This window comes from Antechinus flavipes, chromosome 5, assembly GCF_016432865.1.
Source record: "Antechinus flavipes isolate AdamAnt ecotype Samford, QLD, Australia chromosome 5, AdamAnt_v2, whole genome shotgun sequence".
Taxonomy (NCBI): Eukaryota; Metazoa; Chordata; class Mammalia; order Dasyuromorphia; family Dasyuridae; genus Antechinus; species Antechinus flavipes.
In genome coordinates, this window is record NC_067402.1 from 275,379,047 (window position 1) to 275,502,741 (window position 123,695).

A 123,695-nucleotide genomic window follows, 5' to 3' on the forward strand; every position below is an offset into this window, starting at 1 on the left:
AGATTATTCTGTCTGATGCCATTATTTTACAAATAAAGAAATTAAAACCTAGACAGATTAAGTTGCACAGCTAGTTAGTCAGGACTAGAACTTCCAAATGACAACACTTTGATTAAATGCTTGGATAGCCTGACATATCAAACTTAATTTGCCCAAGGTAAACTATTATATCCTTTAAATGACAGCAAATTTTAAAATAATTTATTTGATATGATTACCTATAGGCTGTCTGTTAGCCCTTCATAGTATCCAGGAATAAAAAGGGAAAAAATTATGGGAGTAATGACATCTGCAGTTGTATAGGAGATTTAGTACCGTGAATAACCTTGGATTATGTTTCTGTCTTTCTATGCTCTTTGCAAAGGAGGTTGGCTCAGCTGTTTTATCCATTTGGTCAAAGTATATTTGACTTTAATGCTGATGAGATAGGTTACAAATGTGAGGGTCAGGAGGAAAATTGGATGAGAAAGTGGGGATGCTTCAGGACAGACCCATCATTTCATCACTGCTGCAAAAGCAGCTCCAAGGATGTCCCAGACTCCAGGAGCACAGGCCTGAGATCCTGCCCCTCACATTTTAGAGAGGTGGGGATCAGCCTGGATAAAAGAAACCACTTGGCAAAGGTCACACAGGTAGAGCCCTGGGACCGTCTAGGTCCTGTGATGTCAAATCCCCCTTTTAATTCTCACCAAACAGAAAAGTAGTTTCAAAGCCTTTCGCTGTGAGCTCTTCCTGCACTCCTTGTTCTGATTTACCAATCTGTTGTTTGATGATAACTTTCTAAGAAATTAACGGGTTTTGAGTAGATTTGGCACATCTCTAAAAGAGAAGATGATCAGTTAAACTTTAGGTTAGATTTGATCATGTTTTCGAAATAAAATAGTGAGAGGCTTTCTATATATCATTCTTTGTCAGCATTTAGGAAGCTTCAAAGTCTCAGCAAGAGGGTAGATGGAGTTAGGTTTGGGTCTATTTTGTCCTGCCTGGGGGAGATGGTAAAACCAAGAATTTAGCGTGTACATTTAGTTTGACTTTATATACCTTGTATAAAAATTAAAATTATCATAGCTTGGGATTGCCAATTATTAATGAAAAGCTAAATGAGTGTATAATTTCACCAAAGTTACTCCCTGATTTTTTCTCAGTGAAAAAGTAAAAGTTTCTATTACTCTTGCAAGAAACTGTAGAATATATGGCAAAATCTTTTGATTTTGAGCCTGGTGGAAAGGAGAAATAAGTTGAGGGAAAGAGAAAGGAAGGGGTAGGGCAGAGAAATAGAGACATGGGAGGAGAGAAAGGAAACAAAAGAGTGAAAGGAGAAGGAAGAAAGTTGAAAGAGTCGAGCAAAGAGAGGAAGAACAGAGAGGAAGGAAAAGAATGGATTAAAAGAGAGGAAGATGAGAGAGAAATGAGGAAAGGATAGGGAAAAGGAGAAGAGGGGGGAAGCAGAAAAGAAGGAGGAAGAGAGAAGAGCACAGAGAAGAAAAATAGGGGGAGAGAGAGAAGATGAGGAAGAAGGGAAAGGTTGAGGAAGAAGATAGGACAAGGGAAAAAAGAGGGAAGGAAGAGGAAGGGGAAGGAGGAGAAAGAAAGGATCAGAAAGGAAGGGAGAAAAAGGAAGCGTGAAGGGAGAGGAGAGAAAGCAGAAGAGAGATGATGGAGGGGAAAAAGACTGAAGATGAGAGAGGAAAAAGAAGGAGGGAGAGGGGAGAAATGAGAACATGCAGCTGCAGCTGCTGAATTTAGAAAGTCAGAGGTGCTCCCTCGCCTCGGCCACATGAGCTGAAGTGGCAGGGAGAGCGCCGGGCTGCAGATGACAGATGTAATGAGCGAGCCTCCCGGAGCCGCTGTCAAGTTCCAGCATCTCTGCGCGCTGGACAGAGGAGGCGCCTGTGGGATCGGGCGCCCCGGCCGTATATAAGGCCCGGGAATTCTCCCCATCTGCTTGTCAAACTGACCAGCAGCATCTCTCAGCAGGCCTTGGGGTCTCCATCATTCGGCACAGGAAAGAAGGAAGCCCTCCACAATGCCAGAGCCCACCAAGAAAGAGGGTAAGAGATCTCTCTTCTCTCTTTCTCCCTTTTCCTTGCGTTTTAAGGAAAGTCCAAGGTCCATTTTTTTTTTTTTTTAAAGTATGTCTGATAACTTAGTGTCATCCCTGGGGCTTAGGGAGGAAATGTCATATCAGGGAATTTAGGTCAGATGATTGTGTTGTGATAAAAATCTCTCCCCCCACAAAAAAAAAAAAAGAAATTAAAACAATCCCCACAAAATCCTATTTTTATTTAATAATTTTAATTTAATTTAATATTTAAAAATTTTAATTTTAATAATTTTTATTTAATAAAAAATCCTATTGTATCCAACAGAGAGAGGAAAAACTGATTTCCAAAGTTTATAGAGGAATTTTGCTTGGAATAATAAACGTTTGATCTTGTGTGTCCTTACAATCTGGAGCATTTAAATTCTTTATTGTTGGGAAGTTACCTTTTTGGTTGTATTTGTTTCATTCTGCCATCAGTAAAATCATTTATCAAAAACATTTTATTTTATTTATAATATTTGAGATAGATTTTGAAATGCCTTCTTTTTTAGCAGATTGAACTAATAAAAGAGATAAGGTTTCAAATGAAGAAAGAGCAGGACAGCCAGCTAGACATGCAATATTGTTTTGCTAATGTTAGAAATACAAGGCTAATGCATTCATGGAAAACTCAGAATAGAAATCTTTGACAGATTTCAGTTTACTCATAACCCACTAGATTATTAAATTTTCTTATCTCAAATATATAGGATATGGCAAATAAGAAAATTGTTAAATTTTCTTATCTCAAATATATGGGATATAGCAAATAAGAAAATTGCTATTTTTTTATCTCAACGATATAAGATACAGCAAATAAGAAAATTGTTAAATCTTCTTATCTCAAATATATAGGATATAGCAAATAAGAAAATTTAATAACCTAATGGGCTATGAATAAACTTAAATCAAAACTCAAATTGTGAGTTTTCCATGAATGCATTAGCCTTGTATTTCTAACATTAGCTATGTAAGTATAGTCTTTTCTATATATCTCAAATAGATAGGATATAGCAAATATATAGAAAAGACGATACTTATGTGACTCATTAACAATGATTTGTTTTCTTGAGAATTTTCTTAGACATTTTATTTGGTAATTTTACAGTTTTTAGATGACTTAATGGAGAAGAGTAAATATATCCTCCAATGAGAAAAAATTTCCCATTTTGCAGGAAAAAAAGACTTATCAGTAAAGAGAGCATTTTAGAAATTCATTTTATGTATTATTTCATCATTTAAAATAAATAACAATGATAAAATGAATAGTTGAAATAGCATGACTAAGTTTGGCTTTATATTATTCACATTCCTCCAAATTAATAGCACATTTGCCAGGCTTAGTTTTGGAAGGAAAATCTCCAAAATGAAATAATCTCATCCCCTTCATCTTTTATTTATTGCTTACTACACTCTTAAAAACTGTCTGTGAAAATTAGAATAGGAGTTGATTGGAAGAGACCATAAGGGACGAATTAAGAAGCATCCAGTTCTTGCTGACTTGTTTTAAATTTGTTTTAAATGCTTTCCAGTCTTTCCTTTTGTGGCTCTTTGGAAAAGATGCTGCACGTTCTCGGGCTCCAACTTAAACTATGAAGGAAAATGAATGATTTGAAGCATCTTTTCAGTTTATTTTCTTTATGTCATTAAAACAGGAGTGTTGACAGGCTGGGGTGATCAGTTTACTAGTTGGCTTTACTTAGTACAGGAGGACAATGATAGATGAAGTATCCCACCCAAAATAGCTGCACCAAATGCATGCATGAATATGGTAGCTTAATCCAGAATCTCAGGCTGAGAGTCCAAACCCTTCTAAAGTGTCTGATTTGTAATGCAAATGATTTACATGTGCATTAAGTGTCCTCTTTATTTGATCTGTCACTTGACTGGTTACTCCAGGGCTTACTGGCCATGGAATGCCTACTGTGATTTGTGACTAAAACCAAAATGTTGCTTCTAACCTTTTAAAACTGCCCTGAATTTGTAAAAGGACAGACTGATCTAGTTCATTTCAAGCCCCAAAAAGGATGATTAGTAGTAGACTTTTCCCTGGTTTTGATTGCAACAAGACCCTAACCAAGGGCTGTCTTGACCCCTGAATTTTCTGACCAATTAGAGAGGCTGGTTTAGCATTCTTCAGTGACATCTACACAGTCAGGTTTTTAAAAAATATATTTAATAAACTACTCCAGAGTTTGTGATAGTAAAGAATTCTGAAAGACTTCCTTTTCCCTTAGTTTTACTTAGGGCTCTGTTATTACTATAAATCTCTATCCATAAGGATAAAGATTTATGCTTTACTGCTATAAGTAAACTCATTTCAAATAGGAATTGTTTCATTTATTATATCTGTAGCCCCAACATGTATCATGTAATGGATGCTTAATAAGCACTTATTGATTGATTGATTGGTCTCTTATTATATCGATTCTTATATCCCATAAAATATAGGTAATGTAGTATAAATGGCAGAGTCGATAGAAAGCCAGAGTACTCTGGAGCTGGGAAGACCTGGGTTTGGGGCATGTCTCTGCATCCCTGTGCTGAAGGGCAGCAGCTCTCTAAGACTTTAAGTGGCAGAGGAGATCTCCACCAGTGTAATTTGGTTGAGACGTTTCCCTGTACCAATCAAATCAGAGGTTCAGTTCCTATTCCCTAATATAGTATATAATAAGGACCAGAAGTGATTCTTGTTTGAAATGAAGTGATTAATAGCAGCTAGCATTTGTCTATCACTTTAAAGTTTACAAAGCTTTACATGTCTTGTCTCATCTGATCCGATGAGGATCAAATATTATTATCCCTATTTTACAGATGAGGAAACTGACTTAGAAGTTAAGTAAATATTATCACGATTACGTTAGAGGATCATAGTTGGTTCTTATTATTTCAAAGAAAATCCAGTGGGACAAAGCTTCACAAAATAATTCCCCGGTTATGGAACTAATTATTTGATTCTGACCACTATGGGATAGAAAATCTCACCAAATCACTGCCAAATAGCATGACCGGATGCATTCAGAATCCTTTCATGGGATCTCAAGACTTAAAGGAAGAGCTCTTTGAGGTCAATTAGCTTTATACTTTTTTACTTTATTTTTTGAAGTTTTTTTTTTTTGCATCCTTTTTTTTTTTGTAACATGGTTAATATGGAAAATATTATGGCATGACTTTACATATGTAATCTATAACATGTTGTTTGCCTTCTTTTTTATTTATTTGTTTTTTGCTGAGGCAATTGGGGTTAAGTGACTTGCCCAGGGTCACACAGTTATTTGCCTTCTTCAGAGACAGGGAGAGATAGGAAGGAAGGAGACATTTGGAACTCAATTTTTTTAATGAACATTAATTTTTAAAAATGTCATTGCAAAATGCTTAGTGAAATAAATAAAAATTTTTTTTTTAAAAGTGATCAACTAGTTTAGCCCTCTCACACATACATACTTTACAGAAGAGGAAACTGAGACCAGCTGAGATTAAACAATTTTTCCAGTCACACAGGTAGAACCCCCTGCATTGTAAGCTCCAGACCTTCTCCTCTCTATCCTGGGCAGCTAGTGAGGTAATGTTAGACTACATTTACACAATTCAGAGAGAATAAGAAACAAAACTTTCTCTTTGAGTTTTACATTTGGTGGAGACAAGTTTCCACGACCTTCTTCTACATGTATGGGCCCTCCTGGTATCATTCCTACAAACTAGCAGCATTTTCAAAACTCTCATTGTTTAGAGTTTGATTTAAAAATTGTTGATTCAAAATAGTAATACCAGTAATTATAATAATACAACAATAGGAGATAATAATAATAATGAGACAGTGACGCAAAATGGATAAATGGCCAATCTGAGAGTCCAGAAGACCTGGGTTGATTCAAGCCTTAGCTATATGTATCCTGGCTGTATAATCCCAGTAACTTCTCAGGGAACCCTCTAAGATGTCAAATGGCAGGATAGTTCCTAGCTGACATTGCTAGAGAGAGTTATATTATTGGGAGTTACTTACGCTAATAAAATTGCAGGTTCTGTCTAAAAAATAAAAAATCAGTAATGGTTATCGTCATTGGCTAGATGGTTAGAAGGTGTGGTGGAGAGAGCACGGCCCTGGAATCGGGAAGATTTGAGTTCAAATCCAGTCTCAGACATGTAACACTTATGAGCTGTGTGACCCTGGGCAACCACTTAACCCTGATTGTCTCGCAAAAAAAAACCCCCCAAAAAACAAAAAACTATCATTTTTATTAGCTTTAATGTTTACAAAGCACTATTATATATATTAATATAATATAAATAACATTATATATGAAATATACAACATATATATAAATAACATAAATATATATAATATATATGTAAATATACATATATATGTAAAATATCATTTAATTCTAACCACCACCCTATGGAATATACACTATAATAATTATTATCTCTGGGAAGCTAGGTGACCCAATATTAGAGCACCAGCCCTGAAGTCAGGAGGACCTGAGTTCAAAACTGGTCTCAGACACTTAACACTTCCTCGCTGTCTGACCCTGAGCAAGACACTTAACCCCAATTGCCTCAGCAAAATAAATAAATAACTATTATCTCCAATTTGCAGATGAGGAAACAGAAGCTTAGGGGGCTTTAGGGACTTGCCCACATAACCAAATAATATAAATAGCCCATTCAAGGTATTTTTCTCCAAAGAGGCGAAACTGTGATCAAACACATGAAGGACCCCTGCTATTAATAAATTTACATCCTAGTATTTTGTCCTTGGGAATGTAGAAACTCATTCAATGTCTTAGATGATTCTTTTTTTTTTTCTTCCCCAATTGTGATTTGCTGATACCAGCCATTTCCCAAAAGTTAGCCACATGAACCAGGCAGGCCACCAAGTTTTGGCAACCTTCCTAAGCTAATTTCACACCATTTGCAGAAATCCTTCCACCAAGGCAAGTGTACTTAGGACATGTAGGTTTTGTGTTTTTTAGCAAGAATAGCATTCTACCATTAACAGAGGGATCGCTTCCTTTGAATCAGAAGGGAGCCATTGGCTCCATCTGGCTGTCTTTTGTATTTTGGAGTTCCAGGGATCCAGAAACAAGATAGAGTTAGCAGCTCAATAGAGTTTTCAATATTTTCTGATGCCCAAATCATAAGGATGTTTCACACGGCTCCCTATTAACCTGCAAGACGCTAATTCTAAGAGTTTGGCGATGAGCCTGAGTCTTAGGAAGGAGGAAGGTCAGATGCAGTAAGAATTCTAATGGAGGTCTTATTAAATCTTAATCCATTGAAGTTATTCCTAGTGACCTAGGAAACCCCTTTTGGAAAGAAAGAATATTCTTTTCCAATGTCCCACATGTTCAAGCAGACATAAACCTACTCTGTATTTTATTTAATACTTGGAAACTTTACCTTTGTAATGTCCCCTACTTTGTAATGTCTCTCCTAATCCCCAACCCAGACTAGGAAAAAAATCAAAGTAGAGCACCGTTCTCTTGAGAATAGGATTTGGAGGTAGCGACATCAGTAACGAGTAGGATTTATATTCTCAAGAATAGACCTTATGGCCCGTGGATTATCAAGAATAAAGCTTGTGGCCCAGTAAAAGCAGTTAGGATAGTATAATAAAACAGCTTGAGATAGACTGAAAGAAAGAACTTCAACCTCATATAATTCTGTTGCTGTTAATTTGGAAGTTTTGCCTCATTAGTCTAGAAAGGATCCTTCCACTGGCCATTTCTGCACCTCCCATCCCAACTTCCCATTTTAAGAATCTAGAACAATGGTTCTCAAACTTTTGTTTTCAGTATCTTTGTCCTATTAAAAATGATTGAGGATCTCTCCAGAGTGGTTGTATTTATCTGGATTACATTTATAGACATTTACCATATTGGAAATAAAAACTATTTTTGAATTTGTAGACTCTCTAAAAGCATTTCAGAGATCCCCAGGATTCTCTTGACCATACTTTGAGAACCACTGCTCTAGAAACTGGAGCATTGTAGCCCCTTTTACTTTTCTGATGGCTGTTGAATGATTGTTAAAAATAGTAATCTTTATGCATTAAACAAATCTAATTAACAAGTATTTATTAAGCACCTACTATGTGTCAAACACTATGCCAGGTGCTGAGGATGCAACTACTTTGAATGAAACAGTCACTACCCTAAAGGAAATTATTTTCTAGTGAAGAGTGCTGTATCTTAATTTGAGAGACAGTGGATGATTCCTAGGTAGATTATCTTATGCTTCTCCATCCCTGCCCCCAGCCTTGCCTGCTCCAGAGAAATGAACTTCCAAGATTAGTTTCTGAAGAACAGACTGGTGGGAACACCTTCAAGTTTCCCCCTATCACAAAGTTACACTTTTACTAAGAATCAGAGACCACTTCCCTCTAGAACCAGAGAGGTTTTTGTTTGGAAATAACAACATTTGAACCTGAGTATGAATTCAACTGTGACTTTTTGAAAATTAATATCTTCTTAAAGACTAATATAGCACATTGAAGACCCAAAAAATATGAAAAAGGAGAAATCAGTCAATCAACATTTATTTTGAAAATAGAAAAGCTAGGCTCAATCCAATGAACATTTTAAAGCACCTACTATGTACAAAAAGGTTCAAGAAAGAGATGAAGTCTGAGAGAATTGCAGGGAGTATAGTCCAGACATTGAGGAAAGTCTGAAGGCACAGGGCCCCAAAATGGAATGATACCTACTAAAGGGAGCATAGTAGAGTCCATATTGACAAGAAAGTAGACTACATGAAGAGGATTAACATGATAGCTGGAATTTTAGGTGTGCATAATATTACAGTGATTCTGTGTTTCATACAAGAGGCAATAGGGAGCCACTGAAGATTTTGACCAGAGAATTGACTCAGACTTGTCTTTAATAATAATAATAATAATTGTTATTATTTCATATATATATACATATATATATATATGCAAAATGAAGGAGAGAACTAGATGATCCCGAAGTCCCTTTCCACTCTAAGACTGTATGCCTGTTGTATTTGTGTTTTGTTTTGTTCTAATGCTTCCTCTTTTACCCACCCATTTGCTTGGATCTCAGATCTCTTTTTTGAGGTCATGCCAGAGATAGCAGATTATTCTTTTGCCTTCAAAATTTAAAGTATTGGCTTTTTGTTCCAGTTCCTTTTTGACCCTGCGTTTTACATAAATTTCTTTTTTCCCCCAATGGTTTGGATCAGGAAAATTTACAAAAGTTCTTTCCTTCTTAGGCTTTTAAAAAAGACTTGATGTTCCAATTTTGGACAAGCATGAAAACTAGGTGTTTGTGTAATAGCTTTTGTTACCTCTCCCCTATTTCTAAGCATGGCTCAAAGTTTTGCTCATGGGCCAGGGAAAAAGCCAGCGCCATGCCATGCCTTGTCATGTGAACCCTCCTCTCATATTTACTCTTTGACCTTCATCCTCCACCCTGGTGACACAGGGTGATATCTCACTTCCAAAAGTATGACAGTATTTTTGAGGGAGAAAAATCTTTCTCCAGGACTCAAATGGGTGAAGAAATATGATTGATTCAGAGGATTGATTTTGTTTTCTAGTGAAAAAAAATATTTTCCTACTGACTTAAAGTGGCAAACCGTAGCCACCATGGCCAAAATATTATTTTTCCACCCCATTTTCTCCCCTGAGAAAATTTGCTCTGCTATCCTGACAATCTGTGGGGTGGATTTAGTATGTCTCTTTACGGGAATGCCCAGAAGGGAACTGTACACTAGAGGGGGCTTTGCACTTGGCAAGAGCTGTCCCCTCAGTAGGCTGGCTGTCTTTATGGAGCTCCATGCTGCACCTGTTAGGAAGATAAATAAAGGACTGGCCAATTCTTTCCTCTCATAGGTCCTAAATATATCACTTTGAAAAAGCTTTTGAAAAACAAGCTACATCCTCGCTTCTCATGCAGCATGTCTTCGGAAGAGTCACTCTTGTTCTCAGGTCTCTCAGAGCTGACGCTGAGTCCAGAGTAGGACTCTGAAGGGCTGTTTCAAAGGCAATGAAAGCTGATACTCTGGAGATACAGTGTAGCTGTGAGACCAAAGAGATGGGGAGAAGTAGAGGAGAGAGATCTGGGCTTAAAGGCAGGAAGAACTTGGTTCAGATTTCACCACCAACCTTAGCTATGTGGCCGTGGGCAAATTACTTGGGGTTTCCAAACCTCAGTTTTCTTATCTGTAAAATAGGTATGATGCTTTGTTAGCACAGGATTGTTTTGAAGTAATTAGTCCTTTGCCAGTTTTAAGATTCTCTCTCAGTATCTGCTTATTTTTACTGTGTTAGAGAACTTCCTCAGTGCTCTGTCTCATTTTGACTTTAGGGAATAGGAAAGGAATCAGCATTTATAGAGTGCTTACTGTATGCGAGGCACGTTACAACTATTATTTCAATCCTGTGAAGTAGGTGCTGTTTTACATTTGAGGAAACTGAGGCAAGCAGAAGTTAAGTGATTTTTCCCAGGGGACACTCTTTGAACTCATGCAGACCCACCGTTCTCCTTAGCTGCTTCAGAAATTGTCATAGAGCAGAATCAGGAGATCATTGTATACGGAAATAGCAAGATTATACAATGATCAATTCTGATGGACGTGGCTTTTTTCAAAATTAGATGATTCAGGCTAGTTTTAATGATCTTGTGATGATGAGAACCATCCACACTCAGAGAGAGGATTGTGGGAACTGAAAGTGGTTCACAACACAGCATTTTCACTTTTTGTTGTTGTTTGCTCGCATTTTATTTTGCTTCTCTTTTTTCCCCCTTTTTGATCTGACTTTTTCCTGTGTGGCAAGATAATTGTATAAATATGTATGCTTATACTGGATTTGCAAATATTTATACCATATTTAAGATATATTGGATTATTTGCCATCCAGGAGAGGGGGTGGAGGGAAGGGGGGAAATTGGAACACAAGGCTTTACAAAGGTTAATGGTGAAAAGTTATTCTTGCATATGTTTTGAAAATAAAAAGCTCCAATTAAAAATTTTTTTAAAAAAGAAATTGTCATAGGGCACAGTTTGATGGTTCGGGTTTCAAGTAGATCGAGGTATTAATAATGTTTTGTTATTTGAAAGATTTTCAAAACACCCTGGTCAATGGGTGGAATCCTCAGAGAGATACCAACCTAGAAGGGAGATCATTGGGCAAAGGTTGCTTAAAAAAAAAAAACCTAGAATGTAACTATAAATATACACACACACTATATATCTATATATACATGCATATATGTATAGATATATAGATCTGAAATTTACAAAATTCAATTCCCTTCAATTTTCATTTCAATTCAACAAACATTTATCAAACTACTACTATATACCAGGCACTGTATTATGTACTAGAGATACAAAAAAAAAAAAAAAAAAACAAAAACTAGACTGATCCGGAGCTCTCAGAAAGGTTGCATTCTGCTGTGAGATTATATATGTATATATAAAGTTGTAGTAAATTTATTTATTTTTAATACACATTGCTTTAAGAATCATGTAAGGAGAGAAAAATCAGAGCAAAAGGGGACAAACCATGGGAGAGAAAAAAAAATAACATGTGTTGATTTACATTGAGTTTCCTTAGTTCTTTTTTCTGGATGCAGATGGCATTTTCTATCCAAAAGTTGTTGGGATTGCTTTGGTTCACTGTACCACTAAGAAGAACCAAGTCTTTTCATTGCACTATCTTGCTGTTATTGTGTACAATGTATTCCTGGTTCTGCTTGGTTCACTCAGCATCAGTTCATGTAAATCTTTCCAGGACTTTCTATAATCAGCTTGTTCATCATTTTTATAGAACAATAATATTCCATTACCTTCATATACCATAACTTATTCAGCCATTCCCCAATCGATGGGCATCTACTCATTTTCCAGTTCTTCGCCACCACAAAAAGAGCCGCTACAAACATTTTTGTATGTGTGGGTCTTTTTTCCTCCTTTGTGATTTCTTTGGGGTACAGACCCAATAATGGCACTGCTAGGTCAAAGAGTATGCACAATTTTATGGCCCTTTGGGCATAGATACAACTCAAATACTGATAAGTAAATACAAATTATTTACAAAAGAAACACAAAGTAATGGGTCAAGGTATTAATGACTGTGGGAATTGACCGAGGCAAAGGAATGGGAAGGAAATCTAGAAAGGCTTCCTGTAGGAAGTAGCACTTAAATTGATCTGTGAAAGGAACATGGCTTCTGAGAGGCAAAGCTAAAAAGAGAGAACCCTGCAGACATGGGAATCAGAATATATAGAGACACAGAAAACAGAGGTGGAATGCCATGTATACACAGAACAAGTAAACCAGTTGTAGGGTTATAGGAGGTAAGAGGGAGAAATAGGAATATAGTATAATCAATCCTGAGAAGAGTGACAGGAGTCAGAAGTAAAGGAAAAAAAAATGACTCGTACCCTCAGGAAGCTGTCTTTCAATTGGCTTTATCTTTTGGAGTATTGTGGGTGTGGCCAAGCAGGGAAATAATTTTTGTCCTATTTGAGCCTTAAACGTCTGTTTCATTTGAATTTAATTTTTCACAGTTCACTTAGCAAGTTTAATCACTGAAATTATTAACCTGTGCTTTTATGAATACTTCCAATAGTTTGTTTATTAATTAGGGATTTTTTTTCACCTACACCCTTTTTTAATCTATGAAATCTATATTGAGAAAGCTAAAACACCTTTCCCACCCAGAAATATCAGGGACATCCTTTAGTATGTCCAGTCTTTACTGTATTGAATGATGAAAGTTAAAAGGTCTTTAAATTGTTTTTAATAGCTCAAATTTATATAGTCCTTTATTATTTACAAAGTTCTTTGAGGAAGCTTGACAAAATCAAAGCACAAAGGGCTTAATTCACTTGCCCAAGTCACCCAGGAAATGTCAGAATAAGGCACTGACTCAAAACTCCTGCTTTTAAATCCAGTGCTCTCACCGCCATGCTGTACTGACTTTCTATTGCTCTGATTTTGGAACAACTGAAAATCAAAGCTTCATCTTCTACTTGAATTAAAAAAAATAACTTACCTGCCTCTGCCTTCTCTTTTTACTCAACTTTCAGTACATCCTAATAATAGAAGCGACCATCGAGGCACTGCAATCTGAAGGTAGATAAGGGCTATAAAATTTTATGAGATGGAACAATGCTTCAGTGTGTTGCTTTGGGAATGGGCCAAAGATTCAAGAACTTATGTTTAATAGAGCCACAGTCTCTGGCTGAAGGGAAATTTTAAAAAATGAGTTTTATAACAAAAATAGTGAAAAGTGACCAGAAGTTCTGGCCTAGTTGATTCGCTTCATGTATGAAATGCATGACCTAAGACGGGTATTTCTGCATCAACAGTTCTTCAGCTTTTGAGGGGTCCATCCAAGCTATATTTGAAATGATTGAATTTTCTAGTTGCATTTGGGCTTGTGGTACTCAGATGGATATAAGTTTAGTTTAAAATGAACAGAGAGCTCAAAATACCGAGTATATTTTTCACTCTTGCTCTGGAAAGCATAGAATGAAACAAGGAGTTGGAATAGAAACTAGGAGAGAAAATGACAAGAAAGTCCCTAGCTTTGCTAACCATACTTCCAGTCACTAAGACTGTCCTGAAGAGGCAGTATCTCAGAGTAAACAGATTTATGGGTGTGCTTATTGGGCTACTGCCATTAATCTTTGGAAAAGCATTGCAGTTGGAGAGGTGTTATAGGATTATATATAGGCAAATGCCTTGGCAGTCATAAAAGGGTGGGTCCTTGAAATTAGAAACCAATGAACTTGACATTTTTTCCTAAATAATAAACAATTATTTATTAGAATAATATAATTATTAAAATAAATAAATAAAATTTCTAAATAAATTTTAGAATTTGTTACTAAAGTTTGGGTTTGTGAGCATTTACAAAAGGAAATGGTGGCCATTAAGAGTAGGTTTTCATCATAACAGGTCATTCCAGACTAATCTCATTTCCATTTTTTTTTTCAAAAGGAGACCAGATCAAATGATCAGTGGAAGTCCAGGGACATAATATAACTAGGTTTCCACAAAGCATTTGACAATACCTCTTGTGAGTGTGCCAGATGGAGATAACAGCATGGTTAGGTGGATTTGGGTACTGATGGAGTGACTGGACCCAATGAGTAGTCATCAATCTGGGTGGGAAAAATCTCTAATGGAGGACCTCTAGGGATCTTGGCCCTGGGCTCATTATCATATTTATCAATGATTCTGTTGAAGGCTTAACTTAGATGGCATGCTTATCAAATTTACAGATGACACTGAGCTGGAAGGGAGAGCTAACATGTTGGATGGCAGTCAGGATCCAAAAAGATCTCAACAGGTTAGAATTATAGGCCAAATCAGATAACGTGAAATTTAATAGGGATAAAGGTAACATTCTATACTGTAATTTATATATATATTTAACAACTATACAATTGCAGGATTACCTTGACAACAGTTCTTGTAAAAAAACAAAAAAAATTTCTGAAGGTTTTAGTGGACTGAAAGCTTAACGTGAGATGACCATATGATGCTGTAGCCAAAAAATCTGTTGTTGTCAAGCTACATGAAGAGCACTCAATTAGCAAACATTTATTAAGTGGTAGGCACTGTACCTAAGCACTGTGGAGATGAAGAAAGGCAACAAACAAGCAAAAACAACCCAGTTCCTCTCCTCGAGGGGCTCACTTTCTAATGAGGGAGACAACCTGCAAATAATTGCCTATATATAAGGTTTAGACAAGGTACACATAGAAGGTAATTTAAAAAAGAAGCAAATTTTCTAAAATTTGGACTGTATTTGAACTACTGTGAGTACTACATGGTAGGAAAGATGCTGACAAACTGGAACATGTCCAGAGGAGGAGATACAAGCCTTTGAGAGTCCTAGAAACCATGCCATGGGAGGGTCAGCTGAAGGCACGCTGGCTTTTTAACATGAAGAAAAGACTTAATGGGTATATGAGACGATAGTTGTCTTGAAATGTTTCAATGGTTATCTCATTAAGAAGAATTAGATTTGGCCCCAGGAGGAAAAACTAGAAATCATGGCTAGAAACAGCAGAGGCAGATTGTAACTCATTGCAAGAGAAGCTTTCCTGATGATTAATTAGAGTTGTACCAAAGTAGCCTTGAGTGTTTCTCCATTGCTAGCGGTCTTTAAAAAGCGGCTGGACGTCCACTTATAAAGAATATTACACAGAGGATTCTTGTTAGCTTAGATGGCCACAGAGGTCTTTCCCAAAGAATCTGCAATAGTTTCATAGACATGTTTCTCAGCCCAACTTGTTACTCCATCTCTCTTTCTCTGTCTATAATATATATATGTATATATATGTAGATAAATATATATATGTGTGTGTGTATATATATATATATACAGATATGTTTGTATATGTATACAATATAAACTATCTGGCACACGTGTATATACTCCATATATGTATCTATATATACACACACATATATATGCATATATACATATATGTTTGAATTTTAAGTATAAAAACTTGTATTTTATTACAGGAGGCAAGAGAATAGTGGTAGACATGGCGGGGGTTGTTTGGTCATTGTAAATGGAAAGTAATTTCCTGTTTCTTAGTTCTTTCTTCTTCTTTGGATCTTGGATTCTTTAATGGGTCTAGAAATAGTTTCTTCTTTTTAAAAATTTTTTTTTGTATTTGAAAATGGACACATTACCTCCTATGCTACAGGAGGGCAGAACAATGAAGAAAATCCCTTTGGCTTATACTTGAGTTAAATACAAATAATTTCTACTTCATATTAGACTCTAAGCTAAGGATTTTACATTTCTGCCCCTTTTTCCCCCCACCCAGAATTAATTTTTTTCTCCTGGGGCAATTGGGGTTAAGTGACTTGCCCAGGGTCACACAGCCAGGAAGTGTTAAGTGTCTGAGGCTGGATTTGAACTCAGTCCTCTTGAGTGCTCTATCTACTGCACCACCTATCTGTCCCTCTTTTTTTTTTTTAAAGCTTTTTCTTTTCAAATATGCATAGATAATTTTCAACATTCACCCTTGTAAAACATTGTGTTCCAAATTTTTTCTCCCTTCCTTCCCCCATCCTCTCTCCCCTAGGACAGAAAGTCATCCAATATGTTAAACATGTGCAATTCTTCTATATATATATTTCCACAACAAAATGCAAGAAAACAACAACAAAAAGAGTGAAAATACGGTGTTGTGATCCACGCTCAGTTCCCACAGCTCTCTCTCTCTGGGTGCAGATGGCTCTCCCCATCACAAGATCATCAGAACTGGCCTGAATCACTCATTATTGAAAAAAGCCACATCCGTCAGAATTGGTCATCATATAATTTTCTTGTTACCATGTACAATGGTCTCCTGGTTCTACTCATTTCACTCAGCATCAGTTCACGTAAATCTCCCCAGGCCTCTCTGTATTCATCCTGCTGATCATTTCTTCTAGAACAATAATAGTCCCTTGCATTCATATACCATAACTTACTCAGCCATTCTCCAAATGATGGGCATCAGTTTTAACATGAAGAGAAGACTAAATGGATATATGAAAATATGTTTCAGTGGTTATCACATGAAGAGAATTAGACTTGGCCCTAGGAGGAATCATTAGAAACAGAAGAGGCAGATCGTAACTCATTGAAAGAAAAGCTTTCCTAATGGTTAGAGCTGTACCAAAGTAGCCTTGAGTGTTTTTCCATTGCTAGTAGTTTTCAAAAAGAGGCTGGAGGTCTACTTGTTAAAAATGTTACAGAGAGGATTCTTGTTGGCTTAGATGGCCACTCAGTTTCCAGTTCTTTGTTGCTACAAAAAGAGCTGCCACAAACATTTTTGTACATGTGGATCCCTTTCCCTCCTTTATGATCTCTTTGGGGTATAAGCCCAGTAGGAACACTGCTGGATCAAAGTTTATGCACAATTTTATAACTCTTTGGGCATAGTTTCAAACTGCTCTCCGGAATGGTTGGATCTGTTCACAATTCCACCAACAATGTATCAGTGTCCCAGTTTTCCCACATCCCCTCCAACATTCCTCATTATCTTTTCCTGTCATCTTAGCCAAGCTGAGAGATATATAGAAGTACCTCAGAGTTGTCTTAATTTGCATTTCTCTGATCAATAGTAATTTAGAGCATTTTCAGAACTATTTTCTAAAGAAAAAAATTTAAAATAAAAATTTTTATTTGAAAAACAGAATTTTCCTGCTTTAAAAAGTTCATTGAAAGGGGGTAGGTAGGTGGTGCAGTGGATAGAGCATCAGCCCTGGAGTCAGGAAGACCTGAGTTCAAATCTGGTCCCAGACACTTAACATGTTCTGGCTGTGTGACTCTGGGCAAGTCACTTAACCCCAATTGCCTTAGGAAAAAAAAAAGTCCATGACAGCACACACACACACACACACACAACCTCAGAAAGGCTAATTATCCATTCAAATCCTTCTCATTTCAATTCCATTTTGAAAGTATTCTGGGAAGGGGGGGTGTGATTAAACTATTATTGTAATTTCTCTCTTCTGGACCCCTTGTGATGATTAATTCCCTCCTCTGCCAATGGCCTGAGTCAAATATTCTCCTTATAATTAAGCCCAAACATAAAAATTGGTTCTCTGTTTCATGATTTGGATTTAATGTGTAGGTGGTTCAGGTGGACCCCCTTTATTATGAATTTGTGGGAGGAGACAAAGGAATCTCGCAGGAAGGGCACTTTTGGATGGATAGCAATCTGTACCATTGGAGGGAACATATCGTTACTGAGTTCATAGATCCACCAGCATATCAGAATATACCCTGGATCAGTTCCCCAGAGATTTCTACTGCCAGTCCTCCATTTTCCATTCTATTGCAAAACCGTATATTTATTACCCAGGTATCCCTGGGCAGGTCAGTGAATCCCCCTGGATCTTATTTTCCTTATCTGAAAAATGAAGAGACTGGACTAAATGGGACCTTCTTCCTCTAGACCTCTCATTTTATGACTGGTCAGAGCTTTTCAGCTGTTTAATGGGAAACAGTCCGTCCTTTTGTCCTGGGTACAGGTGGGGACAGGGTGTTCCCCTTTCTTAGAATCACAGAGTGAACAGAGACTTTAGAGTAGAGCCCTTCCTACCACATCTAGCCAGTTGCTTTAAGACTTCCTGGGAGGAGGTCCCCCATACATTTCTTGGAACAGTCCATTCCACTTCCAAAAGTTTCTAATGGTTAAGAAGCTTTGTATTATAATAAATTATATTGCATTATAAATCAAATTAAATATAAATAACTATATTATAAATATCATATATGTATATGTACATATACATATATCTATATATTTACATCTAGATCTAAATATATTATAAATCAAGTCTCAATTTGTCTTTTTTCAACTTCAGGTTCTTGCTTCTTGTTTGGCCCTCTGCGGTCAGATGGAACAAAAGTAATCTCTTTTCCGTGTGTCAGCCCTTTGAATATTTGAATATGAATTAATTAATTCTGAGTAGGTGAATATATATTTTCTCTCTAATCGGAGTATAGGATTTTTTTTTAAAAGATCTTAGAAATCATCTAGTCTGAGGGTTCTCAGGCTCTTGGTATATCATAGACCTCTTTGCCATCTGGTAAAGCCTAAGAACCATGTCTCAGAAGAATACATATATGTGTATATATATATAAATGTATAAAGTAGATAAATAAATATTATAAATAATATTCATTAACAATATTATTATATTATTTTAATATCAATTATTTTATTAATTAGCATATATGATATTATAATAAATAAAATACATTACAACAAAAATCAGTTCTATGAAAAAACTATTATCAAAATATATCCCCCTTCCAAGTTCATGAAACTCTCGAAACTGAAGGATGAATCTGTAGATCCTGGGTTAAGAAACCCTGATCTAGTCCAACTCCCTCGTTTTATAAAAGGGGGAACTAGGGTACAGCTGGGAAAAGAAATTTGCCCCAAACCACTTGGAAATATAACAAAACAAGTATTTGAACCAGGGTCCTTGGATTGCAAATCCAGCACTCCTTCCACTATAGCCTGCTCCTCTTTAAACAAAAATATTGTACTTCTTGAATTTGGGGAGTATGTCGATTTTATCTTTATTCCAGGAATGACTGAAATGTCTTAAAGTAATTAGTCATAGAATCACATAGTTAGTTTTCCAGATTCTGTTCTCAGAGGGTACAAAAGAGCCTGAATTAAGCAATTTCCTGAGCCAAGCAAATGAGGAACATTATATATAAATATATATGAATGCAGGCAGGTGGATAGGCAATTGATTGACAGACACTGTGATCTGTGCTGGCGAATTTTCTTTTTATGGTCACACCTGACATCAGACATCTCCTTCCTCTATTTTTAAAAAGGAACCTAATGAGAGGCCCAAAGAAGGCTTGGAGCAAGAGCTACACGGAATATCCCAGGCCTCCTTGTTCCATCCCCCTGCACAGCAATGTCCTTATGGAATAATGTGAAATGAATATTACTTGGAGAATGGTCAAGAACTCATCTTCTAATCCGGGGAGTCTTTTTTTCCCAAATGTTGGGCCAAAGCCAAGAAGCTGAGCTACCAATGAACTAGCTAATGTCTAGGACCCTGAATGGAAGGCAGCTTAAATGAGAGACCAAACTAGACCCTGATAAACTTGACAGTAATCAGCTTTTATAGAGTGCATGCTCCTCAAAGCTGGGAATATTTAATTTTTGTCTCTCCTGACAGCCAAACATAAGCAGAAATTTCAGAAATGTTGAATTCTCTTCCTTGAACTGAGACATAATAATGGATTTTAAAATTCTGGACTCTCCACTTGTGTGGGTTCAATTGTTCCATCACTTCTCAATTTCTTCATTTGTTATTCTTGGCGATACCCTAAGGCAGTGGTTCTCAAACTTTTGTTCTCAGTATCTTCATGTTGTTAAAAAAAAAAAAAACTATCTAGGATCTGTTCAAAGAGTTTTTGTTCACATGGGTTATATTTATAGCTATTTACTATGTTAGAAATAAAAAATAATTTTGAATTTGTAGACCCTCTGAAAGGATTTCAGAGACCCCAACAATTCTTTGGACTACACTCTGAGGACCACTGCCCTAAGGTGTATTCCAATTCTGGGAGATAAAAGCTGCATCAAGCAAAAGAAACTATAAAATTTATCTAGTTTACAAAATGTAGTGCTTTTCTTCCATCTGATCCTATACCCTGGGCATTTTCTGTCTCACTCTAGGGAGGAGGAATAAACATCTTTGACATTTTTTTCTTACAGATAAACTGGTTTATTTATTGTGATCCAGTTTCAGATCTTAATTTCACAATCTTACTTTTGTCAGGGGAAAAAACACTTTGTATGAATTCTAAAGTCCTGGGCATCTGTACCAGCTCCATAGCTCTGTCACTTACCCTGTCCTGGGAACTAGAACTGACTTCATTAGAACTGTAAAACGCATTAAGGTTGTATTTTATGTCCATTTTGTTATTGTAATATTGTGAGGTAGGAAGAATAAATACTATTATTCCCATTTTACAGATCAGAGAATGGAGGCTTTGAGAAGTTAAATAATTTGTCTTGCAGCTAGCAGGTATTAGAGGTGGAATTTGAATCCAGGTCTTCCTCACTCCCTATCCATCAAGCCATGCTTTATCTAGGCTTTTATGGAGAGATAGAGCAAGGTTTATGGTTGCTTTTGTAAACAAGAATAAGAATAGCAGCCAGGGGGTGCTATAGTGGATATAGCTCTACCTCTTGAGTTCAAATCTAACTTCTAACACTTAACACTCACTAGCTTTGTAATCCTGGGCAAATCACTTAATCCCAATTGCCTTGCCAAAAAAATAAAAATTTTAAAAAATAATATCAACTTTGTAGATGCTTTACATGTACTATCTCATCTAATCAATGATTAATGTATTCACATTTAATTAAATATAAATATATTCATATTTAATGCATAGAATACTGGACTTTTAATGGTATATGATTCAATGCCCTTGTCTTACGAATGAGAAATGCTGTTTAGAGTCACACAGTGATATAAGTGGAGCTCAGAGTAGAGCTCTAGCCTTCTTTCCATGATGCAGGAAGGACTTTCCAAAAGGCTTATGGGATGTTTCTTTCCCTTTAAATGACTAATTATGAAGCCCTTGACTCCCGAGAGCAAGAAGTGGGCTCCTCCTGGAAAGGGACCAAGCCCTTTATAGAGCAGCAGAAAGAAGACCATGTACAGTCATCCCTGTTTAGGGCTGCCACCCGTGTATGTCAGTTAGGATCCCATGGCACATGCCATGCGGCGATGCCATTGGTAGCATACCTGGGCCTTTTTACAGTAGGTGACAGTACGGAAAAAAACATCCACAAATAGATTCAGCCTTTCAAAAGAATTCGGTGCTGCGGGTGAGGGAGAGGTCTCTGCTGGGGAAGTGGAAAACATGACACACCAGCGGGAGAGCCAACTGAGCTAACGGCAAGGGCTTGACTCCCCTGCTCCCCCCAAATTCAGTGCCGAGTCCATGGTTCTTGGGATAGCTCGGAATCCCCTTCATTTTAGTCGTTGCTTACTCGTTTTTCAGTCAGTGTGACCCTTGGTGACTCCATTCAGGATTTTCTTGGCAAAGATCCTGGAGAGGTTTGCCATTTCCTTTTCTGGTTCATTTTACTGATGAGGAAACTGAGGTAAACAGGGTAAGATCACTCACCCAGGGTTATTTTAATACTTCCAAAATAATTCTTGAAGGTTTATCTTCTCACAGTCTTATTAAGATGAGGAAGGCCTGAGTTGACAGGAAGTTAAAGAAGACTGCATTTTTGCTCCTTGAAGGAGAAAATGTTTTAATTTTTGTCTCTGGCACATAGATGTGAAAGTTAATAAATGTTTATTTAATAAAAGATCATAATAAGGGATTTAAAAATCATAATTTTTTAAAAAAAAAGCAATTCCCTTATTTAAAATTTTTTTTCATCAGACAAGTGTTGCCATAGTTCTATTTATTCAAGGTCCAAAGGGTAACTCTATGAGAATTTTTTTTTTTGCATCTGGGAAATTATTTAAAGTTAGCTTTTACATTGTTTCTTCCCTTCAACTCTGCACTAAAACATGCCAACAAATGAAATGTATATATATCCATCTAAGTAGCTTATGTTTTGCTAAGTAGTGTGTATTGAGCTGTGATCCCATATCAATGCATGGCACACAGTAGGTGCTTAGTGAATGTTTATTCATTAACTGATAGATCAGTATGTTCTCTCCAACAAGACTCCTCAAATAAATTTCATCTGCTGGGTTAAGATTTGAGGAGAATTTATATCACATTACAGAATGCAACAAGAATTCTAAAATGAGCTTCTATTTGCTAAGGAATTTTTTTTTTTTTTGGCTAGGCACAAATAGATTGATAAAGCTACATTATAAGATTTTTTTTTTGCTGGGCACAAATTAGTTAATAAAGTTACATTATAAGATTTTCATCTCCAGCAAAAGAAGCCCTAAAAAGCTAGGAATCTATCTCACAGAGAACCAAAGCTTGTGTTTTAATCTCTGTCCGACTTGTAAAGACAGAGACGGCATGTGGCGACAGTAAGAAGACACTTAAATGAAGTGGCTTGGGAGCTTGTATTCAGCCAAAAGGAGGGTCATCTTTGGAAGACATAGTGTTCCCAAAGGGAATATAGAATATAGAATGAGAAACTCGCCCAGTGAGCTTTAGAAGACATAGCTTGCCTTCTTGACAGCTGAAGAGATGAAGCTGATGTATCCAGAGAGACAGTCTATCAGCAAAATGTATGGGCATTTGTTATGTTCATAGAATTATTCTTTGGCGTTTCAGTAGAAGGGGTTCTCTGAGCTAAAGGAGTTTATGATCTAAAGAGGAGATGCAACCCAAACCATAAAGCAAGAAGACCTAAAATATGTAAACCCAGCTGCATCTAAGTGACCTAAGTAGTTATGACCTAAAGGGAAGATACAACCCAAACTAGAAAGCAGGAAGACCTAAATTGTGTAAATCCAACTGTATCTAAGTAATTATGACCCAAAGGGAAGATACAACCCAAACTAGAAAGCAGGAAGACCTAAATTGTGTAAATCCAACTGTATCTAAGTAGTTATGACCCAAAGGAAAGATACAACCCAAATTATAAAGCAGGAAGACCTAAAATGTGTAAATCCAACTGTATCTAAGTAGTTATGACCCAAAGGGAAGATACAACCCAAATTATAAAGCAGGAAGACCTAAAATGTGTAAATCCAACTGTATCTAAGTAGTTATAACTTAAAGGGAAGATACAACCCAAACTAGAAAGCAGGAAGACTTAAAACGTGTAAATCCAACTGTATCTAAGTAGTTATGACCCAAAGGAAAGATACAACTCAAACTAGAAAGCAGGAAGGCCTAAAACGTGTAAATCCAACTGTATCTAAGTAGTTATGACCTAAAGGGAAGATATAACCCAAATTATAAAGCAGGAAGACCTAAAACGTGTAAACCCAACTGTATCTAAGTAATTATGACCCAAAGGAAAGATACAACCCAAATTATAAAGCAGGAAGACCTAAAATGTGTAAATCCAACTGTATCTAAGTAGTTATGACCCAAAGGAAAGATACAACCCAAACTAGAAAGCAGGAAGGCCTAAAATGTGTAAATCCAACTGTATCTAAGTAGTTATAACTTAAAGGGAAGATACAACCCAAACTAGAAAGCAGGAAGACTTAAAACGTGTAAACCCAACTGTATCTAAGTAATTATGACCTAAAGGAAAGATACAACCCAAACTAGAAAGCAGGAAGACCTAAAACGTGTAAATCCAACTGTATCTAAGTAGTTATGACCTAAAGGGAAGATATAACCCAAACTAGAAAGCAGGAAGACCTAAAACGTGTAAACCCAACTGTATCTAAGTAATTATGACCCAAAGGAAAGATACAACCCAAATTATAAAGCAGGAAGACCTAAAATGTGTAAATCCAACTGTATCTAAGTAGTTATGACCCAAAGGGAAGATACAACCCAAATTATAAAGCAGGAAGACCTAAAATGTGTAAATCCAACTGTATCTAAGTAGTTATAACTTAAAGGGAAGATACAACCCAAACTAGAAAGCAGGAAGACTTAAAACGTGTAAATCCAACTGTATCTAAGACCTAAAGGGAAGATACAACCCAAACTAGAAAGCAGGAAGACCTAAAACGTGTAAATCCAACTGTATCTAAGTAGTTATGACCTAAAGGGAAGATATAACCCAAATTATAAAGCAGGAAGACCTAAAATGTGTAAACCCAACTGCATCTAATTACTAAGGACTCAGGGAAATCTCTGCCCCTTCTCCTCTATCCCCCCCCCCCCCGCTCTTTTCTCTTCTCCTTTCATGTACTTTCCCCCTTTCTTCCCTCTCTTTTTATTTTCCTCTACTCTCTCTTTTACTCCTTAATTAATTTTTTAAATTATTTTTTCCAAACTGTGCTCACCATGACTTGATTGTAGGAGAGCAAGGAAGGAAAGACAGGTTGAGAGAGGGGAGGATGGGGAGAAGTGAGGGAGGAGAGAAGGAGCCGAGGCAATGGTACCTTAAGCCAAGCATGTGATAGCTCACCTAGTAATATAGCCTTGCCAGGGCTTGTTTAGTTGACTCGAATTGGTCAAATGAAGGGGAATGGGCAAAACTGGTGTTGGAGGACTGGTAGAATCTTGCTGGGATGGAGATGTGAATCCGAATACACTGAAATCAGCTAGCGCTTGGTTTAAGGAAAACAAAGGTGTGAAAGCATGAACAGGTATAGTCAGACAGCAAGTCAAACAGGACTTTGTGTCCCTAACACTGCTCCCTTTGTGTAGAGTGTAAGCTCCATGAGGTCAAGATATGGTTTTGAGTTTGTTTTGTTTTTATATATTCTAGCACAGACTAGTATAGGAAAATGGAATTGGCCTGGGAACCAAGATTGTTTGAGTTCAAGTTTGCTGGGTGATGTCTAAGTAAAAAAATCTCTAAATTAATCTCTAAGTAAAAAATAAACAAACAACTTTTTAGGTAAATCTCTAAGATTATGAAAAAAATTGTTGACTTGCATTGGTGAGAAACTTAAGCTAACAGTGCACTACCCTCAATGAACTCTGTTCCTTCTAGTCCTAGTCTTCTAGCACAACATTGTGCACATAGTGGGTGCTTAATTATGGCTTCTTTATTGTAAGGGGAAAAAATGACAACAAAAAATTAATCCTGAACAATGCAACATTGTAGTGATCAAGTTGGCCCCAAAATAGAGTTGAGAAAATGCATCTTCCCTCACTTGTCCTGGTAGAGTCAGAATAGTGCCCATATTGTCAGCTAACATGGATGGGTTTTTTTTTTTTTTAGTCTTATTGAACTTTTGTTTTTGGTTTTTTTGCCATTTAAAAAAAATCTTAGTTACAGAGAATGGTTAGCCTTGATGGTTAGCTGAGACAGGAAGGATATGTTAGAAAATAAAAGTTAAAAGAATCAAGATAAGATTAAAATTTTCAAAAATAAAAGAGAATAGCAACCAAAAAAAGCTTGTTGAATGGAATTGAAATGAAATTTTAGAGTTAGAAGGGACTTCTGAGGTCGTTTGTTCTCCAATCTCAGGGAACAAATCCCTCCTAAAATAACTTCAACAGTCATTCAACCTCAACAGTCCTGGCTTTCTAATTCCTATTTCTAAACCTCTTCATACCTTAGAAAGCCATTTCCTGTTAGAAATAGAAGTAGCCTTTCTTCAAATGTTTGAAATCCTATCTCTTCTATAGAACCTTTGCTAAGGGGGAATAAGTAAGACCTTTACCCAGTAGTCCAGACAATAAACATATAATACTATGACAATAAACATAACAGCTTAATGTTAACTTAACTGGACATACTGTGAATGTTTAGCAGCAGCATCTCTCTGGAGAAAAGTGCACTCCCTCTCCCACCCACTGGGGCTAACACCTGTTTCTTAATATAGGATGAATATGTGAGATGTTAAAAGGGAATTGATTTGGCTTTTTAAAAAAAATCACTGGGGAAAAATATAAAAAACAAAACAAAAATAAAACTAGAGGTAATATTTGAACCTTTACTCCAAGGCCTGATTCTGTCTATTGCCTCTCTTTGTATTAATTTTTATTTAACTTATATAAGTGTAAATCTACATAATAACTAGTATTTCTATAGGTTTATGATTCATTTTGCAAATAATTTAGCTTCATCATACTTCTGTGAGATATATATTATTAATGATAATAATAATAATTTTACAGAAAAAGAAACTAAGGCAGAAAGAATAAGTGACTTGCTCAGAGTCACAAGCCCCTAAGTGTTTGAGGCTGGATTTGTACTTAGATCTTCCTGGAGCTAAGCCCAGCACCCTTATCTATTGCAGTACCTAGCTAGCTTAATGGGGAGAGCCAAAGGGGCAGAACTGAGTTGTTATTGTTGTTATTGTAACCATGAGCTTACAAACGGGTCCTTCTTGGGAAGGAACAATCAATCAACAAATGTTGGTTAGAAGCTTGCCCTGTGCCAGGTACTGAGGATGCAAAGACAGTGACTGAAAATCCCTATCCTTAAGAAGGATGGGTGATAAATTCAGCATTTCACATATGAGTTTCACATTTCAATGGAACTTCCAAGTGTCTTTTAGGTTTAGAGATTTCCATTTGAGATTAATCTGCATATGCTAAGTATAGAATTGAGATTTTGTTACTGGATGATCCCCCTTGGAAAGTGATCATAGACAGGGGTAGAGCCCAGGCTTTAGGGCTGAGTCTGGTGGGATGCTACCCATAACAGACCAGAAGGAGAAGAGGAATTAGCAGAAAAGATGAAGGGACCAAAGGATATACAATAAGTAGGAAGGGAATGCTCAGATGCTGGGGTGATGGAAAGATAAATTAGCCAATAGGTTAACTAAGAAGGCTAATTATTTAAATTGACATCCCTTGTGATTTCAATCTTTTGGCTATTAATATAGTTAGACACATCAAATTAGCAGAATATAAACCCCTTGAGAGCAAGGGATTGTTTACTTTTAGTCTGGATCCCCAGGACCTAGCATAATGCCCTGCCCACCTAGGTGCTTAAAACTTATTTATTATTAGCTCAGAACATTGGAAGGATTATAAATGATGGCACAGTGAAGAAAGGGCTGATCTTGGAGTCTAACACCTTCTAGCTATATGACTGTGGACTGATCACTTAATCTCTCCAGACTTCAATTTCCTTATCTGTTCAATAAAGTTAATAATGCAGTCACAGGATTATTTTGGACCAATTGAGATAAAACTTAAAATATGCTTTGAAAATGATAATAAGCAACATAAAAATCTATTATTCTTTCTTGTAAATTATGAAATTTATAGCTTGATGTTCAGCCTAGCATTTATACCATTTTTTAAGAGTGTGCAATGTCATACACTATTTGTTCCATATCTGTGTAGTCTCTCCTTTAGAACTTGAGCTACTTTAGAGCAGAAGCCATCTTACTTTATTTACAATTTGCACACATATGTGACCTTGCATACAATAAGTGCTTGGAAAGTGCTTCATTCATTCATATGTAATAGCACACAAATATAACATTCTTTTTTTTTATTATTATAGCTTTTTATTTACAAGATATATGCATAATTTTTCAGCATTGACATTTGCAAATCCTTTTGTTCCAATTTTTTCCCTCCTTCCCCCACCTCTTCCCCTAATTGACCGATACATGTTAAATATGTTAAAGTATAAGTTAAATACAATAAAATGTATTATTCTTTAGAAAGTGCTTTCCTTAAGACAGCCCTATAAGTTATGCAGATCCAATTTTATTCCTCCCATTTTACAGATGACAAAAACAAAGATCCTGGATCTAAACAAGATCTCTTCTGAAAATTCTTATTGTTATTGCCTTTGATGTGGGCTGACTTTCTCAAGCACAATGACATTCTTCCACTGACATATCCAGAGAGCTGCAGGGTCATTATTAGATTTCCATGACTCTGTCTAGATCTCTGTAAATAAAATGCTTTGACTGAGGGTTCATCTTCTGACAAAGCTAAGCCATGAAAGCATTTTTGGAGATGGTATTTCAGTCACAGTTGTACTTTTCTTGTATCTGTTAATGGCATTCCTGGATAAAGTTTTCCCAATGTCAGTCTCCTGCCAGTCTGATAGGTTACATTTTTCTCTGTCTGACTTTGTAGGTTCATATAATTCTTTGTGATCATCTTAGATCATCTGATGAATTCTTGCTAGTACCTGGCTCTTGGCCTGTGGTCTAAGAAATAATAGAAAAGATTCCACAATATTCCCAGGATCCATGAATTGTGGGTTTTTTTTTTTTTTTTGGTTTTGTTTTGTTTTTGCCTTGTTTGTTTGTTTTTTTTACTATGGGTGCTCCCTTCACCAAAGCAGATTGCATCTCTTGGACAACTTAATAACTGGTCTTAAAGAGTTCATCCCTCTGGTGATGAGTTTCTCTAGACTGAGAATAGCTAGTCATGGTACCGAAGTCCATCTCAGGCTCTTTAACTGTGGAGGACTATAGTAAAAAACAAAAACTTTGTTTTGTGGGCCTTTAAATAAAGAAACTTCCTAGCCCTGGGTGAGGGGGATAAACGTCCTCAGCTGCTGCATCTGGCCTGTGGGCCATAGTTTGAGGACCCCTGATGTAGAGAGATTCCTCTGCTTATGGACTCCTCATAATCATGGTTTTAAATGATTGAAGGAAATGCTAAATTTCAGTTAAAGGTGAGTAAAAATAATGATATAGGTTGTTGGGGTTTTTGCATCCAGGGTTATTAGGGAGTTTTTGCATCCAAGTTCATGGACCTCTGGAATCTATGAACCCCAGATGAAGAGCCTGTGCTTTTACAAAGAGACCTGGCTAGTCTCCTACAATGATTCATCATAGGAGTATGTTGGGGGTGGTGAGAAGCCGAACAATGTGGTGCAATGAAAGGTCAGGCTTTCAATAAACATTTATTAAGTGCCTGCTATTTTCCAGGAGATAAGTGCTGGCAATACAAGGAAAGCATGTGCCAGTCTCTGCTCTCAAAGAGCTCTTGGTCTAATGGAGGAAACAATATGCAAACAAAACAATTCTGTACAAACAAGCTAGAAACAGGATAAATGAGGAAATAATCAACAGAGGCAAAACACTAGAATTAAGGGCTTCCAAGATTTAGTGTCTTTGGACCTAGAATTAAATCCCGGCTCACTTACTGACAGCTTATGTGTTGCTGGAGGAGTCATTTAAATTTGTCTCAGTTTCCTTATCTGTAAAATGTAAGGGCTGAATTACCTCTGACATTTTTTTTTCCAGCTCTAAATCTATGATTGTAGGAATATTAGAATGTTAAAAGAAATGTGCAGAGAATGTTAGTATACGATAGAATATGAAACAGTGTGTAGCTGGGGAACCTTTCAATAAGAATGATCTTTAAAAAATATATTGGACATTATTGATCCATGGGCACCCATAGTGCTTAACTTTGTGTATAAATTACAAGGATTTTGTTCTTCCTTGTCTTTTCTCAGTCGTATGAGGGTGGAGAGGAATACAGTGGGAGAGAAAGAAAAAATAAATCCTAGAGTAATTTAAAGTAAGGAGTAATCTCTAAAAACAAAACAAAACAAAACCCAAAAACATCTGCTAAGTGGGCAAAGTGAAACTAGATGAAGTGAGAATTAATTACTAGATATCACTGGCCGATAGCCCCAGAAATGGTCATGAAAGAAAAAAGAATTGGACAAGCCACAAAGTGTGACTAACTGAGATAAGATCATGCTGTTAAGATCCTGATTAGCATTCCTTTGAGTTAAACTATATAGTGTCATTTGGCTTATGTAATAGACACAGGAAAGATACGGTTTCATTAGTGGTTTCCTTTTGTTTTCCACATTCCACCACCCTTTCCCCCAAAGTACTACACGTCTTTCTCTCCTCTCTGAAATTAGTTCAGCAGTTGGTCTGCTCAGGTTTCACAGATTCACCTGTTCAATGCATCTGAAGCTATTCAACATGTGTGAGAAGGTTCTCTTCTTGTTAGATCTTTGAAATAAATAACAGATCTCTATGGCCAAACTCATAATTAGAGGGGAATGTGACATAGTTGCAGTTCTAAAGCAAAATTTAAATTGTCTCATAATTCAAAAAGGAAAAAACCCTTCCCCAAAACAGTCCTTCCAAATGCCCCGTTATACGTTGAGTAATAGCCTTTAAATGGTACAAACTAATGGAGAGTGTAAGTACTATATCACAGTGGTACAGTTAGTAGAGGTTTACAGATTAATAAATTGCACAATAAAAGGCAGAGGCTGAAATGAGTAGTGACTCATGGCTAAGTTTTCCATCACCTTCAAACACTTACAATTGTATGTGTGATAATATAGTAGATAACTACATCTCAAAAGAAATTAATTAGTTCTCTAGAACTCATACAGAAAAAAAATACATATATTGTTTTAAACCTCATTGTTTCTCTCATTTACTTACTTCCAGACTTTAGTATATCCACAATCTCATCAGGCTCAGTATTTTTTTCTACTGGCACGGATTGTATTCCATCCTTATATCCACCTCATCTTATGTGATTCTTGTTCATACCTTTCATAGATCCTACATAGATGATCTACTCAATGAATTAAAGGCCTTTCCCTATTTTTCAAAATATTATTTTTACAATGCTTAGATTGCCTCTTGTTTTAACTCAGGGGTTTTTAACCTAGAGTCTACTAACCCTAAGCAGGGGTCCTCAAACTTTTTAAATAGGGGCCAGTTCACTGTCCCTCAGACTGTTGGAGGGCCGGACTATAGTAAAAACAAAAACTTTGTTTTGTGGGCCTTTAAATAAAGAAACTTCATAGCCCTGGGTGAGGGGGATAAACGTCTTCAGCTGCTGCATCTGGCCTGCAGGCTGTAGTTTGAGGACCCCTGCAAGGAGTCATGATTAGACTTCCAGGATTCTATAAACTCAGAGAGGAAAAATATTCCGTGTTTATTTTCACTCATCTCTAAACTGAAATTTAGCATTTCCTTAAATTATGAATTTTGAAGGAAAAAAATATTCTGAAAAAGGATCTTTTGACTTCAGAAGAGAGCTGATAAAGGCATCCACGATACAGTTGTGGTTAAGAACCCCTTCTCTAACACTATAGCTTGTCTACCTCTTTTTCTAATCATACATGTGAACATAACATCTTTTACATCATTTATCAAATCAAATCATTATTGGTGACATTGTACAACCATTTTCACTGACCACTCATCTTTTTGCTTTCGGGTCACCTGACATTTATATTCTTCTGAGAACATACATATTGTTTTACACTCCCCCTGCTATCAGTCAGATCCATCCAAGGAACCCAGGATCTCTGGATCTCTTGAATTCACAAGATTGCTCCCAAAACTGGACTCATCCTTTTCAAGATCACTATTTAGTCACCTATACTCGGGGAAAAGGGCCCAGAGCTTCAGATTTCATATATTCATGGTATGACATTTCCCCTAGAGTAGGGACCAGCCCAACCCCAGCTTCTCCAGGAAGAAGCTTGAAGAAGCTTGTATTCAGCAGTTGGAAAAGAAGAGATAAAAATTCAATCTAGTGACTTTGATCTTCTGTAAGTTCGCTGTCTCTAAAGAAATCCCTCATATAGACAGGAGAATAGCATTCACATGTATGTCCCAAACCATTCATCTCAAAAGGATTCCACTTTTAGCCTCAGTAGTTATATACGCTTCCCTCCACCTGCAGAAGGAAGTCTCCCTCCTCAGCTTTGAGCCTCCCTCACAAAGTAACCATTTTCCTATGAAAATGAATCTTTTCAACAAAGCAATCACTGAATCTATGATAACAATAACTAAGCTTGATAGAAATCTGCTTTAAAATGTGTAAAGTTCTTTGTAAATATTTTCTCATTTGAGTTTCACAATAACTCTATGGGAGAGGTATTTCACATATTTTTATTCTCATTTTATAGATGATAAAACTGAGGCACAGATCATTTAAATGACTTTCCTGTGGTCCCATGAATGCACCCGTAGTGGGAATCAGACTTTAGGATTCTCCTGACTCAAAGTCTGTTAATCTTTCTCTTATACCTTATTAACCATCAGTTTGCCCTGATAATGGCTACCTTAGCCAGGTCGATTGGTATCTTTTCACTCGATGCTTCAGAAATAATGCTGGGTAAAGCTGAGCTGCCTCTCTCTCACAACATCCTCATCAACAGAACTATGGCAGAGGTCCAGGAGTTGAATTGAATTGACGCTTTCCCCTATGTTAACAAAACCTAATAATTTCATTACTTTTTTTTATTTCTAGAAAATGAAGCACCAGCCCCACCTCCCGAAGGTAAGTGAACGTGCTACATGCAGGTGAGTTTATCCAAGTAACCCACAGATCCAGATGTTTTCCACCCACATTGGTTGGGACTAATCGAGAGCTAACTGTTATGAAAGAATTATGGCTGATTTCATAAGACATTAAGACATTCATAAGATGATATTAAGACGTTCATAAGGCACAAGACATTTCAGAGATATAACTAGGATGGGGCAATCAGGGCTTTGACCTGAGATGATGAATGTAGAATACTGTTGGTACTTGTAATATAGAAGCAACTGAACTTAACCTTCATTAGTCAGACTAGACTAGACCTTTGTTCTCAGAGTACGGTGACATCAGGGAGGTAAATCTAGGACATGGAGGTGAGTGGGATTGGGGTCAGGGAGGACTGGGCAAAGTCATCTCCTTCACTCTCTCCTCTGGAGCCATCTGAGTCCAGTGACCAGATGGAGAGGATGCAGTGGGAGACCTTAGTCTTTTTAAACTTTAACACTTCTCAGTTTGACCAGGGTAACTGCCCATTCAGTGATTAAGGCTACCTAAGGAAGGGAGAAGGAGGGAGAAGGAGATAAAGACTGGATCTGCCATTTCATTCCTATGGGGGATTTCTGGGCAATGAAATATCTTTTACCAATGTAGTTTGTCTCAGAGAAATTAAACAATTTCATACAAAGAATGAGAGAGAAATTTGAGTGATGACTTGTGTAAAGGCATAAATGACATGATCATTATATATGTAGATGATACTAAACTGGATGTTATTCAAGATCTAGAGCATCAGAATGAATTTAATAAGATGAAATTCAATAGGGAAAAATGCAAAGTAAGCACGTGAGATTAAAAAAAATCAACTTCATGAGTACAGGATATAGACGATAGTCTAAAAAATATCTAGAAGTTTTAGTGGATGACAAGGTCTATATAAATTAGCAATTTGCCAAAAAGGAGAATGTGGGCTTGGACACTTTAACGCAAGCAGAGCCTTCAGGAATAAGAAGGAGCTAGAGCTTTGATATTCTGCCTTGACCAGCTGGAGAGCAGCCATGCTGAAGAAGGATCTTGAATCCATTGCCATCAAAAGATCATATGAAGGAATTTGGGGGGGGGGAGACTCAGGAGAGGAGATGGTAGCTATCTTCAAGTATCTGAAGGACTGCAGGATAAAAGAGAGCAGAGAAATGGATTGAAGTTGCAAAGATGCAAATGTAGATTCAATATGAAACAGTTAGTCCTGAGGTGGAATGGGTTGTCTCGGGACGCAGTGATTCCTTCTCCTGGGGAGACTCCTCAGTCCTAATGGGGATTCCTTTCCAGGGTAGGATGGCTGCTGAGCTCCCTCCAACTCCAAAATTCTGTGATTCTATGATTCTGAAGCCATGGAGAAGACAGAAATACCTGAAAAGTTATATGAGAGCAGAATTAGCTAATATAAGACTCCAGCAAAATTTTTAAAAGGTTAGAAGGTCCCAGTCTGCCACTGTTCAACCTTGGCAAGCCACTTTCCTTCTCAATACCTCAGTTTAGTTCAGCCCAACTCTGTACATATAAACGTGCAAAGTCCCGTACTGAGCAATAGGGATACAAAAGCAAAATTGGAAAACAGCTTCTGCCTTCAAGCAGTTTCCATTTCATCACACCAGATGAATGAATATCAAAATTTTAAAGAGATTCATCCCTAAGCTACTATTAACTCTCCTATTATACTATTAATTATAAAGTTATCACCATTAAATGTTGAATTGAGAACCCTGTGGGTTGATGTGACTTAAGTAAGTTCTTAGCTTTGTCCCTTCTTCACTTATTCTCAGCTTGTTTGATGCATTATCTTTCCACTTGAAAGTCTGAGATCTCTTGAGGACAAAGGCTTTCCTTTTGATTATTATTTGTATTCAGTGTAGAGCCTGGCCCTAGGAAATAAATGCTTAATAAATGCTAATCTAATTTGAATTTCTAGCTATATTTCCTATGTAATTCTCAGCTTGTTTGATGCATTACCTTTCCACTTGAAAGTCTGAGATCTCTTAAGAACAAAGGTTTTCCTTTTGATTATTATTTGTATTCAATGTAGAGCCTGGCACTTGTAAATAAAGTCTCAATAAATATTAATCTAATCTGAATTTCTAGCTACATTTCCTATGGAAGTATCTGTGTTTAGGTGCCTCTATTTTAGAGGCCATTTGGTTGAATCCAAATATTTGGGAAATTTCAACATCAACAGGAATCTCTCAATCCAGTTGGGAAAAACAAAGCAAAAGAAACTTTGCTAGAGCAATAAACATTTTGCAGGGTTTGGAGGCCTGTGATTTCATCCATGTAGGGAACTCCCAGTGAGAAAACTATCTCTTCAGACTCTACAACTTTCTAGCTGAGAGAGCTGGTTGGGTATCACTTCCAGTTTGTGTCGGGGTGGGATCCAAACCCAGCTTTCAATCCCACCTCCCCCGAGGCCGGCTCTTTATTCCCCACACCATGCTGCCCTCATAGTGACACAAGATAGGATGTCATCCTGTGCCAGATTGATCATTAGGAGACATGTCCTAATCTAAGTGACTTTAAACCAGACCTCCTAAGTAACCTTCTTTAGAACATAGAGGGATGTCAGATTTCTTTCCGGGATCCTCTTACTCCCATGGCTATTTCCTCCACCTGACAGGCATCTTGCCTTCCAAAGAATACACAAATTAGGCCACATTAAGCTCCTTCTTACAGGTCATCCCATTCATAATCTTTCCCTTATGTTTTTTGTTTGGTTTTTTTTTTTTTAACTTGCGAGGCAGTTATCAAAATGAGATTTCCTTTTACTTTTCTCACTTTGCGCTGCCCAATGTTCTTGGTGAGAGCAAGCCTGGGCAAGCCATCCCAATCTACACACTTACACACATATGGACATGAGTGCTCACACACAATCATAGGCTCAAGCCATCAGTCATTGTTGTAGGACTTTCTGCCATCTGTGTGGGTCAGCACATTTTCTGGAGCTGGAAATTTTTCGCAATTTTAGAAGGCATAAAGCCTTCTAAAAAATTGCTGCTATCGTATAAATCAGTATGTATATATTGGATTTAACACATTTTTAAACCATGTTTAACATATTTGGACCATCTAGGGAAGGGGGAATAGAGGGGGACTGGAATACAAGGTTTTGCAAGGATCAATGTTGAAAAATTATCCATTGTTGAAGGGAGCCACATCCACCAGAATTGATCATCATATAGTCATGCTGTGACATTCATTCTTTAAACTCCTTAATGTAAGCTGCCTAATGTGCCTTAGTCGAGTAAGATCTCTAACTGGTATGGAGAGTCCCTTCTCCAATAACCACCATGGCCTTCCTATACCTTCAGAAGTTGCTGTGGTCTCTTGCTAACTCTTGATGGAAGCAAGGTAAGCTCTTGGAAAGAACAACTAGAGCTTAGGCCCTGCTAGTGTAGCCTTCAAGGCCTTTGGGTCGCCACCAGACCAAGAGGAGATAGCTAGGGAGGTTGCAAGTAAAAGAAGCTGGCTTATCTCTCTTGTCTATATGTTCTCTATATTTATGAAACCTCTACTAATGGATGGGATGTGTATGGTGTAGACCAAAAGTTGGCCTTGGCCTGGGTTCAAGTCCTGCCTCTTATACATACTGGCTGTGCAATCCTGCATAATCCATTTATAATTATCTTACTCTCTAAGATGATAAATGATTGGGCAAGGGCCACTTAAATAGGTAATTTTGTCCCTGGATTGTCCCTAAACCTCTGAAATCACAGGTCAGGTCTAAAAAGCTGAATTTTCAACTATTTAAAAATAAAATCTATGTCAAGAGATTTGTGTTAAATAAAATTGTATCGATAAGTGATAGGCTAGATATTATCATTTATATGTTACTTAGCACTTGTTCATGATGTCCAGAGCCACAATATAACAGTTCCCATAATATGCTTTATATCCATTATCTGATTTGATCCTCCGAATGCCTCAGTTTCCTTATAAGTAAAATGGAGCCATTGGCCTGGATGCCATTCTTCTATCCTGGGATCTTCTATGGCACAGTCCTCAGCTTCCATGTTGTACCTACCTCTCAGGTATGTGAGGATCAAATAAGATAATATTTGAAACGCTTAGCACAGTGTCTGACCCATAGTAGGTATTGTGTAAATGCTTAGCTTAAGAGGATGATGATGGTCACGGTGATGATGGTGGTGATGTAATCATTGGTTTCTCTTTTTCTTACTATCCATAGAATATTTTCCATTTATTTTAAGAGCCTCTCAAACATTTCTTTGTATTTTCTACACAGAACAAAGTAAAGAAAAGGAGGGCGGATCTGGACCCCCTAAAGGTAAGTCTGGAGGAAGGGAAGGGAAGAATTGTCTTCAAATAGCTAAGCGTAGAAAGACCATTAGCAGCCATTGTCCTGATGTCCGTGTCTCTGCAACTCTCTCTTGAGTTTTCTCACTTTATTTGACATGAGTCTGCTTCTGAGGTTGAATTTTTGTTGTTTGTATTTCATCTACATGACTCAAGCAATATTATTGTTAGACTTTCTATATGAAATTTCTAAAAGAAAAAAAAAGAACTCATGAGATTACACTCACAAAAAATTGCTTCCTCCCCTCAGTCTCCCTGGATTGAGGTAAGGAAGACATAAATTTCCAATTCTTACAGTGTAATGATTCATAAGCTACTTAATTTCACCAAACAACAAGAATATGATGAGGTTGGACCAGATGGAACCTAAGGCCCTCCCAACTCTGAATCTCTGATCCTATAATCTATGCGTAAAAAGAAGGAGAAATGGTTAAAAATGCAAAATGGGAATAATTTTGCCTGTCCTGGGTCTTCGCCCTCACTGGAATGTCTTCCTGTGTCCTCATTCTATTTAACTCAGCTCATCTTACCTTCACCTTCCTTTGTTTCAGCTCACACTTTTCCCTCCTTTCGTCTTCATTCATTTTAACACAATCTTAACTGTCTTGGACTGTAGCTAAAATATTTCACTCATGTTTGTCTTCCCTCAATCAGGTTGTGAGCAAATCCCAACTTCTACTTTTCTTCCCAATACATAACTTTGCTGATTAATGCTGGAGTGGCTTTGGTGGGGGTTTTTTTGGGAGGAGGGGGGAGAATTACTTGTTTTATTAGCTTTGATATTGTGATAAATCTCTCTCACCGGCACAGGGATCGCCTGGTTTCTGTAGCACATTAAACAGAAGTATTGATGACAAAGCTCATCAACTTTGCCAGATTTGTTGACTGTCTGGGAACCAACCAAATCCTGGGCGGAGGCAAATGTCTGCCTTTGGTTCTGCCCTCATGATCTCAGCCACTCACTACAATCCCATGATTTCCCCCAGCTTACTCGGTTTCCTGGTATCCTGTAAGAACGTGTAATCACTGCTCAGGCTGTCTTCCATCAATTCTACATAGCCACCCAACCAAGCTGAATAGAATTAAGATAGAAAGAATAGCTTTACGATAAAAAAGTGACTGATTTTTAAAAAATCACAAATCAGAATGTATATAGCCAAATGACTATTGTCCCATTCTAAAATCTTTCTTTGGGGGGGAGTCATAAAATGAACCTACTAGTGCCCTCAGTGTTTGAATCATTCTTGAACTCCTCTTCTTAAAGTTCCATCAAGAAATATTCCCATACCTTCTTTTCAATCTTTTCATTAGTAACAAATCTCCATTCTTTCAGGGTAGATTCGATTTTTGCAAAGAAAAATCATTTGGAATCCAGTCCAATGAATGAAGTGAATGACCAAGCTAGGTGACAGATTGTTGATTACAAGTAAGGTATGGTGTCAGAAGCCTGAGTTTTTTGTGCCACAATCTTAGAGACGATTTAATGGAAAGCTTTCTGGAAGCTACAAGGTGGATGCTTATGTGGACATATTGGTTCTAGAATAGTTGTAAAAATAAAATCTGAACATTTTTATATAACCACTGGCGAGCCTATCCAAACTAGTTACTACTTCATATTCCTATAACGGATAACCCTGGGCTTCAGTGGGTCTGAGTTCTCACTGATGTGGGTATTCTCTCCAGGAGTGCAAATTGCACTCAGCCTACAGGAAGAAAAAACATGTCTTCATGTATATTCTCCAGGAATATTGCACTAACAGGCAAGAGAACATCTTGGTTCCTTTTTCAGGCATTGGACTGGAACTTTCTCATTAACAGTATTCTATAAACCACTGTGGACTTGTTCCAGGTCTACCTTTCTCCCTTTCTATAGGTATCTAACTGACATTTTAGAAAACTTGGGATTCACATTCTTCTTTTTATTATGAATTTGTTTTGCAGAGATGGAAATAAGCCTTCAGTATTTCTAACAAATTTACTCCCAAGGGAGTTGTGTGTGTATCTTATTTTGTTCATTTTGTTTCCTTCCTTTTTTTTCCCCTCAGCTTTTTTTTATAAATGAAGTAACATCCCGATGTTTTTGGCTAGCAGACTGAAAACTTAACCTGTGCTCTTTTATTCTTATTTTAGCTTCCATTCAGTTAATCAGCTATCAACTAAAATGTCTGCATGCTCCATCTACATATTTTAATTACATTATTCCTTTTTACATGTTTTAATTACATTATTTCTTTTTTAGCAAATGATATGTTAAAACTAGCTTTAGTTACTCAAAGATCTCAAAACATAAGCACCCATTTGCGCAATTAGCGTTTACAATGTTTTTCTCCCTCACCTGGTTTTCTCACCATCATATTATTTTGTTTGTCTGTGACTATCATGTAAGTGAACTCACACAGGGTTGTAGTGAGAATCAGAAAATTCTGGGTTCAGGTCCTGTCTCAGAATCATAAAAGTTGTAGGATCATAGGCAACTCATTACTTTCTAGTGCCCCCAGGCAAAGATACAGATCATTTCTTTTTCACAAATATTGGTTGATTCTATTTCTTTGAATTTTCATCGTCTTCAGCCTTTATCCTAAAAACTCAACAGTTAATGGCACTGACCTCTGAAATCATTTTTTATTCCAGGGTAGAAGTGACCTCATTTAGGGAATCTCTGATGCTTTTTGACTGACAACTTGAGCTTTCAATATTGCTAATACATAAATTGGTTTGAAACATAATAATGGCATCTGCATTCCACCATCCCAAATCCTGGCTGCAGGACTCAGTTTTCCCTCCACAAAATAAAGAGATTGGATTATCTGACAATAAAGATAGTGTGTAATGACTATGGACCTCTCACCATACAGAGGAGAAAGTTACATCCAAGTTTTAAAAAATTAGTTTTTCAATTATCAATCAAGCATTTGTTGTTCTCTCTCTCTTATCCTCTATAAAAAAAATTCTTGCAAAAAATGTTCCTCATTCTGCAATGCAGTCATCACCTCTCTGTCAGAAATGGGTACAACTTTCATAATTGGTTCGTAATAATTGATCAGTGTCCTTACATCTTTCAAAATTGTTCGTTTTTTGGAATGTTGTCTTAAATGCCTAACTTCCACCACTATGATTTGGTCCATCAAAATTAATTATCGTCATTAATTTTTAGATAATTTTCATGATTTTGTGAAAGTATAAGAAAACTATATTTTCCTTCTAGTAAGGAATTAACCCAAGGATCTGATAGAAAAATTTTAACTATGCTCATTTAGTTAACTCCAACTAAAAATGAAGGTCATGTGACCTTTTCAGTTAGCTTTTCATTTCTTTGTCCAATATTGGTGGAAGTCCCTTTGCTAAGTTTCTAATTGATGGTAAAATTTTATTTTCACTTTTGCAGCAACACACAAGCCAGGTGAAAGTGTAATTATATGAAGAAACAGGACATAGCATCATTTTGGAGTAAGAGGAAATGGAGAATGGGATCTGTCAGCTATTTCAGTAACTTACATCCTTGAGAAATGTTTGATAAGAATTGATTTTATGCTGATTTCTCTCTATCATAAATAATATAATAGTAAAGTTCCAGAAGATATAGTTTATCATTACAGAATTGCCAGTAATCTGAAATACAGAATACATCTCAAGGATTTTAATAGCCTCTACCAAAATTTTCACATTTTGGTATTGAATATGTACTCTAACTCCAATTTGGGGCCATATTTACTAGAAATGTCTGTCTTCATAGACTATTTTCACAGCTCTGGATATATAGGCAAATTACATATATATAATATGTAATTCAAAATACACCTCTGATGAGGCTGAAAGCGTCAAAAAGTATTTCAGGTACGTGAGGCCCATTTACATTCAAATTTTACATTAAGTACCAGAAATTTCTCAAAATATTTATCATGATAAATATATAATAGTTTCCTAGATTTAATTTTATACATTCTTTTAGGATTCCTTTTTAGAATTCATACAAAAGCATCTTTACAAGTTTTAAGGCAGTTTTAAAAACCACTTTTAAATACTAATATTTCATATCTTTATTTTTTAGCCCTACACATTTTAAATCATTCTAAAGATCTGTGATTTCATTGGTGTGAGTATTTTCTCTACCAAACCCCTCCCTACCTTAGTAGGTGATCCTCATGAATCATTGTGGTCTTAAATAAGAAGCACCCAATACTGCTAGAGTTTTAAGACTTTAATTCAAGATCCTAAATTCATATTATTCCTGCCTTTGATGTTCAAACATTTTACTAGGATGCCTAGTCAATATCCATGCATGAAATACCATAGATATGCTGCCACCATACTTAGTTTTATTTCTTGTATATATAGTTGAAATATTTATAAGTAATAAACAAAATTAAATAACGATGGCACTCATCCTGGAAAAATTGGTATAGAGATCTTTAAATGTTTATGTTACATTTAGTAAGAAGCATGGATTCTTGTGGGAGGGTCATTTTTACAAATAGATTATGGCCTACTTGCACCCCTGTTCTTTCCATTTCCCTTTAGTGTGGTGGTCTTTAAATATCCAAATGCTTTTAATCTGTGACAGGCCAAATTTGCTTACTTCTGCTCTTTCTGAAAGAAGATATTCTTAAACATTGATTCATGCTTATGTCCAAAATAATACAACTGTGCTGATAATATAAAGGACGAGAATTTTATTTGAAAAGGAAATTACTGAATTAATACGATCCTCAGATAAAAGAGCAGCGTAGTTTCATGGCAAAAGCACTGGAACTAAGTTTTTAAGACAATTCCTGTTTTGCCATCTGTTACTTATGTGAACTTGGGCAAGTCATTTTTATCTCTCTGGGCCTGTTTCTTATTCTACAAAAAGACAAAGTTGTAGCTTATGGCCCCATCCTAAATCTTCAACTCAATGATATATAAAAAGAGGAGGTTGGATTAGTGAATCTTTAAGGCTCTTTCCAACTCCAAACCTGTAATTCTGATGCTCTTGACTCTATTTCACCATTTGGAGATTTTAATGTTACCTCTTTTCTCAGTCATACAAAAAGACTTCCATACAGCACATCTGTCTAAACCTTTGATTCAATTTAGTTGGTCTGCTGCCTGTTCTTTTAAAAATTTATTTCTGTGAATCACCACTTCACTTACTGAGGAATCTGAGCTTTATCCTTCAGTTTGGAGTTCTCTCTTCAAGTGGTTCCTTCCCCTTTTTTCTGCAGGTATCATTTCTCACTTTATCTCTGCTTTTTCTCCCACTACTATCTCAATTCCCCTCATCTCCCAAAGAAGGTTAATATGGACAAGGCTCTTTTTTTCCCTTTGATTATTTTTTTCCTATTTCTTTTTTCCAGGTGAAGGTGATGTCTCTCCACCCAGTGCCCTGCCAGCAGGTTAGGATGGTTCCAATTTTTAAATTTCAGTTTACTGTTAATTGGCTAGGGAAAAAAGGAAGTGTAACTCAGTTGCTAGATGGAATTCTGAACCACAAGCATCTTGGAATTTTACTTAGAGATAACTCCAAGTCTAGGAACTTAAAAAAAAATATTGGCTTGGACTATAATTTTTAGTGTTGAAAAAGGAAAGTGTTAATGAATTAAATAAAATTAACATGACTTGGTATACTAATTTCACCAAAATAGTGATACTTAAATTTCCAGTCCTGCCTTATGTTTTCTTTTTCATAAGTAAATTTACACATATATATATATGTATTATATATATAATATATATAATTTACTTATTTATATATATGAAATTTACATATATATAATTTAGTTATTTGTTTATTTACAAAGCTCCTGGTGATTTATCACATAAAACAATTTTAACATTCTCTTCGTCAACAGAAGAGCCAGCTTTTGGGAGGTCTAAGAGGGTATGAAGTCATCCCAAATTCTTTTAGCACTGTCATCCAAGTTACTTTTTCCTTTCAGATATCAATGCCCGAGCACTGGCAAGGAAAGATTCAGGTGAGCTCATTCCTGAATAAACAAGACATTCCATTTCTGCCTTCAAATGACCACTAATCACCTCTTTCCTTAAAGGTGTTGATTCTGTGATTCTACTTTTAACATTTGTTTTATTTCAGTTTTATCCTCCATAGTAATCTTCTAGTGCATTTTGTTTCCAAGAACATCACTTTGTCAGAAAATCAGTGGTAATTTTATCCAGATGGTGAAAGGTAAATATTCAAAGTGTAGCCAAGTTTTATCATTACTTTTGTTTTTCCTTTCAAGTCAATTCGACAAGCATTTACCAGGTATATCAACTGTGTGCCCAGCACAGTGCAAGGTACAATGGATTCAAAGACAAAATGAAATAAACTATTTACTATGTGCTGTGTACACCGTGGTAAAAACGTAGGGGTAAAAATAGAAAAGGAACATATTTCCTGTCCTTAAGGTGCTCATCGTCTGTCAGATATGATGCTTTTATAATTTTTATAAAACATGTAGATCAAGAAATAGAAGAGCAATATCCCCACTCTTAGTGATTGTCCTTCTCCAAGTGTCAGCTGAATTGTCACCTTTGACAAGAAGCCTTTACCAGTCCCCACTTAATGTTAATGTCTTCCCTCTGAGAGTGTCTGCCATTTATCCTCTGCACATATTCTTTGTGGTTCATAGTTGTAGCCATATTATTTCCTTTGTTAGATTATGAGCTCCTTGAGGGTAGGAATCGTTTTTGCTTTTCTTTACCTCCCTGGCACCTAACACACTGCCTAGATAGGTAGAAGGAGTTTTAAAAATGTTTATTGGCTCATAGAGTTTATTTGTTAAGGAAATAAAAGTTCACAATTATAAAATATAATCTTAGGTTAATTGTAAGATTGTCCTGATGAAGATAAGTAAATTGCCTAGCTCCTTAATACATTATTGTCTAAGGGAATTAAATTGGTATTTTTATGTGGATGAGGAAAAGAGGGGAATGGAGAAATAGGAAACATTGATATTAATAAGGACTTAATCTGACAGGGCTGGAAGTAATCACAAGTGAAATAGGAAGATCCCTGGATGCGAAGGGCACCAAAAACCCCCAATGAGATAAATTTTTAGATAACCATGGGCTTTTATGGTCAATAATGGGTTATGTAACAAAATTTGACCCTTGGCCCCACAAGGTCCTAGCTAAAGTTAATTCTTCCATTAGTATTTTAAAATGGAATAGTTCCTGAAATAACTGAAACCCAGGATGCAACAACATCATTGAAGACCACGATGGAAAATCATGAGGATCTAGGGCAAAAGAAGGCAGTCTTCTGATGCTGGGTGCTATGCTAAATGAAGTAGCAGACACTGCAAATAAGGTGCAGCTGTAGAGTTTTGGACAGTGTAAGAAGGGAGACACATTGAGAGTAGAGTCAAACCCAAGACAGGGCAAAGGGAAACTTTGCCTAGAGGCACCAGAATTTTGAAGGTGTAAAGATATAATTACTCTAAGATTGTGCAATGTAAAAAAAATTTCACATGCAATTTGAGGTAACAGTTGGGAAAATAAGAAAATAAAGAATCAACAGGAAGATTCAATCTCATCACCCTCCTTTATGTTAGATTAATTTTGTCATCAAGAATATTTGTTTAGAGGCAGCTAGGTGGTTCCGCGGATAGAGCATCAGCCCTGAAGTCAGGAGGACCTGAGTTCAAATCTGACCTCAGACACTTAACACTTCCTAGCTGTGTGACCCTGGGCAAGTCACTTAACCCCCCAAAACAACAAACGAAAAGAAATAGAATAGTTGTTTAAAATGAGTAAGCCATCACCTAAGACAGAGTTAGGGAATGGCTGCCCCTGAGCCATATGGAACCCATGAAATCACTTGCATAATCTACCATAGTAGATGATGAGTTGAAAATTATATACAACAACCTTCCACTGTTCAAATTCTATAAATTGATAATTTTGTATGGCTACAAATGATGTTATAAATATTCAAATAGCCCTTGGTAGAAAAGACTCCCCATTCCTGATCTAAGACTTGAAATTGCTATCATTACAAAGATATTTTGGTTATAACAGGACTTTTCCTGTGTTTAACTCTGCCTTATATTTGGGCCCTGGAGAAATAAAGAGAATATGTGACTTTCCCATTCTGCTGGGATATTAAGCCCATCAAGTGTTCCCATTCCCGATCTTCCTAGGTTGCCATGGCCAATGAATTTATCACCAAATGGCCCTCCTATTGGAGATGAGCTTCCCAGCCCTCAGGCAGCAGTGCCAGTTGGTTATCTTGGCCATATTCAAAGATTTATCTGCCCAGTAGAATCTGCCAGAGCTTGTACTCTGATGCCATGACCTTCAAAACACAAGGTCACTTCCATGCCCTCATGAGACAACAGAGGAAGATGTCTCTCGAGGAACACCATACACACTGCTATTACCCAACCAGATGTGTTTTTAATTCTATTCCTTGACAAAATGGCAGACAGGACAGTGAATAGAGAGCCAGTCTTGAAGCTAGGAAGATCTGCGAGGAAGTCACATCACTAACCCATAGTAATGTGACCCTGGACAAATAATCTAAGATCTCGGTGCCTCAGGAAGCTCTTTAAAACTACAAATTGCAGGGGGAAAACATCAACTGCATTTTCTCAGCTGGGAGTTTTATATATAAATGAAGTCACAGGTCCTATCCCTATCCCTGTCCTTTGACAAAATAAATCTATGTAGTCCAAAATCGATATCAAAATGTATATGAGAAATATCATAATATAATCCCTCTACCCCAGTATATATATTTATCATTGGCTTTCTAAATAAAAAAAAAGTTAATTGAAATGTTCACCTTGTGCTCAGTATTTTGTTGGAAAATAAGCTGCCTCTCTTTCAAATTAAAATGGAAAGCATTCTATGTATCCTGCCTTGTGATTCAGAAAACATCTAAGACTTGTTCACTCAGCTGTACTTTTTCTCTGGTCATTGAATAACAGCTGTTGAAACTGCCCCTCTTCCCTCCAGCTCTCAGCTGCTGCTTTGTACACAGACTGCAGGGATGAAGCAATGCTTGGCATTCCCTCTCCTGCCTGTCTCCTCTGAGCCGAGCGGCTCCAAGCTCTCTATGATCTTTAAGCACTCTGCTATCCCAGCTTGACTTTCTCATTCCAGCCCCAGCATGAGAATTCTCTTGATTAAAAATAAGAGATGGAGGGCAAAGGGAAGGAAGGAAGGAAGGAAGGAAAGAAGAAAGGAAGAGAGGAAGGAAAAAGGGAGAGAGAAAGAGGGAAGAAGAGAGGGAGGAAGGGAGGGAGGGATGAAGGAAGGAAGGGAAGAAGGAAGGAGAGAAGAAAGAAAGGGAGAAAGGAAGAAAAGAAGGGAGGGAAGAAGGAAGAAAAGAAGAAAGGAAGAAAGGAAAAAAGGAAGGGAAGAAAAGGAAGGAAAGATTCTATAGACTTTTCCCTCATTATACCAGACTTTTCTTGATTCAGAAAGTCACTTTTGGACTTCCTAGTCATAGACAAGCCTGGACAAGCCAAAGCTCCTCACTTGTACCTCATTAAAGAACCTAAATCATGGGCTTATCCATAGGATGAGCAACAGGCCCAGCTGGCTGACCTTTCTCGTGTACCCACCAAGCAAAGAACATCAGCCTGGGAATACTCACCTAATCTCTTTATAATCCTTCTTGCCCTCTTCCTCAGGGATGGATGGGCTCTGCTGGTTCCATCCAACTTTAGAGCAGTCACATGGACGTAGCCATATCCATTCATTTGCTACTATTGTGAAGGAATATTAGGCTGGTGTGGAACAACTATGATGAACATAAGACTGGCAAATTCCTGGTACTTGCTTGCAAAATTTCTCTCTATCTAGAAATGTTCTCATTCTAAACTCTTTCCCCCCCACTATCATGGAGAACTATTCACATTTTATTGAAACCCACTGCCCTGTACAAATGGGAAAGTAAAACTCTTGTCTTAAAAGAAGGGAGGTTCCCGAGTTAATCCAAACACTAAGCACAGGTAAGTCTTCTTTCTGGGGACCACCTTACTTGGAAAGTAACCTGTTTACTTCCTACTTCTTAGAATGGTCTATTGGTGAATCTCCAGTTGGGGAAGAACAAGACAAGCAGAACTCTAACACCTCACAAAGTGCTCTCTTTGTGGAAAAGCCCCAGAACGGAATCGTGAAAGTTGGTGAGTGTCTGGAATTTAGGGCTGTCCTGGACAGCCGGGACCACTTTCCCTGCTTGTATGTGTCTTTCTAGTGTCTAGCACATAATACGTCTTTAATGTGTGCTTTTCTGTCCATCTAGCTAGCTAGTTTTGTCTTAATAATGCAGAAACTGAAAGATGGCCCTAGGTGTCATGGTGATTTACATTTCACAGATTTGGTGAGTATGTGCACAGTGACCTGTGCTGTGTAAGTTCTGATAGGAAGTCAGCTCCCTGTTCCATTAATACTTCAGAGGATGATCTGGGACCTTGTTGATGTGGATATTCTCTCCATCAGGGCAGAGCAAAGCCCATTGACACTATTTTATCCTGTGCGATTATTATCCATGTTCTTCTACAGATGCTCCAAAGATCTATCTTTGGGCTGGAGGTCTCCCTTCCTTCTTTGTTGTCTAGACCTTTTTTCCATTTTGTGGGGAATTGTGCAGCACCGGGGTGGCCCATCTGCTTGCTGTGGAACCAGTCCATGTCTTTCTTATTATATGCTTTCTCAGTAACTTCCCTTTCACCCCTTCTTAAACAGATCATTCCTGGCAATGTAATTGATTCAAATCCTACCCATATTCCTCTTTTGACCATTGGGTCACTGGCAGCTTTTCTTTTTTCTTTTTTTTTAAATAGCTTTTTCTTTTTCCAAATAGATACAAAGATAGTTTTCAACATTCACCTTTGCAAAAACTTGTGTTCCAATTTTTTTTCTCCCTCCCTCCCCACATCCTTCAGACAGGAAGCAATCTAATATAGGTCAAACATGTGCAATTCTTCTAAACATATTTCCATTTTTGTTATGCTGCACACCAAAAAAAAAATCAGATCAAAAGGGGGGGGACCATGAGGAAAAAAAACAAACAAGCAAATAAACAACCACCAAAAAAAGGTAAAAGTACTGTGTTTTGAGCCAAATTCAGTCTCCATAGTTCTCTCTCTGAATGCAGATGGCTCTTTCCATCAAAAGTTTATTGGAGTTGTCTTGAATCATCATTGAAAAGAGCTAAGAATTATCATTGCTTTTTCAAAGATGGTTGTGTTCCAAGATTCACAAGCATCTAGCATTAGTGGAAGAATATTTGTGATTTTTTGAAGGTTAATTATATTATTAAAATATTTAAAGATTTTTAATATTTTTTAAGGTAGAATCGGTTTCACCTCTGAAAGAGATTGGCTGGGTGATCCTGGATGAATCTCTCCAACTCTCAGAACTCTGGGCTATTCTCTAACATATAGAGAAGCTGGTGGCTTGCATGGGTACAGGAATTTTCCTCACCCAAGAGATCCCTAGACATCTCAGGCCTAGCCTTATCCCTCTCCTTTTGAACTGTGTAATTGCCTCATCTGTGTAATTGGTGAACTTAAAATTAGTAAATAAAGTTTTGTTAGCGAATCAATGCAAAGTCTGCTTTTTCAGTTAAGTTTAGGCCATGTCTGAAAAGCTTGAATGTTGGCTAAACTATTCAGTGAATCTGAATTCCAGGATGTGGATAAGAGTGATGAATCAGGAAGAAAGATTTGTGTTCAAATTCAATTTGAAACCCTACTAGTTGTATCACCATGGAAAAGTCACTTAACCCCTCTGTAGTCTTCTCTTTCCTTATCTGTAAAATAAAGATAAGAACACAGGATTTTTGTGAAAACAAAATTATATAGTATTTGTAAAGCACTTTGAAAATCTTAGAACACTGTATGAATACTATCAGTAGTAGTAGTAATAGTATTTTAAAGTATCTAGAGAGAATAATCCATTTTCATTAACTTCAAGTCTGGCAGAATGGTTTGGGTCATTCTGTATAGAAACAGTTGATAATGAAATTCTCTCTATCACTTTATCTCTGTCTCTGTCTCTTTCTTTGTCACTTTGTCTGTGTCTCTGTAACTGCCCCTATATATATGTATATTTGTATTTTTTATAATATATATATACACTGTGTATGATTATATATATAATATGTGTGTGTATCTTTTTTTTAACTAAAGTTGGAATTATGTGTGTGTTTAGTTGAAAATATTACCTTTATAGCCAAAATCGAAGTCCAAGATCTTCAAAAACCCATCGTCTTGTCTCTATCTCTTTCTTTATCACTTTCTGTCTCTGTCTCTACCTCTGTGTAAATATATATATATATAGTGTGTGTGTGTGTATGTATGTGTGTATATATTTTTTTAATTAAAGTTGGAATTTTGTGTGTTTTTTAGGTGAAAATATTACCTTTATAGCCAAAGTTGAAGCCAAAGATCTTCTTCGAAAACCCACGGTCAAATGGTTCAAAGGAAAATGGATGGACTTGGCCAGCAAAGCTGGGAAACATCTTCAGCTGAAGGAAACCTTTGAAAGGCAAACTAGGGTATAGTGATGGCCTCCGAGTCATTTGCTCATTGTCTTGCCTGCTCAGGTTACATTCTCCAGAGCTGTAGCTGACCCCCAGGTGACTGGGCCTTTGCCCAGGATGTGATGGAGCTGGGAGGGATCATGTCCTGCATCAGCACCAGGAACAGCAGAGGGGCAGCCCATCAGCTTCCCCAGAAGTCACTGACAGGTGTTGTTCCTTTTCAGCTGAGTCTGATCTTGATATTGGACTCTTGGTTATTGTTCTTGATGTCTCCTAAAAGCAAGACAACTCAGCGCGTTCCCTGCTGACAACCAAGCTGGGACTATTGTACTTAATGAAGAATCTGACTCCATTGCTGTCCCACATGTTACATTGTATTTTTGTAGGTGCTTTTGTCCTTCTGACAGTCAAAATCTTAGAGGGAAGGGACAATAAGACCATCTAGTCCAGCCTTCTTATTTTATCCCTCCCATAAACATATAGAAGTAGAAACTGAGTCCTTAGAGATTAAGTCATCTCCCAACAATCATACAGGGATGGAGTGATAGGATCATAGGTCTCTACCTGAAGGGCCTCAGAAACAATTGAATCCAAGCCTATAATTCTACAGGTGAGGAAACTGAGCCCCAGGGAAGTTACTTGATTTGCCAAGGTCCTACATGCACAAGGTATCCCATATCAGATGTGAGATTTGAACTCACTTCCTCTGACTGCAGAGCCAGGTACTCTATGTACTCTGCCAGTGACTAATCATGAGTATGGCCAAGTACTTATATTCAGGAGCCAAATAGCTTTAGATTTTGAAGTGAAATTAGTGGGAGAAAATATATTTCACTACTATACAGATGCATGATCTTACTTTTCCACTAATGCAGATTGCCGCCTAACTGTGCATTTGGAGACAGTACTCATAAGATACTATAGCTTTTTAAAAAATCATTCCTTGGTGTCCAGCCTTCTGGTGATAGCCCTTGCCAGACTTGGAAGGTTTAATCCTTGATGACAAATTTAAAGTCCATACCTGAGTCCATAACAGAAACATCCTCAGCTTAGTAGGAACTTTCTGAGTTTTTAAATTTGTACTTTTTAAACTTTGTACTCATAAGACAGGTGTGAATTATACCAACCTATCTCATTTCAGATGTACACATTTGAGATGCAGATCATCAAAGCTAAGGAGAACTATGCTGGAAACTACAGGTGTGAAGTGTCCTACAAGGACAAGTCTGATAGCTGTTCCTTTGATCTCGAAGTACATGGTAAGTTTCTGCTGCAATTGGGATCTTTCTGTTTTTTTGTAAGGGATAGTGAACATTAGCTAGCTCTGAAAGGAATTAGTTTATAAAATATGACTTTATGGGGGCACCTAGATGTCGCAGTGGATGGAGCACCAACCCTGAAGTCAGGAGGACCTGAGTTCAAATCTGGTCTTCGACACGTAACACTGCTTAGCTGTGTGACCCTGGGCAAGTCACTTAACCCCAATTGTCGCAGCAAAAAACAAAACAAAACAAAATGTGACTTTATTGCTTCTGACTGGACTAATCTGAAAATGAATTGATAACCATCAATTCCTGTGACTTAAGGATAGGACTATAACTAGAATGGCACCACTAGGGTTTTTCTGCTAGGTACTGAAGTTCAGAGAAAGTTGATAGCACTTGCAGTCCATTGACCAAAAGAAACTGAGCTGAGCACTTAGCTAGCTAAAGTAATTAGTTAAAATAGGAAACTACCTATCAGTCTCTCTCTATATATATACTTTTGATGAGTCCCTCCTAACCTCCCTCTGCCTTTTATTTCCCAAAGTTTTTGCTCATGGGACCTTTGTTCTAGGATCTCTATATTACCATAGACAACTGAATTTGTCTTTAAAGGTTGACTTGTGGACTATTTTTTGTCAGTTGCTTGTTCTAACTTTGCTTTGAGAAAATACTTATGTCATTCCTCTAAGGAATCAGTCAGAGGGCATCAAACTTAGTAATATTGTAGTTGCTATTGTCAAAAAGCTTGATTTGACTGGGCCTCATTTCTCTCCTTCAACATTTTTTGGGGGTGGATATTGCTTAAGATTGGAAGGACACCCAAGGTATCCTGCAAAAGGAGACTTTTCTTGCTGTGGGCTAGAATGGCTCATAGATTTTATTTAGATTTTGAAGTGAAATTTGTAGGAGAAAAAAAGTATGATCTTACTTTTCCATTAATGCAGATTGTAGCCTAACTGTGCATTAGGAGATGGTATTCATAAGATACTATAACTTTTTAAAACTTTGGAGCCCTGAATTCAAGAAGACTTAAATTCAAATCTGGCCTCAGACACTTAACACTTCCTAGCTGTGTGACCCTGGACAAGTCACTTAACCCCAATTGTCTGAGCAAAAAAAAATTCATTCCTTGGTGTCCAGCTTTCTGGTGATGACCCTTGCCAGACTTTGCTACTTTAATCCTTGAATGACAATCTTAAAGTCCATACCTGAGTCCGTAACAGAAGCATCCTCAGCTTAGTAGAAACTCTCTGAGCTTTTTAATCAGTTGACTTAGCCTCTGAGAACCCAGATAACTTCCTCTCCCATAATAAAGTCCAGAGTACTCCTTTAGTAGAAGTGAAATAGGGGTTAAGAATATAACGGTTATTTATTTTTAAATTGTATAGACAAGAAAAGGTATGAAACCTAGATATCTAAAAGAGCACAGGAAGGATAGTGAAGGTTCTATATTTTATGACTCATGGGGAATAAAGACAATATAGGATACTGGGAAGAATTCTGAATCAGAATATATGGGTTCATATTCCAAAATCACTTTACCTTCTAGTGCTATGGCTTCTTGGTCAACAAAATGGGAAGTCACATCAACCAAGTAAGCATATATTAAGCACTTCCTGTGTGTGGGGTATTATATTGAGGACTAAGAATACAAAGAAAGGCAAAAAAAGGTATTTTCTCTCCCCTTAAGAAGCTCACTTTCCTATAAGAGTGGGAGACAACATACAAACTACAAGGTGGTTCTAAGAGTAGAGAAAAGGAAATCTGAAAGAAGAGTTGGAAAGATCTCTTGGAATAAGTGAGAATCCCAATGATACTTGGAATACCGCCCTCACAAGGTTGTTGAGAAAAGTGCTTTGTAAGCCTTAACAAAAATGAATGATAGTTATAAGAGAGATGGTTGAATAAACAAGGAAAAGATAAGTCATCCGTAGAATTTTAGAGCTGGCATTCTTAAGATCTTTGAAGATCATCTAGTCCAGGCCTTTCTATTTTGCAGCCCAGAGAGACTTCCCTATTGTTCTACAGCTCATAAGTGAAGAAACCAGGTCTAGAATTCATATCTGTGGAGCATAAACCCAAAGATCTATCTCCCTGTACCATCCTGCCTGGAACCCCAAAGAGTAGCACAATCTTTTATATGTTGGATTGTTCTTTACTTTGTATCCAAAGGACATCCTAAGACTAAGAGTGGAAGCTTAGATAATCACTTACCTTGAAGTATACCTTAGAGTTTAAACTATTTCCCCATCCTTTCTCATCCAGTTCTTAAAATGATGGTGTTCCATATACTTTTAGCCAATCCATTTTATAGATGAGCCAAGGGAGACCCAGAGAAATGAACTGTTTTTCCTAACTGAGGTCACACAGCTAGTAAGTGTCAGAGGCAGAAGTACTCTTATTTCATTCCCACATTCAAAGGGGAAGATTGAGGTTCATCATAAAAAACCTCATCAGTCAAAGCTCCCCAACAATGACAAACAGAGACTGCCTTACCAGAAAGTGAGTTCCTTATGACCAAAGTTTTCAAGAAGATTGACTTCTCTGTCAGGAAAGATACAAAATGGATTTTCACACAGTTTGAGAGATTGGACTAGATGATCTCTAAGATCATCTTAGCGACTGTAGAACTATAGAATCATAGACTCAGAAGAAGAAAAAACTGCAGCTAAGTAAAGAAACAGAGCTAGAGACATTTGGGGGTGTTCATAGAGTTACACAGGTGATAAGTAGCAGAAGTAGAATTTGAATCCAGGTCTTCTAACTCCAGTTCACCAAGTTGTATGGCTCATGGTCCAGCTCTGCAAGAACCCTGGTCCTCTCTGCTTCAGCTGGAGCTCTGATCGCACCCAAAGTCCTTCTCTTCAGGGCCATTAACACTTGTTTTCTTTTCTTTTAAAGAATCTACTGGAACCACTCCAAACATTGATATCAGATCTGCTTTCAAAAGAAGGTAACTTCAAATGGGCATCTTGGAACGCATAGAACTCATGTAATAAAATGAGATAGGATAAGGGCACTTGTTGCCCCCTCCTCCTTGTATTCCTTTGATAGGACTGCCAGTCATGGACAATCACATACCTCTTCATGTGATTGAGGCTAGATGAATTGGAGGGCTAGAGATGAGCTTGGGATTGGGATGGGCTGGAGGACCATGTCAAATTTAATGTACGATCAGTCTTAGAATGAACTGATTCCAGTCAAACCCACATTTTCCTGAGGGTCACTTTGGTTTTCAAAAAACTCAGAGTTTTTCTTCCTGAAATAGAGTTGGGTTTTTTTTTCCCCCAGGTTATGTTATATAATGAAAGCGTACATACATGCATACACACGTTTACAAATTTAACTCCTGAAAGAATGGAGCTCTCCATGGTACCTCTTGGCCATCATTCTACACACGATCCCTTTTCACGCAGGAAATTTTTACTCAACCCCAGGGATTAAGTATATATATATATATATATATATATATATATATATATAATATATATATATATATATATATATAAATAAAATATTTACTGATAATGAATAATAATTTTGCAAGTCCCATATTCAGTTATATGATCCCATATGGTGTCATGACCCACAGTTTAAGAAACTTTGATGTAGAGAATGGAAGCATCTTTCTTTTTTTTCCCCATCTCTACACCTTAGCTTAATAACAGAGTAGAGACTCAGTTTATCCAATGGCTGATCAAGCACTATAAGCAGAATTAACATTTATATAACTCTTTAAGGTTTGCAAAGTGCTCTACAAATATTGTTCCATTTAACCCTCCTGATAACACCATGAGGCAGATGCTATCACGCCCATTTTTCAGTTGAGAAAACTGAGGTACAGAGAGACTAATTGACGTGTTCAGGGTCATACAGCTTGGGAATATCTAAGGTAGAATTTAATCCAGGTTCTTTTGATGCTGAGGTGAGCTCTCTCTACTCCCTCCCTATGTCCCAGTAACTGGGAGATCCCTAGCCTGAAGGACCTTAAGAACTTTTCATTTTCTTTTCTTATCTTTTTCCAATCTCCCTAAGCTCAGGAGATTTAGATTGGATTGTAAATGAAATCACCTTTAATCCTCCTCAATATCCCTAGATATGAAATGTACTATTTGAAGAACATTGTTTAAATCCATTGTTTATAATTATAGGACCTTCAAACTCCTTCTGGCACATCTTTGGGACATATTTGCTCCTGGTCCAATATTAGAGAAGATCATTATTATTTAAACCCAAATATCCCCTACTAGTCATGTTGAATTAATCACAGAAACAAACAGCTTCTGAGAGACAGAGAAGGTCAGAGCAGACTAGAGGGCAGTTGGATACCCACCTAATGGTCTGTCAGATAACTGACCATTTTTGTACTTTTCTGGGGAGCGGGAACATGAGTTAGTGACCTGCTGTACTCCTAGAAACTCTGTCTGGTCTTGTCTAGTCAGTTGACATCACGGGAATTTCCCCAGGCTGCTTTGGGAACTAATCCCCTGCCGAGTTAGGGTCAGATCATCCTGGGCCAGTTGGAAAATGATTGTCTTTTAGACATGACTTCTTGCCTTCAAGGACTTTGCTTCAAAAATAGCCTAGTTACATAAGCATATCTAAGAAGCCAGTATATATAAAAAAATCTGTTAGAGTCACGCATAAAGTATGGGCCAGAGTTTGGTTTTTAAGGTGTAGAAATGTGTTTCTTTATTCCTTTTTAAGTCCATATATTATTTCCTTTATGTGGCACAAGATAGCTAATACCAAAAACTTGCCATCTATGTTGCTTTTCATCTAAAGACCACAGAATCTTCAATTCAATTTTTACAAATTCTTAACTTATACATCAGAAAGTGCTCCCACAAACTTACACACATGGCCTGCCATGAAAATTGGCATCATTTAAACATTGCATTGCCCTAATTAGAGTACTGAAGAGCATAATTTTTTTAAAAAGCTGGAGTCAGGCAAAACATAAACACCTAATATAATTTTGGCAAATGTAGAAGGGATGAATAATAATCTGGTCAGAATAGATGGATTAGAAAGGAGCTTAAATAGTTTGCAGAAGAAAGTCACACTGCAAATAGCCCTACCCTTATTGTCATTCCTTGACTGATGGAAGTTAATTTGATATGGTACTAACTATTTAATCGGGTTAAATATTTTGACCAATGTAGCATCTGCATTTTATTCATTCTATATTTTTTAAAAGTTATATTGAATTGAAATCTTTGTTTCAAAGCAATGAAAAAAACTACGATTAGGTATTTTTTTATTTTAAGCATACTTGCCATTCTACTGCCTTCATCAATGAAAATATAAGTATTTGTTTAACTGATGAACCCACAAATAAAATAATATTTCCTAATAACCCTGTTGTCAACTTTATTTTTTTCCCTTTTGGAAAAATGACAGTGGAACACTTCAAGTCCTGGTACCCTCCCTGCCTCTAACCCCAGTTTTTAAGCAGGGCACTGCAAATATTTATCTCAAAAAGAAACTTGTATTCTGAACAAGTTTATTCTATAAGGAAAAGGAAAAAACTTAAAGTACAAATTTATGTCCTTGAAAATATAGAAATGTGCATATCTCAGAAAGGCCTCTCTTCAATCCAAATGTTTGCTATTAATTTAAAATAAAACTTTTTTAAAAACGTATTTTTTTCCTCGTACCGTTATAACTTGTGTATTGTATGCACATTGTTTTTTTTAACCCCACAGACGCTTTCTTAGAAAACTATAAATAACATTTGTAAACAGCAGGAAACAAAACCTCCATTTTAAATTTTAAACATGTAAGTAAATGGTACCATTTTGATGTCAATTCTTTAGCTTCTGCTCAGTCTCAGTTAAATCTTTCTCTAGCCAAAAAGGTGACTGCATGCCAAATCTAAGATGCATTCTTCTATAGGAGATGATTTACCAAATAAATAATAAAAGCTTCATTGCTAATTCAATGAAGCCCGAAGAAATGGTTTCTTTATACTTAAAAAAAAAACCTTGAGTAAATATTGCTGTTGTAACCAAAAATAAATTATTTCCCTTATAAGATCAAAAGGAATGCATCTTTAAATAAGCTACCCTCTATCTCCACTTTGGAATCAGACATAATGTTGGATTTTCTTTTTCTTTTGAACATGTCATCTGCTCATTGAAACCATCAGGGTAACTTGGGCTGTGAGGCTTTCTTCTATGTATTTGACACTGATATTCTTTAGACCAAAGCCAATCTCTGTCCCCTTGCATGACAGAGATCACCAAAGTCCTTTGTCTAGACCTCAAAGTTGCAAAAACAAAGAACTTTCTGTTGGTTGGCCTGAATGCATTTGTGTTACTCAATTATAACACAAATCTACGCAACTTGATATATATGCAATCTATGGAATATGGGTACTTTGCTGGGTTTGTGATCTCATCAATGTGAATCCTCCCTCCCATGATGCAGATCACAGAAACTTTTCTGAAACTGGAGCATAACACAAGTCCTTGTGTTGACTTTTCCACAAGTGCACCTGCTAGAAATGGAAACTGTCCCTTGTGTGAAAAAAAATACAAGTTTGTGTTGATTTTAGTCCTGTTCCTGGTGTGCCAAAAAAAAAAAAAATTGCATATACGTTCTCTCTAGAGTGTTTGCAATGGATGGTGGTCCTTGTCTCAGTGAGTTAACACCGGTTTGCTTTTCTTTTATTAACAACAGTGGTGAAGGACAAGAGGATGCAGGAGAACTTGACTTTAGTGGTCTCCTGAAACGTAGGTGAGAACCAATGGCGAAGTGAGGAGCTGTGGGCTGGAAACCGTTAGCTTCGTGCACAGAAAAGTCAAGTTTAAAATGAATGGTCTTTCTTCCTAACATGTTTTGCTTGGAGAGTTTAACAGTGTAATCTAAGAAAATAGAGAAAGGAAAGAATTGTTTATTCGTTTGAAAGATTTTAGGAAATGCTTTAAATGTTAAAAAAAAATCTTTTGAAAAATTCATCTGTGAAACTTCACCTTTTCCCCCCACCAGCTGGGAATGAGAAGATGTGAAAATGGAGACTGATGTAGACAGATCTCTGCTATACCTCACACAAACTTTTAAAATGAGCCATTGACTAACAAAGATTAGAAATTCAGTTGGACAGAATAGATCATCTCTGGTTAACCATCAATACAGGGCACTAAGGGATAATGTTGTAAAAAATTACCCTGGCATGGGTTCTGTCAATAAAAAGTTATAATTATAAAAAAAAAAATACAAGGCATTAATCCAGTACCTTGCACTTGATAGAAAGCTCCATTCCTTTGAACTTTGAAGATTTTTACTAGTGTCTCATTTCTTTTGCATTTAATTATTTTTAAAGAGTTTTACAGAAATGATCTTTTTCGATCCTCACCTCAAGCCCTAGGAAGTAGGTAGCAGAAATGGAGTTTTCAGTCTTCTACAACTGAAACAGCTAAAGTTCAGAGAGGGGCTCGTGTAACATCACAGAGCTAGATAAGGAAGAATCCTGGACCTCCACGCTCCTAATCTGGTGTTCTTTTCAAGACAATAGCTTTGCCACAAGATCAGATATTATTAGAATGGCAATATCTTTCAGTCAGATTTGACAGAAACCAGAGTAGCCAAAATACCAATATTGGTCATAAAAGGTTCTGGCAGAATTTCATACCTTGTTTTGGATGCATAGCAAGTGGAAAAGAAAGAATTAGGATATCTTACAACGCTGGCCATTCTCTTGAAACCTCAGTAAGGACATAATTAGTATCATAGATGTAAGGGACCCCCAGGGAGAGACGTGGTAAGCAACCAATCTGAGATGCACATCCAGATCCCAGGGAGCTCATTTTGTTATATTTATGTTTTACAAAACACATTTGTAAATGATCTGGGAGGATATCTCCCAGCAAGTGCTAGGTTGATCATTCTAAATTAACAGCTCCAAAGATTGATTGTGACTTTCTATTTGTCTGAAGCTCAAATCTTGTGGTTTTTCTTCTATTAAAAAACAGTGCTATTATTCTCCAGTGAAATTTTACTTGAATTGAATTGAGCTTGTATTTTCTCTCTTGAGTCTGGCTCTGGATGCTACTCCTACAGAATTTTACATAAGATTTCACAGAACTTTTTAAAAATAATAAATCAATCAGCATAATATTGATCACTTATACACTCAGAACCCTAACTACTTTGTCTCCAGGTGACAAAATTTACATAATACACTGGCTATTCTAGTTACTAAAACCTCCTTCCAACTCAACTGAATTTATCCAAATTGCTTCCATTATTTTCACATCCTGAATTATGAAGTTGATTTGAGGACACTAGTTCCAACACCAAGATTATTAGTTATGGTTTCTGCATTTATATAATATTTGTAGAATAAATACTATGGTAAGTAATATGAGGAATACTAAGAAAATTAAGATAGGGTCTCTGTCCATATATATATATATATGTATGATTTCACCCACGATGTCCAGGCAAAAACACATGAAAAATTAAATAGCAGTATAAAATAGCATTTGATAAAGTACTAAACAAAAGACCCAAATTTAGTTTTATAAAAGATTAAAAAAAGTTTTAAATAAATCTAGTCATATCAGGTGTTTGTAGGGGCAAAAGAAAGCATTATCAAAGTAAGAGAAGTGAAAACGAAAAATATCAGACAAGGTAGATAGCCTGTGTCTCCTTTTTTCATTCTCCTCACATCCCTAACTATTATTTTTACCTCATTGACTATACTGGTATCGTCACTTAAGATTATATTCTTTTAACATGCTTTACTAATATAATAATATATTTCAGTTACTATTAATGTAAATTTTTCTATGGGTTTGTGAATTGCATGCATTTTCATTGTAAGATATGGTTGCCATCTCTACTTCTCCTGTGTAAAGTAAAATATCATTAGTACCAATTTTATTACAACCAAAATTTACTTAAAATCAAAAGATCTCCAAACTTTGGGCACTTCCAACAACACACAGGACTAATTTTTAGTGCAATTGGATGATGTTGATCCTCTGTTAAAGTCTACTCTAAAGGAATAGGATCTATATAAATGTTTTAGCATTTTAATCTATACAAAAAAATTAGTTAATAGAACTGTCCATTTATTTAAATTTTATGAAGATAGAATTATTTATATAAGTTATATAAGCCTAAAAGATGAAATTTGAGGAATCTAGATAAGAAATATTGTTATTTTTCCTCCGCTTTTACTTAAGACAACAGAGTGTGGAGTTGACAAATAGGTGCAAACTTCAAAGGGTCAAATTTAAAGCTAATGTAAAGAAAACTTTCTTAATAATTAGTTAGGAAGGAATTAGTTAGTCGAAAGTAGAATGGGCTGCCTTGCCTTATTGTCTTAAGCAAAGGGTACTTGGGTCTAGTAGACAAAGGTTTAGTGTAGACAGGCCCTTTTTGAAGTACAGCTAGGAATAAAAATCTTCTGAGTTCCTTTTTTAGCTCTGACATTCTGTGATTCTGGAAAGTGGCTATATCTCCCAGAGGAGTTGAGAAGATGTAGTTAAGAGTAGCTTTAAAAGAAACACAGAATATAGAAACCAGGGGAGTCCTCAGAAAAAAATCTAATCCAGGGATTTCTTCTTGTGCCTTTTTAATGCCATTGGGCACTTTACAGAAGCCTATGAATGCCTTCTCAGAATAATGTTTTTAAAAGCACAAGACTTATTATTTTGAAATAGTTGTCAACATACATAGATATATAATCTGTCTATTACTATGTTGTAGTGCATGAATTAAAAACATATATTTATATGTACATATACATATAAATATATTTTAATTCATGAACCATAAGATAGTAACTTCTGATCTATACCAAATTCCCTTCTTTACATATGAGAAAATGTTGACCCCCAAAGGGGGTCCCAATATTTTGGGGACCACCTTTTAGATCTCTTAACATTGTATGGAGGACAGAAGAATAGGTGGTCAGTCCATAATTTCCCAAAATAATCACTTATTTAATTTTTTAAACCTGCTTTAATCAAATAAGTGGTTTTAAAACCAACAGTAAATCAATATTTGTAAATACTATATATATGTACATACATATACACATATGTATTCATGTATTTATTGTATATGTTGTATATATTTTATATATATGTAAATGTATATACTATATGTATGTATGTATTGTAAATACTATATATGTGCGCATACATATACATATATGTATATATGTAGGGACTAGTCCCTAGATTTTATTGCAGTCTTCAAGGGTCTCCTAAGGCACTAAGAGAGTAAATGACTTGCCCAGAGTTACATAGTCGGCTCATGTCAGATACAAAACTTGAATCCAGGACTTCCTGACTTTGTGGCTAGTTCTCTATCCACTATACCTCACTGTCTCATGCATAATATCATTCCTTTCATTCTCTATAAACATCAAAATCTTCTAATATTAAGTCCATTTTAATGAATACATTATTTGAATATGAACATTTAAACTCTTCTGGAATATCATCAAATTCAAGCTCTAATGAGATATTAGTTCTCGTTAGAGAATTAATGAGATAGTTCTCAAAATATGTTCTCAAAAAATAGTTCTCAAAATAGTTCTCAAAAAATGTGAAGAGAAAAGAAGGAAAAAAGCAAGAATAGAGTATTTCTAAAAACAAAAACCATCTCTTGTATTTTGAAAAGGAAATTTCATGACTAGAAAAATTTAAAACACTATTTTCAGTAAATGACTATATTTCTATGGACCTGGAAGCTCCCCTAAAATTTAATATGAAGATAATGAGATCAATTGTCTGCTTTATTTGCTTAGACTGTCAGTGGCAATTGTGGTACCTCATCTGTTCATCTCGGTCTATCCCTTCTTGAAAGGACAGTTATAGCCTCTCTAGCCCGGATGGCTAACGCCTTTTGCCTTTGGTAGGGAAGTCAAGCAACAGGAAGAAGAGCCAGAAATAGATGTGTGGGAGCTTCTGAAAAATGCCAATCCCAACGAATACGAGAAGATCGCCTTTCAGTATGGCATCACTGATCTGAGAGGCATGCTCAAGCGACTGAAGCGCATGAGGAGGGTTGAGAAGAAAAGTGCAGGTAGGTAGAAAGTGGAACCTTTTTTTAAAAAAAAAATTTAATCTTATTTGGATTTTTTTGGGCTAAAATTAAAAGGTTAAGTCAAGTAGCCTGATGCAGTGAAATGTGGAGCTGATGGAGATTAAGGGAGAGGAGGTAATTAACACTGAAAGTGATCATTATCTCCTGAGGATGTCCTATGATTTTCCAGGTACAATGGGTACCATTCTTGTTCTGCTGATGCAGAGCTTACTTGGAGAACTTTCCATTCTAATTATGCTTTAAGAGGAAGATCATATGAATAGCATTCATATATTTTTTTTCCAGCATGTTTTAATGAAAAGAGCCCTGGCTTTGGAGTCTGAAGCCCCAGGTTCCAATCTCATTTGTGATGTTTATTACCTGTGTGATCCTGGGGAAATCATTTAATCTCTTAGAATCCTAATTTTCTAATTTGGAAAACGAGAAGGTTGAATCAGATGATCTCAGTTCCCTTCCGACCTGAGCTCTATGATCTAGTCTACAATTGAAGTTCAGACAATAATTTGCCCAGGATCACACAGCTAATAAGTGTCAGAGATAAGAGATTAGAAGCCAGGTTTTTCTGGCTCTATTTACCATGCTGATAGAATTCATTTCCATGGAGACTCCATAAAATGATGTTGATTGGATAGAAAGTGCAAAATCTTGCTAATCGTTTTAGTAAGGATTATGATTACACTGAAAAACAAAACAAAACAACACAATGGTTCCTCTAATTTTAGCCTGGGAGGCACCAACAAATTTTCAAAGCAACAACTCAAGGTCATTGAAAAGACAGTTTCTTTCCTTACTTTATCTTTTTAAACACACACACACACACACACACACATCCTTTTTCAAGCTTCAGAGATTTTAAAAAATGTAATCTATATTGCATATACAAATAGACATGGAATCTAAAATTGTGTCTTATGGTTTGACAATTGAATATGGAAGATACAAAAATAAATTCTTCTCTAGTGAGCCTATTTGTAGGCATCCTCATTATATACTTTTTTTCTTTTTCTAATAATCCTTCTTCCTATTTGTAGGCATTCTCATTATATAGTTAGTGAATCTGTCTGTTTTTTCTATTTAAATTCTTGGTTCTTTATTTTTTTATTTTTCTAATAATCCTTCCTATTTGTAGGTATTCTCGTTATTTAGATAACGAATCTTATCTATTTTTCCTATTTAAATTCTTGGTCCTCTTACTTTTTTTTTCTTTTTCTAATAATCCTTCTTTCTATTTGTAGGCATTCTTATTATATAGTTAGTGAATCTATCTTTTTTTCCTACTTAAATTCTTGGTCCTCTTACTTTTTTTTTCTTTTCCTAATAATGTTTCTTCTTCCTTTTCCTTCCAGCTTTTTCAAAAATTCTTGATCCTGCCTACCAGGTAGACAAAGGTGGTAAGGTCAGATTCGTGGTGGAGTTGGCAGATCCAAAGTTAGAAGTGAAATGGTATAAAAATGGACAAGAAATACGGCCCAGTACAAAGTAAGTGTTGAATTAATGCATGCTGCTGAGATCCTAGATTGAGAGCTGGGAGTAGGGATGGGGGGATACCTCTGAGGCCATTTTGCAGATGAGGAAACTGAAGTGAAGAAATTTGAATTTCCTTGCTTAAGATCACCCAAGTAATGTGAGAAAGCTTTGATCTGAACTCTTATAAATTTCTGCTTATAAATAAAATAATAAATTGATCCTATACTGCTTCATGTTTTGGTGAGCAGGTATCATTTGTTGTGATATCTGTTGCCAAAAGGTACGGATGAAAAATGAAAGCTTCAACCCAGTATTTCAACACATTTGGAATTTATGTAGGGTGGCAAAACATGAAAGATTGACTGTAGTTCTCACTCTTCGGTCTCCTTCTCCACAATGTTAGAATCTACTTCTGATTCTTAAATTAATTCACAGGATTAATTAATATATTAATTAGTGTAAACAGAGGCAGGTAATTTAGTGGGCTGACCTACAAGTCAGCAGGCTCTGAGTTCCAGACCTGCCTCTGGCACGGCTTCTGTGACTCTGGACAAGCCATCCAACCTCACAATGCCCTAAGTGGTCCTTTGACACTATCAGTAATAAAGAAAATCAGTGGGGAGACAGAATCCCCATGACAGGTATTCCCTGGGCCAGTAGAATTTCCTGTGTATATACAACTCTCAAAGCAAAGAACAGAATAAAGAATATATGAGATATAAAGGGGGGTAAGGTAAAATCATAAAAATCAGAGGAATTCATGTTCCCAAAACAGTGTAGTAGACAGAGTTCTGGGCTTAAAGTTGGGAAGACCTGTCCATGAGGTATATTAGCTTTGTGAAGATGGGCCAAAAAACCGTGGCTGAGCCTCCACCTTAAAAACTTGTCAGTCAAGAAACATTTATTAAGTGCCTACTATGTGCCAGATACTAGATTAAGAACTGGCACTGCAAATACAAAAAGAAAGCCCTGGAGAAGCTTACAGTCTAATGAGGGAATAAAACAAGGAAACTAAAAGTAGGCATGGGAGAGGGAAGATTCTGGGCAGAAGGGCATGATGAGGAAGTCCAGAGGATGCAGCCTTATGGAAATAAAAAGAAGGCTAGTCTGGCTGCTTCTGTACATGGAGCTCTCCCTCACCATGAGAGGCAGCAGCTGCAGATTAGTGATGGGGAGGGCCAGGGCTGAAAGAACTTCCTGTCCATGATGGCAGTTCTTGGGTGAAATGTTCATTATCCTTGAACATTATACAAAATCCACGCTAGAAATGAAAAGCCAAGAGAAGAAATCAAATTTCAGTGTTCAAAGTGGTTGAATTTAAGAAGCTCACACTGACCAACTTATTTTAAATTATCATTTTGAGTCAGAACCAAAAAAAAATCAATTTCACTAACATGAGTTTTCCTTATTTAAAAACAGATACATCTTTGAGCACAAAGGAAACCAGAGAATCATGTTTATCAATAACTGCCAGATGACAGATGATTCAGAGTATTATGTGACAGCTGGAGATGAGAAATGTTCCACAGAACTCTTTGTAAGAGGTAAAATTACTTAAATCACACTTTTTTTTTTTCTGTTTTAAAGCAGCTGCTTCTCTCTCTGCTTGGGTTAATGACCTGAGAATTCCTCTTTTTAGTTACTATTTTGCCTTATCGTATCCTGGAAGCACTGCGACTAACTTTAGAAGCCAGGATTTTAAAGATTATATAGGCTGCAAGAAAGACCACCAGTTCCAGTGTGAGGAATGGACTCAGATATCCTCTAGGTCTTTCCTTCCTAAAAAGTGTTTGGTGACCCTCTGATCTGCTTGAACAGCTGTTTGCTCATGTCTTTCCTGCATTTCTTCATTTTCAGCAACTGCTTCCTTACCATCCTCCCCGCTTTTCATTGTTATTCCCTGCTCTCATTCACAATCCAAATTCAGGAGTTCAGGAATATTTCTGGAGAATGATTAGGTACAGAAGAGGAACTAAATCTCTTCACATTCCAACAGGAAGTTTATATAAATTAGTTTGGCAACTAAACTTTACTTCAGTGAAGAGCCTGGAGTTTTGAAAACAAGCTATTTGATCTTTGTAGGAAAAAAATGCTCAAGAGAGCAGAGATTGTTATTAAACTAGGATAAAATAAACCCTTGGATTCCCAAAGTAAACATAGCCTCATCTCTAAGAACTGTTTGTGTTGGTTGTTACTTCTATCCCAACTTGGGGCTGGATCCAGTATATCAGGTCACTCTAGTCTGAAAGAGATTGACCACCACTACTGATCGAATGTCCACTGTCTTTGGTTTTCAAACTCAGTCACTGAGATAAGTTTTTTAAAAAATCAATTTTTTTTACTGTGACTTCAGGATATGGACCATATGAGGCAGTGTGGTACTGTGAGCTGATAACTCAATTTGGAATCAAAGGACCTGGGTTCCAATCCTGATTCTGCCACTTAGTCACTCAATACTGAATCCCCATTTCCTCCTCTGTAAAAGTAGAGGAGCAGCCTTTGAATTTCTTCTAACTAGAAAGTCCATGATTTTATAGAACCTTATTCGTGAAAATCTGGCTACTTGCCCATCTGCACAAGCTTAGGCTTTCCCTCACAACTAGCTTCATTAAGGGGGAGAGCAGACTGATCCCGGCACATGGGGCTTCTAGGAGAATCTTCTAGGAGACTGCCATTTGCCAAGAGATCATTTGTAAAATACTACTAACTGAACCCTGTTTGTGATGAATAGAAGGTACCACTCTATTCTCTTTACTACAAAATGCACCCCAAATGGAAAACTCGAGATCTATGCTACCCAGGTAGATCAGGGCTTCTTAATCTGGGGTCCAGAAATAGACTTCAGAGTGGCCCTGAACTTGGATAGGGGAGAAAATCACATTTTTCCCCCACTAACCTTTGGTGTCCTTTATCAACCTGTACATTTTCTTTTATATGCATTAAAAAAAACATGATTCTAAGAAAATTCCCTGGGTTTCACCAGACCATCTGAGGAGATTAAGATATAAGAAGGGATTCAGACCCCTGATCTAGACTAGTGGTTTCCATTGAATTTTATAGATTCTTTCTTTCATCAGAAATATCAATCGTAGAACATGGGAACAGTAGGAAACTTTTATTTCTGTTTATCTGTTATAGTCAATAAAACCCCAATTCCAGTCTTGCCTTTGATACATGTAGGCTTTCTGACCCTAGACAAGTCCCGTAATCTTTCACAGCTCTAGGATATTCTCCAAAACTAAGATGCAGGGAAAGTTCTGACTTCCATTGATAAAGGGAATTTCTCACTGGAAGATTCCTCCATCAATTAAATTATAGATTATATTAAATCATCCCTATCCCTGCACATGTCCATACCTGTCCAAAGGAGTAGCTGCACAAGAGATGGTGCAGGGGGTAAGAGCAGGGTTCGTGTGCCCTCCAGGAGAGTTAGCATCTTCCCACTGTGTGACTGGTTAGAAGCAGAAGATGCAGGTCTGGGACCAGAGCTTCTGGGTGACTGGTTCATTTGTCTCTCACACTAGAGCCCCCAATAATGGTGACCAAACAACTGGAGGATACCAATGCCTACTGTGGGGAAAAAATAGAACTGGAATGCGAGGTGTCCGAGGACGACGCCAATGTAAAATGGTAAGCAACCTTTCTTCCACCTATGAGCTCTGTCAATTTTTAAATGGACAAAAATTGGAAGGCTTTGGCTTTGGGAAATTTCCTCACATCTTTGTTTTCACTAATTTTTAGTTTCCTTCTTCATTCTGTATATTTTCTTTTATTTATTTTAAAAACGTGATTCTGAGAAAAGTCCCTAAGTTTCATCAGACAATCTGAAAAGAAAAAGCTGAAGAAAAAGCTCTCCAGCCCTGAACCAAAGTAAGATGTCTTGATACTTCCCATCCTGGGTCTTATTTACTAACGTGTCTCATTAAAATAATGATGAAGATCTGGGAAATTTAATTTCTAGGACCAACTTTAATTTGAGCATTCCATGTTTATGTTGATTGGCAAAAAAACAAAAGTTGCCAAAAACACTTTTTTTAAGGTTAAACATGTGCAAGCATTTAAAATGTATTTCTATGTTGTGAAAGAAAAATCACAACGAAAGGGAAAAATCACAAGAAAGAAAAAACAAACTACAAAAAAAATGAAAATAGTAGATTTTGATCCACCTTTACTCTCATAGTCCATTTGCTGGATGTGGATGGCATTTTCCATCCCAAATCTATTGGAATTGTTTTGCTAAATTGCTGAGAAGAGCTAAATCTAGCATAGTTTATCATTTCACAATATTCCTGTTAGTGTACAATGTTCTCCTGATTCTGCTTATTTCATTCCAGCATTAGTTAACATACATCTTTCCAGGCTTACTGGAAATTAACCTGCTTATGTGAGTAGTGGGTCTGCATCCCAAAGAAATCACAGAAGAGGGAAAAGGACCCACATGTGCAAAAACATTTGTAGCAGCTCTTTTTTTGTTGTGACAAGGAATTGAAAATTGAGTAGATACCCATCAATTAGGGAATGGATAAATATGAAGGTTAATGGAATATTATTGTTCTCTAAGAAACAATAAGCAAACTAGTTTCAAAAAAGCCTGGAGACCCTTATATGAATTGATGCTAAGTGAAGTGAGCAGAACCAAGAAAACATTTTACATAATAATAGCAAGATTATGTGATAGACTTGGCTCTTCTCAGCAATGTAATGATCCAAGACAATTCCAATAGACTTGGGATAGAAAATTCCATTTGAATTCAGAGAGAGAATTATGAAGACTGAATGAGGAGGAAAGCATACTATTTTTACTTTTTTTCTTTTTCTTTTTCTTTTTTATAGTTTTTCCCTTTTGTTCTATTTTTTCTTTTACAAAATGGCTAATGTGGAAATATGTTTAAATGATTGTATGTGTATAATCTATATCAGATTGCTTGCTCTCTTGAGAAGAAGAACACTAAGGGAGGAAGGGAGAAAATAATCTGGAACTCCAAATTTTACAAAAATGAAATGTTGAAAACTAAATTTTTTTAATTAATTAATTAAATTTTTGTAGATTTTTTTAAATTAAAGCTTTTTATTTTCAAAACATGCATTAGATATTATTCAATATTCACCCTTGCAAAACCTTATGTTCCAAATTTTTTTCTCCATCTCTTTTTTCCCACCCTTTCCTCTAGACAGCTAGCAATCCAATGTATGTTAAACATGTGCATTTTTTAATTTTAATTTTTTTTTGGCAAGGCAACTGGGGTTAACTGACTTGCTGAGGGTTACACATCTAGGAAGTATTAAGTGTCTGAGGTCATATTTGAACTCAGGTCCTCCTAACTCTAGGGTCACTGCCCTATCTACTGTGCCATCTAGCTGCCCTTTAAATTAAGGGATTTTTTTAAAGAAAAAAAAGAAATCATCCCATTCATCATTTCTTATAAAACAATAATATTCAACCATTCCCCAGATAATGGGCATCCACTCAATTTCCAGTTTCTTGTGAGCACAAAAACAAATTGCTACAAACACTTTTGTACACGTGGGTCTTTTTCTCTCTTTTATGATCTCTTTAGGATACAGACTCAGTAGTGACACTGCACAGTTTTATAGCCCTTTGGGCATAGTTCCGAATTATTTCCCAGATGGCTGAATCAATTCACAATTCCACCAATAATGCAGTTTTTCCACATCCTCACCAACATTTATCATTATCTTTTCCTGTAATTTTAGACAATTTGATAGGTATGAAATGGTACCTCAGAGTTGTTTTAATTTGCATTTCTCTAATCAATAGTGATTTAGAGTATTTTGTTATATGATTATAGATGGCTTTAATTTCTTCATTTGAAAATTTTCAGTTCATATTCTTTGACCATTTATCATTTGGGGAATGATATATTCTTATAAATTTGACTTAGTTCTCTTTATATCTTAGAAATGATAATCCAATAAATATATATTAAACGTGAATTTTTTAATTTTAATTTTTTTTTGGCAAGGCAATTGGATTTAGTGACTTGCTGAGGGTTACACATCTTTCTTTAGCAGAAATACTGGCTGTAAAAATGTGCTTCCAAAAACAGTTTTGTAAAATGAAGTTATCACTGGTCTTGGTAGAGATGGAAATAGTTTCTTCCATGTTTATGTTGATATTTTCAGAATTGAATCTGAAACTAAGGTGTTTTGTTTTAAGTAACACAAATGGTATAATAGGAATCCACTGGAATAGATGCCTTCTGGCCTGGAGCCAGAGCTTTATTTACAGGGTTCTTATCACTGTATTTTTTGAAAATGTGGTGAACGTAATTTTTAATAGTATTTTTCAAGGGCCATATGAAATAAGGCATCATTTACGAGGGACCCAGATTCAGGAAATAGAATACCTCTGCCCTAGTCTGATTACTAGTGGGATACTGATAAGCCAGGGAATAACCAGAGGGAGACAAAATCTTGCCATGTCAGTGTTTTTTTGAGGGAATTAAGAGGATTTAGCCTGAAGAATCAGAGAATCTGAGAATCAGAAGGGACCTCAGTGGCCATCTAGTCCAATCCAAACACCAAAGTCTCACCGGAAGATTTACCTTTTTCTGGGCAACCTCTTCTTTTTTGGGCCAGCTACGCTGAGCCAAGACTTCCCTGATGTTAAGCCTAAATGGCCTTTTTTTCCCAACTCCCAGCCAGAATAAGCGGGAGCACACCATAGCCAATGGAAGTGTTTGAAGAGCTATCATGGGAAAAAGAGATTGGATTTGTTTGGATTGGTCCCGGAGGGTGAAATCAGGCGCACAGGGCTTAAGCTTCAAAGTATAGAATTTGGGCTTGATTTCAAGAAGAGTTTCCTCATACAAATTTGTCTTAGAAGAAGGATTTCCTCATTGGGAATTATATATACATACATACATATATATATATACATATGCATATATAAATATATCAATGAAATCACAGACAAAAACCAAAAACAGAAAAATAAGATCCAGCTCTAAGTTTTGGCAAATTATTTATATAAATTACCTCATTTGATGTTTTCTAAAAAACCCTATGATGTAGCTCTTACATAGAGCACCAAAGCTCAGAAAAGTTAAATGATTTACTTATGATCAGATTTGAATGCGGGATTTTCCTGATTTGAAGTCTAGCATTCTTTTTACTACCCCTCAGTATCCCTGTCCCTTAGTACCTGATTCTGATTTTATCTTATGGACCGAAGGAGCCACCAGAACATTTTTAGTACTCCATTCATAATGTGGAAATTGTTCTCATTTTTCACCAAGGTTTAAGAATGGTGAGGAGATTATCATCGGTCCAAAATCTAGATACCGGGTCAAAGTGGAAGGAAAGAAGCACACCTTGATCATAGAAGGAGCCACCAAGGCGGACAGCGCGGAATACTCTGTCATGACAACTGGGGGACAGTCTTCTTGCAAACTGAGTGTGGACTGTAAGTCTTCCTCACCTGCCTCTCCAGTAGTGATTGTTTCTCATGTTTGTCGCTATTGATTACAGGAAATTAACAACAAATTTGACAAAAATTCCAGTAAATTAATAAAAATGTCCTGTACCATTTTTTGTACAGCATGGTATAGTTAAAATAAAGCATGTTGGATTTGGAATCCAGAAGACTTGAGTTCAAATCCCAGCTTGCCTGCTAACCACTTGATTTGGGGATTTGGGGAACATCTTATATATCCCTGGACCTCAGGCTCCTCACCTATAAAAGGAGAGGATTAAACCTGATGGCCTCAGAAGGGTCTCCTGCTGGGAATCCAGGATCCTAAGAAGTCTTCCAACTCCTTGTGATCTGTTTCTGTTGCAGGAGGTTCTAGCCAAATCTTTATTTCACATAGAACATTAAATCAGAGAGCAAACAGTAGAGATGGGTAGAAACCAGTGGTCAAGAAAGGCTTTAAAAACTGAATGTCAGATTTCAACTTTAATTCACATTTTATGTGCAGTATTTCCTTGCTTAAAGAGAAAAAAGTAGACCCTTACAATTATCATCAAAACCCAGATAAATATCACTTCCACTCCTCCCACTCTCTGAGCTGATGATTACAATCGGCACTTTCTCTGCATTTTTCGGCACCTCTGCTAGGTGGTATCATTGGACGTCCAGAGTGAGGAAATGAGTTCAAATCCAGCCTCAACTCCTTCCTAGCTGGGTGACTCTGGACAAGTTACTTAACCCTATTTGCTCAGTTTCTTCAACTGTAAAGTGGAATTAATAATAGCACCTGCCTTTCGGGGTTGTGGTGAAGATTAAATATGACAATAATTATAAAGTTTTTTAGCACAGCCCCTGGCATATAGAAGGTGCTTAATAAATGTGAATTATTATTATTTCTACTACTACTAATAATAATAATAATAACAATAATTTATGGTCTTAGGTGCCTATAACACTAAGAGATTAAGTGATTTGCTCAAGATCACAGAACCAGTCTGCATCAACCAGGTCTTCCTGATTCAAGGCCAATTTTCTATTCATGAAGCTATACTGCTATTCATTTTCCATTTCCTTCACAATAAGTGTAATTTTCCTGAGCATAAAGACTGTTTCATTTTTTTATATTTGTATTCCAAACCCCTAGTTGCTGCCTGCACATAGTAAATGTTTAATACATGGTTGTTAAATAGAATTGACTAACCTGTCTTATAAACAATACTGAAGCCCATAGGATCCCTGAGTTGCCATCCATCAATTACATGAGCAAGTAATGCTCGATGAACATTCTGCCAAAACACAGATAGTGGGCCCAAATCCAAAGCTGAAAAAATGGGACTCGGTTTGGAGGGAATCTGGGTACATTGCATTCAGAGGGCTTGTACTGAGGATGCTCCAAGAGTTAATGTATTCAATAAAGTTACTGTCTTAAGAAAAAGTCACGGTTCACATCACAACATGATCAGGCCCAATTGGACATTAATGTTACAAGATGACCCAATGATAACTGGCTGTGATGATGATCAATATGCAGAACTGAGAACGAGATGTAGGGGTCATGGTTATTTCTACATCTCACAAAAGGACCACATCAGGAAAATCCCCTTGGTTTCCTCTTCTGTCTCTTAGCTCACATAACTTTATGTTTATTATTCTAATTACTGAAAAAAGACATACAATGCTGCCGTCGTGCTTTTATAATACTTGTTTCAGGCATAGGTTTTTCTAATGTGTCCATGCAAACAGTAGGATTGGGAGGTTCTGTCATCCAAACCAGTCCACAGTTTCAGTCCTGTATTTTTCCATTTTATCCATTTCCTTAGTGAGACCCCTGAAGATATTGCAGCCCCTAACAGATATAACTGAGAAACTTGGAAAAGAAATCTGCTTGAAGTGTGAAATCTCTGAAAATATATCAGGGAAATGGACTAAGAACGGCCTACCTGTCCAAGAAGGTGAACGCTTAAAGGTCGTCCACAAAGGAAAGTAAGTTATCCAAGGCAAGCCTTCATTAACACTCTCTTCCTGGGCCTCACGGAAATGGATGTGGGAGTTGAACCCTAGTCCTCTGACCCCAAAAATGATGTTTTGTCCCATGTACCATGGCTGGGTTCTCAGAAGTTTTCCAGTGAGGTCCAAGTTCTATCAAGACAAAGAGACTTTCGTTCAAATGTATATCTTTTCCTCAAGGGTCTGACTGGCTGTGTCCAAAGAGATTCGTCTCTTATCTGGCTGAAATGCTGATTTTTCAGCCATACCAACAGATGGAGAACATCTAAGGAGTTGTTGCAGGGCTATCATCTGTATTGGAGGCAAAAATTAAGTCGTGGATTCATGAAATATAGAAAATGTATTATCAAGCTCTATCAATTCTCTAGTGTCATTTTTGTTAGTTATGAAATAGCCATCTTGCTAACTATTAAATAACAGTGAAGGATAATGGATGAACAGGGGAACTGGGTAGATTAGAAGTAATTGGAAGCCCATGAAAGGATATGGATAAGATGAAACCGGAGTAGGAGGAATGGGCAGGTTGGGATATTTGCCCTATCAATGAAGTCACAGATCCATGGCCATAATGTTCAAATATGAAATAATTAGACAACAAACTCAGTCCTGCATAAGAAGCTGGCACATAATCCAGAACTATGGCTGAGTGAGCATGGGCAACCAGAGAGAATAATCAAGGTCCATGATCCTGTTGCCTGTCTGAGCTGAGCTAGTTGATCAGACCATGACCAACTCTCCATGATGCTTGGCTCCATGGGGAGTCTAATACCTGTATACCAGCCTGATTATCCTTCAAGACCTAGCCCAGATACCCCCTCCTCCATGAAGGCTTCACAGAACCCACTGTCAAAAATTCTCTCCTTCCTCTGACTTCTGTCTTCATGGAGCATTTTTTGCTTTTGCTACATTCTTATTACTTCTCATTCAATGCAATAGTTAGCTTATAAACCCTTTTAGTGTATAAGCCCCAAGGGGACAATGACTTTTATCTTTATATTTTCTATCTTGATAAACATACAAGCCAATACTTAGCTCAGAGCCTGGTCTAAAGAAGGTATCTCACTGTTTTCATAGAATCCACAAATTAGTGATAGCCAGTGCTCTCATTGAGGATGAAGGTGAATACGTATTTACACCTGATGCCTACAATATTCCGTTGACTGCCAAAGTTCACGTTATAGGTGAGTACATAAAGTATGCTACTGCTGTTTCTAGAGGTGATTTTTATTTCTACTCTAGAATATAAAAGTGTGAAGACTGAGTTAGCACCCTGGATACCTTAGAATCAGCCAGAGTCAGGATAAGCAAAAGTCCTTGGTCTTTATTCTTGGTCTTTAGCGGTAGGAGTGAATTGGATGGACGCAGAATCTCCATGACTTCTCCTCTTTGTCTCCCGTCCAGATGTGACCCTGGCCAGTCTTATTCCACCCTCTAGTCCCTCCTACAATTCTCTGTATACATCAATTATCGAGCCAGCACAGGATAGTGGGAAGGGCCATTTTCCAACATATGCTTATAGAGTAGTGCCCAATCGGTAATTAGCCTTAAGTGCTCAGTTGTCCAACCTCAGTGCATCAATTCAAGAGTTTTGTATTATGTGAAATTTAAAGGCAATATATATACATATACACACATACATATCTATATATACATAGATAGATGCATATCTATCTATAGATGTCTATATATAGATATATTTATAGATAGATAAATCTAGTCAGGCACAAAGAACTTGACAATGATGAATTTCAGATCTTCGACTCTTCCCTCTTTCATTCAAATGTGAGCCCCTTGAGAATGGGAATTATCTTATTTTTTCATGTTTCCTCAGAGCTTTACCCATAATAAGCACATAATAACTGCTCTATTCATTCATTCTTCCTCAATCCCTTCATTCAGTCACTAATCTATCCAAGCTCTTCTATGTTTGTTATATGCATTTTTTCCTTTCCATTCCCCTTGCCATCACTGTAATTGAAATTCTTGTTAATTCTTGCCTCAACTCTCACAATAGGCACATGATTGTTTTCTGTACCTTTGTTCTTTTCCTCCCTCCAAATTAGTTTAAATATCACAGTAAGAGATATTAGATTAAACATCACTCGCCAGCTCATATTCCTTCAATAGCTCCCTATTGCTTACCAAATTAAGTACAAATTCATTAGACTCAGTCAGGTGCTCTGTATTTTTACCTATTCTACCATTCTAGCCTCATCTTTTATCACCCCCTTCACATACACTAAATACTAGTCTACTTGGACTACTTGCCATTCCCTGACTACATCCCCATGTCTTTGTTCTGCCTCTTCAGCATGCTTCCACCATTGAATCATCACCTACTTCCATGATAGACTCAACCTTAACCCTCCTGCAATTACTATTCTCTGCCCTCCCTTTCTACTTGGCCCTTCAAAATCTTTGTTGTGGCGTGTGATTCTGAACCAGAGAAACTTACCTTCCAATTCTCGTCTTAGTATTTATTATTTGTGTGACCTCTTTCAAGTCATTTTTGCTCCCCATGACTCAGTTTACTCATGTGTAAAATGAGGGGATTAGATTTGATGATCTCAAGACTCCTTCCGGCTCTCCGACTAGGATCCTATGATCTTTGATCTCTTCTTCTCACATTCTTTGTAGTTCCTGGTACCCACTGAAGACAACTCATCTCTGGGTACCTTTTTCAGGACTCTCTGCTTTTGTTCCTGCAATCTGATCCACAGAGCCAGAAAAAGAGCTGGCATTCTCTTTGCTCTCCACGGCTCAACAATGCCATCTCCCAGTTTGGCAGGATCCTAAAAGGTGATTTATTTGAGGCAGAAAGCTCAAAATCATGAGAGGCAGCAAGGTGTGCTCACTATCTGCTTCCTTATTTCTATCAGATTCTTTTCAGTCCAAAGATCATCCTCGTAGCAGAGAAAACAGAAGCAAAATCAGAGTCGGGAATTCTGCCTTTTCTAAGTTGTTTTTTCTTCTTGTAGTTCAGTGAAAAGGATGCTAGCCCCTGAGTGTCAGTCCACCCTTAGCACTTACAATATGTATGACCTGGGCCAGCTCACTTCCCTTCCTCATTTGTACTAGCTAGTCTTTGAGGTTCCTTGTGGTCTTGAATCTATATGCTTCTTTGCAACAAGATGAGCCCTTTTTTTTTCATCTTTTTCCCAAAAAAATGCTTTTTTGAAAATGCTTTTTTCTCCTTAACATTCAGTTGTCCCAGGTCATTCTGAAGTCTAATATTCTTGTTATAATTCTTACAAGAAAGGATGTTCATCCTCCATTACCTGACCTCCTTCTATTTTTTTATTTTTTGGCTTTTGGTTTTTTGCTGAAGCAATTGGGCTTGAATGACTTGCCCAGGGTCACTTAGCCAGGAAGTGTGAAGTATCTGAGATCCAAATTTGAACTCAGATCCTCCTGACTTCAGGGCTGGTGCTCTATCCACCGCGCCACCTAGTTGCCTCCTCCTTCTATTTTTTAAACATCTTTTTTACACCTCAATTTGTCTAAGAGCTAATCGTGTGTGCACATCAATCTCTTAAGAGAACTTTGCCTCCCCTTTCTCATTGGAATTCTGTTTATATCTTCAGAATTGCCTTCTTGATAACTTCCCATCCTGCCTGGACTAACATACCCTGAATTTTGAACCATACAATCCTATCTAACCTTTATCTAAGTCCTTTAAATCCTACTCTCTGCAAACTTGGATGCTGATCAAGCTGTGTCCAGCTTTCCTTCCAAGTCTTGTAAGATTGAATGGTTATGTCTTCTTCAGCAACTTTGTAGTCAGAAGTGATTACAGAGTATCAAGAATAAAACTGTCTTGAAGCTCACTAATTTATTGGCTGCTCTTTTGTCTGGTACCAGAGACAGCACATCAGAAAAAGATGGGACAATTGAAGTGTTCCATCACAACAGTATCACCCCTTTAATCCTGCTTTGTGATCTCTTTCCTAAACCCACGATTCCATTCTCGTGATTTTGTAGCTTCTGTTTCTCCCTTCATTGGTATTCCCCAATCTGCTCTCCATCATTATCCATTACCTCTTTTGATTCTCATAGTGACACAAGACATGTAAAATAGCTATTATTATCATCATTAATATCTTCATTTTACAGATAAGGAAACTGAGGTTTAGAGAAATTAAGAAGTAGTATAAATCATCAAGAGGTAGAGATGGATGTTGGGTTTAGGGCTACCAAGCCCTAATTTAGTGTTCTTTCAGGGACTGTCTTACTTCCATAAGAAGCATGTCTTATTCATCTTTGTATCTCAAATGATACTTTGCACAGTGTCTTGCATCCATTAGATAAATGGATGGATTGGGAGTTCATGGGTATGGGGGCTAGTACGCTTCATGGTATACCCATTACAGGATCCCAGATCTAGAATTGAGGGCCATTGAGTCCAGCTCCCTCACTTCACAGAAGAGGAAACTGAGATCCAGGGAGTTGAAGGGATGTGTTCAAGGTCACATAAGTCACAAGTATCAGAGATAGGATTTGAACCTCTCATTCTAGAAAGAATGATGCGATATTAATAACTACATCTGATATCCAGATCCTCCTAAGATCTACCTGGATGGTCTGGATGCTGACAACACTGTCACCGTTATTGCCGGAAGCAAACTTCGCCTTGAGATCCCAGTCAGTGGAGAGCCAGCCCCCAAGGTTATGTGGAGCAGGGCAGACAAGGTATATCCCATTTTTTACAAGCTAACTTTTTATTAAGAATTTCCCATGGAACGTCAATCTAACCAATGAAATCCTGATAACTAGTTACATTTAAATTAATTTCAATACATAGTAATCTGTGTCTTCAAATTTGTACAGTCAATATTTGGTAGATGAATTCCTTCTGGGAAGTAAAGTAGCTCAGGGAAGAGAAAAGTGATATGATTCTACTCAGTGACAAACTATTTTTTTTAGTAATTGTGGTTTGAAAAATAGCTGAAGAAATTTTAGATTATGAATTAAAAATGGCATGGTTTCATTTTAATGTGATCAATTAACAAGTGTTTATCAAGTGCCAACTTAGCTCCTGAAATTTTAATTTTCCATGGATTTCACATGGATTTTCTTTGCTTCTGCTTTCTCACTCCTTAGGTTATAATAAAGATTTGCCTTTTGGAGGAAAATTCATTCTGTCAAACTAAAGGTATTATGTCCAGGATGAATTCCTCAGTTAAGCCCTTAGAAGACAGAGTTATTCCTCATGAGGGAATAGATCTATTAGAGACAAACAAACCCCAACCCTATGGATTGGACTGGATGCCTCTGATATATAATTTAGATCTCTTCAATCCCTTCCAGCTCTGAATTCCACAGAAAACAGAGTTTATTGAACTTAATATTTGGTGGATTTCTGAACTTTTTCTTTACAGCCTTTCAAAGTATGGCCACACCCCCAGCTGATGGTCCTTGAACTCCTCCCTTCCCTCAATGGCAGTAACCTTGACTTGTCTGTGTTGGACCCCCCCTTTAGCAGTCAGTCTGGCAAAGGCTGCACACAACTTCTTGGAAACTTTTTAAAAAGTAATTTAAGGAAATGTTAAATTTCAGTTAGTGGTCAGGGAAACTAGAACTATATATATATATATAGAAAGAAAGAGAGAAAATATTGAGAGAAATATATATAAAGAGAATATATACATATAATAGAAAAATACATATGTATTTTTTCCATCTAAAATGTAGACACCCCCCCAAATCCCTCCAATGAAGAACAGAGACAGTAGAGGATTGCTCTCTCTCTTCAGTGGAGTCATCATTTTATTTTTGCATTTTCTGCATAGGCTATTGCAGAAGGTGGAGGTCGGATACGATCTGAATCCTATCCCGATAGTAGCACCTTGGTCATTGATGTAGCCGAGAGAGAAGATTCTGGGGTCTACAACATCAACCTCAAGAATGAAGCAGGAGAGGCACATGCAAGCATCAAGATCAAGGTGGTCGGTGAGTTCTCCCAGGATTCAGCAGAACTTGAGTAACTTGGTCATTTCTGGTGGGCGCCATTCGCTATCTGAGAGTATTGAATGGGTCTTGGCAATAAGATTGTGATTGTTTGTAAGAAATGTAGGATAGAGAGCCAGACTTGGAACCAAGAAGTCCTGCATTCAAGTCCTCTCTAACAAATGGTTGTTGTTCAGTCATTTTTCAAGCATGTCTGATCTTCTTGATTCTACTTGGGGTTTTCTTGGCAAAGATACTCCAGTAGTATGCCATTTCCAGAGGAGTAAAATAAGGGAAATAGAATTAAATGACTTGGTCACATAATTAATAAGTGTCTCAGTTATTTGAGCTCAGTAAAATTAGTCTGTATAATTCCAGGACCAACACTTTATCCCCTGGGCCATCCAGCTACCCCTCTTTGACAAACACTGCCATGTAACTCCGAGAAAGTCACAAAGCCTCTTGGTGTTCTAGGCAGCTCTCTAAAACAAATAACTTTATATCTATATCTATCAATGGAGGGAATTTCTATGCCATTGAAATCACTAGTCTATAGAAAATAATAATAATAATTCAAATAGCTTAGTTTCTACAGATTTAATTAATTCTGGCATCTTTATCTCAGGTTGTTCTCTCATGGTAACTAACATGAACCCCTCAGGATGGTTATCCTGAATCCATTTGGAGCCAGAGAAGTGGAATGGAGCTAGGGTGAAGGCCAGAGAAGAAAATGTATGGAGTACTGTGGGAGAGGGGATAGGCTTGGAAGAGTTCGGAAGGGAAAGAGAGAAAGTAAAGGGCTCCAACTTTTCTGTTATTTTATCTCTCTCCTTTTCTCTTGAGTTTTATTTCTTCCTTCTCCCCTTTCTTCCTATTTACTATGACTTTTATTTTTACTGAAGTCAGCTTATTGATTGCATTTCATGTCCCTATGACAAAAGTTCTCTAAAAAACATTTCTTATTAGTGTGACTTTCACAGAAAAAATTCCTCACTTAAGATTTTTCTCTGTTTTGTCTGTCATAGATATCCCGGATCCTCCACTGGCACCTAACGTGTCAGATGTGGGAGATGATTGGTGCATTATGAACTGGGAGCCCCCCGCAAATGATGGCGGGTCCCCTATCCTAGGTAAATGTCTTGTGGGAAATGGATAGAATTATCAAAGAACTGGGTATTCTTTATATATTTTTATGGCTATCACATTAGAAATGATATTTAAAAGTCATCACATAGAAGGTGTTATACAACTTAAGATAACACTGTTTTCCATCTTAAGTCTTTCTCTGGTACCTCCCTATGGACCAAAGGTGATTCTGGATTCTTGAAGGTCATGCTAGAAGAGCATAAGATCTCACTAAGCTGGAAAAATTTCAAGTAGAGACCCAATGCTTATTATAGATCTATTATCTGAGGATGAACTGAAACTAAAATTATTCATTGTAATTAATCTTTTATTTGATTTTTATTTGATTCACTGCAGTCATCGTGCCTATTGTCTTGGACCTTTTCACTTTGTTCTGCATCCGTTCGTGCGCTTATCTGAATTTCTCTAATATTCCATTACATTTATCTCCACACTTTCCTTAGCCCCTCTCCAATAGATGGTCAGTCACTTGCTTTGTGGTGCATCTAGCTTTAAAATAAAAGACATGATTCTGTGCTTCATTTGTAGAGAAAAACCTGTCTTCCAAAAAGCTCTTTGTGCCCATATTTCAGTCTGGAGAGAGGAACTGTGACTCTGTATTGCTCTTTTCCTAGGATACTTTATCGAAAGGAAAAAAAAACAGAGCTCTAGGTGGATGAGGCTGAATTTTGATCTCATCAAAGAAACAACATTTGAGCCCAAGAAAATGATTGAAGGTGTTGCCTATGAAGTCCGGATATTTGCTGTTAATGCCATTGGCATCTCCAAGCCCAGCATGCCCTCCAAGCCTTTCGTTCCCTTGGGTGAGTAAAGTGGGATCTGTCTTTGAGATAATTTCCTGCTGGGGGGAATGAACTTATGGAATAAGTTGTTTAAAATTCTGACATCTTCACAGAATAGAAGGGGTAGCAAAGCTGGGTTATGGAAAGCTGATAGAATGCTTTCAGATGGAAGTATCCATAGAAGTGATCAAGAACACATAGAAGGATTTGAATAATAACAGCTTTTACATTGACTTAGAACTTTGAGATTTCCATAGGATTTCCAAAACCCTATCTTCTTTGGTCCTCATAACAATCCTGCAAATTGGATATTATTGTTATCCTCATTTTACAAAAGAGAAAGCTGAGGTTTAAGAAGGTTGAATACCTTACCTATGGTTGAGTATAGCATTCAAGAGTCAAACCCAAGTATTATGTGGTCTCCAAAAACAAGCTTAATAATTTTCCATATCTCCCACTGAACAGTGCTGATAGTCCATGAATCACCAGACCTTCTTTTAATGATCCTTTGCAGTAGTTCAACTCTAGGACTAAATGAACACATGACTAGGAAGGAATGACACTGAGAGCTCCAATTACTTGAGAAAGACATTTTATTTTCTTCCATTTTTCAGCAACTGAAGAAAATTCTGGAAAACTTCTTCAGGATTATTAAACCTTTCACTCAAATATCAGGATAGAAAATTAAGTATTAATTTGAACAATTGCAATCAGTTATGTAAATTCATAAAAATGTAAAAATTCATGCAACTACCCTGAGGCTTAAGAAGTGCATAATTATTAAAACTCTCAGTTAAATATAAAATTAAGTCTAAGTTTAATTAATTACAATCGATTAAACACAAAAATAAAATACCCATAATTATTAAACCAATCAATTAAAAAAAGATAAAGATAAAATCATTGATTTGTTATTTGTTATTGTTCAGTCATTTTTTCAATTATATCTGACTTTTCATTGACTCCATTTGGTATTTTCTTGACAGAGATATAAATGGTTTGCCATTGCCTTCTCCAGCTCATTTTACACATAAGGAAATTGAGGCAAACAAAGTTAAGGGACTTACCAAGGTCACACAGCTAGTAAGTGTTTGAGGACAGATTTGAATTCAAGCCTGGCACTTTATGCACTGTGCCACCAAGCTGACATGACTTGTTAGAGCAAGAATCAAAATTGATACCAAATTAGAGGAATACAAAAGACATGATTTCATATATAATTTAAAAAGCTCCAACTCAACCAATTTAAACCATCTATTGGCAAAGAAAAATGGGATTTTTTGTTTTTTGTATTTTTTAGGATTGTGATCATTTCCTAAGGAAACTCAACTGATACAAATCAGTTATCTTTGGGAGACTAAAAATACCCAGAAACCATCTTGGCCAGCAAATAATTGGTCTCTTTGCCAATTGGAGAGACATAAAGTGGCCACACTACTTTAGTTTTTGAACTTATTTGTAAAATTTTATTGAGGTAGATGGCAGGAGTAAATCAGTAGAAGAAAAGACAAATTCATTAAAGTTGGTGAAGATCTAACTATAATTAAGTCACATCATTCTGAGAGCATTTGAGAATGGAATAGGGAAAGAATATGAAATACAATCAATAAGCTAATTTCAGAAAAATAAAGGCCATAATAGGAAGAGAAAGGAGGGAAAGGAAATAAAATTACATGTATAGTGTTAGACTTGAAGTCAAATAGACGTCTAACATTTTTTAGTTCTATGATCTTGGGCAAGTCATTTAACCTTTTTGTGGCTAAGGAAACTCTATAAGACTATAATTGATTGAAGGTTACTATCTGCACTGGTGAAAAGAATTTCTATAACAACAAAATTATTGGTCTTTAAAGTATAGGAGTGTTCTATCACTGTGCCCAAGGTTGTATAAGATATAAAAGAAGTATGATTTCCCTCTCTTGGGGAACTTGAGATCTTCTGATGAAGAAAAATGTCTGAACATGGGTCTTTTAGTGAAGTTTTGTACAAATCCCTAAAATCCTTAATTTCCAGAATCTAGCTCCCTTGTTAATGAAATGAAGTGGGAACAATCAGGAGAAGGACAAGAACCCTCCCTGGCATCCATGTTTAGAGTTGGAAAGGACCTGATAGGTCGTCTAATTCAAACCCTACCTGAGACATAAGGATGATATGGCTTCGCTTACTACTTCCCAATTTAGTCCATTCAATAGTCTTCCTCAAATTGAGCTGGAATAGACTTCTCTCTACTATCTATCCATTTGTCCTACTTTTCTCCTCCAGTGCCAAACAAAACAGCTCTGCTCTTTCTTAAACATGAGGGCCTTAGAAATATCTGAGCACAGCAATCACGTCCTCCCCAAGCCTTCATTTCCCTTTGTACTCTTGCCAATTCTTCGTAGAAAGTTGTAAGAATTATATTTCAAAGAACCGCTTTTTTCATGAATCAGGAAATTATAGTTCCCTGCCATTTATGCTTTGGTTAGAACATTTCTAGAGATTATTTTTAATCCTGGGCACTACAGTTTAGGGAAGACATTGATGACCTTGAAAAAAAATTTACAATGGCATCCAGAATGGGGAAAACCTTGATATGATAGCCTTTTGAGGATTGGTTAAAGTAAATAGATGTGTTTAGACTTGATAGAAGGAGTGAGAGGGGATATCTACAACTATCCTCAAATATTAGAAGAGCTGGCATATAGAAGGGGGATCAAACTTGTTCTGTTTGACCCGAGGGCCAAGAGTAATCGGAGGAATTACCAAGAGGCAAACTTGGGTGTTGTGTTGGGAAAATGTGACCAAAAATCACAGATGCTCACAAATGGAATGGTCAGCCTCAGAGAGTAGTGGAGGTTGGAGAAAGCCTCCATTTTTGTCCACTGTGGAGAAATCTTGTACAAAATGGTTTTTAAAGTCTTCCCTATTATAGGCAAAAGTTGGATGAGCACTTCTCAGGTATATTGTCATGGGGATTTCTTTCTGGTAGGGAAGAGGTGGACCAGGTAAAGTCTCTTCTGACAAAAAAAAATCCTATGATTCTCTGATCTTTCATGACTTATTTTTCCTTTCTTTTCTTTTTTTAAAGCTGTAACCAGCCCACCTACTCTTCTGGCTATTGACTCCGTAACTGACAGCACGGTGACGATGAAATGGAGACCCCCAGACCAGATTGGTGCAGCAGGTTTAGATGGCTATGTAGTAGAGTATTGCTTTGAAGGAAGTAAGTAACAATTACCAAATTATCTTTCTAGGGCTTACAACAACAGCAATCATTAAGGAGACATTTCTCACCATGTTTTGTCCCTTCCTTGGGAAGTCATCTCTTTCACACTAAAAACAAACTTCTTAAGAACAAAACAAATGATAAGGAATAAAATTTAGTTCCTCTGGGTACATTCTTAATTAGCCCTCCTATGCTGATTAGCTGACACCCCCCACTAAGCCTTTTCCTAGCAAGCACCTCTGCTGAGACACACAAAGGTCCCTAAAACACAGCTTTGGGACTCATAGTCCTTTTATTAACGGAATTGGTTCTTCCACAAGACAACCAGTATTTGTTTAGGATGAATGGATTTAACAATCCTACAATGGTACAGGGAAAGAGCTTTGGATTTAAAAATAAATGACCTAGATTTGAATCCTGTTTCTGCTCATTACTACTTGTGTAGTTAGGCAAGTCATTCTTTTCTTTGAGCCTCAGTTTTCTTATCTGTAAAATGAAGAGACTGGACTGGTTTACCTTCAAGGTTTTCCAGCTCCAAATCTATGATCCTAAGAGATGAGCTATATTAGCCTAACTCTCCACCCTTAGTACTACTCCAAGCTGTTGAGCCACTGACTCATGCGCAGAGACTTCACACTGAGCTGAGCTTCCTCTGCCCTTCACAGAATAAACAAACATAAGGAAATAAAAAGAACAATTTTTTTTTCAAAAGCTCTTTCTCATTATGTGAAGTTGACAGTCTTGTGACAGTCTTGACCCATGACTTGGGGATAGAAATCACCGTTAAGAACAGGAGGGGAGAGAGAAGGAGTCAGGAGGAGGAAAGGATGGGGACAAAGAGGAACACAGAACTAAGAGGCAAGGCCCACTGTGACACATGATTGGAAAAACACAAACCATAGCATTTCCTACAGCCCTAAAAGGTATGATACAGAAGTAAAGTTTCCTTATTTCTTGACTGAATCCTTGTCAAGAGTCAAAGCTACAGACATGAAAGTCAAATACAGAAATCAAGGGGGTCCCATAGTTAAAAATGGGTAAGCAAATCTAGCCTCCTTCTAGCTTCCATCTTCATTCTAGGAGATCTTAGGTAAGTATCTCATCAGAGAAGCCTACTAACTTTTCCACAGAAACAGAAGAAATGAGATTCCCCTTCACCATGTTTAAAATTCACCTTCTTTGAATAGCTCCTGGACCCAAGAATCTTAAAACCCATCAGATGAGAAGGATTTTGGAATCAAAGATTCGGGGCGGGGGGTTGGATAGAGACTTACAGAGAAGAAAAGTCTTGTGCTCAGAAACTTCATGAAGAAATCCCCATCTCCTGGAAACTGTCATCTCTGGTCAGGATGGAAGAACAGATGGAAATGAGATGAAGTCACAGACAATCTGGTTTCAGCTGTCATGTGCTTATCACCCTGAAATCTGCCCCAATTCTTCCAAATAGAAGATGTCATCCCGAATGAATGGGGGGAAACTATGGGAAAGTGCCCAAGAAGGGTGGGAGACCACAGCTTAGAATACTCCATCCCGCACCCCAAGCCACCATCGCTTTATAAATGCTCACGAGATGCTTTGGGTGACCTGATTTCTTGAGGGTTGACATACTGAAATTCCAATTCTTGCAGCATTTCAGATAACCCCAAACTTCCTCCTCCCCCATTAATTATAATATCAACAATGAACCGTACAGAATTGTTCAGTCTTATGTCTGATGTGGCCATTGACCACATCAATGTTTGTGTTGTATGAAACGGAGCAAATTCTTTACTCTTTTCTTTCCGATAGGTTTAAAATGTAAGAAGATGCCACAAAATGATAGCTGGCTGTCATTTTGATGTTACCCACCTTTAGATAAAATACAATGGAATGTATTTTACATAATTTTGCGTGTGATCTGTGTAGATACATATGCATATATATGCCCATATATACATATGTATATGTACACAGTCATTATTATGTATCTATTTTGCCCCCCATAACATGACTTTGGAATCAACTGTCTTTGAAAGTTTAACGTCTTTATCTTTCTATTTTCTTCTCGTGGTCTTTTCTTTCTCTATTTGGCTGCCCTGTTCTTCAGTCTCTCAATGGCTGTGTTCCTCCAAACTAATTTTTCTATAATGTTTTAATGCTTTTGGGAAATGTCAGATTTTATTCTATAAGAGAAACCTTTCTTTATAAAATGGTGTGTTATTTCTGGCTCTGCCTTTCTATTGTTTATGCCTGTTGTATTTTATTCTTTTTTCTACACGTTTTCTTTTTCCTCTTTCCGTTGTCTCTGGTCTCCCTGTCTGTATTATATGGTGTCTGTTCCCTTTTCTCACCATCCAACTACTCTCAACACTTTCTTATTCTTCTTTAAAGTGAATTGGGGATTTTAATATCCCTTCCTCCTCAAACTTCATTTCAATTCTACTTCCTCTTGTTCCTTTCTCCCCTGCCCTTTATTGTTAACTTTATCATTTCTCCTTTGTTTTCTTTTCAGTCTTTATTTTCACTCTCTCTTCATTTGATTCCCTCCTCTTTCTGGTCATCAAGAATCTAAAAGACCCACTAAACAGGCAGTTGGTGCAATCTCTTTCTTTTAGGACTCTACTTCTCTGTCTCAGCTGCAAGAAAATCCTTGTCTCTGGGTCCTTCTCCCTTTAGAGCTATATTCCCTTCTCCTTATAATTCTCATTTCTTCAAGTCTCCGGGACATCAATTAAACCATCCTTTTTCCATTCTCCCAACTGGAATATAAGAACTGAGAATTCAGTTGCTTCCTTGGGAATATCAATCAGCTCAACAAGAGAATTCCTGGCCAAGGGCAGCCAACCACTGCTTGCTATATAATCTGGGGTGCTGTCCATCCTTTTAAGGCTCCAACATTATTCCATAAAAGTAGAGATCCTCTGTCATTATTTAATGGTGGGTTGCAAATGAAGGCCTATAGCTTAACTCTTTGACACTGGGATCTGAGAGAATCCTTGGAAAAACCACAGAAGAAGGACTGTGTGGTCCTTAGGGAGCTGGGGGAGTTGTTCCATGAGCCTGTATTGTTTTCCTATGACCACCTATTGGCCCCCTGGCATCCCTAGAAAGAAGAGAGAACTAGGAGTTTAGGCAGGGAGTTTCAGACTAGGGAAAGGAGTAGATCTCCCATGGGCTGAACTTCTGTACTAAGACCAAGGAGGTCTCTCCTTCCCTGAAATCTGTATTTTCAAAATACTCTTTGCAAACTTTAAAGCACTCTATGAATGTTCAGTCCAATTCTTACTGAAAAGCAGTGTGGAATAGTGAATAGAGACAGCCTCAAAGCAAGGATCTAAGTCCAGTCTCTGATGCACACTGATTATGATTGAAATATCAGTTCTAATTTGTTTTCTCTATCATTATTTATTATTATTATTGATACAGAATACAAGGTAAGGTCTAGAATAAAGGTCTAGAAGGTCTTTATGTGAGCAAAATACCAGTTCCAATCTGTTTTCCCTGTCATTATTTATTATTATTATTATTATTGATACAGAATACAAGAAAAGATCTAGAACAAAAAATAGGGATGAATATGCGATTACAAATAATGGCTGGGGAGGCTGGGGAGACTCATTCCCCCCTTACCTGGATCCCTCTTCCCCTTCAGTCTGTTGATGACCTTCTTATGTCTTCCTCTATACACTTGGAGGTACCTCAGTCTCCCATCTTCTGCTCTTTACTTTTCTGTCTCTCCTCCCCTTCTTCACTGGGACTGGGGCCTTGGGCTCAGCATGGCCATGAGTAGGCAAGCCTGAGGGGTCACCCACTGGATAGGAGACTTGACCTCAGAAGAACTCTACTAGAAACTTGTTGGTGTCTCTCTCCTGACCACTTTCCTGAAGATGGATATCTGTGCACACTTTGCATTACTTACTAACAGAGAATGCTAACTACTGATACAATACTCCTCTTTGTGTGAAAGTGGGTGTCTTGGATTAATTTTAATGATGACCTCTTACAAGGTACATCGGCAAAAGAGTCTGATGAAAAGGGGGAGGCTGCGTATGATCTCTCAGGTACAGTATTCCGTGAAAGTATAAAGCTTCTTTTTTACTCTATGGTATAGATGCCTGGGAATATCTCATGGCTAATAGTGAGATTAACTGCCCCTCTCTTTGTCATCCCCACCTAAAGGAGCCCCTACAAATCAGAGGAAAAGTTTAGGGAACTAAGTCTTCCTAACCCCAATCCTTATGCAGCCAATGGAAACATAACTACAAAAAACAATATAGACACTAGAATGTCTGTAACCATCCTTACCTAGCCTGTATCCTGTGGATAAGGATGGGCCAGGTGCTGGGGGGTGGGATGAGGGATGGAACAGGGGAACCTCAAAATATTTGGGCTTTGGGTTCAAATTCTGGCTCTTCAACTTTCTAACTGGGTGACCTTAGGCAGGTAACATCTCACCTAGCCTTGGAAATCTTTAAGGTCCTATCTAGCTTTAAAAGTGAATTATAACAAATAACAAATTAGCTTTCTGGCCAATGGACCAAATTTCACCGATAGCCGTACATCAGTCTTCAATCTCGTTCCCTATCCTAATATCTGAGTCTCAATGATTAACTTGCAGAGATGAAATGTAGACAACTATTTATAACTAAGTTACGCTGATACCTTCATTATCCATATTAGGACCTTTTTATTGCTTTCTGAATTTTTATGAATACAAATGGCTAAGTGGAAAGCTTATATCAGCTATTATTGAGCCACAAAGAGACGACTATTGGAACACACTCTAGTACATAATATCCCCTTCTGGTGTGATAGACTTGATTCTAAGGTCATCAAATGTTATGCTAGCCAGTTCTGGCAGGACCTATTAAACTGGAAAAACATTGAGGACAGGACTGGTTTTAGGTTCTATCTGTTTCTATCTTCCAAGAGTCAGCCTAAATAAGGTGCCATGTTGGCCTGAGGTACTAAATTGTTTTGGATATATTAATTCTCAGTGACCATCTGGGACTTGGAAATTTTTCTCACACCAATGAAATAAAAATTTCATCAAGCATTTATTAAGTGACTACTATGTGCAAAGCACTGTACATGGCTGGGAATATAAAGAAAAAAACAAAATAGCCTTTGCCTTCACAGAGCTTACTTTCTGCTCTTGAAGCACAGCTATTAATATAGTTGCATATTAATAATTTATAGTCAAAAACTTAGAGGGTATTCAGAAATCACAGAAATTCCTGTCAATATTTATTTGAGCTCCCAAAATTAAACAAATTTGATGACATTTTCTGTTAAGTTGTGAAAAACATCTAGTCATTTTCTCTTGAGTTTGAACCCAAAGTCTCATGCCCCAATTTCATTATTGATAATGAAATACAATTTTGGGTTTCTACTGTCTTAAGATTTCAGGTTAAATATTACATGAGAATAACTGGAGAATTTTCCCTTCTTTTTTCTTTCTTTTTTCTTTCTTTTTTGCTTAATAGCGGAGGACTGGATAGTGGCCAACACAGAACTGACTGACAAAACTAAATTCACCATTACTGGTCTTCCAACGGATGCAAAAATCTTTGTGAGAGTAAAAGCTGTGAATGCTGCTGGTGCCAGTGAACCTAAATATTATGGACAACCAATCTTAGTCAAGGAAATTATTGGTAAGTTATAACTTTTTTTAAATTTCTGTACTGTTCCATCCCCTGTTCCTTTCCTTTCACCATATTGAATCTTCTCATTAAATCTCCTTAAATGATATTTACTAATAATTCCCAGGAGTTAGAAGTCAAAGAATCATCCATCAATGTTTATTCAAGCTGAAAGAACACTAGTCCTGAATGAAAAAGATCTGGGTTTTTCGGTGGCCTTTTAGTTCCATATGAGTCAGCATATTAAAAAAAATCTAATTGTTGGATAAGGAGAGTCATTAACAGCTGGCACAAGGATATTAAAAGACCAAATGAAGCTTTCATATGTAAAATTGACATCGAGTTGCTTTCTTTCTCAATAGATGGAAGAGAGTCAGGAAGAAGGGAGAGAATTTAGAACTCAGGTTTTTTTTTTTTAAATGTTAAAAGAAATAATCATTTTTTAAATACCTAGTAGAATGTCTTGAATATATGTAAAATAGTTCTTCTCTAGTGGATCAACATAGGGAAGACTCCCACATAAATTTAAATCATGTGTTCATTGAGGCAAGTGATAGATAAATAGTCCTATTGCATTCTTCTTGTTCGGATTCCATCAGTATTTTGTCCAGTTCTGAGCTCTCTCTCTTAGGAAGGATATTGTTAGCTGGAGAAACACTGGAGAAGAAGAGTAAGATGGTGAGAGAACTGGATATTAGGAAAGGAAATATTTAGTGGAAATCAGAAAGTCACTTTCAAGGATTGTCATGTTGAAAATCTTTGTTCTGCTTGGTCTCAGAATATTTTTATCTAAAGAAAATGCTTTGACTAAACATGGCCTCAATGAACCAACCACTAACTTCACAGAGCTGGTCCCTGGAAAATCTCTCCATTTGTGACCCCATGAAGTTTGCTATTTTTCTTTGTTATGAATGCTTATTCCCACATAATTTGGGGAAAATCTGACAGCTCAAAAATGTTCTTTCTTCTATTAGAACCGCCAAAGATTCGCATCCCTCGACATCTGAAGCAAACTTATATTCGAAGAGTTGGAGAAGCTGTGAATCTTGTCATTCCTTTCCAGGTGACAATGATGTGGAAGTTTTTTCTCTCTTCTAAGAGTATTGGTCTGAGATGTTAGGAAATGGGGATGGGGTAATAGTAGGGTTTAGATTAGCCAAAAGGGAGTGCTTTCTGAAAGGGAAGATCATTAAACAATGATTTGACAAAGCTGAGAGAATCAAGAAAAATGGCTTTTCTGTCTAAGATGAATAAGGTCTAGTCTTACTTTAAAGTTGGAGGGAAGGGGAAAAGGAAGGAGGGGATCCCTGGGGGAAAAATAACCTTTTAAGATCCTTTCTAACTGTATGATTTTTAGAAACCTGTCCTTCTTTTGAATGATCTCAGCATTCAGAAAATAATGTTCTATGCTATTGAAAGGGCTTCTTGGTCTTAGGCTAAGATTAATACATTAAAATTATAATCAGGAATTTTAGATGACTCATATATATATATATAATCATATGCCTAGATATAGTTTCAAAAACATTTTCAGAAATCACTTTGACCCACCAAATTTTATATGGCTCATGAAATTAAAATCAATTTCTACTTAGCGCCAACCCCCAACCTTGCCAGCAACTGTGCCTTCATGAAAGGGTAATGAGACTCCCAGGAACTTGTTCTTCTATAGTCAACCATCAGAGTAAGCCCTTCTGCATTGATTTAAATGTATTGACCATTTTTATTGCTGCTGCCCCAGAAAATACAGAAAATAATTCCTTGACTCAGGAGGACTTGGATGCAAACCCTGCCATTGATCTTTACAAGTTGTGTGACCCTTTTGTGTATTCTCAAAGAACACAATCCAGTTAAATAGCTTTCTTGTTTTACCTCGAGTTTTTTTTTCCTTTCTTTTCAGGGAAAACCAAGGCCAGAATTAACTTGGAAGAAGGATGGTGTTGATATAGATAAGAACCAAATAAACATACGCAACTCTGAAACGGATACAATCATATTTATCAGAAAAGCAGAAAGAAGTCACTCAGGGAAATATGATCTGGAAGTGAAAGTGGACAAATATGTGGACAGTGCCTCAATAGATATTCAGATAGTTGGTAGGTTCAAAGAAAGAAAATTAGAATATTTTTGTCAAAGCAATAAAGAGCTCTAATTTTGCCATTGATTATAGCAAATGTAGAAATAAAGTTAAAAAAATAATACTGCTATTCCCCATTTCAGAAAAGCAGTTGCACAAAATTCCAAAATTTAAAAATCAGATGAATTTCTCCTTCCCTTTCTACCTACCTCCCAATTTTTCACATTACAAAATATTTTTTCATCTTGCAAAAAAAATTCCTTCTGAAAGGCTATGGTGGCCCAGTGCATAGGGTGCTGGGCTAAGAGTCAGGAAAATTCATATCCCTGAATTTAAAACTGGCTTCAGACACTTACTAGCTGTGACTCTGGGCAAGTCCCTTAATTTTTTTGATTAAGTTTCTTCATCTGTAAAATGAGGTGGAGAAAGAAATGGCAAACGTTCTATATCTCTGCCAAGAAAACCCCAAATGGGATTGAGAGAATTGGACACAATTGAAAATTACTAAACAGCATGAGACTTCTCCAACTGCTAAATGATTTACAGTTGTTGCCAATAGCACAATTCTAGAGGAAAGCTACTATTTCTAAGCAGTTTTATGTATATTCTCAAGATTTTCATTACTGGCGAGCAGATATATATCACAGTTTATTATTGATCCTTCATTTTCAAAGAGGATCATGACATTAGGGAGAAAGTGCCGTGACATTCAAATTAATCGGATTTAAATGAGGGAGGGATGTATAGAGTCACCTGCCTCACTTTCCCCTCCAGAGCCTCAGGTCCAATGACCAGATTTAGATCAGGATGACTGGAGATGGCCCTGGATGCAGTGGGAGACTTTGACTTTTTAAAGCTATGGTCTTAGTTTGATTGAGGCTGTACCAAATAGACTGCAATTGAGGCAAAGAATCTCCTCTCTTACCTAGTCAAAAATAACAAAACAAAATAAAACAAAACCTCAAATAGATAGATAAATAAATCTAAAAGGGAAGACGTTCAGGGTTTCCAGTCAAAGCAGAAATAATTGCTATTTACATTCAATCTGAGTCCATTAGGATCCCAACAATGACCAAATGGGACTTGGCCTGGAACCTATTGGTAGCCAATCAATATCAGCACTTATAGGAATGGTTTATTGATATTTCTAAAGCTATCCTCAGAGCTACTGCAGCCTCAACAGCCCAACTGCCCTGCCTTCCTTACTGTTCTAATACTCTTCTAGAATGCTAATCTCTAACACTAACCAAAATTTGGAAAATTCTTCACAATCCATAAATCATCATCATTTCTAAACATGGGGAAATGGAAGAGATGGCTTCCCAAAGTCCCTCCTACTTCTATCTATCATTTTGGCAAGGTCAAAAAATGTTTTCAAGAATAACAGAAGGAGGTTATCCTTGCATATGTTTTGAAAATAAAAAGATTTTTAAAAGGGGGGATAAAAAAATAAAAACCTTCAATAACAAAAAGAAAAAAAAGAATAGAAGAAGTAAATAATTCTCATTTGAACTTCTAATTCATCTTTTGACCACTCTTCTCCTGCATCAAAAGTAATAATTTCATATGGCAAAAGTCAGCACTTTGATGTTAGTTTATTTAAATCCATGATATTAACCATACTTTTCTGGTTGAAGAAAAGAATGAAGAAGAACTTTGAGGTTGTAACATGTTTTTTTGATATATCATAACCTTGTTGTAAAAGAAAGCACATTTTTTCCCCAAAAAAGCAAATTGTGAGCAGCCAGATTATGTACTACTCAAAGTGGGAAGAAAGGAGTTCAGAAATGTTTTTCTGACAAATATACATGTATTTATATATATAAACAAATATACATATATGTGTATACACACACACATAGAAAGAGACAGAAAGAGAGAGCAGGAGAGAGAGAGAAAAGAGAAGAGAGAGAGAGAGAGAGAGGGGTGGGGAGAGAGAAGAAAGAAGAGAGAGAGACAGAGACAGAGAGAGAGGGAGGAAGGGAGAGAGACAGACAGAGAGAAGAGAGAAAAAGAGAGAGAGAGAGAGAAGAAGAAAGAGAGAGGTAGAGAATTGCACTACTGTAACATTGTGCTTTTCATTTTCCCAGATCGTCCTGGCCCACCCCAAACTGTAAAGATTGAAGATGTGTGGGGAGAAAATGCTGCCTTAGTATGGACACCACCAAAGGATGATGGAAATGCTGCCATTACAGGGTACACAATCCAAAAAGCTGACAAAAAAAGCATGGTAAGTTTTTATTCCCTCTGAAGGAGCAAGGAAAATATTTTTTTATTTCAAATTTATAATATCTTATTTCATATATATAAATATATTCACATATATTCATATATTAATATATACATTAATATATGTACATATGGAATATATGCATATATATTTATTTGTATGGGTAAATAAATCAATCAACAAGCATTTATTGATCATCAGCTGCATGACAAAGACTGTCCTAGATAGGAATTGAAAATACAAATACAAATGAAGAAGCAATCTTTATTTTCAAGGAACTTTTGCTTTAAGAGGGGAGACAACAAGCCATAATACAAATGAAGAAGCAATCTTTATTTTCAAGGAACTTTTGCTTTAAGAGGGGAGACAACAAGCCATGTAGAAGTCCACACAGAATAAATAAAGGGAGAATAAATACAAAACCTCCAAAGTAGTTAGAGAGGATGGTGCTGGTAGCCTGGGAGATTAGGAAAGGGATTAGGAAGTAGGACTTGATTCTAGGAGGCAAAGGTGAGGAGGGAGGGCACTCCAAGTATGGGACCAATTCAAAGGCAAGGAGAGAAATGAGAGAATGTTTTGTCTGTGGATCACGGAGAAGGCCAGTTTGGCTGCACCCAAGAGTAGAGGAGGAGAACTGATTCCAAGATGCTGGAAAGAGAGATTTGGGAAAGGGACTCTAAAAACTGAACAGAGCAAGAGACCGGGTCTTGAGCAGGGGAACAATTTGTCAGATATGCATACAAGGAAATTGTATTTGGCACCTGTTTGGAGAATAGGCTGGGTTTTGTAAGGGTTAAAAAATTATCTATGCATGTGTTTTGAAAAAAAGGCTTTTTTGGAAAAAAAATTTATAATTTTTTTTTTTGAGAGAATTAGGATGATAGAGTCTGGTAAAATTTTCTAAGGTTAAAATTTAGGGATCTTTGAAGGCAGCAAGGAAGGAACCATAGCTAGAAGCTGGAGGTTAGAGAGAAGTGCAAGTGACCAAGGGGGTGAAATCAGGAGAGTGTGGATAGAGATGCCTGCTTGAAAGAGAGAGGGATACCCCATTATCAGGAATTAGGAGAAGGAGAAGGAGGAGAGCACTCTAGTGAGATGAAGGAGAGAGAAGAGAGAGCTCACTGAAAATAAAGTAAGAGGTGGAATATGGGAGGCGTGAGAAGGGAAGAGAAGTTTTATAGCTGCTGTAAAAAATGAAATTAGGAAGGAATGACAGGATTTAAGTGAGAAGCTAACTCTAAAGACATCTCTTGAGATCCTCATAGAAATTAAGTGACAGGGATAGGAAAGTGTCCAAGGTGGGATTCTCACCCAGGTCTTCCTGCCTTCAGATCCAGCAGGGCTTCCACCACCCAGGCAACCTCTGGCCAGAAAGGGAGAAGTGAGGGGTGAGGGGCAGGAAACAGTGCATTTGAACACAATTAAGACAATCTAACCAAGGATCAGCTTAAAAATAGGTTTGCACCCTATCTCTTCCTCCCATCTGAAACCTCATTACCGTTAGTCTGGTTTTTCTTTTTTTTAATGCCTTTATCAGTATCTGTGTTGCCACAGTCCCATTGATCTTCCTTTGCATCCCTTCACAGCCTCATTCCCTATCTCTGTGGGTGCCCTGCATTATCCCCATTTTGACAGTTCCATCATGTCCATGCCTTTAGGACCACATTAATATGGTCCATTATTTACCTTTTCAACCATTTTTTTTAGTCCTTGAAATTCAGATACTTTCTGGGTTTTTTTCCCATGATACTTGAGCAGCTATAAATATTTTTGTACAGAGATATTCTCTATTTCCTTTTCATCATATCTTTGGGATAGATCTCAACAATGAGACCACTGGGTCAAAGTTAGTTTTATGATATATTTTCAGAATGATCCCAATTCAGTGCAAAAACTAGGTTTTACTGGATGCTGGGTATGAAAAGACAAAATAATCCCTGACCTCGAGAAGCTTTCAGTTTACTATCAGAATACAAAAACGTACACAAATACAAATACCCCCCAAAAAAGGAAAAATAAATACAAAGTAATTTGGGGAGAGGGTGCAAAATAAATGTTGGTTGAGCTTTACATAGATAAAAACAGAAGGGGCCGCTGTAAATTGATGATTCATAGGCTTATTCACTGGCACTAGGGCCGGACCTTGTCTAATTCACCCCATTCCTCATCCAAGCTAATGAGGACAGAACCTAAAGCCTTTTTGCTGCCCTTTCTTTCAGTATTTGCCTTTCTTGTATCACTACCTCAGGCTTGGAAGAGAAAGGAGCGGTGATCTAGTCCAAGCCACTGCCCACTGCCAGGTTCTTGGGTTTCAACATCAGCTCTCCCAGACTCTTCAATATGAAAAGGCCCCTCCAGGACCCTGAAAGTTAGCTCCCAGCAGGGAGTTTTGAATTCTCACAGCCCCCTGTTCTGAGAAGGAGTCTCCAAAGTGTCTGTGACCAGGCTTGAGACTGGAAGCAGCTTAATTCCCCATGTCATAAGAGGAGACCCTTCATCCCTGGGATGGAGCTGACAGAGTCAGGCGACTCTGAACCCCTTTTGAGGCCATCAGCCGCTGCCTCCCAAGAAGCCCAGACTGCAAAGACTGTTATGAGTCCCATTTTACAGAGAAGGAAACTGAGACCCATGGAGGCTCAGGGCCTCGTTCCCAGGTCACCCAGGAACCTCTGATTTCAGAGCTATGATCTCTCCAGCATAGCACCCCAATGTCCCGTACGAAGCATAGAGGGGATAGAATGTTTGCTGTGACCTCCAGAACAGATGCTTGCCAGCACCCTAGGCATTTCATTTAACCTTTCTGTGCCTCAGTTTCCTCCTCTGTAAAATGAGAGAATTGGACTAGATCTCTTCCAGCTCTAGATTTGTAATTCCTTTATCTTAAATCCATTGTACATGGATAAACCTAGCTAACTGTGGAGGGACTCCTCAGCAGACTGATCACAGGGTGACCACTAAATTAAATTTAACTAAATTAAAATTAAAATTTAACTAATTAAAATAAAAAAACTAAATCAAAGGCCTAGAAGGAGATAAGAAGAAAACTGGAAAGGAAAGTGTGAATGTGATATGGAAGGAGAGCTGAATTTGGAGGCAGGGGAATGGGTTTAAATCTTGGCTATAACTCTATCTGGCTAACTTAGGTTGTCACTTCAGCATTCTGTGCCTCAGTTTCCTTATCTGTAAGATGAAGTGACTGGATGACTTTGAAGGACCCCCTCTAGCTCTAAATCTAGAATCTTAAACCAAAGAAAGAAGCAGATCTCAAGAATTTCAGGCTTCTCTGAGCAGATTATTTTTATATTTCAAATTCTTTTCTTTTTTCTGGATAGATATTACATAATTTGATCAGATTTGGTATCTAGAGTATTATCTTTCATCAAAACATGGGCCTCCAGGGAGTTGGGCAGATGGATTACTTATGAGGTATGTGTCTGAGCATCTAAGACTTCCTAAGACCTAAGGGCTGTGCCAGAAATCACAAGTTCAAAAATAGTGAAAAGACATCTCCAAAGCTGATTCTAAATGTTGATCCTCAGAACACTTGAATACAGAGCTGGTAACACGATCCAAAAAAATATGAACCTACTGTGTTTTCAGTAGCCTTCCCTTCTCCATAACCATGACCCTGAGAACCTTTACTGCAATTGATAGCCATCTACAGCTGTTCCCATTGCATCATCCAGGCCAGGAGTCCTTCATCTGGGATTTTGTAAACTTGTGTTTTTTAAATGTAAATAATATTTTATTTCTTTCCATTCCACACAAATATCATTTTCAACATTCATTTTTTATAAGATTTCGGTTCCAATTTTTTTCCCTTCTTCCCTTCCCTCTCTGTTCCCCAAGACAGCAAGCAGTCTGAGGTAGGTTATATATGTGCAATTGTGTTAAATATTTCCACATTAGTCATGTTATGAAAGAAGAAACAGAATAAAAGGAAAAACAACAAAGAGACAAAAGAAAGTAGAAATAGCATACTTTGGTCTGCATAAAAACTCATAGTTCTTTCTCTAGATTTAGAAAGCATTTTCCATCACGGGTCTTTGGGAATTGTCTGGGATCATTGTGTGACTGAGAAGAGTTGTCAGTCATAATTAATCATTCCACAATGTGCTTTTATGTACAATTTTGTGAACTTTTAAAAAATTTTAATAACTCTGGCTTCCTTTGTACTACTAAAATTACAATTCTGAGAAGGGGCCCAAAGGCTTCACAGACACTGCCCAAGGGGTGAATCCATGACACAAGAAAAACAAAGAATTCCTAGCCCAGGCGGTGTAGGATCTCTATTCCAGCACAAGAGACCAGGGCAGCGATAATCTTTGGGAGTCTACAGGTGATAGTTCTGCTCTGCTCTGTCACATATGGAGTATTGTGTCATTTTGGGTGGCTGGTGGGTTGGTACAATGGAGAGAGGAGGAGGTCAGAGTCAAATCCTGTGTGACCCTGAGAAAGACAGTTACTCCTTTGTTGGAGTAAGACCAGCCAGTAAACTTAACCGCACATAAAAGGGCCATCGTTTAGTCATTTGGGATTGGGGACAGTAGGGAATAGAAGAAGGAGAAAAGAGAGAGTGAATAGATAAAGGGAAGGGGGGATTACTAATTACCTAGAAAGCCAGGAGGCATATCAAGCTAATCAAGCTACCTCTTTTAATTCTTGGGGTAGAGTTTTGCTCAATCACTTTGGGTCCAGTCCCAGTTTATTGAGAAACAACATTCTTCAGAGCCTGGATCTTATATGAATTCATTTCACTATACTTGATAAAATGGCAATTTGACTTAAATGGTCTTTTTCTCACTTAAAATGCCAAAATTGCAAAGAAGGAAATTGTGATCCACGTAAAAAAAATATTACATATATATATATTGTCTTTTTGTCTTTAAAATACATATATATATATATATATATATATATATATATATATATATATATACACACACACACATACATGTAGTTTTTTCTCCCTCAGCTGCACTAAATGTGAATGACAGGATGTATGTATTCTACAAGTCATGCTAAATTTAAACATTCTTTGAATGTTGAAGATAATTAAAAATAATGGTTATTTCAATACTGCTACTGCTATTCACTAATCAATATTGTAATTAGGCTAATTTGTTACTGTGAGTGATGACTATTTTTCTCTAGTGATCTATCATAATTGGCTTCCAGAGACAGATAAGTTGGTAATAAGAAGTAGCATAATTTATTGGTAGATGGTCACATCCTGGCTCTTACAATTGCTAGCTGTTCCAGCTTTTAACCTTGATCTTCTGTTTCCTCATCTGAAAAACTACCAGTCCCACAGTTTCTGTGAGGATCATTCTACATCCAGGATGCTTTGCAAACCTTAACATGCTATGTTAGTTGTTGCTATTATAACTTAAAATTATATTACTAAAATTTTGTTGAACACCAAGTAGCAGAGTTGGTACCTGGACCCAGTTCATGAGACTTTATGCTTTGTGTTTTTTGACTGTACCATATAACAAAGACCAAAAAAAAAATTGTTTTTTAAAAGGAGGAAACCAAGCTTGCTCTGAAGGACTGAATTTCACTCTACTGTGTGTGGGCTGTTTTTCAGGAATGGTTCACTGTCATTGAGCACTACCACAGGACTAATGCTACCATCACGGAGCTTGTCATAGGAAACGAGTATTACTTCCGAGTATTTGCTGAAAACATGTGTGGCCTGAGTGAGGAAGCAACAATGACAAAAGAGAGCGCGGTGATCGCCAAGGATGGTGAGTTGGAGAACTATGGTCCTTTGGAACTTTGGTTGCAAATAGGCACTCCAAGAAAAGGGGGAAAAACTAAATGTTCAGACATATTAAATTAACAAAGTAAATTTTCAGAGTTACTAAAAGTAGTTTTAAAAACCAATATTAATTCTCAATCACTTTGCTTTAAAATATGACCCTAAAATTACCCTTCCAATTTCTGGTCATTTAGTCCAATTCAAGTGCCAAGGGAAAAAAGGAAGAAGATTGATTTGTTTCATTAAATAAGGCGTCTTGATGTTCGGGATGCTTATGAAACAAACCCTAACTCGCTTGACAGGGAGGAGATGGAAGATTGAATTTGGGCATTCTGAAAACGGTCTTTAGCTTGGAAGCTCTTGAGGGCAGGGACTGTGACAGCTTTGGTTTTATCTCTCCAGTGCTTGGTACAAAATAAATGCTTGTTGTTTTATTGGCTGCTTGATTAGAAGAGTTTTCTGTAGAAGAAAGAACACTAGAGTTATCCTCAGAGAAGCTACATCACTTCTGACTTCTTCCCAGCATGATTTTGGGGAAGCGCTTCTGAAAAAAATTCAAAATATCATCTGTGTGACTTTGGACCAGTCTGCCTAACCTCAGTTTTCTCATCGAGAGGACTTGTAGGTTCCCTTTCCCTTCTCAGTCGGTGAGCCAGGGATCACCCGGTCACCAAGATCCCTTCCTTCTTTAAATAAATCTGTTCCTCATGAGATCCCTCCCCAGCCGTCAGATCCCACCATCTGATCTCTTCCTAGACATGAGGACTGTAGAAAGGAGAAGTGACTCCTAATCATATTTTGATTTGAAAAGTGACTTCTGTCCTGTTCAGTGAATCCCTGATTGAATAGCTTCTTGGTCAAAAGAAGGAGAGGGGATAAGAAGCATCAGAGGATAAGAAGCATCAGAGGGGATTCATGGGCATTGGACTCATACATGTATTCATTCATACAGAGAGCTTGAAGACCGGTTGGACGGGTCCCAGCCAGTGTTTGCCAAGCTTCTAGGAGGGTAGAAAATGGGCAGTTTGGAAAGTGTGCCCCAAATGATCCCTTTTTAAGGCTATTTCATTGATGGTTGTTTTTCTCCATAGGAAAAGTCTACAAAAACCCTGTGTATGATGACTTTGATTTCACTGAAGCCCCAATGTTCACCCAGCCTTTGGTGAACACGTACGCCATAGCAGGCTACAATGCAACCCTGAACTGCAGCGTAAGAGGGAATCCAAAGGTACGATTGGATAGTCCCTGGGCTACGCTCTATGGAAGAGCAATTCAGCCCAAGACAAGCCGGACCTGCGCAGACAAACGTTGTCTCACAAAAGCCTCTATTTAAGAATAAATTCTGTGTGGCACAATGGAAAGAGCAGCAGTTCTGGATTGAGAGGTCCTGGGTTCAATTCCCACCTCTGACACTTACCCATGTCACCTTGGGCAAATCATTTATTCTTAATTTTTAATTTTTTTTTTTTTTTTTTTTTTTTTTTTTTTTTTTTTTTTTTTTTTTTTTTGCTGAGGCAATTGGGGTTTAGTGACTTGTTCACACACACAGGAAGTGTCTGAGGCTCAATTTGAGATCAGGTCCTCCTGACTTCAAGACTGGTGCTCTATCCACTGCCCCACTTAGCTGCCCCCAAACCCTTATTTTCATCTGTAAGAAAAGACTAGTTGGACTAATGAGTCTTTGAAGTCGCCTTACCTCCCGGGGCCTCAGTTTCCTGATCTCTAAAATAAGGACCCCCAAAGTCCCTTCCAGCTGTTCATCTATGTGATTATGATGAGCCCACGAATCAATAAGATGCTTTGTTGTTCCTCTGAATTAGCTTCCCCTGAAATTCATGAAAGACACTTTCCATTTGTTTTGTTTTGCCAGAAACTAATTCCTATCAAGCAGGATGGGCCTGTGAATACTGTTTATGTTTGCCATCTATATTGTTAGGGAGACAAACAGTATGTTAGCCTTTGAAATGCTATTTTCTCTCTTCCCTAGTGATAATGGGGGTGCTAATGTTTCTTCAACTCTCAGGACTGGCTTTTGTCAAGAGAGCCAGGAGGCTTGGGGTGGGTATTTTTAACTGAGAGCTAGAGATGGCAGGATAGTGTAAAGGGGAAAACATTTGTTTTGTTATCGAGGGTCCTGGATTTGAATCTCATCTGGACTTGCTTCCTAGCTCTGTGATAGTAGATAGTGAGTGTAGTTTGGCTGTAACAGAGCCAAGTCTGACCTGAGACCAACTTCCAGAGGCCCGGAGGAGACTGCTGGGAAAAAAGGAATATCCTTCCAAGAAGTCACAGAATGAGAGTGCACTCAGAGACACTGGCTTGGAGTTAGAATCTGAAGCCAGATGCAAGCTCTTAGCTGCTTAAACTAAGTCACTTAATGAGTCTGGGGCTCAGTTCCCTCAAGTGAAAAATGAGATCAGTCTTTGGACTCCCAACCTCTCAGACTGGTTATGAGGCTTGAAATACTTTGTAAGCCATAACGTGCTAGAGAAACAAAACTTTGGATAAGAAGAGGAGGAAAAACTAGTCAGCAGTGATGCTTTCCTGGAAATGTCTGCAAAAGCTTCTAAGATATGATGGATGAGTTAGTATGGCCACCACAGATCCCTAGCAAAATAATTCTGAATAAATCTGTCTTTTTTCTCAAGGGGTCAAGGGCTTTCTCAAGAGCTCAAGGGCTCAAGCATTTTCTGCACAAATAGTAGAAGTAAATTAAAACTGCAACAATTGTTGTTCGTGTGAAATCCTTTTTCTTCTTTCCCTATAAATCTTCCCTTGAAATTCTATGTTACACACTGAAAAGCAGTTGAATACTGACTACTCATGATGACCAAATGTGGTCCAAGAAAACAGATGATGTAAACATCTTTATAGAGAGATGGGGGACTCCAGGTAGGGGCAGTTGCCTACCTTGTTGAGATTTGTGACTGTTGGTCTTGCTCAAATGTTTTTCTTTGTAAAAAAGGAAGGTTCAGTGTCAGGAGTGGAAATGACATTAAGGAAATGACTGACTTAAAATGAAAAACCATCAATACAACTTATTTTCAATGACTTTTTTGCTCTTCTTCTAAACTTTTTGTAATTCATTCTCTTCCCTTTTCTTCTCCTTCCTAACATAATTATAGCCCAAAATAACCTGGATGAAAAACAAAGTTGCCATTGTGAATGACCCGAGATATAGGATGTTCAGTAACCAAGGAGTCTGTACTTTGGAGATTCGTAAGCCCAGCCCCTATGATGGAGGGACCTACTGCTGCAAAGCAGTCAATGACCTGGGGACAGTGGAGATTGAATGCAAGCTGGAGGTGAAAGGTAGGAGTTCTAAAATCCTTCTTTGGGAGCCAAAGTGAACTAGATCCTGCTCTTTTGTTTTGCAATCCTCTCTATAAAGTCCATAGACAATAAATAAGCTTATAGTGTTTAAAATGAGGAGGGCGCAAACTTTTACGTCTCCCCTCAGTCTGATATCATACATTTGAATAAATGTAATCATGTAGAACGGGTCTGTATTATCCTGTATAAGTTTTGTCTACTTAAGGTACAGTGACTAATGCCAGGGGGATGCCAAGGTGAGAACAGTTTGGTGAGTATAAATGAAACAAGAGTGATAACATCCTAAGGAAGCAATTGGTCTCGGAGGCTAAAGAGCCTCAAAGAAGTGAAATTATCTGATGAAATAATGGTTAAAAAGGAGAAATTATATAAGAATATAATCTATATTTGGGTAAATGCTATAGTCATACTGAAAACTACATAAAAAATGCAACAGAAGTGAAATTATCTAATGAAATAGTGGTTTAAGAGGAGAGATTATATAAGAATTTAATCTATACTTGGGTAAATATGATTGCCATATTGAAAACTACATAAAAATGCAACCAGAGAAATTATTTAGTGAAATAGTGGTTCAAGAGGAGAAATTATATAAGAATATAATCTATGTTTGAGTAAATGCTATTGTCATACTAAAAAGTACATAAAAAATGCAACCAGAGTGAAATTATTTGATGAAATAGTGGTTTAAGAGGAAAGATTATATAAGAATTTAATCTATACTTGGGTAAATACTATTGTCATTTTAAAAAATACATAAAAAAATGCAACCAGAGTGAAATTATCTGATGAAATAGTGGTTCAAGAGGAGAGATTATATAAGAATATAATCTATACTTGGATAAATACTATTGTCATTTAGAAGAATACGTAAAAATAATGCAATATACATATGGGATGTCATCTAGAACTTATGTTCTGTTGATGATTTTTATTTGTATTTGTTTTTAAAGACATTACTTTTTTAAAAATGCATTTTAAGCCATGGGGATGCTTAAGGATTTATGGGCTGCAGATTTCCTTGGCAAGCCTTGCCAAATCATGGTTATTCTTTGTCCGTCCATTCAATGTAGCCTCTGTGACTCCAATGCCCTGAGCACTCTTTGGGGAAACAAAAAATACGGGAGTAAGTATGAGTATTTTTGTTTACCCTTGGGACATAGCATAAGGGTTACCACCTTTATGCTATTAAAGCTCCTGGAAACTAGAGTGTGTTTTAAGTTTCCATTGACCCCTTCCCACCAATAGGATGACCATGACTAGAACATCTCGCTTGATCCTAAAGCATCCTTTCTTGCTCTCATTGCAGCAAATTCTCAAGTTATATGAGTTTTCTTATGTTTCTCTAAAGGGGATCTAATCTAGGAGATAGGACGTGAACTTGGAGTCCCAAAGACCTAAGTTCAAAGCCTGCTTCTGATATTGAGTACTTGTGTGATCCTGGGCACTTAATCTAAGACTAGTCTGAGTTTTCTTCTCAGAAAAATGGGGATGTGGGGGGAGTGAGACCTTTAAACTACTTTGTAGCTCTAGATGTTTGTGCCTATTCCTGGGCTGATTTTAATCTTATTTACTCATGAAAAAAGTTCCCTTTTAATGTCTGAAATTCAAAGAACAAATGCTCAAGAGATTTTTATTATGAAACTGAACTTTTTAAAACGAAAAACTAACATAAGGATCTTCACAGAGTCAAATGAGTAAATATGGCAGATAATTGTATATGTGCCTTTAAAAAAGAATTGTTTTTAGAACTTTTTAAGCTTTTCTTTTTTCTGTCTAATTATTGTGTCTTTTATTATATAGTATAATTTATATTCACTGTAAATATTTAGCAGGAATTATTTTTTTCTGAATAGGTGACTTTCAAATCAAATATAAAGACATATTGCCTGTTAACAGTTTTACATGTGTGATAGTCATTCCAATATTTTTCCTGCTTGCTTTCTTGACCCAGTCAAATTTTGGATTCAAACCAAACAACCAATTATTAAAAATACTGCATCTGGCATTTCAACTGATATCATTTCAGCTGTCAATTTCAACAGATATTCAACATTATTATTTTTAATGCAATGACAGTGTCTATATGGAAATTTGCAAGGCGCCTTCTAAAAAATAATTCCTCTATACCATGTTTTGAAATTTGGTAAAATCTGCTAGTCATATAAAATTATAATATCATACAAATGGTTTAGAAAAATGTTATCTTGGGGGTATTAAACATGGGAAACTCCTAATGCTTTGCCATTTGAATTTTAAATAAGCATTTTGTTGTTAGGAAATCATGTATTAATCAGTGAATTCATGAGAATGTCATGTGAATTTTGATAGCTTGGAAAACATTGTTGGTTCTGAAGGCAATAGCTGTTTGAAACAGAGTTAAACTGTTTAAAATGAAAAAAAAAAAAGGTAAGAATGTCGATTGAGAATAAATAAAAACCAGTCCCACTATTCTAATTCTGCAGTGATATATCAAGGATTAATTACCCCAGGACAACCAGTCTTCTTGGCGGGGCAACAACAGGTTTAAAAAATTCATATCCCACTGGATATTACTTTCCATTCCATTCCTATTTTACATGAAAATGCATTTTGCATGTAAAGCTTGCCTTTCTTTCTGCTTTTTGACTATCCTCATAAGTACTCATGGCATACAACGGCTATGCCATGAGCGAGGAAGGCCAAATTATTCAAGAACAGTGAAGTAACAGAAGAGAGAAGTGATCAGGTAGAAAGTCAGGTGATGTAACATGCCACAAAATAACAATTACGAAGCATCTTATTTTAAACAAGACCACGATAAGCTTGGGGACCAGAAAAATAACAACTTCATAGACCTTAGACTCCTGTCCTTTTGGCCAGAGATGTCAAACATGTGGCCCTACAACACTTTCAAATATAGCTGAACCAGATTAAAATGCAATTGAGAAAAATTTAGCAAAATAAATAAAAATACAAGAAAACATAGATATTATCACATTTTCAAATCAAATCAATTTGCAGCCCATGGGAATTCTTATATAAGGAATAAGAGCCCCTCTTTTTGAGTTTGACACCACTGCTTAAGATAAGTTGGTGAATTAGCTCCATATAAAGCTAGATTCATTTTACACATAATATATATTTTGAAACCATAGCATAAGCAAGAACAACAGTTTTAATTTTGCATACAAAATACATGAAGCAGAGCAGCTGAAGGAAAAAAATGTAGGGATAAGTCACATAATCTGATTGAGCATCATACAGTCTCCTCACTTGGGAGATACGGAGTGAACTCCTCTAAAAGACCTTCAATGTACTTATATATGTGTGTTTATATAAGTACAAACACATTTTTATGTTCAATTCTTCCCATTCTGAAAGCCTCTACTAAGATTTGGTCTGAGAGGTCTGTGACCTCCTTAGACGTAGAGGTCGTAATAAATTTTTCTTGTGTATCCCCATCACTTAGCACAACGCCTGGCATATAGTTGGTGCTTAATAAATGTTTCCTGATTGATTATGAACATTCAGAAATAATATTTATAAACCTCCAAAATAGTAGGAAATTGAAAGTATCTTTTAAAATATATTTTCTGAATTAGAATCAATAAAGGCAACTAGATAGTACAGTAAGTCAAGTTCTGCACTTTGAGTCAGTAAGATCTGAGTTCAAATCCTACTCGGTAAAACCCGAGTTCAAATCCTATCCACTAATTCTATGACTCTGGGCAGATTTCTTCATCTGTTAAATAACTCTTTAGACTCAGGGATCCTTTCCAGTTCCAAGTCTATGATCCCATAATCAACCAGTCAACAGGAGATACAAAGGCAAAAATTAAATTGTCCTTGTGGTCAAGGAATTTACAATCTAAGTATTACATCACATACATTCATTCCGATCACATTAGACCGAGCGAGCAATGTTCAACACACTCTGCTCCTCTAGATTGCATTTATGCTAAGGGCTTCTGTTCCTTTGGATCTTCCCATTTAAAATGTGAGACTTTATCTAACAAACTCAAGGAATGTAATTGTCCAGTAGGGCCCAGCAGGCTAACTTAGATTGACTTAATAATTTTGCCTTTTGGAGTTTCAGCATATATATATGTATCATCGTGCTATGTCTGTGTTTTTCTTTTGTTGAAAAACGCCATATATATATGTTGTCGTTTCTTTTTAAGCTTATGGTTTGGAAGCTATTCCCATAAACATCCATCGCACAATCTGGTTGGCTCTACCATCCGCTAAGGCCGAAGACCGGGAGTCAATCTCTCTCGGTCCTGCCTATTAATAAAGCTTTCACATATTAATGAGCCCTTTTGAAGTGGTACTGGATCCTGCCTTTTATTTTCCATTCGCTTCTATTTTCTACATCTTTTACATGACTAAGGATTCATTAAATCATCTCCTCATCTACTATAACTGTGAAAATAATTTTATTCAACAAGTCATCCCCCTTGGAGTCGGCCCTTTATTAATGCTATAACTTCTCTCTCTCTCTCTCTTCCTTAGTTGTAGGGCAGTAAGGATTTTTGAATGTAGATTGTCGTCTCAGGTAAGCTTTCATACGGTCTCGGCCTATGAAGCTTATGACTGTCATAAGCCATACGGAGCCTGTGGAGTATGGCGTGATTTTCATTATGTGACCTAATGAAAATAGTATGTCCTTAATCACTAACGGAGTAGTTTAAATGGGAATTTCAGAAACTTTGGAATTAACCCCTAGGACTCACCCATCACTATAACCCAGCCTTCTAAGAAACTGCTTAAGTCTCAAGATCGAGCATGAGCCTTGAATGGAGCTGGAGCCCCTGGGGCAGCATCCCACCCCTAATTGCATCAAGGAATGGACCCAGAAACAAAGGGCAGCATCTCCTCTGAGACTTGATTGGATTTTTTTTTTCATTTTAAGAAAAGAATGGTTTTCTGAGACTTGCATCGGGGAGGTTGTCAAAGAATGTCAAACAGCATGCTGCTTTTGTCTGAATTGCACTTTTGTTAGAGATTTGGGTAGGTTGTTCCAAAAGGTTCCTTCAGAAAAGACTTAATTAATTTTTTTTAAAAAAGTGGAAGCAAGGTAAGTACAAGGGATCCACGGAATTCTTATATATGGAGTAAGAGCTCCTCTTTTTGAGTCTGACACCGCTGCTTTAAGATAAATTTGTGAATTAGCTCGATAAACTGCACGGTGAAGTTTGAACGTATGAGCAGTATTAAATACCCAAATTTTAGGAAGAAGGTTTGGGACCATCTGGCCTTAACTTTAACTTTTAAGGATGTAAGAAACCCTTTCCATGTCTCTAACAAGCACTACCAGGCTCTTTGGGGATCCTCAAACTTTTTAAATAGGGGGCCAGTTCACTGTCCCTCAGACTGTTGGAGGGCCGGACTATAGTAAAACAAACTTTGTTTTCTGGACCTTTAAATAAAGAAACTTCATAGCCCTGGGTGAGGGGGATAAACGTCCTCAGCTGCTGCATCTAGCCCGTGGGCCATAGTTTGAGGACCCCTGCTTTAAATATTTCCATGTGACTGAGAGGAATATAGAGATTTGTGTCCTTACATAAATTTATCTAAGATATTTCCAGGACCTTGCATGAAGGGGGTGTTATAGATAAAGCTAGATTTGTTTTGCACATAATATATATTTTCAAATCATAGCATAAGCAAGAACAACAGTTTTAATTTTGGATACAAAATACATGAAGCAGAATAGCTGACTCTTCACACCAAGTACTAGAGCAGCCCTGTTGTTTTTCAATGAGATATGATTATCTTCCCCACACTGACCCTCCAAAAAAGGATATTCTGGTTAGCTTATAATAGTTTGTAATAGATAATAACATATTCTGGTTAACTTATAATGGCATATAATAATGTCCCATTATTTGTCCCTTAGTTTTCTGGGGTCAGAATCCTATCCACTTATAATAAATAATAAGATATTCTGGTTAGCTTACAATAGGTTATAATAATGTCCCATTATTCCTTTCCCTTGTTTTCTGGGTTAGAATCTATCCACTTATAATAGATAATAAGATATTCTGGTTAGCTTACAATAGCTTATAATAATGTCCCATTCCTTTCCCTCATTTTCTGGGTCAGAATTCTACCCAATTATAATAGATAATAAGATATTCTGATTAGCTTATAATAGCTTATAATAATGTCCCATTATTCCTTCCTTTGTTTTCTGGGTCAGAATTCTATCCACTTATAATAGATAATAAAATATTCTGGTTAGCTTATAATAGATAATAAAATATTCTGATTAGCTTATAACAAATAATAAGATATTCTGGTTAGCTTACAATAGCTTATAATAATGTTCCATTATTCCTTCCCCTTATTTTTGGGTCAGAATCCTATCCATTTAATTAGAAGACTGAAGGTTAGGCTAGTAGAGGCAGTATGCTATATGAATGACTAGAAAGGGGGACCCAAGGTCTGATCTCCATCACTAACCGTTTGATCTTGGGCAAGTCACTGCCTCTCAGTTGCTAGAAGTAGAACCAGAAGGAGTGCCTTACACTGATGAAATCACAGGTGGAGCCCTCCATCCTTCACTCTCCCCACTTAATTACCCCCCCTCAAAAAAAAGCAAAAATAGGTGTTGGTTCTCACCCACAGTCCAGGTGACTTCACTCCACTGTTTGGCTTGTCCACTCACATCACATCTGTGCTAAAGGAAGAGTCAGTATTTTGAAATCAACACCAAATTTGAACATATTGGGCATCCAGAGTGCTGAAACTTGCCTCTTCCTCCAAAATGCCGGCTGTTTCCCTTCCTTAAATGCACTTAAGTCAGAAGATGCCTCAGGAGAGCCTGAAAGGCTCTTTGTCCCTCCTTGTCCCGGGAGCTAGCCCCCCAATCAATAAAGTAGACCCGTCTCTCTCAGATATTCTGAACTCTTTTCTTTTCTCCTCCTTTATAGGTGGCCTTTCCTTCTGCAGGCTCCTTTTGCAAGGTGTGCCTCCAAACATAATTGATTCATATTTGCGAGACTTGGAATCGAGCAATCCCGAGGGAAACTGAGGCTGCCCAGTGCTTCCCTGCTACTGTAGTGAAAACCGGTTGCCAGTGGGAAAACATGTTTTTGGTTATTGTTCTTCCAATAGCAACCCAAGTGTGGTCATTTCTTGCCTCCTTCTGTTGAAAATAAAAATATTCACATGGATTGCTAAGAGTGGGCATTCTTGGAAAGACCCAGATTGGAAGTCAGGCATTTGGTAATGTTCAGCCTTGCTTTGTGTTTGATGATCATTGTATATTATTTAAAAAAAAAAAAAAAGAAAAGAAAAGAAAAAGAAAGAAAGAAAAAGAAAGTGATCAGAGTAAGCATGTACTGTGATTTGTGTTTGTCAAGACTGCAGAGTGCCATAAGTGTATAGTGATAAGTCAGAGACAATGCAGGAGGTGAAACGTGTCTATCCCCCATGGAAAATGGATTTTTCTCAGCTCCCAGTATTATTCATTTAAGGCAGCACATTATCTGTTGCCCATTATCTGTGTCTTCCTGCATTAGCCAATTTCCAATTTGAATTCACCAAAATCATTCTATTTCCCAAGACCTCACCTTGAAAATCAATTCATTCTCAACAAAAGGCAAAATGTGTTCAGTTAATTGTATAATAATAATTTTAAAAACAAAGCGTTTATGTTGGAGAAAAAAAAATCCTGCTCGCATCTTGTTGTGTATGTGTTTCTTTTATTGTTGTTGTTTTGTTTGTATTGGGATGGGGAGGGTGGCAGCTGGGGTGTTGGGGAGAAGAATAAATTAATTTCAGATTAAACAGCTTAAAAACAACAGGCCAGTCCCTCCTCTGATACCTCTGATACCCCACCCTGAAGGGGTAATTGCAGGCTGAGCTATAGGTCACACTGATTCTCAGGGTCACGTTAGAGAAACCTTAGAGACAGATTTTGTTAAAAATTGAGCAGCCCATAAATAATTTGGCTTTCACGTTGGCTTTCCATGGAGTGGTGGTTGATGGGGGGGAGAGTCAGCTCTGCATATTTGGTCAGGGTACGAAAGGAAGTTTGCCAGGAAAAGATGAGAGAATGTAGTTCTTGCTCCTTTATTTTTAAGAGATATACATCCATCAGTAGCCTCAAAGCATTGTTAACTGATATTTTATAGATACAATATAGAGTGTCACAAAATTTTAAGCTATTTTTTTCTCAGCATATGGGATCTGGAGAATAATGATGATGTAATTATTAATTAATGATGCTCAGATTTATAGAATGTGTTAAGGTTTGTAAGATGCTTTATATACATTATCTCATTTGCTCTTTGTAAAAACTCTCTGTGGTAAATGCTTCAGGTATCATCATCCCCACTTTACAGATAGAAAAACTGAAGCTTAGGACATTAAGCAGTTAGGTGATGCAATGAATAGGGTGGGAGACTTGGAATTGAAAAGATCTAAGTTCCAGTCCAGATTCAGACATTTACTAGTTGGGTGGTCCTGCATAAATCACTTAATAAATTAAATAATTTAATCCATATTATATATATTATAATATAATAAATAAATGGATAAATAAATAGATAGCTAAAAAAATTAAAATAATCTCACCCTTACTTTTCTCATCTATAAGATAGGGATATTAATAACACATACCTCACAGGTTGTGAGGATCAAAAGAAATAATATGTAAATGATTTTGCAAAACTTAGGCCATTCCAGAGCTTATTCAAAGTTACACAGCAAGATAAGAAAATAAAATAAAAATTTAAAATAAATGTAAAAAAAAAAAAGTCACACAGCTTATAAGTTTCAAAAGCAACACCTGAATTCAGGTGCAGTTGCTGTCCATTCTGTCCTGTTGCTTTTATGAGCACATATGATTAGGACTGGAGTGACAAGAAGGGGGTGATGTTGTGGGAAGTCCAAGGAATAGCAGTTTTTGGAGAGAAGTTAACAAAACTGTACCTGGCTATCCTAAATGTCCCTTTGGCTGCCAAATTTGTAGACAGACCAGTCTACGTTCACTACCCTTTGTAATATGGTTTCCCATTGCCAATATTCTATCGAAACAGCCCTAAATCTATTGATGACTTCCATATTTATAAACCCAGTGATCTCTTTCCTGTTCTCATTCTGCTGGATCATATGATACAATAGAACTTATTCTCTCTGTCTTGTCTGCTGGTTTCTCTCAACATCTCATCTTTTCATCTCCCGCAGGAGATGGATTATTGAATTGCCTCTTTTTTAATCATGTATAATTTAATTGGAGATGCATGTACACACACACACACACACACAGATATACTGCTATTGGGCTCCTACTCTAAATTTTATAGTCATATTGTAAAATAAAGATTAAATTACATAACCTCAAGATTAATTTGACATTAACCATTTCAGTTCTTCCAACATATTCATTTATAATAAATGAAACACTATATTTGTAATAAGGTTGTCATTCACAACCTCATCACCTCTTACCTAGGCTCTTATAATTTGCCTCCCAAATATCTAATTACCTCTAGTCCAGGACTTCTTAAATTTTTTCTAATCACAACCTCTTTTCACATAAGAAATTTTTATACAGTCCTGGCTATATAAAATAAGTATACAAATAAAATATTTACCGACAGTGAATCATAAAAAAACTTATTTTAAAACAATTCTTTGGTATACACATAATTTTACCATTTATTAAAGATGAAAACAACTTTGCATATAAATGAGATGGATGTGCTTATTTACTGTCACAAGGATTAAAGGATTAATCTTGGAGGAATATTTGATACCTTTTACTGTTGCCAAATTTTTCTCAGTCCCCCACTTTCAGTTATACAACCCCACATGGGGTTGTGACCCACAGTTTGAGAAGCTTTGTTCTTGTCAATCCTTTCTCCGTTTCATTCCTCACTAAAATAATCTACAAAATGTCCCTGTACTCCACTTCTCAAAAATAGAGTAGAATAAACCTCCTTGGTTTAGCCATTAAGATTCTGTGGAATATCTCCGATCTAACTTTGCAGCCATATTTCACGTTACTCTACTTTTTCTAGAATACTTTGTTTTGGAATTATCACCTTTGAGCTTAACACATGAGTTATAGAAATGTCTACCACAAGCTTCCCCTCAGTGGAACGGAAAATGGGCAGATGGGAACATTTGATCCAGTGACCATGAAAGGCAGCTGAAGCAGGCTCTGTAAGGTGATTAGCACTTGGTCAGACATCAAAGAGACCAACGTCATAAACTGCATCCCAGGATGCAGTTGTCTTGATTTTTGTCCTCCAGCAGGAATTTGATCATTCTGGCAGAGAGTAGGGCAGATGACTTTTGCACAATTCTGTCTCAGCTATATCTAAGTCCTTACTTTGTGATGTTATTAGTCCTCTTCAAAAATAAAATTTACAGCAATAATAATAATAAGCAATCCTAATGGAGCTAGGATATTCCTACACACTTGGAATATTATTACATCTCTGAAGCAGGGAATGTTTAGTTTTTCTTTTGATCCCTAACACTAAGAATAGTGACTTCCATAGAAGTGATATTTAAAAAAACTTTTTTTAGATTGAAATAAGCATAATTGTTTGCCTATCCCCAGTACTATTAACAGGAACAGTGGTGAATCGGGGTGGAAAGGAGGTGATGGGAAATCAAATGGTAAAACATAGATGGGACAGAAAGCACCCCCTTATCCCCACTGAAGATCCAGGAGAAAGGGACATAAGGCCCATGAGTTACAGCTCACTACCAGGGCTGGCCACTCCTCAGAGCTAAAGTCAGAAGTCAGAGATCCTCGCTAAGACTGGAAAATTATCACCCTTTTAGGCACCAGCGTACAGTGAGTTCGACATTTATGGGAGTTTGAGTGTGGAGTGTGGGGGTAATGACCATTCCTATGAAAAAGGAGAATGAGCATACGTGAGCACTATCATAATAGTATTTTCCTGCTTGAGGGAAAACTCAAAGGAAACACTGACCAGAAGCGCCAGGTCCAGATCAATCTCAGAGGCGACTGCCGAATTTTCTGGGGTTTGGAAGAGTGGTGGGCTGGAAACTGTTTGGTTTGTTATTTTATTATGTTTTGTGTTTTCTGATCATTATGTACCATTTACTTATGGAGGCTATACTAAGAATAATTACATATCTAAGTATATTCGTCTGCTTTTGTATAAAGCCCACATCATTCTGCCCAAGTTACATGACTGGCACTTACTTCCGTAAAGACAATATAAAAGAAAGAAATGGACTTAACCAGTGGTTGGAGCTCAGATCTCATTTTGATTAGGTATATAGTAATAACAGCAAGCTTACATAGTGCTGGAAGGTTTACTAAGTGCTTCTCAAATTTGTCAACAACCACCCTGTAAGATAAGTGATATTTATAGTCTCTATTTTACAAATAAGGAAACTGAGGCAGAGAAAGGTTAAGTGACTTACCCATGCCCAGAGTCATACAAATAATAAAGGTCAATGGCAGGATTTGAAATCAGGTCTTCCTGGCTCCAAATCCAGCTTGAACCTGTTGTGAGAGAGGCAGATTGGCAGGCAGAAGCTGTCCCCCCAAAAGCACAGAAATGGCTTTCACACTCTCTCCTTATTGAAGTGTGCTTGACAACAGAGGCTTCTATAGAACTGCTAAATGTCCTGTGCTAGCAATATTAGTTGGTAATTAAACAAAACAAATCAAAAAAATCTCAGTGTGTCAAAAAAAATCACTCTGGTTGCCCCTCCCCATTTCTGTCTGTCCAGATGTGGTGCAGCTGGCGTAACCCAAGTGTGGAAAAGTCTGCCTTGTAAAGTAGTGCTTTAAAGAAGCTACGACGTATGTTCTGTTACTTTGTTCTAAATAACTTGGCCCTTTTTTCTTTCTATATATAGATGCTTTTAGTCCTCCTGTTGGTCTCTCCAGCCTACAGAGTTTTGTTTTGGAAAAAGTCAGCCTGTTTTTAAGTCATATAAAACAATATCTAGGACGTGTGTGTGTGTGTGTGTGTGTGTGTGTGTGTGTGTGTGTGTGTGACTCTCAAAACACTTTTTTCAGGATAAACTCAATTTGTAAATATAAAGCACAATTATTTACTACATATTTCTTCTTTGGAAATTAAATATTCACTTATTTTCTTGGACATGCTTATTTAACACTTTTTAAAAATTAAGTCAAGTCCAAGGACAAGTAAATGAAGCCATTCGTTTAAAAAAATGAGGGTTTCATATTCTGATATTTAGAATTTAATTAGGGTAGATTTAAAAGAGTGAGAAAGCACTACTCTCAATATGAGGAACACCTGAGTTAAAGTTCCATCATCTCTGACATTGTATAACTTTCTACAAGTCACAACTCTTTTTTTAAATTAAAACTTTTTATTTTCAAAATATATACATGGATAATTTTCAACATTCATCCTTGTATTCTAAATTTTTCCTTCCCTTTTTCCTTTCCCCTCTCCTAGATGGCAAATAATCCAATATATGTTAAACATGTGCAATTCTTCTATATATATTTATGCAATTATTTTGCTGCACAAGAAAAATCAGATCAAAAAGGAAAAAAACGAAAAGAAAAGAAAATGCAAGCAATAACAAAAAGAATGAAAATACTATGCTGAAGTCACTTAACTCTTTCTGCTCCAGAAAATTTTCTAGGCTTAAAAATGTCAAATACCAGGTATTAACAGAGGGAGTTTCTTATTGTGAATTCCCTAGAGTTCAGCTTCTTAAACTGTGGGTGGGGACCTCATGTGTTATTTGCAATTCTATGTAACAAAGATGGTCTTGATTCACTCTTAGGAAGGTATTGTCCAATACCTATAGTAGAAAGCTGGAACTCTAGTAGGGGAAGTGGAAAGGAGCACTTCTTCAAGAAAGAGGGAATTGATCTCCCTGTGCAGCAGGAGAACTGTTCGGTTCTGCAAATATGTATTGTATCTAGGATATACTGCAACATATTTAACATATATAGGACTGCTTGCCATCTTGGGGTGGGGGGGAGGAGGGAGGGAGGGGAAAAAACGAAACATAAGTGATTGCAAGGGATAATGTTGTGTAAAAATTATCCTGGCATGGATTCTGTCAATACAAAGTTATTATTAAATAAAATTAAATTTTTTTGAAAATAAAAAAAAAAAAGAAAGAGGGAATTGAAAAGTTATAGAAAATGGAATATCACTTTTAAATAGCATATACATATACATATACATATATTTTCCAAGGGTTGACCGTCTCTATCCCAAAAGCAATGGCAGCTTCCCAGAGAAGATTTTATGCTCAGGACAGTCAGGAAAGCTCATCTGAGTTGAACATTAGTCCTGCTATTTGCTATTTGCTCCTCATCCTTGAGGCTCAAACTGTATTCACAAACAATTCTCCAGATTGATTTGAGAAATGTGGAACCCGCTGAAGAATCCAGGGAAAATCTCTTGTAGCTGCTATGGGAGGCAGCATGGAAATTCAGGTCATTCCTTAAGAAGGGTGTAATTGAGCCTTAGGAATATATGGAATTGCTTACTGGTTCCTTTCCACCAACTCCCATCCCAAAATGGAATTTCTCCTCTCTATACTATATCACTTACTGGTTCTGTGACCCTGGGCCACTCATTTAGCTTTTCTGTGCCCAGTTTCCTCTTCCATAAAATGAAGGGGTAAGAGTTAATGACTTCAAAGGTCCCTTAACCACTCTCAATGTTGGGTCTTTTGAATAATATCATTTCATGAACTGGTTTTCTTTTTAATTAATTCATTAAGGGAATTTAAGGGAAATTAAAATAATTAATTTTTTGTATAGTACTCTAATCTTTGTGGAGAGCAAATAGAAATCTGCAATGTCAACCCATTCTCAGGACTCTGAAAATTATCAAAAAAAAAAAAAAAGGAAAACAAATTTTTATTAAAACTTTTTAATTTTTAAAACATATGCATGGATAATTTTTAACATTAACTCTTGCAAAATCTTGTGTTCCAATTTCCTCCTCTTCCCCCATCCCCTCCCTAGATGTTAAGTAATCCAATATATGTTAAACATGGCAAAAATATGTTAAATCCAATATATGCATACATATTTATACAATTATCTTGCTGCACAAGAAAAATCAAATCAAAAAAGAAAAACAAATGAGAAAAAATAAAATGCAAGCAATCACAAAAAGAGTGAAAGTGCTATGTTGTGGTCCACATTCAGTTCCCACAGTCCTCTCTCTGGGTGTAGATGGCTCTCTCCATCACAACATCATTGGAATTGGCCTGGATCATCTCATTGTTGAAAAGAGCCACTTCCATCAGAATTGATCATCATATATCTTGTCAAAACAATTTTTTTAAAGGACCAAACTGTACAAAAATACTTATAGCTGTTTTGTGTAACAGGTAGAAAATTGAATGGTACAGCTAGTTCAACAATTGAAGAAAAACTCCATAAATGACCATATATTAATAGAATTCAATTATCATTTTTAAAAAGGACACACACACACACACACACAAACACACACAATTCCTGGAGAAAATGATTGAAGTAAAATCATCAAAACCAGAACTCTATGCACATTGGCTACAATATTGCAGAAAAGAAGGAGAAGGAAAGAAGAAAGGAAGGAAGGAACAAATTTAAGTTTTTAGGAAGAAAAGATCTTTTTTTTTTGGTCATTGTATTCTTCTTATTTAGTATTTAGTATTTTCCCCAGTTACATTCAAAACAAAAAAAATTACATTTGTTTTTAAAATTTTTGAGTTCTAGGTTCTCTCCCTTACCCCAAACCACAATTAAGAAACCACATGTTAAGTTAGGTAAAACATTTCTATAAAAGTCAAATTGTGAAAGAAAACATAGATCTTCCACCCTAATGGAAATAAAAATCCTCCAGAAAAATTTAAGTTAAAAAAAAGAGAGAGAGAGAATACTTCAATCTGTGTTCAGATACAATCAATTCCTTTTCTGGGTGTGGATAGGATTTTTCACCATAAGTCCTTCAGAATAGTCATGGATGATTGTACTCCTGCGAACAGCAAAGTCATTTACACTCGGTCATACAACATTGCTATTACTTTCTATACAGTACATTTCACTTTGTTTAAGTTCATAGAAAACCTTTCCAGGGTTTTTTTTTTTTCTGACAGTATCCTACTCATTTCTCATAGAATAGTAATGTTCCATCACAAACACATACCACAGTTGATTGAGCCATTCCCCAATTGATGGGCCTCCTCTCAATTTCCAATTGTTTTGCTATGAGAAGAGAGCTGCTATGAATATCTTTTGTACATGTGAGTCATAGAAAAGGTCATTCTAGCAGAATGAGGGAGCAGGGACAACAGTCTGAGATAATGTAGGAAAGATAAAGTAGGAATGTTCATCAATTGGGAAAATGGCTAAAGAGATTATTGTGTATAAACTTAATGGAATATTATTACTCCATAAGAACTGGTGTATATGATAGATTCAAAAATATGGTATGATGTATTAATTGATGCACTGTAATATAAAAGAATCAGAAGAATTTATACAAGAGAAACAACTTTAAGAGGGCTCAGAACTCTAACCGAAGCATCGATCCATCTTTACAAGATTTCACAAATACCACTTCTTGGTAGAGACAATAGACTAGAGATGTAGAATCAGAGGAATTCTGACACAGAAAATGTATTCATTTGTTTAGCTTGATTATACACAATTGTTCCAAGGGAGGGCTTCTACTTTAGTACTTGAAAAGGAGGATAGAGAATAATGAATGACAAAAAAGGAGCATCAAAAAGCCTCCAAAGTTTTATTTTTTTTTATTTACAAAACACATGTATAGGTAATTTTTCAATATTGACCCTTGCAAAACCTTCTGTCCCAACTTTTCCCCTCCTTCTCCCCACTTCCTCCCCTAGATGGCAGATAGACCAATACATGTTAAATATGTTAAAGCATATGTTAAATCCAATATATGTATACATATTTATAGAGTTATCTTGCTGCACAAAAAAAAATCAGATCTAGAAAAAAAGAAAAAAAAATCTGAGAAGGAAAACAAAGATGCAAGCAAATAATAACAGAAAGAGTGGAAATGCTATGTTGTGATCCACACTCATTTCCCATAGTCCTCTCCCTGGTAGATGGCTCTCTTCATTACTGAACAATTGGAACTGATTCAACAATCATTTCATTGTTGAAGAGAGCCATGTCCATCAGAACTGATCATCATATAATCTTCTTGTTGCTGTGTACAATGATCTCCTAGTTCTGCTCACTTCACTTAGCATCAGTTTATGTAAGTCTTTCCAGGTCTCTCTGAAATCATCCTGATGAATGTTTCTTACAGAACAATAATATTCCATATCATTCATACACCATAAATTATTCAACCATTCTCCAGTTGATGGGCATCCATTCATTTTCCAGCTTCTAGACACTACAAACAGGGCTGCCATAAACATTTTGGCACATACAGGTCCTTTTCCCTTCTTTAGTATTTCTTTGGGGTATAAGCCCAGTAGAAACACTGCTGGATCAAAGGGGATGCACAGTTTGCTAACTTTTTGAGCATAGTTCCAGATTGCTCTCTAGAATGGACCCCACACATTTTTTAACCCTACAGGAGATACATATTCTCTGACTCAATGATACTACTAGACCAAAGAGCTCAAAGAGAGAGGCACTCTATATGTCCCCAAAGAAATCAAAAAGAGAGGGAAAGGATCCATATTTACAAAAATAGCATTGTCTTTAAAAATGACAAATATAACAGATTCAGAAAAACAAAGGAAGACATATGATTTGATAAAGAGAGAAATGTGCCAAAACAAGGGAATAATTCCCATAGTCATCACAAATATAATAGGAAGGAAAACACTTTAAAAGATCTTAGCATTCTAATCAAAGCCATGACCAAAAGTGATTTCAAGAGGCTGTTGTGATGAGATATGCCTCCTACTCCTGACAGAGAAGCGAGGTACCAGAGATACAGAAGGAAATGAGCATCCTCAGACATACAGAGCAATGTGAGAGCAGGATCAGATGTATTGGTTATGAGAGATGGCTTCTAGGGAGAGGGGAGGGAGGTTAGAGAGTGGTCCCTCATGCACATACATATACATCTACAAGCACACATACCTATATGTCCCATGTGTACATACATTCATAATACTATACATATAGGATTCATGTACACATACATATATGTGTGCACACATTCAATATTATTGTTGCATAGCACATGTATACATGTATACATGGTCTATGTATATCTATATCTATCTATAAATATATATATATGTATACATACACATGCCCTGTATATATGTATATGGCATGTGTATATACGTGTGTATGAGTGCGACAAAATATACATGTATATATATGCAATATACTTACATACACATGCACACAAAATAAACAAATACTTCTCAATCATTAAGTGTTTATTAGTATCTACTATGCGTCAGGGGATTTGCTAACTTATAAATACAAACAATCAAACAATCTTGACTCACAAGAAACATATTCAGAAGGTGAAGACAGATATAGAAATATACACAGCATTAATATATGATTGAATAAAATATATTCAATGTAATTAAATACAATATCATGTGGGAGAGAGAGAACAAGAAACCAAAGGGATCAGGAAAGTCTTTTATGGAGATCAGAATTTCTTAAAACTTTTTCCACTCATAACCCCTCTTTGCCAGAGAAATTTTTATGCAATCTTGGGTATATAGGTATACAATCTACACAAAATAGGTATACAAATATTTATTGATAATAAATCATAACTTCATGACCTCCCACATTCAGTTATGGTGCTGTGACCCATAGAAGAATTGAGAAGCTAGAATATAAAGGATGGTGTTTAATCTAACTAAAAGGAGGAAAGGAACTCTGGTATGGAAGGAAAGAGAGATCGCACTTCAAACATAGGGTTCAGCTAATGCAAGAATACAGAGATGAGGGATGGAGTGTATGGAGGAACAAGTATTGCATCTGACCCATGCCCTGACTCATTTCTACTTGGTTAATTCCAGGAGACTGGATTTCATTACTATGCATATCCAAGTTATCTTGACTTTTGTCTTGCCATTCCACTTCAATGGCTTCAGAAGAAAGGCTGACAGCTTTGTGCAACTCTGCCTTACTTCAGTCCAATTTATCCACGTGTCAGGAAATCCAGTTTGTGTCGATTACAGATAGCAGCAGGGGTAGTAACATCCAAAGAAGCTGTTATGTTAGGACCAAATTTTATGGGATTGTAAAAGTTGAACAGAGGAGTCGATGCAGTATTTTAACCAAGAAGTAATAGGAAAACACTGGATTTGGTTGAACCGTTCAGATCTGCATTTAAGGAAGATTACTTTGACAGCATTGTGTGGGAGGAATTAAAATAGTGACTTGGCAGAAGTAGAGAGATTGGTAGAAAGACCAATTATGAAAGCTGTTGCATTATCAAGGACCTGAATGATGGAGAATGAAGGCAGAGGACAATAGGAGATGTTATGAAGGTAGAAACAGAGAGAGAAGAAAAGAAAAAAAAGGAAGGAAGGGAAGGGATAAAGAAAGAAGTAAAAAAGAGATAAAGAAAGAAAGGAAGGAAGAAAGAAAGAAAGAGAGGGAGGGAGAAAGGAAAAAGAAAGGGAAGGAGGTAAAAAAGGAAGGAAGAAAGATGAAGGAAGGAAGAAAGAAAGAAAGGAAAGAAAGAAAAAGAAAGAAGGAAGGAAGGAAATAAAAAGAAAGGAAGGAAGGAAAGAGAAAGGAAGGAAGGAAGGAAGGAAAGAAGGAAGGAAGGAAGGAAGGAAGGAAGGAAGGAAGGAAGGAGGAAGGAAGGAAGGAAGGAAGGAAGGAGGAAGGAAGGAAGGAAGGAAGGAAGGAAGGAAGGAAGGAAGGAGGGAAGGAAGGGAGGAAGGAAGGAAGAAAAGAAGAAAGGAAGGAAGGAAGGAAGGAAAGAAGGAAGGAAGGAAGGAATGATGGAAGAAAGGGAAAGGAAAGGAAGGAAGGAAGGAAGGAAAATTGGCAGCTCATTAGATACGAGGCAACAATTCTTATTAAAATCCCTTTCATGCTCTTTTTGTATTGAAACATTTGTGGTTATTGTTGCCTAAGTTCATGATAGAAAAAAACAAACAAACATGTATTTTTTTAAATGCACAGAGGGAAAAAAACAGGCAGAAAGGGACTAGAGCACTTTTATTAATTACCTAGAGATAAGAGGCTCAAGGTATGATTTCAGTGGTTCAGGGAGTTCTCATGTGAGGAAACTCTAGAAATATAGGTCAGCAGCTTATGGTTTAAGAGAGGAACCTAGAGCATGGTATGTGTAAGTGATTCACCCAGAATCACACAACCATTAGATAAGACTTGCAAAGGTCATAGGATTATAGATTTAGAGATGGAAGGTCATCGGAGTCAAACCCTCTATTCATCTTGGGAAGACCAAGAGGTAACTAGTTGAAGAGATCTATGTCCAAGTCACTGAATTGATAAGAGCTGAATCGTTGACAAACTATTTTCTAAAAAGCAGCTGCTCAATTACTTCCTCAAATACAAATAAAAAGTAAATTTGCCATTCCTTTGGTTTGGAGATTTTGTTCTGATTTTCACTGCTCTCCAACCCACCTCTCAGGTTCTTTCCCTTTGGAAGAGAAAACAACAACAATAACAAATCCATGATCTGCTTGAGGATCTTCAATCTGGTAAAATGCTTGATTTGGGGAGAGATTCCCAGACCACAAAAAAATTTGATTCATCCTGGGATGTGCATGAAAATATGCAGTTTTAAAAATTCATACTACCAATGGAGAATGTTAAAGCTTAATTTAGAGATATTAGGTTCAAATCCAACCTCTGATACTTAACTATATGAGCTTGGACAAATCCTTAGCCTTAGTTTCCCCATTTGACAGAATTGCACTAGATGACCTTAAAGGTCCCTTCCTTATCTATGAATGCTATTATCCTAAGTATGGTTGTTGTCTTTCTACTTGAAGAGAATCGTGAGTCGAATTACAGCATGTGGCTGATCAGACCAATACAAGCTCGGAGTGCTCTGCCAAAGGTCAGACACAAATAGTCCCTATCAACATTTGGGGAGCTTCTCTAATTTTGATCAATAATCATCTCTAGTTCTTCTTTGGTCATAAATTCCTTCCTCTTCCACAGGTCTGAGAGGTAAATTGTTCTATGTTCCTCTAATTTATTTATAATCTCATTCTTTATGCCTAGGTCATGAACCCATTTTGACCTTATCTTAGTGTATGGTGTTAAGTGTGGGTCAATGCCTAGTTTCTGCCATACTAGTTTCCAATTTTCCCAGCAATTTTTGTCAAACAGTGAATTCTTATTCCAAAATTTGGTTTTGTCAAACACTAGAGTATTAAAGTTATTGGCTGTTTTGTCCTTTGAACCTAACCTATTCCACTGATCAACTAGTCTATTTCTTAGCCAATGCCAAATGTTTTGGTAACTGTTGCTTTATAATATAATTTTAGATCTAGCACAGAGGCTTCTCTAATTTTGAGATGCTCTAACTTGAGCATCTCAAGTTTCTTTTGGGTTAATTCAATTCTATTGGCTCCTAGAGCCCAGTACCTTTTCTGATGAGAGCACACCATGCTGGATGGTCCTGTGCCAGTGTCTCCCACCTCTTATGATCAATTCTAAAGTTCTTAAGAGAGACCTTGAGAGTATCCTTGCATTGCTTTTTCTGACCACTTTGTGAGCACTTGCCATGTGTGAATTCTCTGTAAAATAAATTTTTTTTGACAAGTGTGCATTTGACATCTGTGGCCAGCCCAATGGAGTTGTGCTCTCTGCAGTAGAGTTGGGATGCTTGGGCAGTTTAGTCCCAGAAAGGACCTCAGTGTCTGGTACCTTATCCTGCCACGTGATTGTTAGAATCTTCCTAAGACAATTTAAATGGAAGCAATTCAATTTCTTGGCAAATACTGTCCAGATTTCATAGGCATACAACAATGAGATCAGCACAAGAGCTCTGTAGATCTTCAGTTTGGGGGTCAGTCTAATAACTCTCTTACATTTTCCTTTGGAGTCTCCCAAACACTGAGCTAGCTCTGGCAACGTGTATGTCAATCTCATTATCAATATGGACATCCCTAGAAAGCAGACTGCAGAGGTAAGAGAACTTAGCTGCAGCATTCGAAATTTTACCATTTACTGTAACTGGCTCCACATGTGGATGCTGTGGA

The 123,695-nt window shown here is 37.0% G+C and overlaps 1 protein-coding gene across 6 annotated transcripts; it reads left to right on the forward strand.

Moving 5' to 3' along the window:
• The first annotated feature begins 1,882 nt into the window (after positions 1–1,882).
• MYBPC1 (myosin binding protein C1) lies at positions 1,883–110,229 on the forward strand. Of its 6 annotated transcripts, XM_052001840.1 has the most exons (33): positions 1,884–2,051; positions 32,370–32,399; positions 36,673–36,714; positions 42,077–42,115; positions 42,659–42,694; positions 46,745–46,855; positions 49,085–49,233; positions 50,360–50,477; positions 53,385–53,436; positions 57,168–57,224; positions 61,363–61,529; positions 62,897–63,029; positions 64,437–64,561; positions 66,542–66,647; positions 70,277–70,443; positions 72,270–72,432; positions 73,531–73,637; positions 77,012–77,145; positions 78,246–78,405; positions 79,428–79,532; positions 80,163–80,351; positions 83,398–83,532; positions 87,522–87,575; positions 89,001–89,168; positions 90,131–90,219; positions 91,057–91,252; positions 93,324–93,463; positions 99,054–99,213; positions 100,319–100,455; positions 102,353–102,539; positions 105,026–105,084; positions 107,055–107,097; positions 109,478–109,534. In XM_052001840.1, exons 1-32 carry the CDS (start codon positions 2,027–2,029, stop codon positions 107,058–107,060), a joined length of 3,546 nt encoding a protein of 1,181 aa, XP_051857800.1. In that variant the 5' UTR covers positions 1,884–2,026; the 3' UTR covers positions 107,061–107,097; positions 109,478–109,534. The 6 variants fall into 6 exon arrangements, with proteins under 6 accessions (XP_051857799.1, XP_051857800.1, XP_051857803.1 ...); XM_052001844.1 differs by lacking the exon at positions 105,026–105,084 and having other exon boundaries at positions 1,885–2,051; positions 109,478–109,576; XM_052001845.1 differs by lacking the exon at positions 87,522–87,575 and having other exon boundaries at positions 1,886–2,051.
• The last annotated feature ends 13,466 nt before the right edge of the window (positions 110,230–123,695 follow it).

Excerpts from the sequence above, each read along its gene's own strand:
- MYBPC1 (XM_052001839.1), top strand. The coding sequence starts at position 2,027 with ATGCCAGAGCCCACCAAGAAAGAGG. Across the intron at positions 49,234-50,359 it reads CCTTTGAAAGGCAAACTAGG|ATGTACACATTTGAGATGCA; the intron begins GTATAGTGATGG and ends ATCTCATTTCAG. Across the intron at positions 87,576-89,000 it reads GGCTGCGTATGATCTCTCAG|CGGAGGACTGGATAGTGGCC; the intron begins GTACAGTATTCC and ends TTTGCTTAATAG.